Source organism: Mustela lutreola, chromosome 2 (assembly GCF_030435805.1).
Source record: "Mustela lutreola isolate mMusLut2 chromosome 2, mMusLut2.pri, whole genome shotgun sequence".
NCBI lineage: Eukaryota > Metazoa > Chordata > Mammalia > Carnivora > Mustelidae > Mustela > Mustela lutreola.
The window spans coordinates 65,057,812-65,189,354 of NC_081291.1; the positions used below are offsets into that span (position 1 = coordinate 65,057,812).

General features: G+C 40.2%; 1 protein-coding gene across 9 annotated transcripts; it reads right to left on the reverse strand.

The window, feature by feature from the left end:
• Window positions 1-52,967: 52,967 nt before the first annotated feature.
• Window positions 52,968-107,003, reverse strand: MOBP (myelin associated oligodendrocyte basic protein). 9 transcript variants are annotated; one of them, XR_009350834.1, is made up of 7 exons: window positions 91,996-92,454; window positions 81,697-81,906; window positions 81,190-81,483; window positions 68,619-68,838; window positions 68,458-68,499; window positions 56,391-56,474; window positions 52,968-56,277 (listed from the first exon to the last, which is right to left on the reverse strand). XR_009350834.1 is itself a non-coding variant. In XM_059162005.1 (5 exons), the coding sequence occupies exons 3-5, from the start codon at window positions 81,900-81,902 to the stop codon at window positions 68,799-68,801; spliced, it is 540 nt and encodes a 179-aa protein (XP_059017988.1). In that variant the 5' UTR covers window positions 81,903-81,906; window positions 99,879-99,955; window positions 106,690-106,836; the 3' UTR covers window positions 66,247-68,798. The 9 variants fall into 9 exon arrangements, 5 of the variants coding, with proteins under 5 accessions (XP_059017988.1, XP_059017989.1, XP_059017984.1 ...); XR_009350833.1 differs by lacking the exon at window positions 68,458-68,499 and having other exon boundaries at window positions 68,729-68,838; XR_009350832.1 differs by lacking the exon at window positions 68,458-68,499.
• Window positions 107,004-131,543: the final 24,540 nt, after the last annotated feature.

Genomic DNA, 131,543 nt, shown 5'->3' on the forward strand with positions numbered 1-131,543 from the left:
TGTCGTTTGCAAATATCTTCTCCCATTCTGTCAGTTGTCTTTTGATTTTGTTAACTGTTTCCTTTGCTGTGCAAAAGCTTTTGATCTTGATGAAATCCCAATAGTTCATTTTTGCCCTTGCTTCCCTTGCCTTTGGCGATGTTCCTAGGAAGATGTTGCTGCGGCTGAGGTCAAAGAGGTTGCTGCCTGTGTTATCCTTAAGGATTTTGATGGATTCCTTTCTCACATTGAGATCCTTCATCCATTTTGAGTCTATTTTTCTGTGTGCTGTAAGGAAATAGTCCAAATTCATTTTTCTGCACGTGGCTGTCCAATTTTCACAACACCATTTATTAAAGAGGCTGTCATTTTTCCATTGGACATTCTTTCCTGTGTTGTCAAAGATTAGATGACCATAGAGTTGAGGGTCTATTTCTGGACTCCCTATTCTGTTCCATTGATCTGTGTGTCTGTTTTTGTGCCAGTACCATGCTGTCTTGATGATGACAGCTTTGTAATAGAGCTTGAAGTCTGGAATTGTGATGCCACCAACTTTGGCTTTCTTTTTCAATATCCCTTTGGCTATTCGAGGTCATTTCTGGTTCCATATAAATTTTAGAATTATTTGTTCCATTTCTTTGAAAAAGATGGATGGTACTTTGATAGGAATTGCATTAAATGGGTAGATTGCTTTAGGTAGCATAGACATTTTCACAATATTTATTCTTCCAATCCAGGAGCATGGAACATTTTTCCATTTCTTTGTGTCTTCCTCAATTTCTTTCATGAGTACTTTATAGTTTTCTGAGTGTAGATTCTGTACCTCTTTGGTTAGGTTTATTCCTAGGTATCTTATGGTTTGGGGTGCAATTGTAAATGGGATTGACTCCTTAATTTCTCTTTCTTCTGTCTTGCTGTTGGTGTAGAGAAATGCAACTGATTTCTGTGCATTGATTTTATATCCTGACACTTTACTGAATTCCTGTACAAGTTCTAGCAGTTTTGGAGTGGAGTCTTTTGGGTTTTCCACGTATAGTATCACATCAGCTGCGAGGAGTGATAATTTGACTTCTTCTTTGCCAATTTGGATGCCTTTAATTTCCTTTTGTTGTCTGATTGCTGAGGCTAGGACTTCTAGTACTATGTTGAATATGGACATCCCTGCCGTGTTCCTGACCTTAGCAGAAAAGCTTTCAGTTTTTCTCCATTGAGAATGATATTTGCAGTGGGTTTTTCATAGATGGCTTTGATGATATTGAGGTATGTGCCCTCTATCCCTACACTTTGAAGAGTTTTGATCAGGAAGGGATGCTGTACTCTGTCAAATCTTTTTCAGCATCTATTGAGAGTATCATATGGTTCTTGTTCTTTCTTTTATTGATGTGTTTTATCACATTGACTGATTTGCGGATGTTGAACCAACCTTACACACCTGGAATAAATCCCACTTGGTCGTGGTGAATAATCCTTTTAATGTACTGTTGAATCCTACTGGCTAGTATTTTGTTGAGTATTTTCGCATCTGTGTTCATCAAGGATATTGGTATATAGCTCTCTTTTTTGATGGGATCCTTGTCTGGTTTTGGGATCAAGGTGATGCTGGCCTCATAAAATGAGTTTGGAAGTTTTCCTTCCATTTCTATTTTTTGGAACAGTTTCAGGAGAATAGGAATTATTTTTTCTTTAAATATTTGGTAGAATTCCCCTGGGAAGCCGTCTGGCCCTGGGCTTTTGTTTGTTTGGAGATTTTTAATGACTGTTTCAATCTCCTTACTGGTTATGGGTCTGTTCAGGCTTTCTATTTCTTCCTGGCTCAGTTGTGGTAGTTTATATGTTTCTAGGAATGCATCCATTTCTTCCAGATTGTCAAATTTATTGCCGTAGAGTTGCTCATAGTATGTTCTTATAATAGTTTGTATTTCTTTGGTGTTAGTTGTGATCTCTCCTCTTTCATTCATGATTCTATTTATTTGGGTCCTCTCTCTTTTCTTTTTGATAAGTCTGGCCAGGGGTTTATCAATTTTAGTAATTCTTTCAAAGAACCAGCTCCTAGTTTCGTTGATTTGTTCTATTGTTTTTTTGGTATCTATTTCATTGATTTCTGCTCTGATCTTTATGATTTCTCTTCTCCTGCTGGGCTTACGGTTTCTTTCTTGTTCTTTCTCCAGCTCCTTTACATGTAGGGTTAGGTTGTGTACCTGAGACCTTTCTTGTTTCTTGAGAAAGGCTTGTACTACTATATATTTTCCTCTCAGGACTGCCTTTGTTGTGTCCCACAGATTTTGAACCGTATATTTTCATTATCATTTGTTTCCATGATTTTTTTCAATTCTTCTTCAATTTCCCGGTTGACCCATTCATTCTTTAGAAGGATGCTGTTTAGTCTCCATGTATTTGGGTTCTTTCCAAACTTCCTCTTGTGGTTGAGTTCTAGTTTCAGAGCATTGTGGTCTGAAAATATGCAGGGAATGATCCCAATCTTTTGATACCGGTTGAGTCCTGATTTAGGACCGAGGATGTGATCTATTCTGGAGAATGTTCCATGTGCACTAGAGAAGAATGTGTATTCTGTTGCTTTGGGATGAAATGTTCTGAATATATCTGTGATGTCCATCTGGTCCAGTGTGTCATTTAAGGCCTTTATTTCCTTGCTGATCTTTTGCTTGGATGATCTGTCCATTTCAGTGAAGGGAGTGTTAATGTCCCCTACTATTATTGTATTATTGTTGATGTGTTTCTTTGATTTTGTTATTAATTGGTTTATATAGTTGGCTGCTCCCATGTTGGGGGCATAGATATTTAAAATTGTTAGATCTTCTTGTTGGACAGACTCTTTGAGTATGATATAGTGTCCTTCCTCATCTCTTATTATAGTCTTTGGCTTAAAATCTATTTGATCTGATATAAGGATTGCCACTCCTGCTTTCTTCTGATGTCCTTTAGCATGGTAAATTCTTTCCCACCCCCTCACTTTAAATCTAGAGGTGTCTTCGGGCTTAAAATGAGTTTCTTGGAGGCAACATGTAGATGGGTTTTGTTTTTTTATCCATTCTGATACCCTGTGTCTTTTGACTGGGGCATTTAGCCCATTAACATTCAGGGTAACTATTGAGAGATATGAATTTAGTGCCATTGTATTGCCTGTAAGGTGACTGTTACTGTATATGGTCTCTGTTCCTTTCTGATCTACCACTTGTAGGCTCTCTCTTTGCTTAGAGGAACCCTTTCAATATTTCCTGCAGAGCTGTTTTGGTTTTTCAAATTCTTTCAGTTTTTGTTTGTCCTGGAAGCTTTTAATCTCTCCTTCTATTTTCAATGATAGCCTAGCTGGATATAGTATTCTTGGCTGCATGTTTTTCTCGTTTAGTGCTCTGAATATATCATGCCAGCTCTTTCTGGCCTGCCAGGTCTCTGTGGATAAGTCTGCCGCCAATCTTATATTTTTACCATTGTATGTTACAGACTTCTTTTCCCGGGCTGCTTTCAGGATTTTCTCTTTGTCACTGAGACTTGTAAATTTTACTATTAGGTGACGGGGTGTGGGCCTATTCTATTGATTTTGAGGGGCGTTCTCTGAACCTCCTGAATTTTGATGCTCGTTCCCTTTGCCATATTGGGGAAAGTCTCCCCAATAATTCTCTCCTGTATACCTTCTGCTCCCCTCTCTCTTTCTTCTTCTTCTGGAATCCCAATTATTCTAATGTTGTTTCGTCTTATGGTGTCACTTATCTCTCGAATTCTCCCCTCGTGGTCCAGTAGCTGTTTGTCCCTCTTTTGCTCAGCTTCTTTATTCTCCGTCATTTGGTCTTCTATATCACTAATTCTTTCTTCTGCCTAATTTATCCTAGCAGTGATAGCCTCCATTTTTTATTGCACCTCATTAATAGCTTTTTTGATTTCAACTTGGTTAGATTTTAGTTATTTTATTTCTCCTGAAAGGGCTTTTATATCTCTAGAGAGGGTTTCTCTATTATCTTCCATGCTTTTTTCGAGCCCGGCTAGAACCTTGAGAATTGTCATTCTGAACTCTAGATCTGACATATTACCAATGTCTGTATTGATTAGGTCCCTAGCCTTCGGTACTGCCTCTTGTTCTTTTTTTGTGGTGAATTTTTCTGCCTTGTCATTTTGTCCAGCTAAGAGTATATGAAGGAACAAGTAAAATACTAAAAGGGTATAAGGCACATAACTAGAGGTGCCTCCACAGGGTGCGGCCCAGAATAAAGATGGCGCCAGCTTGCCATCTCTTCCGGCCAACAAGGCGCCAATTTCACAGTTTCGGTTCCTGAAACCTATGGCACTTCCTCCTCTCGCCCGATTTTATTGGCTCTTCCCCCTCTGTCCTCACTTCCCTTCTGCTGCTCTATATAAGGTGTGCCCCCGCACAATAAAGTGAGATCCTGCTTCGACAGATCCCCCGAGCCTGGTGTCGTCCATTGGTGCGTCCAGGTTCGCGACACTCGCCATCCCGCTCAGCCCCGGGAAGGGGCCTCCGGCTGGTCCGGTCACCTCCACCCCTCCGAGGGAACCCCAACAACTGGTGCCCCATGTGAGGAACCTCGCTCTTCTTGCTGACGGGCCAATCGGTCAACAGGTGAGTGTACCCCCATAAGTTATGGGGCAGTCCTCTTCTAAAAACGACCCCCCTGTTAAACCAAAGAGGTTCTACCCCTCGCTAGACCCCTTTGACGCGGCTCCTTGGCCCCCGGACCTCCAACCCCGATCACTGGCTGAGGGCCCCCCTGCGTGCCCCCCTTCCACTAACCCCTTTATTCAACCGTCAGCGCCCACTCCTCCGCCTCCTTATTGCCCCCCCTCCAGAGCATACCTCCCCTGAGCCCTCCAGTTGTTCTCTCTTCCCTGTTAATGTTAACCCAGGAGGCAACCGTCCAGCTCCAAGGTACCCATGGGAGCCTGGGGACCTTAAGGAGCTCAAAAAGGCAGTGTTGGAGGATGGGCCCAACGCCCCCTGGACAGAAACCATCCTCCGAGGTCTGGCCCATTCCCCATGTATGGCAGCTGACTGGCGGTCACTAGCTAGGGCCGTTCTTCCGGGGGCCCTATATATAAAGTGGACAGCCTTTTATAAAGAGGAATGTCAGCAGATTGCAGAAAGAAATGCCCGAGCCAATCCAGCCATCCCTATAACTATGGGAATGCTTGCTGGGACTGATGGCCAGTATGCCTCCGGAACCCAACAGGCAGCTATCCCCCCCCTTACCAGGACCAGATCTGAGCCGCTGGACTCGCGGCTTGGAGCAAACTTGAGGAGGGGCCTTCTGAGTCACCAATAGCAGGGTTACACCAAAAAACTAATGAAGATTTGCCCTCTTTCATTGATCGGGTGGAGAAATCCGTTAAGAAAAAGATGCCCCCTGGGGATCTCAGAGACCATTTCGTCAGAATGGCAGTATGGGAAGGAATGACCCGAGATTATAAGATGGCCTGTGCTGGCCTAAAAGAAAGATCTATGGACCGCTGGGTTATTGCTACAAAAGACATTGGGTCCACATCACATCAGGCGCGAGCTATGGCGGCAGCCTTAAGAGAGCATCAACAGGACAGCCTTGAGACGCTAGTGTGTGTAATGCAGCAGGCATCATTGCAGCCCCACCAGGCCAACCTTCCCCGCCTGTGCTTTGGCTGTGGGCAAGAGGGGCATTTTAAGAGAAACTGCCCCCTAGGGCGCAAACCAAGCTCCCCACAACCTGTTGATATGCCCCGAACACCATGTCCTAAATGTAGGAAGGGGTTCCATTGGGCCAAGGATTGTAGATCTAAGTTTGATATCCAAGGCAAACCTTTAAACTCCAATCGGGGCAATCCCCAACCCCGTTAAACAAGGGGAAAACACCTGTCAAGGCTCATTGGACAGTTCCTTTGGTCGCAGGCCTCCGCCCCAAAATGCGTCTTACCATCGGAGACAAGTCCTTTAAATGCCTCATTGATACAGGTGCTGAACGCACTGTCCTCAGGCAAGAGGAAGTCCCCCCTTCTTGGAAACTTGTCCCCGGCCCTCCCCTACTGGGGGTAGGAGGCCAGTCCAGCTCTTATGAGACTGCTAACCCGTTATGTTGGGTAGATCCAGATGGCAACAGAGGACAGATTCGCCCCCTAGTGGCCCCTGGCCTCACCGCTAACCTACTTGGTCAAGAAAACCTTCCTCTCAGAATGGAACATCTCCTTATAACCCTCGAGGACAAGCCATTGTGGAAAGACAAAACCGTACCCTCAAAGACCAATTACAAAAACAAAAGGGGGAATCCCTTCCCCACATGATCAACTCAAAAGGGCACTGTTCACCCTTAATATTTTAAATTTTTCAAAATACGATCATTTGACAGCGTTCCAAAGACACTGGTCCGCCATAACCCCTTATACCTCAATATCGGTCAGATGGAAAGACCCCCTGACTGGGTATTGGAGGGGACCTGACCCCCTCCTCACTACAGGTAGAGGGTTTGGATGCATATTCCCCCCGGAAGAAAAGAAGCCTATTTGGGTGCCCGCACGAGACATCAAATACCTCCCAGCCCCAGAAAACAACAATAACCCAGACCCAGAGAGCCCACAACTCTCTGGGGAACCTTTTCTCCCTACCTGGCCCACAGATCTACAGTCGAAAGATGATATTATCAATGCTCCTGACCCTACTGGCTCATGCACAAGTCACTATTGCGGGACTCGGCGACCCAGGTAAAGCCAAGGCCCTGCTCTGAGGAATACAGGGAACCGATCAAAAATCTCATGCTCAGGTAAGTTCGCTGCCCTTATACTAACATCTCTAGATGGAAATAAATGCCTTGGGGCCGTAAATTCATACGTTTGTTGGAATGCTCCCAGAACCGTCCCTACATCACAAGGAAAACCTGGGCCTTGCCCATGCTCCACATTCCATCCCTCACTCCACACTGCTTGCTACACAGACACTGCCCAACAATGCTCTTTTGATAACAAAACATACTGGTACACAAAGCGGGGGACAAACTCACCCAGTGATACGGGGGCCGGCAGCAACTCGATGCCATCCCCTTGTTAGGCACCCCAGGGCAGGATGTCTGCTTCAACTCCGTGGCGCCCATAGGAGTATCTGCTGGGGGCGGGCCCCAAGGTCAAACCCGCAATGCAATTGTATCGCGCAGGATTGAAATTATGATCAAGAGCCAAGAACCTCCTGTCTATCACCCCCTAATCTTACCTGAGAACCGGGGAGTGCTACAGCTTGACCCCGAAACTGAAAGTATTCTAAACACTGTCTTCACTCTCATAAACTCCTCCAACCCCTCTCTCGCCCAGAACTGCTGGCTATGCCTTAAGAATGGGCCTCTTCTGGCCCAGGCCATGTTAGTCAACAATATCTCATTATCCCTACTCCCCTCATCATGTCAGCTTCTACCGCCCCGACCCAACATATATATTTCCCCCCTCTCCCCTAATACCTCCTGTCTTTGGGCGCCACCCCTTGCTGATAATTCCTCTAACCTAGATCTCGGATGCATTGACGATGTTTTCTGCAGTAATAACTGCCGAAAAGGGAGGCATCTGCTTGTTTTTGCAGGAGGAATGCTGCTTCTATGCCAACAAATCGGGCATAGTTCAAGATAAAATTAGAAAACTACAAGAAGACCTGGAGAAGAGGCATTGCGAGATGTGGAACAGTCCGTTCGGGACCGGCTTCGGTGGCCTTCTCCCATACTTCCTCCCTCTTCTGGGCCCCCTCTTTATTCTGCTCCTTGTCGTTTCCTTTGGCCCCTGCCTTATCAATAAGCTAACTCGATTTATACAAAAAAGGATGGAAGCCATTCAGTTAATGAATGTTCAAGTACATTACCAGAGACTGGCCACCCATGATGAATAAATCTATCATTAATCTTTATTGGCCAATGACGGGTAAGACCCCATATCGGTTGGGGCAACCTAAGACAGGCCTTGAAGGAGATGCCCCCCCGTAGCAGCATGATATTCAGTGACAGGTAAGACCAATGAGAGGCACAGAGCAACCTAAGACAGAGGACATACTTATGCTGTATGACCCTCAATGACGGGTAAGCCTGTTGTCTTGTCACTGGCAACCTAAGACAGAAGTCATGCCTACAAAAAACAAAAGGGGGAAATATAAGGCACATAACTAGAGGTGCCTCCACAGGGTGCGGCCCAGAATAAAGATGGCGCCAGCTTGCCATCTCTTCCGGCCAACAAGGCGCCAATTTCACAGTTTCAGTTCCTGAAACCTATGGCACTTCCTCCCCTCGCCCGATCTTATTGGCTCTTCCCCCTCTGTCCTCACTTCCCTTCTGCTGCTCTATATAAGGTGTGCCCCCGCACAATAAAGTGAGATCCTGCTTCGACAGATCCCCCAAGCCTGGTGTCGTCCGTTGGTGCGTCCGGGTTCGTGACACTCGCCATCCCGCTCAGCCCCGGGAAGGGGCCTCCGGCTGGTCCGGTCGCCTCCACCCCTCCGAGGGAACCCCAACAAAAGGGTGGCAAAAACCCCAGGAAAATATGCTTTAACCAAATCAGAAGAGATCCCAAATCGTGAGGGGAGGAGAAAGGGGATAAAAAGAGGTTCAAAAAGAAAAAAAGAAAAAGAAAAATAAGAGAAAAATTAAAAAAAGAAAATGAATAAAGAAAAGTATAAAAAAGAAAAAATATATATATTAGAAAAACTAGTTAAAAAAAACGTTAAAAAAGAAAAGGGTAAAAGTTAAAAAATTTTTAGCAGAAGAAGAGAAAAAAAATGAAAAAGAAAAAATTTAAATTAACTGCAAGACTAAAAAATCACAGGGAAAAAGCCATGAGTTCCGTGCTTTGCTTTCTCCTCCTCTGGAATTCTGCTGCTCTCCTTGGTATTGAAATTGCACTCCTTGGTAGGTGAACTTGGTCTTGGCTGGATTTCTTGTTGATCTTCTGGGGGAGAGGCCTGTTGTAGTGATTCTCAAGTGTCTTTGCCCCAGACGGAATTGCACCGCCCTTACCAGGGGCTGGGATGAGTATTCCGCTCGGGTTTGCTTTCAGGAGCTTTTGTTCCCTGAGTGCTTTCCGTAGACTTCCGGAGGACAGGAATACAAATAGCGGCCTCCTGGTCTCCATTCAGGAGGAGCCAAGAGCCCAGGGCCTCACTCCTCAGTGTGCCCTCAGAGAACAGCGCCCAGTAACTCCCGTCTGCCTGACCTCCAGCCGCGCTCCGAGCTCACCGAGCCTGTGGCCGGTTCAAGGTAACACTGAGCTGTGAGCTCACTGTTGGCTCTGTCTCTGTAGCTGGCTTTCCTGTTCCAATACCTGCAAGCTCTGCAACACTCAGACACCCCCGATCCTTTTGTGACCCTGCGGAACCTGAGACCACACTGACCCCGCATGGGCTTAGCCCCAGTTTAGCCTCTGGAGTGATGTCCCTCAGTGGAACAGACTTTTAAAATTTCTGATTTTGTGCTCCGCTGCTCCGCCGCTTGCTGGGAGCCGGTCCCTCCCCCCATGGTCTATCTTCCTGTCGCTTTGGATTCACTTCTCCGCCAGTCCTACCTTTCAGAAAGTGGTTGTTTTTCTGTTTCTAGAATTGCTGTTCTTCTCTTTGATCTGCCGATGGATTTGCAGGTGTTTGCAATCTTTAGATAAGCTATCTAGCTGATCTCCTGCTAGCTGAAGTAGTCTCAGCCTGCTACTTCTCCGCCATCTTGACTCCTCCTCCACATCATTAGTCTTTGATGTAGTGTTCCTGATTCATTGTTTACATATAACACCCAGTGTTCCATGCAATACCTGCCCTCCTTAATACCCATCACTGGGCTAACCCATCTCCCCACCCCCCTACCCTCGAAAACCCTCAGTTTGTTTCCTGGAGTCCATAGTCTCTCATGGTTTGCCTCCCTCCCTCATTCTCCTCCTCCATTTTCCCCTTCTTTCTCCTAATGTCCTTCATGCTTTTACTTATGTTCCACATACAAGTGAAACCATATGATAATTGATTTTCTCTACTTGACTTATTTAACTTAGCATAATCTCCTCCAGTCCCATCCATGTTGATGAAAAAATTGGGTATTCATCCTTTCTGATGGCTGAGTAGTAAGTAGTCCATTGTATATATGGACTACATCTTCTTTATCCATTCATATGTGGAAGAGCAACTTAGCTCTTTCCACAGTTTGGCTATTGTGAATATCACTGCTATGAATATTGGGGTAGAGATGGCCCTTCTATTCACTACATCAGTATCTTTGTGGTAAATACCCAGTAGTGCAATTGCAAGGTCATAGGGAAGCTCTATTTTTAATTTCTTAAGGAATCTCCACTCTGTTTTCCAAAGTGGCTGCACCAACTTGATTTCCCACCAACAGTGTTCCCCTTTCTCCACATCCTCTCCAACACTTGTTGTTTACTGTCTTGCTAATTTTGGCCATTCTAACTGGTGTAAGGTGCTATCTCAATGTGGTTTTGATTTGAATTTCCCTGATGGCTAATGATGATGACCATTTTTTCATGCATCTATTAGCTATTTGTATGCCTTCTTTGGAGAAGTGTCTATTCATGTCTTATGCCCATTTTTTGACTTGATTATTTGTTTAGGGGTGTTGAGTTTGAGGAGTTCTTTATAGATCTTGGATATCAGCCCTTTATCTGCAGTGTTATTTGTAAAACCTGCTTTAAATATAAAGACATAAGTGGCTAAAAGTGAAAGGATAGGGAAAGATATACCAATTTTTTTGTACTAACCAAAAGAAAGCTTGGGTGGTTTTATTGATATCAGACAAACTAGATTTTAGACCAAGAAAGATTATCACAATAATACAAAACCAAAAATAGTAATTTTAAGTCTCAATTAAAATTTTATTAAAATATCACAGAAGAAAAGAAAAAATAGTTTCAGGGAATCTTAATGTTCAAACTGAAGCTTAATTTTACATGTGCTTTTACTTAGATTTTCTTACTTTGTGCATACATGCCTTAAATAATTACTGACATTTTGTCATTTAGAAATATTAACTAAAGTCACATATCTTTCAGATTTGCACAAATAGCTTATTATTTTGCAAGAAGGCAAAGTAGTAGGGAAACATTCCAGCAGTTTGTTGAAAATGATTTAGGCATGTAATATGCTCTCTTCCCATTATAGCCTGATGCCAACACAATTGGGAATCCAAGTAGGAATGAACTGAGTTACATTCTCTGGCTATTGGGAATACTGCCTATGCTTGTCTGAAGACAGATAGGAGAAAGGAAGCTATGAGTTTGTTTACTATTCTTGCAGTATTCTCTCTCTTAGAGATATTAGGACCAATGTAAGAAAATTTGCACATACCTACCAGTAGATTTTTAATCACTTTATCTTTTGGATTGAAGGTTATATTGCTTTGTAAATTTATGTAGGATAAATTGACTGGTAATCCTTGATTTTGAGGCTGGATTATTTTATTGCTAATGTATAGTAATATTCAAAAGGCTTATAAATAATGAACATACATACATTTGTGATTTAGGGATATTATAATGCCCCAACAACCAATTTCAGCTAATCTGATTTAATTGACATTATGTCAGGGGTTTTGAAGTTCTTAATAAAGGACCGAGAATAAAAGATTCCCAAGGGTAGCAACTACAGGTAGTAATGATTCTAATATGTTCACTAATCCATTTATAATGAAATAGTTATTGGCCAGATATTATAAATGATTAAAGTATCTCACGGATTGCATGGAGCATTGGGTGTGGTGCAAAAACAATGAATACTGTTACGCTGAAAAAAATAAATAAATTTTTTAAAAAAGAAAATAATGCATGTGGGCAGATTGTTACATCAGAGGACCTTAAGATAGATTCCTGGGTGTTGATAACATTAATATTAATGAGATTCATTGAGGACTGTAGGCAAATAGTTACTGCAAGTGGCACAGTACATCTCCTGGGGCAGGGGACAGGGACCTAACTGGCAGTGCAGAGCCTCAGGTTCTAGTTTTACAGTATCATCTTTACAATTCAGGCAAGACGCTAAAGCTGTGTGCATGTGTGCCTCCATTTTTTGACTTGAGAAAGTATCAAATGATTCCCTGAAGTGATCTGTAGGGTCAGCTGAAATGAGAGGATAGCTAAAAACTTATGTGGGAGAAGATTATAGAAAAACATCCCAAATGTGGGTGAAGAAAATAGGGATCATCTCATAATGAGGAGGCACAAGTGCCTCCATCTCAACTATTCTGCAGCTGGCCTTGACAACAGCACACTTGATGTCAAGTTTTACATGACGAATTGTCTTTTTGCCAAATGAGAAAATATATGAGAAATGTCAACAACTGATAGTGGTGTTTATATTAAACTACTCTCAAAAAAAAGTAACTTTTTGCCTGCTTTCTGCAATTATGAGTACACTACAAATTAACCAAACTTCATCATTTTAGAGAGGTGAGTGTTGATGATACTCACAGAATCAAAGAATCAAAATTATTATTATGGTTTTTTTTAAATCACATTTTCCTTTACTTTCAAAATGCATTTTTCTCTAGGGAGAAAAAAGAAACCACTTGTATAAAAACATTTTTTTTTTAAGTTAAATTCCACCAGTCAATGTATCATTAGTTTTTCTTAAAATTTAATTCAATTTTATTTTTTTTAGTGTTCCAAAATTCATTGTTTATGCACCACACCCAGTGCTGCATGCAATATGTGCCCTCCATAATACCCACCACCAGGCTCACCCATTTCCCCCCACCTATTCCCCTCCAAAACCCTCAGTTTGTTTCTCAGAGTCCACAGTCTCTCATGGTTTGTCTTCCCCTCTGATTTCCCCCCAATTCCTTCTCCTCTCCATCTCCCAATGTTCTCCATGTTATTCCTTATGCTCCAGAAGGAAGTGAAACCATATGATAATTGGTTTCTGCTTGACATATTTCACTCAGCATAATCTCTTCCAGTCCTGTCCATGTTGATACAAAAGTTGGGTATTCATCCTTTCTGATGGAGGCATAATACTCCACTATATCTTCTTTATCCCTTCGTCTGTTGAAAGACATCATGGTTCTTTCCAGAGTTTGGTGACTCTGGCCATTGGTGCTATGAACTTTGAGGTACAGGTGACCCTTCTTTTCACTACATCTGTATGTTTGAGATAAATAACCAGTAGTGCAATTGCAAGGTCATAGGGAAGCTCTATTTTTAATTTCTTAAGGAATCTCCACTCTGTTTTCCAAAGTGGCTGCACCAACTTGATTTCCCACCAGCAGTGTTCCCCTTTCTCCACATCCTCTCCAACACTTGTTGTTTATTGTCTTGCAAATTTCGGCCATTCTAAGGTGCTATCTCAATGTGGTTTTGATTTGAATCTCCCTGATGGCTAATGATAATGACCATTTTTTCACGTGTCTGTTAGCTATTTGTATGTCTTCTTTGAAGAAGTGTCTGTTCATGTCTTCTGCCCATTTTTTGATATGATTATCTGTTTTGAGTGAGTTGAGTTTGAGAAGTTCTTTATAGATCCTGGATATCAGCCCTTTGTCTGTAGTGTCATTTGCGAATATCTTCTCCCATTTCGTGTGTTGCTTCCTTGTTTTGTTGACTGTTTCCTTTGCTGTGCAGAAGCTTTTGATCTTGATGAAGTCCCAAAAGTTCATTTTTGCTTCTGTTTCCTTTGCCTTTGGAGACATATCTTGAAAGAAGTTGCTGTGGCCACTGTTGAAGAAGTTACTGACAAGTTCTCCTCTAGGATTTTGATAGATTCCTGCCTCACATTGAGATCTTTTATCTTGAGTTTATCTTTGAGTTTTGAGTTTATCTTTGTGTATGGTGTAAGAGAATGGTCGAGTTTCATTCTTCTACATATAGCTGTCCAATTTTCCCTGCACCATTTATTGAACAGACTGTCTTTTTTCCACTGGATATATTTTCCTGCTTTGTCGATGATTATTTGACCATAGAGTTGCGGGTCCATATCTGGGCTCTCTACTCTCTTCCACTAGTCTATGTGTCTGCTTTTGTGCCACTACCATGCTGTCTTGGTAATCACAGCTTTGTAGTAAAGCTTGAAATCAGGCAATATGATGCCCCCAGTTTTGTTTTTCTTTTTCAACATTTCCTTAGCAATTTGGGGTCTCTTCTGGTTCCATACAAATTTTAGGATTGTTTGCTCCAGCACTTCAAAAACTGCCGGTAGGATTTTGATCAGGATGGCATTGAATCGCTTCTCAGCCTTTTGGCTAAGATCAAGTGTGATCGGGATGGCATTGAAAGTATAGATGGCTCTAGGCAGTATAGACATTTTAACAATGTTTATTCTACCTATCCATTAGCATGGAATGGTCTTCCATCTTTTTGTGTCTTCTTCAATTTCTTTCATGTGTGTTCTGTGGTTCCTTGAATACACATCCTTTACCTCTTTGGTTAGGTTTATTCCCAGGTATCTTATGGTTCTTGGTGCTATAGTAAATGGAATTGATTCTCTAATTTCCCTTTCTGTATTTTCATTGTTGATGTATAAGAAAGCCACTGATTTCTGTACATTGACTTTGTATCCTGCCACGTTACTGAATTGTTGTATGAGTTCTAGTAGTTTGGGGGGGTGGAGTCTTTTGGCTTTTCCATATAAAGAATCATGTCATCTGCGAAGAGAGAGAGTTTGACTTCTTCATTGCCAATTTGAATACCTTTTATTTCTCTTTGTTGTCTGATTGCTGTTGCTAGAACTTCTAGTACTATGTTGAGCAAGAGTGGCAAGAGTGGACATCCTTTGTCATGTTCCTGATCTCAAAGGGAAGGCTGTCAGCTTTTCCCCATTGAGGATGATATTTGCTGTGGGTTTTTCATAGATAAATTTTGTTAAGTTGAGGAATATTCCCTCTATCGCTATACTTGAATTGTTTTAATCAGGAACGGATGTTGTATCTTGTCAAATGCTTTTTTCTGCATCAATTGAGAGGACCATGTGGTTCTTCTCTCTTCTCTTATTGATTTGTTCTATCACATTGATTGATTTATGAACATTGAACCACCCTTGCATCCTAGGGATAAATCCTACCTGGTCATGGTGGATAATCTTCTTAATGTACTGTTGGATCCTATTGGCTAGGACCTTGTTGAGAATCCTGGCATCCATATTCCTCAGGGATATTGGTCTGAAATTCCCCTTTTTGGTGGGTTCTTTGCCAGGTTTGAGGATCAGGGTAATGCTGGCTTCATAAAGAGAGTCTGGAAGTTTTCTTTCTGTTTCTATATTTTGAAACAGCTTCAGGCAAATAGGTATTGTTTCTTCTTTGAATGTTTGGTAGAATTCTTCATGGAATCCTTCAGGTCTTGGGCTCTTGTTTTTGGGGGGGTTTTTGATCACTGCTTCAATCTAATTACTAGATATTGCTCTATTCATGTTGTCAGTTTCTTCCTGATTCAGTTTTGGAAGTTTACAGGTTTCCAGGAATGCATCCATTTCATCTGTGTTGCTTAACTTCTTGGCATATAACTGTTGATAATAATTTCTGATGATTGTTTCTATTTCCTTGGTGTTAGTCATGATCTCTCCCTTTTCACAGATAATTTTATTAATTTGTGTCCTTTCTCTTTACTTTTAGATTAGTTTGGCCAACAGTTTATCAGTTTTATTGGTTTTTTCAAAATAAGAGCTTCTAGTTTCCTTGATGTGTTCTACTGTATCCCTAGTTTCTATCTCATTGATCTCTGCTCTAATCTTGATTATTTCCCTTCTTGTGTGTGGGGTTGGCTTAATGTAAAAGGGTATATGACCACCATGCTGGCACTACAAGAAATATTAAGGGAGGGTTCTATAAAAGAAGAAAGAACCCAAGAGTGTCACAGAACAAAAATTTACAGAGACAATCTATAGAAACAAGGATTTCACAGGCAACAAGATGGCAATAAAAATGTATCTTTCAATAATCACTCTTGACCTGAATGGCCTAAATGCTCCTATAAAATGGCACAAGGTTGCAAATTACAGGCCAGTCCATATGTTGTCTACAAAAAACCCATTTGAAACCCAAGGATACATCCAGATTGAAAATGAAGGGATGGAGAGCATCCTTCATGCCAATGGGCCTCAAAAGAAAGCCAGGTGGTGATTCTCATATCATATAAATTAGATTTTAAACTAATGACTGTAGTCAGAGATAAAGAAGGAGATAAACCATGAGAGATTCTTGATTCTTGGAAACAAACTGAAGGTTGCCAAAGGAAAGGTGGGTGGGGGAAAAGGGTTCAATGAACCATTGAACACTGCATTAAAAACTAATGGTGTTAATTCTCCAGACTGTAGTCAGAGATAAAGAAGGACACTACATCATTCTAAAAGGGTCTATCCACCAATAAGATCTAACAATTGTAAATATTTATGCCCCCAATATGGGAGCAGCCAACTACATAAGAGAACTGTTAATCAAGATAAAGGGTCATACTGATATGAATACATTAATAGTAGGAGATCTTAACATGCCACTCTCAGTAATAGACAGATCACCCAAGAAGAAAATCAATAAAGAAACAAGAGCATTGAATGGCACATTGGACCAGATGGACTTCAGATATATACAGAACATTCCACCTTAAAACACCAGAATACTCATTCTTCTTGAGAGCACATGGAACTTTCTCCAGAATAGACCCCATACCCATACAAATCAGGGTAAAACAAAACCAAAAGACTGAGATTATTCCCTGAATATTCTCAGACCACAATCCTTTGAAACTGGAACTCAACTGCAAGAAAAAGTTTGGAAGGAATTAAAACATTTGGAAGCTAAAGACCATCCTACTTAAGAATGTTTGGATTAACCAGAAAGTCAAAGAAGAACTTAAACAATTCATGGAAACCAATGAGAATGAAGATACTTTTGTCCCAAACCTATGGGATACAGCAAAAGTGGTCCTAAGGGGGAAATACATAGCCATCCAAGCCTCCCTCAAAAAAACTGAAAAGTCCAGAATACACCAGCTCTTTTTATGCCTTAAAGAACTGGAGAATCAACACCATTAGTTTTTGATATAGTGTTCAATGTTTCATTAGTTGTGTATAATACCCAGTGCTCATCACATCATGTGCCTTTATTAATGCCCATCACTGGCTACCCCTTCCTGCCACCCATCTTCCCTTTGGCAACCTTCAGTTTGTTTCCTAGAGTCAAGAATCTCTCATGGTTTGTCTCCCTCTCTGGTTACTTCTCATTCAGTTTTCTTCCCTTCTCCTGTGATCCTCTGCACTATTCCATATGAGTAGAACCATATAAAAATTTTTAAATAAAAGAAGATAAAGATGTCACAAAGGAAGGAGATTAACAATTATGGACCACTTTTTGCATGTTAGACCTTGAATCCTGACATCATCTCCCACATTTTCACTGTGGAGCAAAGCAAAACTCAAAGAGAAGTAAAACCAGTTTGTCAAAGCTTCTTCAGCTAGATATCCTACTTTTTTTGACCAGCTCCAAGCTCATTTGCTTTCTGTTATATCACAGTCCATGAAAGAACCTAAATAGAAGGCCAAAGGCCAGTTAAACTCCTTTGAAAATGATCCCATTTCCCCATGAAAAACACTGTCTCAAAATATTGGCTTTTAGTATTTTTAGTCTTCATTCCCCATGGCAGACACTGAGTCTTGAAACTTTTAAAGCTCCTTTAAAACTTGACCTCTTTCTGAAATTTAAAAAAGTTGGTTTTGCTGTCAACAGATTCCTGGAAAATGCCAACGTAACTACCAACATTTCTAAGGGTTCCCCCCTTGGAGTTTTACTTATTTTAGCTGAACTTCAATTAGTCAGAGCTCTGTGTACAAAGCTTTGCTTGCCCAAATTCCTATGTGAATTGAGAGAGAAACCTAGGACAATAACAGTGCCTTTTGTTTGTCCTTGATTAAATAAAGTTGCAAACACTTGATAGAGATTTTCCCAACCTAGAAATAATACCAAAATTTGAAAACTCACAACAGTACTGAAATGAGAATTTGATGGGTAGTCAATTGACAGACTCTAATAAAAGTTTTCACTTTTATTTATTAGGCAGATGGATGTAGCCAAACAAATACCCATAGGTAGCCAGTGTTTTATTCCAAGTATCAGCCCTGATTGTTGGTATTTATTGTTGTTTGAAAGAAAGTAAAACTTTCTGGGACACTTGGGTGGCTCAGTCAGTTAAGCATCTGCCTTCCTCTTGGGTCATGATCCTGGGGTCCTGGGATGGAATCTTGCATCAGACTCCTTGCTCAGTGGGAAGCCTGCTGTTCCCTCTCCCTCTGCCTCTCCCCTCACTTGTGCTCACTCTCTCTCTATGACAAACAAACAAACAAACAAACAAACAAAAATAAAGTCTTTAAAATAATTAAAATTTTTAAAAAAGAAAAGAAAAAAAAGAAAGTAAAACTTTTTTCTTCTCTCCCACTGTGTGTCTTCTGGAGTGATTAGACATAAGGGTATCTGTCTGTCTGCCAGCTGGGTGCTGTATCTTAGGGTGGTTAACCTATTATTCCCGTGCCTTTATTCCATGGAAGTCTTATATGCCCACATGGAGCCTAGAACTCCTAGAAGATGTCAGGACAAGGGTGGTAGAGAGTGACTCCAAGACTGGTGACTTTCTAAGAATTTTATGGTTTATGGTATAAGAACTTGGGAATAAGAGAAACAAAATTATCCCTCAACAGCCAGATTGTAAATTCATCAGATAATGAAATGGAGAAAACTTACTGTACAGAGTCAGCACAGATCTCTCTTTGGCAGGTCCTCACTCTAATCACATCAAGTGTATTGGCACCTAAAGGAGGACTCACCATCAGAAAAGGGTCTGCACCAGCCTTGTAGAAACAAGAGACTCCAGATAAGCAAGGATGATGAGAAGCTACCTATGTTCAGAGGAGAGAGGTTCACACTCAGTAGACCTAGAGCATTAGGGTTGGGTGGTAAAGACATCTCTATGATGATGATGGATGTAGACATGGTGAATCCTTGTTAACAGACTCTGGGTATTCTTAGATGGCCATTCTCAGACTATCCCCCTATGATGTCCTAATGGCATTGAATAGTTCTTTTATTTAACTTCCTTTGTTCTGCTTTTGTCCATACCATTCCACCAGAGAATTACTTGGCTCCCTGGAAAATACTGCCCATGGGGAGTTTATGGGCTCTCTTGGGATACAGAGTTTTCTCTCCATGGTAGTGATTTCTCATTGCAAATCAGAATTGGGGTTCTGATTGTGGTTTAGCTTTGAGATAACTCTGCTCCATGGAAACAGCATACTACTGATTTGGACTTTACTGTACTTCTTGAGACAGTTCTTGTAAACTATTAATCTAGCCTGTTTATTTTCAGCTTCATTCCCACTTATGAGCATTATTAATGTGAAACCTGCTTCAGAGATGAATCCATCCTCAGGATGCTGATAAAATAAGCACAAATAAAGGACTAGTGAAGGGAAACAGTGCCACCAAGTGAGGCCTTTTGTGTCCCCTTGACACAACCTGCCATCACCACAGGCCTGGGAGCATGTCCACAGCCAGAGGTACATCTCCATAGATGGGGACACAGAGAGAAAGAGCATAACAAAGAGCATGGCTCAGATTATTATTCCCATCAACTTTCATCCAGTCCAGATCATCAGAGAACCAAGCACTGGGTTGGAAAAAGCTCCTGACTCATGGAACAGTGATGCTGGGAAGACTGTGAGTGGTGAAGAATCCTTGAGATTACAACACAAGTGCGTACCTGCACACTGATAAAAATATTACAGAAGAAGAATACAGAGCATTTGCTCGGATGAGTTCGTGTTAGAAGAAAGATCAAAAACAACATCCCATAATTGGTAAAAGGGCACATGTGCTTCAGTGGAGATGCGGAGGGTGACAGGATCCAGTGCTCTGGAGAACATCCCTGGTAGAATTATTTCTGGGGAAACTAACAACCTGGAAACCAAATAGCCATAAGACCTTGGAATCTTATAGAAATGTAAACTATTAGCTACCAGCCACTGGGGAGGTTAAACTCCTCTGTCCCCAGAAGGACAGAGGGCTGAACTGAGTAGAGTTGCCAGTCCCTCATTGTTGAGGTCTTTTTTTAATTAATAAATTAATTTATTTGTTTGAGAGAGAGAGAAAAAGTGAGCAGTGGGGAGGGACAGAGGGGGAAAGAGAGAGAGAGAGAGAAGCAGACTCTCTGCTGAGTAGGAAGCCCAATGCGGGGCTTGGGCTGAGCCAAAGACAAATGGTCAAACACCAAGACACCCCCGTGCTTCTCCCATTGCTGAATTTGAGGAGCCCTTAGTAGGTAGACTCCTTGCCATGAAGCCTAGTTCTTGTCTTTGTCCATGTGGCTCTTTTGGTCAGGAACGTTCTCATTCTCTCCCCAGTCCTGGTTGCTCCAGGACCTTGTAAGAATCTCTTCTGTGAAACTTAAGACTTTGTATTTGACACCATGCTATTTAGGTCTATATCTTATCTACATTTCCAGACTGTGCTTCTAGGAGCAGAGGCCTTGCTGTGTCAGCTCCATGCCCAGGATCTGGCACAGTGCCTCAAATGCAGAGATGCTTGGTAAGTGGCGGCTGGCAGTCATCTGAATGAAGTCTTCTTATTAATACATGAGGAGTACATGTCAGCTCATGACTAGCTTGGGAAGTAGTAGGACCCCTCCAGAGCTCAGGCTGCCCACAGGGCCATTTGGGATGCACTCAGTTCTTTCTTTCCACTATCCCCCTGCCTTCAACAGCCCATTTCCTGGCATCAAGCTGATGAAAGGAATTCTTCCTGAGATTACTCCCAATTTTGAATGTTCTTTCCTGACCAAGTAGATTTCATCAACTGCACTCTGCGTTTTCCAGCAGTTCTGGTTCCCAGAAAGCAAACTAAGGACAGAGCAGAAATTGCTTCATCTCTGTGACATGGCTGGCAGCAATCTGGGACAGGCAGCCCTGATTATTGCTGATCATTGTTTACAGAGTGAGGTGAGAAGAGCCTCAAGTCCTTGGGTTCCAGATTTCCCTTCATTTGCCTTTTTGCCAGGCTCCACAAGCTGTGAGGATGAGGCATCAGACCTCCAGCCAGCAGAGGTTCAAAGGTTTTTCATTTGGCTCCCCTGCCTGGGCTTCCGTATCCTGTTGCCACAGTTACTCTCTGAGGAGCAAGTGTTCCACTGAGCATGAGCCAAATCCAGCTAAACTGGGCCAGGCTTTGGAGTCCACATGCTTCTGCCCGAGTCCTGCCTCTGCTTCTAAGGGCCTTGGTAACCCTGAGAAAATTACTCAGACTCTCTAACTCTGTGAAAAAGATAGACTCAGTTTCTATAAAGGGGTTCCCATAGGTGTCTATCTCATGGGGGAGGGTGAGGCTCAGCTGACAAAAGTGATATGCTAATGTGTTCAAAGCTGTTGAGTGCTGCACATGTTAAGAAAGTTCAAAGAGAAACAGCCCTCAAGTAATTTCATGGGTCTTTGGACCAGGAAGTGGAAGATGGGGTAGTGAGGAAGAAATACATCTAAACAGATGGGGCTCCTTGTAACATGCTTGAGTCACACACTCATCTATCTATGTACAGTCATTGTTCATTCAGTCTGCAATTATTGAGTGCTCACTACATGCCAGATGCTGTTCTAGGTGCTGGGTGCAAATCTGAAGGCAGGGAGATGTCAAGGAACGTGATTTCTGTAATTCAGGTTAGAGATGATGATGTCCTGAGTGAATGAATGCAGCAGGAATGAAGTGAAGTACATAGATTGAACTAATAGTTGGGAAGTAGACATAACAGAATAAGATTTGGGGAATGAAGGAGAGAAATGTTGGTTAGAGAAGAGATAGAGTCAAAGATGCCTCCTATTTTCTGGTTTGAGCAAAGAGGTAGACGATTGTGCCAAACGCGGAGTAGAGGGGCCATGGGAGAGGAGCTCTTTGGGTAAGGGACATGGGGAGTTCAGGTTGGGTCATAGTGAGCTTCAAGTCCCTATGGGACAGCAAATGAAAAATATTTGTTAAAGACTAGGTCTAGAAATTGGGGAGTGGTGTGGGAAGCTAGAGTCAGCAAATGGACTTTGGAAATAACAACATACAGATGGGGATGAATGGGATTACCCACTGAGTATTTATTACACATAGAGATACAGAGATGGAGGATCTCTGCCTTCAAGAATTTTACAGTCTAATGGAGGAGACAGACATTAGAGATGATCCCAATACGATAATAGCATAGTGCATAAAGGGAGTACAAAGGATTGTGGAAACCCAGAGAAGGAGGATATCAATTCTGCCTGGAAAGGTTGCAGAAAGCTTCCAATAGAGCTGACATTTGCTTTGGGCCTGAAGGGTGTGCCAGGCGACGAAGAAGGTGGAGTGATGCAAAGAGCCAGAGTAGATGAACTGAGAAAACAAAACCAAGGGAACTGTGGCATTTGTAGAGGTGCCAAGCACTGTGAAGAGGAAGTTTCAGGGTGGGGATGGGAGACATGAGGCTGAGAAGGCATATTGAAGTCCAGGTATGCAGGCAAAGGGGCATGGTGGTCATTCTGTGGCCTCGGGAGATTTTCTTCTTTTGTTTATTTCTTTCAGTTGGTTTGTTTGTTTTGTAGGGAGTGAAGACAACCAAATCTGCATTTTCAAGGGATTACCCTGGCAGCACTGTGGAGGCTGGATTAGCAAAAGTTAGAGCTTTTGTGTCAGAGCATCAGGGCATTTTCTGTTGCTTTCTTCCCTTGCTGTAGAGATCCAGGGCTGGAAGAGAACCAGAGCTTGTGGTTTATTTGAGCATTAACCCTTGCTGAGTCTTCTTGCAAGACAGTTTACCTTTTGCAGATTTCAGAGGTAAAATGAGTTTCACAATAGCCTTACTTTCTTCAGTATATTCTGGATGGTGCAATAAGAAATATGTGAGACAGGCTAAAAAGTATTCCATGAGCTTTATGCAGGGCTATTTTTCATGTATGGTAGGGCAGAGTCTTTGGTAGACCAAGTCAAGAGGTAGAAAGTGTATTAGCATAAGAACTCATTTAAGTTTGGCTATGGAATGCTGTAAGGGCCTACTTAGCCAGAGTGAGCCATTTTGTTGTTTATGAAGTAAACTTAGATTAACCTGCCCCTTCCCCCCAAGAGAAAAGTGCATAGAAACAGAACTAGTGAAATATGATTGACCAGCCCCTGATAACGGAGCCCACATACAAGGACGTATCTGGCCAGATGGAAACGTCCAATCAGTGAAAGTGCACGTATTACCTCCCTACCCACCAAGGATGAGCCAGGCCAGGTGGAAACGTCCAGTCAAGGGAAAGCGCACGTATTACCCGCCAAGGAGTGTGAGCCCCGCCTTTTGGGCTCCAGACAAATTCTAGCCAAGGTCGTAGGCTGAATTAGATAACTATCAAGGGGTAGAATGTAATTCCATTGGCCACCTGTATATGGCCAGGCTTAACCACATGGCCTTTACTCTATAAAAGTTAGTCTGTGAGACTGGGAGGGGCCGCTTCTTTGCAAGAGATGGCCCTGGCCGGTCAGTTTGATTCTCGATGCTTGGCACTAAATAAAGCTTTGCTTGACCTTCGCTTTGTATTGGTCTCGTCCTTTTATCCATGGACCCTTTCAAATGCCATCAAAATAGCAAGACAAGAGTTTGTTTCTCTTGTACAGGCAACTATCTGAAGACTCTGAAATGTCTAAGTCAATTCTCTTCTGAGATACTGTGGATCTGCCAGCGCCCTTTTAAGAAAGAGTAAAAACCCATGATTAAGATGGTCTTCAGAACCTTGAATGAGTATCATCCAACAGAATGAGAAGTGAATGGGGGGAGTAGGATTGCTGAAGTTGGAAAAGACCCAACCCACCATTGGTGCAGAAATGGATTCCTGAGAACCCATTCTAGATGGGCTTCGGGGGACTTGTTGACCATGAGTCAACAAGAATATAGTTTTCCGCCATCTTCTGAACCAGAGCTGTCCAAGTATGATGCAAACCCCATATGCAATTTTAACCTTTCTAGTGCCCACATCTTTAAAAGTAATAAGAAATGGGTAAAGTCAATGTTAATAACATTTGATTTAACACAATATAGGAAAACATTATCATTTAACAGGTAATCCATATTTTAATTTTTTTATTTTTAAAATATTTTTAAATTAATAGGATATTTTACAATGTTTTGTACATAGTCTTTGATGAAGTTCTAGAACATAGGTGAGTTTTGGTGGTGTGAGGTCTGGAGCCAATGACCAAGAAAGAATTCTCGAGACATTTTTGGTGCAAAATAGTGGTTTATTAAGCACGGGGACAGGACCTGTGGGCAGGAAGAACTGCTGCCCCCAGGTTGCGAGGAGTGGTCCATTATATACTTGTAAATTGGGGAGGGGATTAGGGATGGCGCAAGTCTCTAAGGAATTTTGGAAGCAAAGTTTCTAGGACCTTGAGGGGCTAGCTATTGTCTGGGGAAAAGATTATTCATTACCAGTAATAAAACCTTCTTCTGAGACCCTTTAGATGTATATCAGTGGGCCATATGCTTGAGAATGATGGTCGACACTGTCTTGGAGGTTTAGAGATAAAGATTCCAAAGGAATTGTTAAAGTGGACTTACAGGGTCATAGAGAAGTTCTATTTTTAATTTCTTGAGGAATCTCCACACTGTTCTCCAAAGAGGCTGCACCAACTTGCATTCCCACCAACAGTGGAAGAGGGTTCCCCTTTCTCCACATCCCCTCCAACACATGCTGTTTCGTGTCTTGCTAATTTTGGCCATTCTAACTTGTGTAAGGTGATATCTCAATGTAGTTTTAATTTGAATCTCCCTGAGGGCTAGTGATGATTAACATTTTTTCATGTGTCTGATAGCCATTTGTATGTCTTCATTGAAGAAGTGTCTGTTCATATCTTCTGCCCATTTTTTGATATGATTGTCTGTTTTGTGTGTGTTGAGTTTGAGGAGTTCTTCATAGATCCTGGATATCAACCTTTTGTCTGTACTGTCATTTGCAAATATCTTCTCCCATTCCGTGGGATGCCTCTTTGTTTTGTTGACTGTTTCCTTTGCTGTGCAGAAGCTTTTGATTTTGATGAAGTCCCAAAAGTTCATCTTCGCTTTTGTTTCCTTTGCCTTTGGAGACATATCTTGAAAGAAGTTGCTGTGGCTGATATCGAAGAGATTACTGCCTATGTTCTCCTCTAGGATTCTGATGGATTCCCGTCTTACATTGAGGTCTTTTATCCATTTTGAGTTTATCTTCCCTATGACCCTACCATTGCACTCCTAGGTATTTACCCCAAAGATACAGATGTAGGGAAAAGAAGGGCCATCTGTACCCCAATGTTTATAGCAGCAATGGCCACGGTCGCCAAAGTGTGGAAAGAACCAAGATGCCCTTCAACGGATGAATGGATAAGGAAGATGTGGTCCATATACACTATGGAGTATTATGCCTCCATCAGAAAGGATGAATACCCAACTTTTGTAGCAACATGGACGGGACTGGAAGAGATTATGCTGAGCGAAATAAGTCAAGCAGAGAGAGTCAATTATCATATGGTTTCACTTATTTGTGGAGCATAACAAACAGGATGGAGGACATGGGGAGATAGAGAGGAGAAGGGAGTTGAGGTAAATTGGAAGGGGAGGTGAACCATGAGAGACTATGGACTCTGAAAAGCAATCTGAGGGTTTTGAAGGGGCGGGGGGTGGGAGGTCGGGGTACCAGGTGGTGGGTATTATAGAGGGCACGGATTGCATGGAGCACTGGGTGTGGTGCAAAAATAATGAATACTGTTATGCTGAAAATAAAAAATAAATTTAAAAAAAAGTAGGCTTACAGGATCCTGGTTGAGGGTAGGGGGTCGGTCAGGCTAGGATTGTCCTTTGCCCTTAGCAAAGCCTTAAGGTGGGGATAGTTGAGTCCCTAGAGGAGGGTCACTCTGCCTGTTTCAAGGGCTTGTCAGTAGGTAAGGAAATTTAATAATTTTTCTTCTGCCTCTGTTTCCCACATCAGTCTTCAAAATCCATTGTGTATTTTGCACTTAATTGTTATCTTAATTTGGACTAGCCACATTTCAAATGCTCTATAGCTACCTGTGACTCATTGCTATCATATTGGACAGTATAGTTTTAGACTGTATGTGGTTTTAATCATCTTATGATAAGGTAACTAGTTCTACTCTTGGTGGATAAATTGGTCCACACTTCTTAGTATTGCAGACATAACTGAAGGTTACAGGTATTTTCTTCCAAGCAGTACTGTTTTAGAGAATTTTTTATTAACATGACTCAAAAATGCTGCATTTCATTTCCTAATTAAAACATACTTCATATAGAGTTTTGGAATATAAGTTGGAAATTACCCACCACTCTTCCACCACAAAGAGACCACTCCATGAATGTTTTGAGAAATGGGTGTACAGCTGACAGGACTATTAGAAGCTATTCAATAACCCATTATGAAATCTTGGTTAATTTAGTGACTGTCTAATACCTAATTTCACTGTAATCTTTCCCCATTTAGTTCCTAGGATGAAAATCTTACCCAGTTTTCCACCTGTTAACTGATCCTCCTTTTCCCTTGGTCTGAGGAAGAAAATATAAATATTTCACCTCAGAGATGAGTGTGTGGCAGATGTGAGTTTCCATTTTAATCTTGCATTTATTGGGAGATACTCTTTGCTCATTGATCAAGTTTGTTTTGACCCAATGCTTTGGCCACTAAAGACTTGCAATAGAATGGACAGCCACAGCAGGAGTGAAGAAGTGGGTTCCTAAAGGAAAAAGAGAAAGTAAAAGGGAAAACTAGCTATGACATTTCCAATGCCACTTCTTATGGACAGAGACAGGATTGAGTCTAGGAGAACATTTTAGGAGGGAGAGATCTTAGAGCTTATGGTAAAGAGGACCAGCCACTTGCTTAAAAGTCACTTTTGTGGGAATTAGAAGGAAAAAATGTCCCCTGTGAGCATATGCAAGTTCATAAATAGTGCAGCCCAGTGAGAATCATGGGCTGGATTTTAGCCCTCATTCATTGCTCATCAAGCCAGCTATCATTTTGCAGTGTACAACCTGAAGAACTAGGCGCTGCATCGCCGACAGTACACCATTCACACACACACTCCCTGGGCTTGGAGGGGAGATCAGAGTCGGCTGTTGAATGCTTGTGGAATGGGACTGAACCCCTGGATGCCAGAACCTGCTGACCCAGTTAGCACTGAGCAGGGCCCTGCTGGGGCCATAGAGGTCAATAATGGACTCTTATATATGCTTCCCTTCTGCTCCTGTTTAATTTCTCTGCCTTACTGGGGACTGGAAGTCCTGGGGAGCCAGGGGACAAACAGGGTAATGGAAGGTAAAGAGCTCTGGCCTGGAGGGTCAAAGAGGATCAACTAAAGGCAAGTCACCCTTCTTACACTGGATCTTCCCTTCCAAATCTGAGAACTCACCATTCTCCACATCTAATTCCTTAACTGCGAAAGGGCCTGTCACCCAAGATGTCAGAAAAATAGGTGGTTGAGGGCACTTTACAAATGGAAGGGTAAGAAAAGCAGCCTGTGCATGCATGCTGCCTTGGTCCATCCTTAGGGAAGTGACAAACAACTACACACATCTCCAGGTCTGGGCCAGCAAAACTTATCTCCTGACGTGGGAGCAACACTTGCTTAGAATGCCACCTCTTGGGGCACCTAGATGGCTCAGTTGCTAAGCATCTGCCTTTGGCTCAGGTCATGATCCCGGGGTCTTGGGATGGAGCCCTGCATGGTCTTGGGATGAGCCCTCCTGGGTCAGTGGAAGGCCTGCTTCTCTCTCTCCCACTCCCTTTGCTGTATTCTCTGTCCAACTCTCTCTCTCTCTGTCAAATAAATAAATAAATAAATAAATAAATAAATAAATACCTTACCCCCCCACCACCAAAAAAAAGAAAGAAAGAAAAGAAAAGAATGCCACCTCTCCCTGCTCCCTGGAAGATTTTCCTGATGGATTGGTCATTTATTCAGGGTAGGATGACCTCCCTGACCCTCAGCTGTTCTGCACAGCAGTATTCTGTTACCTTCCTGACTATTCTCTCATTACAGACTAGTGCCCAAGCCCTAGCTAGGAGATGCTCAATAACACCATCAAATGAATGAAGACAACATCAGATAGATGATTGGAAGAAATAGAATTAAAAATCCCTTTTCTATCAGTCAACTTGGGCTAGGCTTTGCTACAGTAACAATCTCAACTCATGAAGGTTTATTTCTAGTGCATTAAAAATGAGGATCTGATGTCTCTTCTGGGAGCCACCTTCCAAGTGGAGACCCAAAGACCCAGGCTTCTGGTAATAACCATGTGGAACATATGACTTCCCTGTTGCTGCAGCAGCTGAAGAAAGCACAGGAAAGTCACACTCAGCAATCCTCCTGCTCATAGCCAGAACAAGTTGCATAACTCCATCTGTGTAACTCCTGTAACACATTGTAATTAGCCGTACTGTAACTAGTCATTGCTAGTTGTATGACTTCAATTAACCAAAGGAGGACCAGGGAATATGGGGAAGCCACAAATATGAATGAGTAATAAACATTTAAGCCACAACTTTCAATTGTGATAACCTAAAAGCTCTCTTTTTCATATAATAAAATGCTCTTAGGATGGTTAACAGAAGAACCCGAAATACTAAAAATAAACTAGGATCTCTGCTCGGTGACAGAGTTCACATCTCTTCAAATCCTCTGGATAATGCCAAAGGTTTTACAAATGATGGTATCAATTCATGTTCTCTTCAGTAGGAAGTGAAAGTTCGTGCTGCACATTGACTCCAACACTTGATATTGTCAGAGTTTTATCATCTGTGCCATATCTGCTGGCTGGGTAATGGATAGCCATATGTTTAATGGTACTTAATCAGAGTTTAATGTATCGCTTAGTCGGTTTAAGTTTGAGAGATCTTTCATATGCTTATTGGCTGTTTGCACTGCCTCTCTGAAGTGTCTTTTTAGGACTTTTGCCCATTTTTTAAACCAGATTTTATATTTGCAGAAGAACTTTATACATCTTTGATACTAGCCCCTTCTTTTATCTCTGTGTCCCAAACATTCACTCTCTTTAGAGTAACAATGAAAGTCTCTTTTTTAAAAATTTTTAAAATTAATTATTTGAGAAAGAGTGAGAGCATGAGCAGGGGGGAGGGTCAGAGGGAGAGAGAGAAGCAGACTCCCTACTGAGAGGGGAGGCTTACATGGGGCTTGATTCCAGGACTCCGGGATCAAGAATTGAGCTAAAGGCAAACATTTAACTGACTGATCCACCCAGGTGCACCTGAAAGTCTTTAATGTATTCAGAGTTATTAATCATTACATTGTTGGGTAGCATGTTTTGTATCTCATAATGAACAGTCTTTCCAGGGCCACCAACCTAATTCAGTTGGTAGAGCATTTTTATCTCAGTGTTGTGAATTCAAGCCTCACATTGGGCATAGAGCCTACTTTAAAAAAGTAAAATTAAAAAATAAAAATCTTTCCTTATCCAGGGTCATGAAAATATTCTCCTGTATCATCTTCTAAAATCTTCATAGTTTTCACTTTAATCTACCTGGGACTGACGTTTATGTATAGTGTCAAGTTGCGTCAGATTCTTTTTTATTATATGGATACCCATATCCTATTTACTGAGCCACTGTTTATTGAAAAGCCCTTCTTCCAGTGATCTTCAATGCCTTTGTCCTTATAAATGAGACATTCATATAAGAACAGGTCTGCCTCCAGAGTCTCTTCTTTGTTCCACCGGAATATTTTTCTCTCCTTGTTTCAATTCCAAACTGTCTTTACTGCTAATGTTTTATATCAGTCTTGATATCTAGTAGGGCAAGTCCTATGCCTCATTTTTCTTATTCAGAACTATCTTGGCTATTCTTAGCCTTTTTCAATTCCATACAAACTTTACAATCAATTTGTCAAGTGCTATAAAAAAAATCTTCAAAATATACAAATTCATTTGGAATGTCTATATCTAAATATATAGACAAAGAGATTTTACATCCAATAAATTGCAAAACTTGTTTATTAATTCTAATTTGTCTATAGATTCTTCAGAATTTCCTGTGTTCATATCTATAAAAATGACCACTTTCTTTCTTTCTTTTTCTTTCTCATGAAAACCTCCAACACAGTGTTGATACACAGTGATGATGGTAGCTATCTTTGTCTTATTCAGGACCTCAAAGCTGAAGCGTTTAACTTTTCAATGCGGCAAAGGGCATTTTCTGTGACTGTTCGTACATACTCTTTCTCAGATTTAGGAAGTTCTTTCTAGTATAGATTTCCTAATTTTTAAATCACAAATCAATGTTGAATTTTATCAGAAGCTTATTCTGTATTAACTGAAATAACCATATGACTGTTCTTTAATCTGTTAATATGATGGGTCACATATTATACTAATTAATGTTCTTATGTTGAAACATCATTATTCTCCAGTATTAGCCTTCCCTAATCAGTAGGTACTATCCCTTTTATACATGATGGGATTTAGTTTGCTAATAATTTAAATCCACGTTCCTGTGTAATACTTGGGCTGAAATTTCCTTTCCCAAGCTGCTCTGAGATGTCAAGCAATCTCCTTGAAGTGAGTTGGGAAGTAGTTCTTCTCTTTGTATTATCTCAAAGAGATCTTACAAATTAGAGTTAGTTATCCTTTACTGTTTGGTAGAAGTTAATAAAGAAGTTCTTTGGACATCTATTTATCTTTGTGGTTATAGGACTACATAGGTAATTCCTACCATATTTCTGAATACTAAATATATCTGATATTTCTTGATATATCTATTTTAGAGCATTATGCCTTAACATCCTTTTAAGGTATTTGAAGCTTTAACTCTTTTTATCCCCCAATCTCACTCCTCATGTATCATTCTAAGAGTTATATTACAATTTTTGTTCACATTTTTATAAATAAGTTTTTTCAAATACATTATTATTGCCAATGTGAAACATACCTAGGTGTACACTTAGTGGAAAAATTAAAGGCTATAAATAGCCTCAGGTTTTCCCCCAAATAAGTTCAGGTCAAACCATGTTATACAGCCAAATGAGCTTCCAAGATTTTTTTTCTCTGCTTTTCAACCTTGGTAGATTTTGCAATTGCCGATGTTTTCAAGTGTTGGACCTCTAGGGAGGATTTCAGGTAAATCTGGCCCAAGATACTGAACTGGAAGGAATGAGGCAGGAATGCAAGTACTTCCTACAACTCAAGCACAGAACTCTTTCCCCTGGTCTCCAGGGGTTATGAGGGCAGAAAAGAGGTGACACCTAAATCCCTGGGATGGTCACCAATGCTAAGGAGGTGTGAACCAGGATGAGAGATTGCAAGATGGGGGAGGGCTTTTAGACATGGAGGTGGCAGGATGAAAACCCCAGAGGTAAGAATAACTTTGTTTTTGTAGTTCAGCGTGGTCAGGGTGTTAATTGTGGAGTGAGGGTAAGGGAGATAAGGCAAAAGAGGCAGATAGACGCCAGGCCATGGAGGACCCCTGGGTGTGTAACAGTCTACACTTTCATTTTAAACAAAGGAGTAATAAGCTCCGAACCAGAACCTGGCTCCCAGAGTGCTGGCAGTAGGGAAAGAATTTGGGAGGTCCCTTATAATAAATCTTCAAACACTATGGTTTCTGTTATCTTTGAGACACTGCTTCCTTGGACAAGAAACAACAGAAGATAATAACTATGTGGAGGGAACACACTGCCGTCCTTCCAGTATGTGCCAGGGGAGACATCTACTGGAGTGCATCCTGCAGAGTTTGAACCATCTGGCAGAGTAGCTGAGCTGGATCTCACTGGTTACATGTTCACCTGAACCCCTTCGCCATGGATCCATGCATGAATATCAAATTCTGAATATCAAAACTTAGGTGGAGTGAATGCGTGCCTTTCTTTGTTACAAAGACTTGGATGAATGTCTTCTCTTGGGGTAGAGAATAGAATTTCCTTCTGAAGGTAAAGATTCAGCCCATGAATTTCTTGTCGGTTACTGGCAGGGCAGGTGGAAGCTGACTTCACTATGGTAGAAGTTAATGTTCATCACTGATTGAGTTGGAACAAGAGTTCATGCTGTGCTCTGGGTTTGTAGATTTCAGCTGAGCATCAAGAAAGGAATTTTTTTCTATTCTTCACCCTCTGAATTTTCCTCTTTGAGATTTGACTTTTTCTTTTGCAGAAATTAATATCTTATTTGCAACATTAAAGGTCTTGACTGCCATTTCCTGCTCTTGCAAGTTTTCAGTACAAACTACTCAGCTTGGGGGCAATAGAACCAAATCTTAAGGACACAAATAAAATAGTTTCTTAAAATTTTTATGAGCAATTCTGTATCTTATTCCATTCTAGTTAACATGGGAATTTAGCTAAGTAACACTTGAGTCATGTTTATTGAACAATGAAATTATAAACAGTCATTGCCCCTGGAAATACAAAGCTTCCAAGCACTCTGCTCTAATATTTCAGTAGGAAAGTGGAAGTTTAATTCTGCTACTGGTTCATGGAGGAAAAATCTGAGGTGATTACTTTGTTTGAGAAGGCTTTGACCAAAAAAAATGAACAATCAAACTTAAAACTAACAGGTGAACTTCAAAGAGTAGCCAAGGCTAGCTGTGCTTGGGTCAGAAAAACCACTTGTGGATATTTTGTTTCAAGTTGATTGATTTCCTTATGTTCAGTGGGGGGCCAGACAGATAGCAAATTTCCTTAGTGTCATCTTGTAGAACAGCATATTGGTGAGAACATAGCTATTGAGGTATTACACTTCATATAGGTAACCTGAGCCCGAGTAACCCACTATGCAGCTGTACTCAACTCATGTTGCTCTCCCCAGAGATCTCATTGCTATTCATAGAGTAAATGATATGGTAGCACAGTGGGAATCTGGAGAAGGCCCCAAAGAAAGTTCATCCTGTGTAAAGAATTGTGTCCCTTCATGTAGGTTTTGAGGTTTTTTTGTTTTGTCTTGTTTTGTTTTTGTTTTTAATTTATAGAGAGAATTTTTACTAAGCCTTTATGGACTGCAGTCTTATTTCCCATCCATTTCTCAGCAGGCTTTGAGGAAATGGTAGACAGACTTATCTATGAGGAAGCAGGGTTCAACCCAATCCAATTTCAACATGTTTATAGTTCACACAGAATGTACACAGCTCTGGGCTTGATCTGTGGGAAATTAAGAAATGAACCTCATATGATTTTTGCCCTCTTTCCTGGAGCTTCATCTAAATAGTGAGAGACACTATTTCATATACTTGACCAAGGGATTTGTACCCATCTGACTAAAAGCTCTGGAAACCTATGGGCAATTATTTAAGACACAAAGGGATAGCATCTGTCTTGGCATGCCCCCCTTATGCTAACTCACCCCAATTTTACAAGTGGTGGGGAAAAACTAAAGATAAAAAATATTTATAGGATCATGCTTCGCTTTGAAATTTCTCACTCCAGAGCACCCAGCTGGCTCAGTTGGAAAAGCAGGCAACTCTTGATCTCTGGGTTGTGATCAGCCAGACCAACACTGGCTGTAGAGATTATTTAAATAAAAATACAACTTTGGAGAAAAAAATTTCTCACTCCAGCCCCTGCCCCCACCTGCCAAAGAGGACAAGGTCAAAGAAAGCGATAATTGGAAAGGAAGGATTAAAGCCCATTAATGCTGCCTTTAAAATATACAATTTTATGGTGGTGGAACGCCCCCTCCCAGATGCAAATGTTGTAACTGAATAGAATCAGAATACAAATTATAGATAATTTTTAGCTGCATTATACTGAGCAGGATACTAAAACTCACTAACCTTGGTTTTTTAATCTATAAAATGGGGAAGATAAAAATTAATCTCACAAGATTAAGTGAGAATTGAATCCCTCAATTAAATGAATTAAATGAGACTTTGTATCTATAGCTTACTCAGTCCCCGAGTCTTTCAGATACAAATGTCTAGAGTAAAGTTAAGGGATGAAGACTGACTGCCCACTCCAAATTCTTTCCACTGATAACCCTGTTTGTTGTCTTGCCTCTCTGGGCATCTCATTTTGCCCCAAACAAGGAATAGCCATTTCCCCATCATTCCTCAGAGTATCATTAGCCCAAACAAGGTCTATATAATGGGTCTCTACTACCTTACTGAAGATTCTGAAATTATGGTGGATAAAGGAGTCAGAGAGAAGACATTTTTCTACACTGGTCTCCCTCTGACCCTAAGAGACAGTCTTGTTGACTTCTGGTCAACCTTGTTGCCCTCTCCTCCCTGCTTTGTTCTTGATATGGATAAGCCCTTCCCCCAGTTTCCTAGAATGCCAACACCAACCTAATATGTATTACAACCTAATATGTATTACAGACTGAGAAAAATGAAAGATGACTGGAGCAGAGCAGGGGACAGGAAATATAAAAAACAGAGTATCTGACATTTTACTGTATCTCACTCATCCACACCACAGAATATCCATGTGACGTCTTTCCCTGGGAGACTACTTAACAGTGACATTCTTGTCAAGATTCTCTCCAACTCAGTGGTTCTTCTAGCTCTCAGGAGTCCCCAGTCCTACTTGTGAGAGGGCAATTCTTAAATTTGGTGCTTTATTCATCAGAGTAATGATTTTCCTTCTGTTCTACTTTCTTAAGTTCTCACATTTCACAACCTTAAAAACCCATGTTTTCCTAAATATAAGAGTTCCTTTGTTTACGCTCATTTTATTTATTTTTCCTTTACAGTCATTTTACTAGGAATTCTTGGGGAAATGGAGATAAATATGTGTGTTCAGTCTGCCCTATTTAATTAAAAATTTAAAATTTCACTTTTCTATATCCCATGCATATTACCAAAAATATGAAATAACATTTGATTACTTCTTGGAAGTCCTAAAGACTTTGGAGAGACTAGTGTATTTGATGTTTATTATGAGGGTGATATAGAAGAATATACTTTATCCCTATGCATTAACATCTCCAAATCACATTACAAAATAAAATCATTTTCACCTGCCCAGAGGGCTCTGGTTCTTGTCAGCTTAGCCACAGAATCAGGGATTTCTCCTTGTGGTGTGACATGGGGTGATCTTCACTTTTGAGCCTCTGAGCCCTGATTTCGGCTTCCTATGAACCAGCAGCAGTGAGGGGCATCTCATGCTCCCCTCTTCTCTAGGGTGAACTCTCATGAGGTCCTGCCCACTAGTGAGAAGAAGATTGACCTGGAGCCTAAAGACTGAGATTCAAATTCCAACCTTGGCAGTGACCAAATGTGGGAACTTGAATAAGTCACATGGCCTCTCTGTGCCTTGGTTTCCTTGCCTGCAAATGGATCTTGCAAGAATTTTGTGGGAAGTAAATGGATGAAATATGTGCCTGGCATCTCAAAGTGTTCAATGAATAGTGATCTGGATATTCTCTATGCAGGTTTATTAAGATTCACAACTGCCTTGCTCCCTGTTATGGAAATGAATCCACTTGGTTATATTCCTTAATAATATGGTATGCTTTTAAACTGATGGTCTTTCTATTTTCTATTGATGATAAAGCCCCCAAATTTGCATCACCATCTAGTAGGTTACCTGAGTAGCTTTGAGCAGACTTCTCAAACTTTAATGCTTCTTGCTAATCATCCAGGGATCTTGTTAAAATGGAGAGCATGACTCAGTACACGTGGAGTGGGGCAGAACATGTTGCTTACAGACATGTGGGTTATGGATGTTGGCTGCTATTGACATCTCCCAATCACAGAGCTTCAGGTTGGATGCAAACTCTGCATCTCTTACCTGTATCCTACTAGTCAGAAGGGCTGCAGGTGAGAAAGAAGAAAGCAGATGGAGAGTTTGGGAGGCAGAGATAGAGGATAGGGAAGATGGGATAGAGTGGTGATAAGGGCCCCAGTGTAGGTGTCAGGTAGATTTGGGGTTGAAGTCTAGCCCTGCCATTTGCTGGTTTGACAACCTTTGGCAAATTCATGTAAGCTCTTAGAGGCTGACTTTTCCCAACTTTAAAATGGGTATAATAATGCCCACCTCACAGTATTGTAAAATTTGAACAACATCATATTCACACACCTCTGTCACTGTTTAAAGAGTTACAACATCACATAGTCCCCTGCAAGTCCTGAGGGTAGAGCTGGATGTTCCTTACTATTCTTCTCTGGCCACATTCAATCCATCCAAAACATATTGATATTCTCCTCTTGTCCTTTGGTCTCCTCCTACTTCTTTTACTATGCAACTGCTCGCTCCACAGGGATCCTGTTCCATCTTGCCACAGTCCCTTGGGGGACTAGTAAAACCTAATCTCAATTTCTTTCTAGGAGGGGTGGAGTAGAAATTCTATGAGACAGATAAACACACTCTTGATAAGATTGATGACCTCTCTTAGCAAAAGTTCAATATAAAAGTTCTCAACACAAGAAAGAAAGAGAAAGAATAGAGGCATTGAAAGAGAGTAAACTCCCTTCTCCTAAAATGTAAATGGCACTGAAAGTCCCAGTAAACTGTGGCCCCCTATAGTCGTCCTTTTCCTTTTAGTCCCAAATCATTAACACACTTAAGAATGGAGTATGCAAAGTTCTTAAGAGCTCCAAGCTATATTTGCCAGCAAAACACCATCAGCTGTTGTCTATGGAATCATGTGCTTGAGCCAAAAATACCAGAATGCCCAGTTGGCACAGCACAGTCCATTCCCAGGGATCTGTAAATGGATTAACCACTTGGTAGAACTTTTCTGCTGACACCAGCATTTCCTTTTTTCCTTCTATCTAGCCAGGTTCTAGGACAGTGCAGAAGTAGGAAGGAACAATGTTAAGACCACAGAGGAGACACTCCTGGAAGCCATGCCAAGTGTACCCTCCATTGGCAACAAGGAGACTTGGTATTAAATGAAGTACCTAATTAACACCCTCTTCTTGACATGATGTATTTTGGGGATGATAGTTCAGAAGCAAAGCTACAAAAACTGTTTTCATTCAAATGTAGAAGTGTAGTGTTAAAATGATGCTGTTTTGCTAGACTAAAACATCAATGTTGGTTTAATAATAGAAAAATTTATTTGTAAATTTATTTGGTCTTTCTTACTTGTTGGCCTATTCTATTTTTCTTTTGGAGCATGCTCAGTCATTGCTATTTTTTCATTTAACAATGATCCATTATTATAACAAAATAATCAATAAAATTGTGCAGTCTAAAATAATGAGAATGTATTGAAAATCTTCTTAGCTTCTGCTACCAAGCTGTTTTGAGTTGATGGCACAAAAACAAGATCTGTACAAGGTTTTTACTTTCTACAAGTATATTTCTATCTGTTATGATCTGAGTTCAGCTTGTCTATCATATAGTTTGAATGAGGACTCAATGCTTCTAACTCTTTTTACTTTCCGACCCACCTCCAACTTTCTTAAAATTCTTTGTTGTATGTGGCTTATTCAACATGGTATATTGTCATGTGACTTTTAACTTGCCTGATGCATTGGTCCTGTAATATTGTTCTGTTCTCTTCTCATTAGCCCAAGAAGTGAAAGACATAAAAGAAATACAAAGTAGTAAGTAATCACCCTTCTGCAATATTTTTTTTAATGTCAAATCAGAATCTCAGTTTGCCAAATGACTTATGACTCTAAAGCCTTCTTGTATAACAATGCTTTCAACTGCATACTATCTCTGCTGAAGAGAAAATTTGTCTTTATAACATGAGTACAATGCTAATTATAAGTCAACTGTCATCATTTTGATGACAACACCAACACCAACACCAACCTAAAGTTTCCAGAGAGGCTTAGCAACACATGAAAAGTTCAGTGCTGTCACTTCAATACAGGGATCACTTGATACCAACATAACTCTCAACACATCTCAAGGAACTGCAGGGCAGAAGCTGGTTTGAGTGTGAGTGTATCATCACATGACTGAGAATGTGGGTAAAATAATCCTTTCAAGACCAGCAGCTTTTGAGAACATAACATTTTCAAGAAGGTTGTATTTTTGAAAAAAGAAAATTTAAAAATTCTCCTACAATTAATCCATCCAGATACCAATGTGTGGTAAACACTAATCTCTGTCATTGTCTTGATTATTCAGGAGAGAAATAGTCCAGGAGAGAAGGGAAGCTGAGGACCGAAGGCACACAGCTGCTTCATGATGCAGCTGGAACTCAGACCCAGAACCTTTCCCACCCTACCCAGCCCTGTCCCTGCACCATTTTGGCTCTTAGACATCAAGAAGCAAGTTTGGTCTCACTAAGCTCAGATATACAAAATGGTATTGTTAGAAGATCTTTATTTGGTTTTAGCGTAGTTTTTTTGAAATCTATATTCTGTGTCTCCATTAAAACATGGAAATCTGGAATTCCAAGTTAACATTACCAATTCATGGAGAATAATTTTTGTTTCTAAGCTGCAATCAGAGCTCCCTCTAATGGCTATTTATTTGGACAGCAAATTCTTGGGAAAATGAAATAACCCCTGTTCTTTTATAACCAAGAATTTTTTTTAAGTTTTTGTTGTTTAGTGAGTCATTATTTGCCTTTAAAATAGATCATTTGTATCCACTTCAGTCTGCAGGTTTTAAAAATCTACAATTTTCCTACCTCTGAAAATCACATCAGTATATGTGAAAACAAAATTTACTTGATGTTATGGTTAATTCTATGTGTCAACTGGACTGAGCTACTGAATATCCAGATATTTGATCAAACATTATTTTGAGTGCCTCTAAGTGTTTTGGGAGTGAGATTAATTTGAATAGTAGCCTGAATAAAGTATATTGTCCTCTGTAATGTACATGGGCCTTAATCAATCAGCTGAAGGCCTAGATAGAACAAATAGGCTGATCCTCTCTCCAGCAAGAGAGAACTCCTGTCTGGATGCATGAGCTAGAACATCAGTTTTGCCTGTCTTCAGAGTTGAACTGAGACACTGGCTTTTCTTGGATCTTGAGCTAGCTTTTGGATTGAAACTTATACTGTCAGTTCTCTTAGTTTCCAGGTCTTCAGTCTCGCTTGCAGCCACAAGTCTTGGAACTTTGCAACCTCTGTAATTGTGTGAATATATATATGTATGTATATACATACATATATATATATATAAATACACACACAATTATATATTCACACAAACTGTGTGAAAATATATATATATATAAATACACATACAGAATTATACATAATCGGTTCTATTTCTCTAGGAAACTCTAAAACACTTGATTTCAAGGCATTTCTTTTTTTTAAACATAAAAAAATGTTTGGATCCTTCTCTTACACAGTCAGTAACAGTGTAGAGTAGCTCTTCTTGAAGCATCTGTCTTCCTACCATCATAGGCAGTTTTGCCTAATTGGTTGTCAAGTCATGCTGACAATGAAGAACACAAAAAAACTGAGATCTGTGATCACCACATTTTAAAAGTATCATTAAAATAACATAAAATATAAAAATATATTCAATAAAAGTAATACCAACTCTACTAATACTGTATTTTACATTTTACATTTACTATCACATGTGATTGGATCCTCACAGCAATTCTGAGAGACAGAGCAAATATCCTCCACTCAACTTACAGATTTATAACCTGATCCTCACAGAGAGTAACTGTCTCTAATATTGTGCCTTTTCCATTATAACCACATCACGCTGAGTCATTCTCTGCCACAAAACAATAAGACAGCATCTCCAGTTATATCTCTAACCACGTAGGCTATAGATGCTTTTCAACCCAAAATGTGCTATCCAATGGCTATTTTCTGGCTGACTTGGCTCAATAGACCAGAGTACAATGTAAATAATCCCACACTTAAGGTTGAAATTTCTGTTCAGAACACGTGACTTTCCCCCACTGAGTGGGGGTATATTCCATATACCTCATCACTGTATAAATAAATGATTAGGATCCCATATAAGTTATTTGGTTCCAAAGTGATTTGGAGTCTAGATAAAACCATTCAATTATATCTCCCCAACTAAAGTGAAACTTCCTAGAAATCAGGAAACATACCTTAGTCATCTCTGTCCCCCAAAGCCCTTATGCAGAACAGGCCTTCTATAAACATGGATTATATAAATACATGAATGTTTCAATAATAATAATATTGCTATCTGATTATTTGTTGTGCATCTACTAGATGTCAGGACCTGTGCTAAAGCGTTTACATTCATTACTTGTAAACTTTTCAACCATCCTCTTGAAAAGATAATATTTTTTATTATACAGATGAGGAAATTGAGGCTCAGAGAAGCCATGTGCTCAGTGTCTTGCAGATGAAGGTCATGGTGCAGAAACCAGTCCCTCAACTGCTGGTTCCAAAGCCCACACAGTCTCCATACCACTCTGAGAACTGCTTACCATTGATGAGAAAAAAGACAACTTCCAAGCCCATAGAAAGTATCTTAGTAGCATCAAGTTGGTATATAATTTTCAGGAATGACCAAATAATCAATCCATGGGTCAGTACGAGGGCCATCCTGTCTGATCTCAATACTCCTTCCACTTTATATGGTGCATTTTTTTAAGGGTTTATTTATTTATTTGAGAGAGACAGAGAGAGAGAGAGAATAAGCGGACGGAGGGGCAGAGAGAGAAGCAGACTCCCCACTGAGCAGGGAGCCAGACATGGGGCTTGATCCTAGTACCCTGGAATCATGACCTGAGCTGAAGGCAGACGCTTAACTGGCTAAGCCACCCAGATGCCCTGCCACCTGGTGCATTTGAATAAAGGGAATGTTAAGAGCCTCACATAGATTTGGAAGAATGAGAAGGTTAAGTATCCTCTCTGGAATATAAAAACATCACTCATAGAGACACCTGGCTGGTTCAGTTGGTGGAGCATTCGACTTTTGGTCTCCAGGTTGTAAATTCAAGCCTCATGTTCAGTGTAGAGATTACTTGAAAGAAAAGAAAAACAAAAACAAAAACAAAAACTAACAACAACAACAAAAAACTTAAAACAAAACAAAACAAAACAAAAAAAACCACTCATGTTCTAAGGGCTGGGAGCAGGATAGGGATCTGTTCCCTTTTGCTGTTGGGTGTTCCAGGCTGGCTTACCTTGTCTGAGTGCTCTTAAGAGATGATCCCTATGGCTTTGGGTAGTTTTTCTCAGAACTACTTTATAATATAAAAGGGAAGTTTTTGTAAGACCCAATTTTTTATTTCTATCACTTTATTTACAATCTGTAAGAAGTCAACTTTATTTAGAGACTCATATACATCCTTAATGTTTATTTTCTAAGAGCTTCTTTTGTTTCTAATCTTTTCTTTCTAAGTCACATTTTAGCTATAAAGATTATAGTCACCAACGAGGGTTGGTAAATTTTCACTGGATTCCAGATGACATCAATACCTTGAAAAAGAACTTGGCAGAAAGAGGACCTTCCTTTCTCAGAGGAGGGAATTTGCAAAGTAGCATTTTAAGGTTATATTAGATGTATCAAGATAAATTGTTAGTAATACATATAGAAAGTTGACCACTGAGCAAATACATATCACTGGTATTTTTTGAAATAATATTTGCTTCTTTCTAATCAAGTCTTATAAAAGGAGTAAACTCTAAGATGGCATATGCCAACATGTGCTCCATGGAGTATTAAGAGATGTTTGTGTTGAAAGGATTCTGCGGTCAAATCATTTAAGGAGATACTGTAGGAACCTGTTTGCTTAAAAAGGTAGAATCCTCCCCAGAGTTTCCTAACATACTAATGGGAACTATTACTCTCCATAAATGGAATACAATACATAGTGTATTAGTCAGGGTCCTCCAAGGAAGCAGAACCAATGAGGTACATATATATGAAAGGAAACTAGTTTACGAATATTTGGTTCACATGATTGTAAAGGTTTAGAAGTCTCAGGATCTGCTGTCTGAAAGGCAGAAACGCAGGAAAGCTAGTGGTATCATTCAGTTCAAGTCCAAAGGCCTGAGGACTAAGAGAGCTGATCATGTAAATCTCAGTCTGAGAGACTGAGATGAGATGAGGTGTCCTGGCTCAACAGTGAAGTAGAAAAAAAAGAAGGACAGAGTCATTCTTTACCCACTTTTAGTTCTTTCCAGACCTTTAGCAAAACCAAAATGGAGGGCCTTGGGACAGGCAATCTGCTTTACTGAGTCGCTGATTCAAATGCTAATCTCATCCAGAAACACCCTCACAGAAATGGCCAGAAATAATGTTTCATCTGGGCCCTGCATGACCATCAGGTTAATACATAAAATTAACACATAAATTTACCACATAATTTTTTGCCCAAAATTGTTCAATCACAGAACCAATCTATTTATAATTGAGTGAGGTGAAGGCCTGGCATTCGTAAAATATCTTTGGGAAAGGTGTTTTGTTTCCTTGATAGTTAATGAATTCCTTCTCTCATCATTGTCTTGGTACTCTGGCAAAGCACTGAAACAAATTTGATAAATGTCGACTGAACCCATTCTCTTCCTAATCCAGCAAGTTGCCAACTGGCAATGAATGTCAGTTGTAAGTGGCAGTATCAATTATCTTGGTATTTTTCTTGAGTTTGATAAAAAACTTGCAACACATTTTTGGCCCGAGTCCTGATCAGTATTTAGGCTTTCTGTGGACCACTCAGGAAAACACTTCTGCTTTCTCTTTTCTGCTTCATCAATTTCTGCCTTTATATTCATTGTTCCTTTCTTCTGTATTTCTTTGGATTATTTGTTGTTTCCGTTTAACATTTGAGTAGCAAGCTTATTTCATTTACTTTCATTCTTCTTTTCCTTGAAATAAGAATTTAATGCTGTTAACTCGTATCTCAGCAGAGCTTTAACTATATCCTTACGATTTGTATTGTTTTCTCAAAATATTGAAATTGGGGTTTATATTTCCCCCCTTTTTTTTAGAGAGAGAGAAAAGCAGGGCACAGAGGAATAGGGTAAAAGAATCTCAAGCAGGATCCACAGTCAGTGCAGCATCCAAAGTAGGGCTCAATCTCATGACTGTGAAATTGTTAGGAGTTAATTGGACAGTAGGTAGCCAGGACCAGGGTCCACTACAATAAAACATGGAGTCAGGACAGCTAAGACAAAACAACACTAACATCCTATTTTGCAGCTTAGACAAGACCATCAGCCCTTGAACATTAACCTAATAGGTAGGCAGATGCTTGATCAAAGCCCTGATTGGCATGCTTTCACACACCTTGGTTGCTTAAGAAGTTCCACAAAAGAGCTCATAAAGCCCCTAGACATAGAAACTCCAACAACAAACCTCTTGGGTCCCCTCCCTCTTTGTGAACTTTATACCATCACCCAATAAACTTGGCTTTGTTGCCCATCACTCTTTGTCTGGTCTACCTCTTCATTCTTCAAAGTGTTGTGACCAAGAACTGAGGGCACAAAAGGAAAAGAAATCTGAAACAAGATCATGACCTGAGCCCAAATCAAGAGTCAGATACTTAACTGACTGAGCCACTGAGGCACCCTTATATTTCCTCTCTGACCAAAAAATTGAGAGAGGCAGAATGGTGGTGGTATTTTTTTTTAATTTTTACTTTTTCTTTATTTTTTTAGTAGGTTCATTTCCCAACGTGGGGCTCAAACTCACAGCCCTGAGATCAAGAGTCACATGCTTTACCAACTGAACCAGTCAGGTGCCCCCCCTCACATTTTTGTTTATTTTTTTAAATTAGTAGGCTGTGGTGGTATTTCTAAATTAGAGGGGGAAAAATTCTTTCTGGGTTTTATCATTATTAATTTCTTTCTTTTTTCTTATTCTTTTTTTTTTTCTTTTACATTGAGGAACTTAAGGATTTTTTCCAACTTTAACAAGGTATACCTGACAAATAAAATTCCATATGTTTAAAGCATACAATATGATGATGGATACACATACACATTGTGAAATGATTTGCACAATCTACTAATTAACATCTATAACCACACACAATTAATTACCTCCTCTTTTTTTTGGTTGTTGAGAATGTTTAAGATCTACTATCTTAGCAGATATCAAGTCCATAAAGTAGTATTATTAATTATAGTTACTATGCTATACATTAGATCCCAAGAATTTATTCATCTTATAACTGGAAGTTTGTATTAATATCTCCCTATTTTCCCCACCCTCCAGCCCCTGGCAACCACCATCCCACTCTCTATTCCTATGAGCTTGACTTTTTTTTTCCCCACATGTAGGTGATCCCACAAAGTGTCTTTACCTTTCTCTGTCTGGCATATTTCTCTTAGCATAATACACTCCAGGTTATCCATATTGTCGCAAATGACAGGATTTTCTTCTTTTTGTGACTGAATAATATTCCTCTGTGTGTGTGTGTATGTGTGTGTGTGTGTGTGTGTGAGACACTTGTATATATTCATCCATAGACAGACACTTATGTGTTTCCATACCTTGCCTACTATGAATAATGTTGCAGTTAACATAGCAGTATAGATCTCTCTGAGATAGTGCTTTTGTTTCCTTTGGATATATATTCAGAAGTGGGATTCCTAGATCACAGGGTAGCTCTATTTTCAACTTTCTGAGGAACCTCTACACTGTATTTCACGATGGTTGCACACCAGTTTACGTTCTCACCAACAGTGTAGGAGGGTTCCCTTTCCTCTGCATCCTCACCAACATTTATTATCTCTTGTCTTTTTGGGAATAGACACCTAATAGGTGGGATGTGGTATCTCATTGTGGTTTTCATTTACATTTCCCTGTTGATTAGTGATGATGAACATCTTCTTATGTGTCTGTTGACCATTTGTATGTCTTTGAAAAATGGCCAGTTTTCTTGATCTTCCATAGTCACCTATCTTTGCAAGAATAATGAATCCATACATGTCAATTACACCTATCTCACTAATTGTGTTATTAAGATTTCTATATTCTTACTTGTTTCTTTGCCTTCTTTCTCTGTTATGAACTGGGAGAAGGAAGTTAAATTTATCTACTATACTTTAATCTTTTTATTTGCTTTCTTGTCCTAAATTTCAGTTTAATAAATGCTAACATTGCATTATTTTGTGAATAGATATTTGTTACTTTTGTTATTAAGTACACACTACCATTATATAAAAAGCACTAGTCTCACTATTTGGCATTAACTAATATTCTTGTTTGATATTAATTTGATATGACCCTCCTTGTCTTTTTTTTTTTTTTATTTCCCGCATAACTCTGTCTTTTTTAAATTGAGGTCGGGTTCATGTTTCAGGTATACCTTTGCCATTCCTTTTTTTTTTTTTAACTTTTCTGAATCACTCCATTTCAGATGTTTTTCTTATATAAATTGCTTTGTGGTTTAATCTGATTTTTTTAAAGATTTTATTTATTTATTTGACAGACAGAGATCACAAGTAGGCAGAGAGGCAGGCAGAGAGAGAGAGGAGGAAGCAGGCTCCCTGCCGAGCAGAGAGCCTGATGCGGGACTTGATCCCAGGACCCTGAGATCATGACCTGAGCCAAAGGCAGCGGCTTAACCCACTGAGCCACCCAGGCGCCCTTAATCTGATTTTTTTAAATAAGTAATTTGAATCTATTTACATTTAATAATATAACAAATGTATTTAGCCTTTGGTCTGTCACATTATTAAATGTTATGTGTTCTCCATTTTCTCAAGGTTTGCAGTGTGCATTTATTTTTTTGTGTGCTTATTTCTTCTTCAGAATGTTTGTGGAAAAGATGGGGTTATAGTGGCCTGAATTTGTCCCTTCCTCCTTGGGTATGCCTGAGGCAGTTTTTATCCTGGTTGAAACTCTTACAAATATTCATTGATGGAATTTACTCATTAAAAGAAAAATGAGGGTGTGTCAGGGAAGGTTGAGGAGGAACTGCTGGTTGACCTATGAGCTGAGCTTGGGCACTCTGCACTCCTTACTCCCACCCCTGTCCTTTGAATGTGGGTTCCACTTGCCTCTCCTGCTCCCAGAGGCTGCTCCAAGGACATGACCTTGAGATGGTGCTATGGTGAGAATACCTGCAGGGTATGTGTGACTGAACTCAACTAAGGCCTCTGTATAAACTTTTAAGGTTTCTCAAGCAGGTACCAAGATCCATTCATCTTGCTGCTTACAAAGACAAGCTTCTTATGTGAGTTCCCTTCCTTATTAAACCTGCCACCTACCAACCTGGAGTGTCTGGCTAGCCTCTTTCTTCCATCTCTCCCTGCCCTGCATGTTTGGGGGCTGATTTCAGATTACATCTGGGAAGATCCCAAGGAGCTTGCAAACCAACAAGGTATTACAAGGTTGCTTTATACAGAGATTGCTTTTTATTTTCTTCTTTTTTCTTTTGACAGCTCACTTTATGTAACTTCCTTTGGGTTTTTTATTTCTGCTTGGTAATCTTCCTTCATAGGAGCAATTGATTTTTTTAAGAGGTTTGTTTGTTTGTTTTTTAACTCAAGACAAAATATTTTGTTAAAATGTTCATCTATTGCTTTGCAAGTTTCTTTGTTATCCTTTATCTGGTCAGTTTTGCTGATTTTTAAACTTTTATCTTTCCATGATTCTTGGTCAACTTCTTTTTATTATTCTCAGCACTGGTTAGTTGTATTTCCCTGTCTGTTTGCAGCAAGTAGGTATTTTTGTTGTTTAAGTTTTAGAGGGTTTTGGAGGGGATTTGATTTGTGGGGGTCTTTTGGGGTTGGTTTCTGAGATTTGCCTTTGCTTGTTTTCTATCATACATTTTCTTTGTTGATGTTGTTTAGAATCAAAGATCATGTGTTTTCTAATAATAAAGAATTGAACTATCTGTTTAAGGTTCTACCATGCATTTCCTCTCCTACCCTGACATAGTCGCTATTCAATCCTCACCCCAACTTCCCAAATCCTTCAGTTCCTGACATGTGCAAGAAATGTTTTTGTATCACTTCATTGTGTATCCTTACCTACAGGAAGTACATTTTTGAAATCCACTACCCTACAGCCACCTTTCTATTCACTTCCGTTAAGCAGACTATGCTTATTTCTGGTGCCTTTGCAGCCCTTGAAACTTAGATCTTAGCTGTTTCTCTCTCTCTCTCTCTTTTTTTTTTTTTTTTGCTTAAATGATATTTAATACATTGTCCCCTCATCTGTTGCTTTCTTATAATGTATAAGAGAAGATTGCTGTCTCACACAAATAAGTTCATATTGGAATTTCAGGTATATTTTCTTTAAAGAGATTTCTTTTTATTTTTTTTTTTTCCCCATCAGTTCCTGAGCAGAAACCCAATTATGTGGCTCTCACAGAAAAGTTTGCTTTCTCTCAAAACAAAAGAAAACAAAAAAGCAAAACAAACAAAAGAGTTGGCTTTTTCTATGGGGAAAAAGCAAAGGTGACCCACGTCTCCCAGTCTTCCCATTTCCTTCAACTGAAAACTAGCAGGCATTGCTGTGAATCTAAGCCAGGATTTTGCTTTCTTCATTCTGATGTCTTGGAGATTATCAATAATATCAAACAAAGCTTTCATTCCTTTTTCAATATTACATATTTGTCCAATATATGAATTCCCAGTAATTAATCAGACAAGTTTTTATTAATGAAATTCAAGTCAAGATATCTGTATTCAAGTCTGAAGGTAGAATGACATACATTAATTAGAGATGAATAACATTTCAAGGTAAATGAGAAAAACACTGCCTTTTAGTATATGAAATATTTATAAATAGAAGGGCTTTTATTTGCTCTGTTTTCATGAAATATCTATAACTAGAACTCCAGGTAAGCCTGGATGTCTGCATTCCTCAGTCATCTACATCTATCATGTGCCTAGTCACATGAAAGTTTTCAGGTTACCCAGATTATAATTAAAGAAATACCGGTTTTGAAGTGAACAATGTCCAGGGTGCAACCCAACACCTGTAAAATTTTGGGAAATGTTACCCAAATGTAGCTTTTTCTTCAAAACCCAAACAATCTGGCACCCTCTCATTTTCCCTTCCACGTATGACAGGCATCCATTTTATACTTTGCTGCACATTCTTTGTGCTGTTGCTCATTTACTTAATTTCTCTTCTTCCACCTTCCATAGACTTAAAGAGTAGACACACTCCATAAAATAGAAGACTATGAATATATAAAAGTTGAGCCCAGGAAAATTCAGAAAAGCAAACTGAAGAAGAAAATTAAAATATGAATGTATAGACTATTACTTATTCGAAGTGGAAAATGGCAAGAATAATTTATTGTTTGCCAGAATCAGGTTTTTTCCTTGGGCATGCATCTAGCTTACCATCTCCAGCCTCCTCTGCAGCTGGAGTCCTTTGTTTGAATTTCACCTAATAGGAAGTATACACACATGATATGTGCTACTTCTGAGCTGTGGCCCATGAAAACCTTCCGTGTGTATTCTTCCATATTCTATCCTCCTTCTTCTTGACTGGAAGGGACTTGACAATCATGACATCAAAAGCCCTGTACTGAGGATGGCAGAGCCTCTGTTATGCTAGGGCCTTAAATAACTCTGTGGGGGAGAGGTGTCCAGCCAATCCTCGTAATTGCCCGACTGTCATCTGAGCCAAGGCAGAAATTTTGATTGTCTTTGAGCTACTAATCATGTTGTGTTTGTTACTTAGTATAGCACCAATAACACATGTGATTGATACCAAGTACAATAAACCCACATTTTCTATTTGGATTTCAGGTCTTTTAACAGCTAGAAAAAAGTCTAGACAGATATTTACCCAACAAATAGCAGTTCAGGGCATGAGTTACTCTTGATTATCAGCTTTGGAGTACGTCTGAACTGTCACAGAGGAATAAATGACTTTCCAAACCAAACCAAGAGCGCTTTGGCAATGTTGCCATGAGCCTCAAGAAGCTTCTGGGACAGGAGGCATCCAGTGAAACATTACCAGTTCTAATCTCCTGTAATCTCCAGTTACAGGACTGTAACTGGAGATTGAGGAGCCCACATTATCTGTGAGACATTAAGTTGCAACCAGGATAAGAGCTGTGGTCAGTTTCTGGAGTCAGGCACTGGCAAAGTCAAGAATCCCAGGGGATGGTGGGTCAATATGGAAATTGAGAAAGCCAGGATCCAGGCTGCTGAGTTCAAATCCCAGCTTTACTCCTTACTAATTATGGAGTCTTGAGCAACTTCTTAATGTCTCTGGGCTGATTTCTTTCTTCTTCTATAAAACTTGTATAATATATATGTGTCTCAAAGGGTTGTTGTGCAAATTAAATACATCTAAATTTCAGTGTCTGGCACATAGTAAGCAATCAATAAATAGTAACTTTTCTTTTTTTTAAGATGAATGAGAAAGATGATGGAGCATACCTGGGGGAATTAGGCTGTGGCACAAACCAGGAGCAAAGCCAGAAAGGGTGAGAACCAGGGTTGTTTTTTTTTTTTTTTTAAGATTTTATTTATTTATTTGACAGAGAGAGATCACAGTAGACAGAGAGGCAGGCAGAGAGAGAGGAGGAAGCAGGCTCCCCGCTGAGCAGAGAGCCCAATGCGGGACTCGATCCCAGGACCCTGAGATCATGACCTGAGCCGAAGGCAGCGGCTTAACCCACTGAGCCACCCAGGCACCCTAGGGTTTTGCTCTATAAAAATTCCCATATGAAGCTGAAACATCTGACTTTTGGTCTTGCCCCACCTAATATAAAGTGTGGAGTAACATATAGGAGCAAGCCACCACTTACATGGGGCAACAACAGCAGGAATCACCCATCCCTGAGGGAAGGAACCTTAAGGTCTGGCAGCCTCACAGTGGGACACCAGGCAGTGTCGGTTCATTGAGATATACCAGGAAAAGAGGGCTGAAGAATGGAGCTTGCATTGGTGTCAGAGTTTCAAATCTTCTAAATATCATCTGTGTGACTTTGGGATGAGTCTTTGAAACTAATTTTTTCTCATCTAAAATATGATAGTATTTAAAGAGCTGCTTATGATTAACAAGATAATGCATTATCTTATAAAATATCTAATAAGTAATAGCTCAATAAATCTTTAACACTTGTCAGTGGAAGGGAGGCCATGGTGTCTATATGGTCTCCAATGATGGATAAGTGGCTGGGCCAGGTATGGGAACCATTCAGTTTATTCTAAAAACCACATTTGGGAGCATTACTAGTTGTTAGTAAGCACTTAACAACATCTAGCTTGTGCTGAGTTGGCTTTGATCTATAAATACATTTAAGACTGTGAATAAGTGTATGCTCTGTCCAGTAGGCCAGCCTCAGAAATTTCTATTTCCTCAGCAGTACCCCTCTGTTCCCAGGGCTGCTCTTGGTCGTGGTCTGGGACACTTTGTTCCTTCCCCCATGGCCACCATCAGAGTCTCCATGGTTCCCTGTGTTATGGCTCCCAGTTCACAGAGAGATGTTATGGATAGTGGCTCTGTTTGCCTTCTCTTTAGTATGGAGCTTTCAACAACTCCACTCTGCTGCCTTATGGGCTCAGATGATACCTATGCATGGAAACATTTCTGATTCTAAAATTTTGCTCACTCTTATAAGAAACTGTAGCATCTGGGACACCTGTGTGGCTTAGTGGGTTAAAGCCCCTGCCTTTGGCTCAGGTCATGATCTCGGGGTTCTAGGATTGAGTCCCACATCAGGCTCTCAGCTCAGCAGGGAGCCTGTTCCCCCCCCCCCCGCCTACTTGTGATTTCTCTCTCTCTGAATAAATAAATAAATAAGTAAAATCTTCAAAAAAAAAGAAAGAAAGAAAAGAAACTGTAGGATCCATTCTGTATAATACTAATGTTAGCAAAGAATTAATTCAAGAAATTTTTTCTGGAATATAGGAGAACAGAGACAGATTAACCCACAATGAGAGAGATGATCAATCTGGTCTAGTTGTTTCTTGAGATGGGGGCGTGGAGGCCCATGGGTATTAAAATTTAGTCAGAGGAGCAAAGTTAGAAACAGAAGGCCCAGATTCTCAGTGTCAAGTGGAAGCCACTGCTCAGGACCTGGAGGGAAAGATGTATTGGTCTATATAAAAGTAGTGATGGCAAGAACCAGGAAGAAGTAGGGCATCATCAGAAACCACAAAATAAAAATCCATTCAGTATGAATAAAGGAAGTAAATAAGAGAAGAAGGAGAGTGAGGGTAGGAATGAGTGAATTTGTAAGAAGAATATTATTGGAACTATGGACTCACCAGCCTATGACTACAGAAAAGAGACATCTATATTTCTGTTCCTAAGATAGCTCCAGTCCTTACCTTGTGAAGGAAATACCCCTAAGTTTTTCTCAGTGTTCACAGCAGGGCTGAAAAATTCAGTCTTCCTCAGCAATTGCTATTAAAGCCAGTCAGTCTTCTTTTCATGCTGGTGTTCACCATCTGCAAAGGTCCCTGTTTTTCCTGCTTACCAAAGGCCTAGAGATAGAGCCTTCTGAATTTTTTTTTTTTTTAACACATCCAGGCAGGAGATGTTCAGTGGTGCCCAAAACACAAATTCTGTGATTTAAAGAGCCAGTAAAGAAGGGATGTTCATATGTTGAAAGCTTCCCTTTACATCCTCTCTCCAGGGGTCCCACCTGAGATGGCAGGAACAAGGACAATTTGGTTACAGCAGTTGGCTCTCCCCATTACTACAAATCATGTTTGACTTATAATTCTCACAGTGACTCCCGGACAGAGAAGACTAAGCAGGGCAAACCTGCCAATCCCGAGTAGCTAATGCTGACCATGGGCAGTGCTCACAGACTTGAAATCCCTCATTCTTTGGTTTACACATTATACAAGGCCAAAACCCTCTATTCCTTGTTCTTCCCAGATCCCATTGAGTTTCCAACCAAGTACTTCCAAAATGCCTCCATCAGACTGCCCCACAGCACTGCTGACTTCTTGCCCAAAGCACACTTCCACCACCACCTCCTTTGAGGAAAGTGGTTTGACCTCCTACCTGCATATGTTGGGCATGGTGCTATCCTTTGTTGATGATAAATCTGTTGTTAGTTGGTCTTATTCCAATTTTGTGTAACTATAGTATATGTCTAAGATACGAATTTTACAAAGAAGAGGATGCTATCATGGCAAGAACTGGTGCTAAAATGACCTTTTCACTTGGTTTATCCTACCTTTAATTCTTACAGACATCAACTGGCATTACATTGACTCATTTTCCACTTGATTTTGGTGCTTTAGGTTGTTTTTAACACAAACACTTTTTTCCTCATATATTTATGAACAAACTTACTTCTTACCATTCTATTTTCTTTTCCTTCACTCATTTTTTTTGCTTCTTTAATTTTTATCTAATAATTTATCTAATTTTTAAACCTTTATTTATTTAAGTAATCTCTCCACCCAATATGGAGCTCAAACTCACAATTCTGAGATCAAGAGTCACATGACTCTGCTGAGCCACCCAGGCACCCCTGATTCTTTCATTATAAAATCTCCTTAGAAAGAAAAACCTCATTCAAAATTTATATTTTTATGGCATATTTTCCCTTTATTTCATCATTTTCCTTTTACTTTTTAAATACCTTTGGTACTTTTTCACCAACATGTTTTTTTTGTTTGTTTGTTTGACATTACACACCAAATATTTTTTGTTCATCAGTGTCCATTTAACATTTTTCTGACGTCAGTAGGACTTTTTTCCCCCTTGGAATGAGGCCAGGGGGTCTACTACAGGTAAAAAAGCTTGTTCTGATTGGCCATCTGAGGCATATAACCCCACGATAATAAAAATAATAAAGAGATAGGATGCAGAGCCCCTTCCTGTGTGAAGTGAATCATTATTGGATAAATGGTTATAGCAACATGGCATAATTTGCAATAGTGCACATGTGCTGGTTAGTTGATAAAACTCAGTGCAGCTTTCAGGAGATGCCTCTATCCATGGTGCAGACATTTCTGGGCATACTTAGGCAAGATTGTGATTTACTGCTGGAAAGATAGGAGAAAAAAAACTCTTAAAGATCATCCTGGAATAATCAGAAACCCTGGTTCTCCCCAGTCCACTGGCATCCTTGACTACCCACATATATCACATTTCATAGAGATTTTTACAATAGTCATAGTGTATGGTGATATCCTTCTGACTATGTCCCGCTGCAGGTCCACAGCATCTGATATTTTCAAACTGTTGGTTATAAAACTTAAGTGTAGGCCTCACATGATTTGTATTAATCAATACACAGCTTTTTAAGTAAAAAATTTCAGAGACCAGGTATGTTTTTCAGGCAAATCTATTTTATCTTTTTTTTTTTTTACATCATTATGGACTTACGCCTCTTTGATACCTTAGGGCAACTTTGCTTTCTTTCAACATCCCTAAGAGCCACAAGCTAATCCTGATTTTTTTTTCCTCTGCCCAGAATTATGAAATCAACTATCCCCCAAGGGTATCTGTCTTTTTTACTAGAAAATAGTTTTAGAAGCCATAAGCACTAGTTCTACAAATAAGCTTGTTCCACATTCTGACTGGAATTTGGCAAGATGATAGCAAAAATATCCAACAGCATGAATCATTGTAGGGACAGAACAGATAAAGTCTCCTTTAAAAAATGTTCAGAATTTGTATTGATATTTTCAATTCACCTCTATTTTAGTAAGTTCTTCTTTCCTTACTCTGATAGAAGAGTTTATTCATCCATTTCAATTTTTCAACAACTCATTTTCCTTATTTTCATTAATGTTAATTTTAAAAAAGCTCTGTATTTATCATACCAAACCATGGGTCTAAATATCAGCATTGCCTCCTCCAAATTCAGAAGGCTCTGAATTTCTTCTGTTTTGAACTTCAGTTCAGCCATCCTGAAACTGACTCCAAAGTGTGGCGCTCCCATTGATTCTTTGGTTAGCACTGTCTTCACACTAATATCTGGAAGGGAAGCAGCCCAAGCCTTTGTGTAGAACACCAAAGAAACTAAGAGTTCAGAGCACTCAGTGTGATACCCTGATGCCTTGTTTGCATAATAAAAGACAAAAAATGCAGGTGATACACAAATACCCCTTCTTAAAATTAAAAAAAAAAAAAATCCACTGTCAATTATCTCTGTTTGAGCTCCCAGTTTGATTTGATTTGATTTTTCCTTCTTATTTATTCTTTAACTAGTGCCTTTGTATATCTATGTGACAGGATTTTTAGTTAAAAAAACTGCATTTCCTGCCCTTGGGTACTAGTGGGTACACCAACTTACAAGAGTCGGCTGCATTCATCACCCCTGATTCTGCACTCAGTGACATCATGCTCACAGCCTGCAATCAACCATAGCAGAAGTGTTTACACCATGGAAATTGGCAAACACTATAAATCAGGGCTTTCCACCCAAAAATCCTGTTGTCAGGCATTTACAGGACAACTCTGGGTTCAGCTTTAGGACAACTTAGTTTTTCCAAAACCAGTCAAAATATCAGAACATAAAATCAATTAACATACAGAATTATCAGAGTTAATATGCCAAACATTATGGTCAAGAATCCCCACTTAAGAAGTTTACATAGAATAGCATTTGGAGCTTTATGTATTTTTTTTGCAGTATTCATGGCATAATGCTTCCCAGAACCAACACTTAGAAGACAAAAAAAAAAAAAAAAAAAAAAAGCCACAATTGGATTATAGCACATTTTAGTTATAATATCCACTTAGTTATCCACTAGTTTCAAGTAATTTCCAGATATTTTTTATCCATCCCCAAGGGTTTTATTTCCACAACAGACAAACACAGACAATTCATTAATTTCTAGTTATTAACATTTCTGTGGTATTATCCAGTTTTTTAACATAAGTTAATATACACCATGCTCTTTCCTTCTCGATTTTGCATTCTGTAATATCTGTATCTTCTGAGTGATATAGAGGATAGAACCAAGGAAGTTACTAAGTATGAGGTCTGGCTCTGCCAAAATCTAAAATGGGCTGAAGGAATATTAAGTTTCCTTATTAGGTTTGAGTGGGGCTGGCCGACAAATTTGATCTTTCTAGTGGACTGTCATGGCACCCCTGGTGTCATTCCCAGGAATGTAATGGCCTCACATATCTCATTGTTAAAAAGTGTTCATAGTAGAGGTTCTCATTTTGTTGTTCATTTAGCACCCGAGTTTAGGCAGGAGAAACGTTTCTACCTGAGGGCTTTGTGTAGTTCAATTCCCCTGCCTTTTTATTGCCACTTGCCCAGAGAAGTGGCCTCCCCAGCTGAGGAAGCCAAATGCTCTGATTTGTTCTTCCAGTTGCCTTGGGAGTACTTGGCCTGATTCTGCTTTGCAGAGGAATAGTCTTCTGAGCTGGATCTTACCTGAGTCTAGCATTTTTCCTCCCTACTCTCTGGTTTCCCTCTCCCCCAAACCCCACACCTTAAGCAGACTTCCTCTGGCATTGCCCCATATTCCCACTTGCCTTTTAAACTTGGCTGGGTCTGGCTGTGCTCACTCAAGGACACAGAGCCACAGCCTTGTTGGAGTGTCAGGCATCTGCCTGTGCTTGGCCACCCAACCCCCAGCACAAGACTGCTTCAGATGCCCTCACTCTCCTGAGTTTCCTCTACTAATACTACCCATTTTACATCCCTCCACATTCTGCAACATTCCATTATCTTCTACTGTGCTTTCCTACCTATTGCTACAGGAAGGTTGGGAGGGATGGTGTATTCAACTCTACCCCTTTGTCCACATGTCAGAAATCTGCCTGAAGCCACAGCACAACCCAGGTCCAAAATGAGCAAGTGTTCTGTTCTCTAAGACTTGTAACCTTGGAAAGACCCCAGGCTGATCATGAGTCTCCCACTTATCCCGCCAAACTCCTTTGTGTCTGGCTAATATTGTTGACTATTTCTATACAGGTTTTAATCTCTTATTTCTTCAAGCCAGGAATTATTTCATATCTTCCTTTTGACTTCTGGGGGATAGATATTTTTTAGATAGGCTTTCATTTTTTGTTGTCATTTTTTAAAATCTATTCCATTATAGAGAGCATTTGAGATATCATGGTTTCTGCTTATCGCACAATTATAGTATTATGGGTCATTAAAATGTATGCATGGGGCATCAGATTGCATTTACCATCAATTGTTTGCTTTTTATATTCTTCATTTGTCTTACAAATTTGTGTACCTGGTATAGGTATATATGATTCATTTGTTTTAACTGCTGTTAAGAGTTTTATTTATAAGTATACCATTGTTGATTTACTCATTCTATTAGTGAACATTTTTATTAATTCCTTTCTCTTTCTCTCTCTTCTTTTCCAATAGCAAACAATTCTTTACTGAATAGATGTATGTGTGCCTCCTTTTCTCATGAATGCAAGTTTTCTCCAGGATCAGTACCTAGAATTATAATTGCTTGATCATAAGTTATATAATATCTTGTTTTGCTAGCATCCCCATTTTGTACCCCAGAAGTATTACAATAGTTTATAAATTTTCATCAGTGGCTTATCAGAATTTTTCCCAAAACTTGATAAACTTTTATTTTTGCCATTATGGTGGCTATACAACCATATTTTTTTTGTGTGCATCCCTGAAGAAAGATATATATCTTCAGATTGAAGGAACTTGAGTCCTAAGCAAAATAAATAAAAATAAGTCTATACTTAGTGACAGCATAATGAAAATTCAGAAAATGAAAGACAAAAAGAAAAATCTTAATCCAAGGAAAAATAACAATTTACTTACAATGGAAGAACAAGTAGACTGACAACATATTTCTCATTGGCAGTGACAGAGGTCAGAAGACAACAGAGGGGTATCTTCACAAGGCTGTTAAGGGAAGAAAGACCTGTCATATTAGAACTCTATATTATTCTCCCAGAGGTTGTATCTGCACATCCTCAACTTGCCTCCTTCATCTTGCTTCAGAAAGATACTTCCCTTTGACCAAATGATAGAGTAGGTGTCTGAAGCTGGGCAAATCTTAGAGCCTCATGCCCTCTGGTCACATGACTGGTTCAAAGAGTAGGTATATAAACAAAGAAAGAAAGAGCTCTCTTTCCATGCATTGTCTTCCTTTTGGTCTGTTCCATCTAAGAGTACTTATAGGAAGATTTTCAGGAAGAAAGAGAGAGGAAGAGGGAGAGAGAGAGAAAACTTTAAAGTTTCTAATCAGAGTTCATTTTTTAAGTGACTGGAGGTATAGGAGTAGCAGAGGGCAGGTAGGGTGTATAGATGGGAAAAATGTAGCCCAACCACTCTGAGAGATGGGAGACAGAGGCAACAAAAAATGGCACCAGATAAAAATGCTGACCATCAGTGGATGAACTTTAATAGGCTCCACCTACCAACAACTTAACCAAGGAAACAGAGCATCTTAATGTGTACATAGTCCCTTCACAAGCACAGAAACTGCAGATCTGATATCCTTGTATTGTACACCTATGCTCTTTTTATTCAAATGTAAGACAACATAGTCCATTTACATCACAGAATTTCAGACCTGGGAATTTTCTTAAAGGTACCCTTTCTTTGCATAGATGGGTGAATCAAAGGCCAGAGATTAAAGTATTTGGAGCAACATAGCTGAGTAGTGACAGACACAGAGACAGAACTTGGATCTCCTAACCCCAAGTCACTTCTTTTCCCAGTCACACCATCTCTGCACCCATAGGGACTGAATTTTTGAAGTGGCCTTCCTAATGTTCCTGGGATAATTCTCTGTAGTAGACATGTTCTAAATGCTGTCTATCCACTATGTCCTTTTTTTCTCTTCCCATGTCTCTCCATTTTCCTCTGCTAGAAAGTTATTGGGTTTAATGTTAAAGCTGTTGTCCTAAAACCCTGCCATTAAGCTGAAGACCCCACCGCTATTTATGAGGGGGGTTAGCCCATGTCATCATAATAACCAAATGGAGTGGGAAAAGGTATCTTGCAGAAGATAGTATACTGATGTGGGAAAATCAAAGGTGACCCAGCAATTTGGTGTGGACTCTACTCCAAGTCCTCCTTAAATTCATGCTCAACATGTTAATGCATCTCAAAAAGAAAAAAATCCTACTCCAAATGAAGTGAAGCCTTCAAAAGACACTATAGCAGAAGACCACCTCATAATCCAATTGGTAATACTTAGATTTTGTCATCAAGTCTACTTTATTCTCTTTCCAAAGTCTTTCTCTTCATATGTCTTATTCCTTTGGAGTTTCTTTCCTCCTCTGCCATGAACTTCCCCTTCCTTTGTCCAGAGTCCTTTGCCTCCACCCTAGGACTGTAAACACCACTTGGCAAGGCACAGTGTTTTAGTTAGCCAAAGATCTCATGTTTCTCAAGGTTGCCCCACCTCAGGGAGCTAAGTTTGTTCGGTGAGGGGTACGGATAGTGCATGCAAGGTTGTCTGCCCAGAGTATGGGACCAACACATTCTTTTCGCAGTCCAGTGTTGCTCTAGGTATTGTCCTATATCAATAAACAAATCAACTAGACTCTATTTGATCACAATACTCAGGTTCCTGAAGTTCTGTATGACTAAGAACAGGTAAGCTGACCTCTATCAACTAGAACTCTTTATAATATTCCTCCAGAAAATTTATTTCTATGTAAGTGTGTTAAATTTTTTAGACTCAAAGATTTCATCTTCTTTGGTCTGCACAACAGCCCTGAAAAGGGAAGTTTGGCTTAAATGACTTGCCTAAAGTAATGAAAAACAAAGCCATGCCCCAGCTCAAGTATTGTTATGCACATAAATGGTCTTTCCAGCATTCCTGCACATTTTCCTGAAACTTTCTTTGAACCACTACTTTGAACACCAACAGTTGGAAAACTTACTAATTTACTATATTTACTCCAACATGAATGTATTGAAATTGTACAGAATAGCCAAGATATAGACAACAGGATAAGAAATATCAAAAATTTAGAAATCAATATTTTTAGAAATCAGATAAGTTTTTTTATAAAACAGGTTATACTAAAAGGTTAACATATTCAAATGAAATCTTACTTTATAAGTATTAATTCGGATAAAACTTAAATATGAATACCAATAGTAATATTGCTTGGGGCAGAGGAAAAGTGATTTGGCCCAGACCCATACTCACACCCTTCCACCACAAGACTATCAACCAATAGAGCAAGCACCTGTATACAACCTGTATACAACCAATAGAGCAGTGCATCTATGAGCCCTGGTCTCTGTCCAGTATGGGTTGAAGAAATGGTACCATACACTTTGGGGCTCTCAGTTATCCTCTGGAATAGTTATCTGAGCTTTGTCTCTAAAGCCCTGATGGCTGGAAATTTCACTTCTGAGACTCTAATTAGTACTCAGTAAGTCTCAAAACAATTTTTTTTCTTCAATATATTTTCATTATTTATTCAATCAGCAAATATCAACCCAGTTGACCAGGGATACTTGTGATGGCCACACTTATCTCTCGATCACCTGCAGACACTTTTGTTTTGATCTCTTAGATACAAGTAAAAAAGTACTTAGTGCTCCTGGGTTCCAAGTAAGGAGGGTTCCTAAAAAAAACATGGATGAAGATCAAAGTTCAGGTGGTCCCCTAAAAATTTAAAGTGGGAACTCAGATTTTAAGACAAAATGAGTTCTGTATCTAGAAAGAAATCACATACCATGCTGGCACAAAAACAGACACATAGATCAATGGAACAGAATAGAGAGCCCAGAAATAGACCCTCAACTCTATGGTCAACTCATCTTCGACAAAGCAGGAAAGAATGTCCAATGGAAAAAAGACAGCCTTTTCAATAAATGGTGCTGGGAAAATTGGACAGCCACATGCAGAAAAATGAAATTGGACCATTTCCTTACACCACACACGAAAATAGACTCAAAATGGATGAAGGACCTCAATGTATGAAAGGAATCCATCAAAATCCTTGAGGAGAACACGGGCAGCAACCTCTTCGACCTCTGCCACAGCAACATCTTCCTAGGAACAACGCAAAAGGCAAGGGAAGCAAGGGAAAAAATGAACTACTGGGATTTCATCAAGATCAAAAGCTTTTGCACAGCAAAGGAAACAGTTAACAAAATCAGAAGACAACTGACAGAATGGGAGAAGATATTTGCAAACGACATATCAGATAAAGGACTAGTGTCCAGAATCTATAAAGAACTTAGCAAACTCAACACCCAAAGAACAAATAATCCAATCAAGAAATGGGCAGAGGACATGAACAGACATTTCTGCAAAGAAGACATCCAGATGGCCAACAGACACATGAAAAAGTGCTCCATATCACTCGGCATCAGGGAAATACAAATCAAAACCACAATGAGATATCACCTCACACCAGTCAGAATGGCTAAAATCAACAAGTCAGGAAATGACAGATGCTGGCGAGGATGCGGAGAAAGGGGAACCCTCCTACACTGTTGGTGGGAATGCAAGCTGGTGCAGCCACTCTGGAAAACAGCATGGAGGTTCCTCAAAATGTTGAAAATAGAACTGCCCTATGACCCAGCAATTGCACTATTGGGTATTTACCCTAAAGATACAAATGTAGTGATCCAAAGGGGCACGTGCACCCGAATGTTTATAGCAGCAATGTCCACAATAGCCAAACTATGGAAAGAACCTAGATGTCCATCAACAGATGAATGGATCAAGAAGATGTGGTATATATACACAATGGAATACTATGCAGCCATCAAAAGAAATGAAATCTTGCCATTTGCAACAACATGGATGGAACTAGAGCGTATCATGCTTAGCGAAATAAGTCAAGCAGAGAAAGACAACTATCATATGATCTCCCTGATATGAGGAAGTGGTGATGCAACATGGAGGCTTAAGTGGGTAGAAGAAGAATAAATGAAACAAGATGGGATTGGGAGGGAGACAAACCATAAGTGACTCTTAATCTCACAAAACAAACTGAGGGTTGCCGGGGGGAGGGGGTTTGGGAGAAGGGGGTGGGATTATGGACATTGGGGAGGGTATGTGATTTGGTGAGTGCTGTGAAGTGTGTAAACCTGGTGATTCACAGACCTGTACCCCTGGGGATAAAAATATATGTTTATAAAAAATAAAAAATTAAAAAAAAAAAAAAGAAAAAGAAATCACATACACACAAGCCTAATTTTCCCCTGTGTAAATAATGTTCTCAGATAGGGTACCTTGATGGCTCAGTCAGTTAAGCATCTACCTTTGGCTCAGGTCATGATCCCAAGATTCTGGAATCGAGTCCCACATCAGGTTCCCTGCTCAGTGGGGAGTCTGCTTCTCCTTGTCCCTCTGCCTCTCCCCCAGCTTATGCTCTCTCTCTCCCACTGTCTTAAATAGATGATAGAATAGATAGATAGATAGATAGATAAAAAATACTGTCCTGGAGTAAACAAGTTTGTGGCATAATGCATCCTTCCATGAGAAAGTCACTATATAACATGATTCCAAATCAGTTATATCCCAGAGAGAGTTAAAAATATTCAGAACACAGAGCTGTCTTGAGAAGCAGCTATATGAAGATTTATTGGGTGATATATGTGGACTAATGTTTTTTCATTTTCACAGCAACTTGAATTTTGCAAGTCAGAAGAGAGAGGAAATTGGAATGGCATGTCAACCAAATCTCCTTCTGTATGGTAAAAGACATCACTATGTTTACTCCCCTACCTTCCATCTGCATATGATTTTGAGCAAAAGGAAAACAGGGAGTGGAAGGGAAAGAAACCACCTCCCCCAGGACACACAAAGCAGCAGAAGGAAAGAAGCCACAAAAAGCAAAGAATAGGGGCGCCTGGGTGGCTCAGTAGGTTAAAGCCTCTGCCTTCGGCTCAGGTCATGATCTCAGGGTCCTGGGATCGAGCCCCACATCAGGCTCTCTGCTCAGTGGGGAGCCTGCTTCCTCCTGCCTCTTTGCCTACTTGTGATCTCTGTCTGTCAAATAAAAAAAATGAAATCTTAAAAAAAAAAAAAAAAGGAAAGAATATCTCTCCCTCTCCTCTGCTACCCACATACACATTTGATGCCAAATGCTTCCAGATCTTCCTTTGGACTCCAGAGATTCTCTTACTAGGACTCCAAGAGTTCACTGAAGTGAAACTCACACTAGAAGAAAGGGGTGAGTATCACATGAGAACCTAAGTTCAAGTATTTGACTGAGAACTTTTGGAAGTATGAGACAATGCAAATATCAGCAAATTAAAATTGTAGGTGAAAGCAAGTTAAGGAAGTAGAAATAGCCCTGACATAACCATCCTAATGGAGATTAGCACATTTGCAAGGCACATTGAGTGGTAGCGTGGCAGCAAGCCATGTGGGAAGACAAGGAAAACTAGACCTGGAGGGAACTGGAGCCAAAACAAACCCGGCTTTGGGTCATCACCCCATCTGGATCATTCTTGGTGACCTGACAAGTGGGGATCCGATAACTCAAAGTGTTGATGGTTTGGGCAGAATCTCAGCTAACATCTGGGAACAAGATCTGGGGAGGACAGAATGAAACCCAGAACAATAAAAATGTATGAGAGTTGTTGGGAGGTCTGCTGGAAATCTAAAAACCAAGTTCTTTTGTGAATTTAAGTTGTAGAAAAACAGATGAGTGAGGAAAGAGATGCAAGTTGGAAGAAAGACAGGAGCTGGAGGAGAGGAAGCTGTAGCCATTGGAAATGGTGGAGCGGAGACAAGGCTGTGGTCTCCTCCTGCCACTGGCTGTTCCTACCTTCCCAGCCCTACCTCCTGAGATCAGCAAGCAAATCAGGGGAGATATCAAGTCTCAGAAAATAGCTGTGGCTTAGGAAAATAATGGAGTTGAAGTTCTGAATAAATGTGCTTTGCAGATGACACTACTTGTTCTTCATCTTTGCATCAGAGGAGAAAAATCATAGAGAAGGAAATAAACAGGATCATTTTAAAAATAAGAGTGAGTTGGCAGATTACCATAGTAAAAAGATAAAGAGTCAGGGAAATCAGATGGTACCAAAATCCACATTAAAAATAGGTGAAGAAAACAGACACCATTTATATTCCAAGCCAAATAATGAGTTATCAACAAGGCAGCAGCTGGAAGACAAAAGTTGGAAAATTATTCTTTTTTGTTTGTTTGTTTGCTGCTTATAGGCAAAGCTCTCGTTTAAAATTAAAGGCAAAATCTTGCAGCTGGCAGTCGAGATCCATAATGATCTCCATCAGCAGAAAACTAAGATTCTGTTAAAGGGTGTGACTCAGAAAGTTTATAAGCCACAGGGAAAGAACAGAGGCTTTTGGGGGCAGAAGGGGATGTTCACAGATGATTCAAGAAATGAAGAGGGAGGGCGCCTGGGTGGCTCAGTGGGTTAAGCCGCTGCCTTCGGCTCAGGTCATGATCTCAGAGTCCTGGGATCGAGTCCCGCATCGGGCTCTCTGCTCGGCAAAGAGCCTGCTTCCCTCTCTCTCTCTCTCTCTGGCTGCCTCTCCATCTACTTGTGATTTCTCTCTGTCAAATTAATAAATAAAATCTTTAAAAAAAAAAAAGAAAAAGAAATGGAGAGGGAACATAGATTGTGTATAAATCTATTAGATCACTATGTGAGGGTAAAGAAAGCCTAAGATACCAGATTTTTTTCTTTTTGGTGCATTAAAATTTATTCCTGGATGGAAAAGAGTTGTTGCCTTCCCTGAGACAGAAATTGCAAGTAGCAAACCCAGAATCTGGTGTACTTCAGAGATTTCAGACATAAAACCAAATCCAGGAAGATCACTAAACAACTTCTATCAACAAGAGGTCCTGGCTCCCATGGGACACTCCCTGTGAGTACTGGGGTATTCTACTCCCCACTGTGCAATTCACTTGGAAGAAGCATGCCTGGAAGTGGATTAGCTGTGAATGGACTGCCACCCATGTAGGTTAACCTGGGGGGTGTCAGGAAAAACTTTATCCTTTATCTTTGGGCACACAAAATTTAATTGATGAAAAGTAGCCATAATGTCTACTGAGTGCTGCACCCACTGAAAGACAGACTACCCAACCCTCCGTGATGGTATTAGGCACTAAGAGATATCTCTATTTCAGCATTAATCAAACAGATTTGCTTAGAGTTCAAAGTGGGCTGTGCATGAACCATCACCTGGGCCAAGGGATCATTTTTAGTTTCTGATAATATATATACCTCTAATATTGTTCAAGTGTGGCTTCATTAACAAAGACTGGGCCCAAAATCTCTTACTTTCTGCAGTGAGGGCTGGTTTTGACTAATGCTGATGCAAATAACTTCTTATCTTTATCAGGAATATGTGTCACTAATCTAACAGATGAAGACTTCCAACAGTCATCATCATCATCTTCTCAAACATGGACCCAGACAGTCCCAACTTTTCCTCTGGGTGAGCTTCCAACTCCTAACTAAAGGAAATCTTGGAAACCTAGACCCTCTTGCTGTAAAAGTATCTTCTTTCTAGGCATCATTACTTGAGATTATCTACCTCTCTCTCTACAAAGTATTTATAGCCTTTGGGCTCTAGAGAGGAGTGCACTATTCTCTCCAGATACCACTGTTGGGCTCCAAGGGCTTCCAGCCTCAGTTATAAATGGACTCTTGGCACAGTGCATGTGCCTCAAAATCCAAGTAATATTTGCAGTTCTCTGGTACTTAAATTTAACACTATTTTAGAACTGAGTTTTATTGTTCTGAGATCTTTTTAACCAAATGACTCAAATCTGATAGATATTTGATTTATATGAAGACTACCACTTACACTCTAACCTCTCATTTTTTCCACTCCCTGCAAACCTATTTTATGTGTTATTGATGTAGTTTAGTTAATGTAGCTTATACTACAGAAATGGATTTTTAGTACCATGTTGAATATAATATTCCAACGTAAATTTGCTTTAAAAAAAAGTATAGGTATAATTATCAGGACTGTTCGCTGATCTATGAACTTTTGCTCATCCATTCTTTGGATAAACCTAGTCAGTTGATTCTAAGTCAAAACACTCAACTTGGCAGTGGGTGAGTTGTTGCCTAAGAGGAAATAATTTGTCACTGAAACACCAGTCAACTGAACCCAAAGCTATGATGCAATGCCAAATAGTACACTCTTTGATTCAATGAATCATTTAGAAAATCACTAGCATAAGTATTGTACCAGTATTTGCTCTCAGTTGTGACAGCAGAGATTGTCAGACCATTTGACTTCAGTGGAACCCCTCATCTATATAAAATTAGAAGTCAGCATAGACCCTAGAAGCTGCCTTAGTTGATGTGGAGCTGCAGCTTAGAGCCCTGTTGGCTCCATCTCCCTCTTATCTTATGATATTGTACCCCAAGGGCCCCAGGTCGCCACCAATCTCAGTTGGGAAACTTCTAGGTTGCAACATGATAACAAAAAGGCCAAGATCATGGTTTCAGTGGTCATGGCAGCCATGGCCAACCTCTCCCACTTACAAACCCAAAGTACCATGTAGTATAGGATGGATGTATACTTGATATTTAACAGAAAGAAATTATTTTTATCACTATACTTAACCAACCCCCCTACAAGTGTGTATTTATGTTACCAACAAGAGTGAGTATGCAAAATCTCTCCAACTTAAAACCATATACTCTATTGTTGTGTTAATAGAATCATCTTTGTCTATTAAGAATACTTCATTTTGTTTAGCAGAGATAATAAGTACCCATTAATGGTGTTATTAGTGGGATTGAGACATGTGCTATGGAGTCAGTCCAGAAAACCTCCCAGGACCCTTTAGGCCTGAGTTTCCACATCTGTCTGGTGTTGGAAGAGAGTCCAGATGGACATTCAACAAACTACTCTCTCAGAGCACAGTCCCATCTTGCTGTGATTTGTCAGAATTTTTATGGCTTCCCATAGTGAAAACTTCCTTGTGATTCTTTATTCCTTGAGAAGTTTAGATTCTGCATTTCTTTCTCTAATTCTTTCATCTTCCATCTGAGACCATATGGGACTTAAGTTTAGATCTGGGATTTATATCTAGATATGAAATTGTAGGCAACCACTTAGTGGCAAAATATTGCCTTGAATTGTTAGTTAATTAATTAAATTCCTCTGTAGAAAGTTTTTTTTTTGTTTTAAAGAAGATTTCAAAGATCTGAAATGAAGTGATCTCTTCATAATCCTGTTCACTGTCCTTATATCTCTGACCCTCAACACCACCTACTACCCCATCATGAATAGCTCACTTCACCACTGACATCAAGAGGAAATCAAAGCCATAGGCAGAAACAGCCTCAAGCTCCTGCCTCTAACACTGCAAACCGACCAAAATCTATATCCTCCCTTCCTCCTTCTCCCTTTTCCACTGAAAAGGAACCCGTACTCTGTGCCCGATCTCCTCACTTGTGCCCCACTTCCTCCACTCTTGACTCCCTCAATATCTCTTCCTCCTTTGTATACCCACTCCGCTGCTTCCTTACCAGCAGCTTTCATCATACTCAAGCATCTCCTGAGTTCATGGGATGCTCCAGCTACTGGACTATCCTCTGCTTCCCTTCATGGTCAAATTCCTGTTCCTCACCTCCTATTTACCCCAAGAGTGCCCTAAAATGTCACCAATAGTTCCTTATTGTTACATATAATTTAGCAATAAATTTTGAGATACTTCTCGAAAGTATCTAAACTTTTGAAAAACATCTATTCAGTCAGTAAGTATTTATTGAGTTCTTCCTAGTGCTGGGAACTGAAGATGTAACAGGAAACAGGTGTTGGTGATCATCGAGTTTACATTAAGAGCAGAAGGAGAGCTAAGCAATAAACAAGTAAATAAGTGAACAAGATAATTCCCAAGAGTGATAAGTGCTGTGAAGACAAATACAACTAAAAAATCTAAAGTGGTGGGATAGAGAGTAACTATGGAAACCTCAGTCAGTTTCCAAGGGAAACATCTCTGAGATGATATTTGAGCTAAAGTCACCAGTGCAAAGATCTTGGACCAGAGCATCACAGGCAGAGTGAATAGCAAGAACAGAGCCCCGAATGAGCATAAGCACTGAATAGCTATGACAACATATTGTTTATACATACAAAAGTAGACAACAGAAAGAAGACAGGAAACTGTCATCTTGCTGGGTAGGGAAAGGGCTTCTGAGCTGCAAATGGGGTAGATAAAACCTGGAAGGGCAATAAGTCTTGTACCCTTAGGGCTGGAGCATAGTTCCAGCTCCCCTCCACTATTCTCCTAAGTAGAAAAGTGTTGGAGGGTTGAGGATGAGTGGGATTTGGATCAACTGTCTGTATTTCTCACCCTTTGGTCCCAACTTTAAAGCCAAAAAACAAATCAGCCAAGCTTGGGCTTACAACAAGCTGAGATAGCTTCTGGAGTGGACCCCACTGGAGCCTCAAGAGAGATGAGCCCACCCCAACTGCTCTCCTTCCATCCCCCAACTCTGAGATGAGTAAGGAAAGTGGTCCAAGACAGGTTCCTGCAAGGCTGCTGCTGGGCAAACAGTAGAACCCTAAGTCAGGGTCAGGCCCCCGAAAGGGAGACTATTAGTGTGTGATCTTCTCATGTGGTCAGTTTCAGTGGTCAGAGTCCTCTTGGGGGAAACGGAATTGCATGAGACTTGGAGGGGCTCTCCAGGATTTGTGCCTGAGAGAGAAAATGAGAGCCCAAAAGTATTTCCCCAAAGCTAAGCTCCCCAACAATACACAAATACACACACCAGTCAACAGGAGGGCAAGATAATCTGAAAGTCCTCCAATTAACCTAGGGGCAACCCCCACCCAAAGTGTGTGTGTGTAGGGATATAGTCTAACAAGGGCAGAGTCAGGGGTTATTTCCTATGCCCCTGACTGAGAGTCCATACTTAAGGTTAAAGTTCTTCCCAAGAGTCTCTGGCTATAAATATTGGGAGAAAATTAGAGATGAAGTCAACTCCCAGCCTTACTCCATTATAATTGGGTTCAGACCTGCACACATCATGGGTTAACCTCCTACAAAGGAGGGAAATCTTGGACTACTTATCTACCCTAACTTCCCAATTCTTCACCCCTATCCCCCACTTAATTCTCCTTTCCCCAGGGTCAAGCTCCTGTCCTATTTTACCTGATCCCACTAGAGTATGTGGAGGCACTAACCAGGGACAATAAAGAGGGACCAGTACTCAGATCTCCCCAGGAATTTGGGGCACTAGGGCCTGGAAATAGCAACTATTTGAGTACCCCTTCTGGTCCTACGAAGGGCCCTGGGGCCATCTGTCTGTGTCCTGAGGTGGGAGCACAGGAGAACAGAATCTCTGCTTCACAGATGGCTCCTCTCAGCATCGTTGTCTCCAGGAGCCTTTAGAAAAGGGGCAGGGAGTAAGGCATTGAGTAATCCCAGACAACTTGCCCAAGTTGAAGCAATTAATTCTAGAGTTAGATCTGTCCATATGGGTTAGAAAGGCTCAAAAAGTGTCTTGGAATATTTGCTCTCACCCAGGCAGAGACCAGAAGACATTCACAAATCCCTGTGTGAGGTTGGTGACAGGGGCCTGGGGAGTGGGAGGGAGTTGCTTCTTCATGACTTTACTCTCATCTCTGACAGAGCACACTGGCTGAATTTAACATGTAGATTTAGACAACTCCTACCCTCCTTGGGAATTTCCTTGCATGTCTGGTTCATCTGCTAACCTAATATCTTACTCAAAAGAACTTGGATCTTCCCCAGAACCAACTGTACCTCTGACTGTGTGCTAGTACAGGGGAACTGGTTGAAGAGGTCAAATGAAAACCAAATGGCACAGGGAAAGAGAGGAACCAGGCAGAGGATTAGTTACAAAGAAGATCAAGAATCAAATGTCAAACTAGGCAACAGGATGCCAAAGATAGAGGGGAAAAGATATTGGAGGACAATAAAAGGGCTGGTACCTGGCTATTCTGGTCCAAAGACTCTGGAGGTCTGTGCATGTTCTGTGAAAGACAGGACTGCAGCTGAGACTAAAAGAGCCATATACTGAGATCTGGAGCCCAAGGGGACACTGCTGGGACCCACCAACTGGAGTATGACACATAGAGATACCCCCTCTCACCTCCAGGCAGGCTGCCCGGAAACCCCTGCCCCGAGGGGGCTGTGGACATTGGTAGTTGCCACATCAACAGGTGTCTGCCCCTGCGCCATATTTGAAGCTAGGTGACTTGCCCAAGAGCACGTGAGTCAAGAAGCAGTGAGTCCAGGTCCCGAGGTGGTCCATTCACTTGAAACTCCTCCCTCACTTTTTCCGTGGGGTTGGCTTGCTCTTCCTTTTCAATCTGGTTTACAAAGAGAAACAAAAATCCATAGCGTTTCTAAGTGATGAACATTTTCTCTGTGCTCAGTTAACATAATTGTGAATTTATAGATACATTTAGGGTTATTATTTCTCTGGGAAATCTAGCCTTAGAATTTCTTTTCTTAATTTCACAAATCTGGTAGTATCTGGCCAAAATAATATGTTAACTTTTTCCTGGCCTAAGCCTAGAAAAATTATTCTTTTGAAGTTCTATATTTTGTACATTAATTATTGGTTTTTTGATTAATCATTGAAGATAATTTTAAGACACAGAAAACACAAAGGAAATAAAAAATACCACCCCACTCCTTAAAAAAAAACTAGTTTTACTGACAATAGGCATAAAGACATGATGTACACTTATATACATTAAGGTATTTAAACTCACATTATAAAACTGTGGCCATATTAACATGTTGCTATTTTGATGGGGAACAGATTGTGTTCAGGAGATAAACAACACCCAGTAAAAACATTATATATATGTGTCTCCAAACAGTTGTTTGCAAGCTTGTTCTCCAACTGAGGGATTACATTTTATTAACCACAATTTATTTAGACAGCAGAACTCTATGTGACTACCTTGGAAATGAGGCCATGTCAAATAGTTTCAGAACATCATCAAAGTTCTTAATTTAAAAATCAAACAAGAAAAAACCCCACCAAGATACACACATTAGGAATCCCAACTTTTGTATCAACATAGATGGGACCGGAGGAGATTATGCTGAGTGAAATAAGTCAGGCAGAGAAAGTCAATTATAATATGGTTTCACTTACTTGTGGAGCATAAAGAATAACACAGAAGACATTAGAAGAAAGAAAGGAAAAGCGAATTGGGGTAAGTCAGAGGGAAAGACGAAGGGTGAGAGACTGTGGACTCTGAGAAACATTGAGGGTTTGGGAGGGGAGGGGAGTGGGGGAATGGGTGAAACTGATGATAGTTATTAAGGAGGACACATATTGCATGGAGCCCTGGGTGTGGTGCATAAACAATGAATCTTGGAACACTGAAAAAATAAAATAGAATTTAATTTAATAAAAAAAGAAATGTGCCATACTTTTAACACTGAAAACTAAACTTATGAGAAACACAGTTTTTCCTATAACTGAGGGGGTTTTTAAAATTAGAAATAAGATTCACAGTCAGGTGTTAACAATACCATTTTCCAAAACCCAAAATTATATATCAAGCTAACAGGGCTGGATACCAAGAAAAATAAAAGAATAAATACTTTATTTTAACCTGTAGAATAAATTATAGCCGGAGAAGGTTGGAACACATCCCTGGAAATTTGAGAAGAAAATCTCTTTACATTTTCTGGATTGCTTCCACGAACTCGAGGCATGACAGCCTGTTCATAAAAGAATGTTCCATAAATCATGCTAGATATGAAACCCTGGGTGCTGGCACTGACATGGAAGACCACAAATCCCAGGCATCACCCTGTGCAAGTAGCCCTGCAATCAGCCACTGTGGCATCCTAGATGGTGTGAGCTCCTTATTATCTAATTAGCCCTCCACTGGCAATGGCAGCTACATGGGTTCCACTAAGGGTAGCCAAATTGTGCAGCAATAGCCCATGAAATCCAGTTCAACAAGGGGAAGCAACTGAATTGGGGAGGATCTGCTAGTGGCCAGGATTAAATGACACAATGTGTCTATTAAATAACAGTTCTAATAACATCCACTTACCTAACAGTATAAGATGATGAAAAATGCACTTTACACTAACAACTGATGAGGAAGGTAAAAATCCTCATTTTACAAATGGGAAAAATATAGCTTTCAAAGAATAACTTTGACAGACAGCAGAGCCTGGATTCAAACCTGATGTCAGAGTCTTTGTCCTTCCCACTGTGCCAGAATGACAGCTAGGTTGTATTTTCAGGTCTTATTCACTCAGTAACATCAGCCAACTCCTGAATCAGGTCCTGGGGATATAAGTGTTAAGAGTCCCAGGTCCTGATTCATGCAGATTCTGGCAAGAGAGATGCACACTACTGTGTCTGAAATATAGTAATGGAAGTAAAAGACAAGCTCAGGGGAGAGGTGGCCCTCTGATAGCAAGAACTGTGAAGACCCTTAAGTCAAAAGGCTATGCCAAGACTCCTTAGAAATTACAATATGATGAGTCTGCAGACACAGGAGAGAAGTTCTATGTCTACATGAAATACTCTGTACATCATCCTCAAAGACCAAGTCAAAACAGGAACATAACAGGTCATTATTACACAAAAGTCAAATCTTACATAAAATGTCCTAGTCATCTTATTGTAGCACAGCTTTGAGGGATGAAAATTATAAAGACTCTCCATATAACAGAGCATCTAATTTGGGCTCTAGCCTCCTTTAATGTTCCAGAAAGCCAATTTTGCAAGGACTTAATCTTGTTAAAATATTTCTCTTTAAAGAAAATGTTCAAGTGAAATAGTAGTTTAAACCATACAAAAATTAAGCATACATATTGAAAAGGGGGGAAAAAAAGCACCAAAAAAATTCACAGGCATGATTGTCAATGTAGAAAATCCCAGAGTCTGCCCCAGAAAAAAAAAAACTAGACTCAGTTTAGCAAGATCACAAGCTACATGATCAATATACAAAAATCAATTATGTTTTATATATTGTTAAATAAATTTTATATATTGACAATTATATTTTATATATTTTATATACATTGATATGCATTATATATCAGTTATATTTTATATATAGTATATATTTTATGTATATAATGCATGAAGTGCTTCATTATAAAGCAAACAAAATATGTACAATATCCGTATGCTGAAAATGCAAAACAAAAAAGGTCTAAATGAATGGGCAGATATACCATGTCCATGGATTCAATATTGTTACAGTTTTCACCAAGTTGATTTATAAACTCAACACAACCCCATTCAATTCTACCAGAATATATTGTATAAATTCACACAATGACCCTAAATTTTGTATGGGAAAGTAGAGGAACTAGAATAATCACAACAAATTTCAAAAATAAAGAAGAGTGTTGGAGAATTCACACTAAACTGATTTCAATACTTACTGTAAGGCTATAGTAATAAAGTTGGTAAAAGAAGGATATGTAAATTAACTAACAGAATAGAAAGTCCAGAAATAAACTCATACATTTAGTCAACCAATTTTTGACAAAATTGCAAAGGTAATTCAGTGGAGAATCTTCTCAATAAATGGTGTTGGAACAACTGAATGTCCATATGCAAAAAAAAAAAAAAAAAATTGAACCTCAATCCATACTTCACACTATTTACAAAATATTAACTCAAAATGGACAATAATATAAATGTAAACTTAAAGTTTTAGATTTCTAGAAGAAAACATAGGAAAAAAATCTTTGGGACCTTGGGTTAGGCAAAGAATTCTTACATATAATACAAAAAACATTATCTATAAAAGGAAAAAAAATTGAAAAATTGGGGTTCATCAAAATTTAAAATTTTGGTTCTTCTAAAGACATTGTTAAAAAAATGAGAAAACAAGTCAAGCTAGCCATAGATTGGGAGAAAATATTTGCAAAACATATATTTGATAAATATATTAAATTTCATATATTTGATTATATATTTAATATATATCCAGATATATTTTTAAACTCCAAAAGCACAACAATAAGAAAAATAACAACCAACTTTTTGAAATGGACAAAAGATCTTTTGTTTAAAGATTTTATTTATTTATTTGACAGAGAGAGACACAGCAAGAGAGGGAACACCAGCAGGGGAGTGTGAGAAGGAGAAGCAGGTTTCCCAATGAGCAGAAAGATGTGGGGCTTGATCCCAGGACCCTGGGACCATGACCTGAGCTGAAGGCAGACACTTAATGACTGAGCCACCCAGGTACCCCTAAAATGGGCAAAAAGATTGAGCACACACTTAACTAGTAAATACCACCCATCTTTGGTGGATGATATATAAGTTCATTTAAAGATCCTCAATGTCACTAGTCATTAAGAAAATACAAAATTAAAATTACAATGAGATAGCACTATACATTTATTGGAATGGGTAAAATTTTAAAAACTGACAAAATGCAGAACATTCCACATTGCTAGTGGGAATACAAAATAATATAACCACTGTCTAAAACAATTTAGCAGTTTCTTACACATTTAAACATATATCTACCACATGGCCCAGCAATACCAGTTCTACTTATTTACTCAAGAGAAAAGAAAACTTACACTCACATTAATGTTTACAGCAGGTTTATTCATAATCACCAAAAACTGAAAACAATCTAAATACCCTTCAACTGGTTAATGGAAAACTACGATAGGTACATGCATATAATGGAATATTACTCAGCAATTTTTATTATGAAAAAACTGCTGATTCATGCAACAACATGGTTCAATCTCAAATGCATTATGCTAAGTTAAAGAAGACAGACTCAAGAGGGTACATACTGTACAATTCCATTTATATGACATTTTAGACTTATAAGACAGAACTATAGGGACAGAAAAGATTATTGGTTGTCACGTGTTTGTTGATTGACTGCAAAGAGGAAATACGAGGGAAATTTGGTGGGGGAATGAGGTGATGTCTCAACTGTGATGGCGGTTACATGATTGTGTGTCTAGAACTGTTTACCAAAAAAGTCAAATGCTGCTGCATGCAAATTATATCTCAATAAACCTGATATATGTAGGTTATGTTTGGGATGGGTGGGTGTATTACATACATATATATGACACTTGTGGGGTCCATGCCTTTCTCCTTTATCTGAATGCACATAACTGAACTATGACTGCCCAAAAGTTAATAGTGCTAAGTGATATAATGAGCATAATTCTGCTTATACCCAACTACTACTGTCCTGATGTGTGTTATTTTCCAATGAGACACAGCTGCCTGGAAATAGACATGGTGAAGACAGATGGCTGGATTCACCCAAAGTTAGAGTTTTCCCAAAGACATGAGACAGATATTTAGAGGGTAGTGGACTTCAGGGTGCTTTTGAAAGAGATTAAAATGTCGAGCCATGGCTTCTAATTTAGAGAGGGAGAAAAGTGAAGAAAGGAGTTTGAATAGACTTTTTTTTCAGAGAAGACATACAGATGGCCAACAGGTACATGAAAAGATCTTTAACATCACTAATCAACAGAAAAATGCAAATCAAAAACACATGAGATACCATCAACATCTGTAAGAATGGCTGTTACCAAAAAGAGTGGAAATAACAAGTGTTGGTAAAGATGTGGAGAACAGGCAACCCTTGTGCACTGTTGGTGGGAATATAAATTGGTGCAACCACTATGGAAAACATCATGGAGTTTTCTCAAAAAAAATATAAAATAAAACAGCTATATGATCCAGCAATTTCATTTCTGAGTATTTACCCCCAAAAAATGAAAACACTAACTCAAAGAGATATAGGCACCTCCATGTTCATTGCAGAATTATTTAAAATAGCCAAGATATGGAAATAAACTATGTGTCCATCAATGGATGAATAGATGAATGGATGAATGGATAAAGAAACTGTGGCTTATATATACAGTGGAATATTATTCAGTCATAAATAAGAATGAGATCCTGCCATTTGCAATAACATGGATATGCCTTAAGGGCATTACACTAAGGGAAATAAAGAGAATGGATTGATGGTTGCCGAAAGCGGAAGGTGGGGAGTAGGGGGCAGGAGAAATGAGTGCTGGGGTTTTTTTAGTTTAAATAAATTGGCTAATCTCTAATACAATACAGTACTATACAATATAATAAATATAAAAATCAAAGTTCCAGAGGGAAAAAGGGAGTCTAATGAATGGAGAATGAAAAACAAAGGTCAGACCACTAGTGACACCCAGTGAAGTTTAAGAACAGCTGTGGAAACATTAGACAAAGCAAGCTGTAAGAAAAGCAGACTTGATGTGGAGTTGAATGATTCCACTGTCAATTGTGGAGATGATAATTTGTTTCCCTCCCTGGAGAATAAATTCCATAAGAACAAAAGATTCAGATGCAGCTCCAAGGATCAGAGCTCAGCTAGCTCTCAGTAGTTTTCCCAGCCTGGTCTCTGGTATTCAAAACCTACCCTAACTTTCTCAACTCTCCCCAGCTCTTTCATCGTTGGTTAGAACTTGCCTTCATCGTAATGACTATTAATGTGTCTCTCCTTTGCTAAACTGAATGGTTTTTCCTGCTCCCATCAAAGGCCAGTCTCCACACATACTGTGAAGGAGCTTTACTCTATCAATGATCTCCATTCCCCCTCTTATATTTTCAATCTCACTCTCATGTCGATACACCTTCTCATCAACTTTTAGCATACTCTAAGTTATAGTTCAAAAAAAATTCTAGAAGTAAAATTAGCCGTCATTTGTTGGGGATGTTTGAAAGTTAAGATGGTGGTTAGGTTTTCAACATGGGTGAAACGAGATGAAATGAGAGAATGAGCACGTCTTCATGGGAATGCAGTCAGGTGGGAACAGCTGGGTTTGGCAACATCCAGAGTGATCTGCCAGACAAAAAGGCCAAATGTGAGTTTAATGTTAGGGCTGGAGTAAGGTTTGAAAGTCATCAGTGTGCTAGTCATGAAAGAAGGGAAAAGAAGGAAAAGAAGGGAAAGAAGGAAAATCTCCCAAGCAGCAGGCTCAGGATGGAACCCCAGCAGATTCCAAGGTTTATCAATTGCAGGAAAGGAAGGATTCACAATAAGGACAGAAGGAAAGTCCACAAAGAGAATTACGAAACAGGAGGGTCATGGAAGGCAAGAGTACAAAAAATTAATGACTGAGTGAGTAGTCAACAAATTTAACAGACAGTACCATTGATATAAAGACGGGGTTCAGCATTCATCAAGTAAAGCAGCACAAAGAGCATAGGGAAGCCGTTAGAGCAGATGTTATTGGGGCTTTGTCTACAATTCCTTGCCCTTACCACTGTATGCACATTGGCTGAATTTCCAGATACCTTTCTCTGTCTGTGGGCTATTTCCTGCTGCTGTAGCCCACTTTGCCATCTGCTTGGTAGACCAAAGGGCCAAGGAATTAATACCTCCACTCTTGAAGTAGCATTGGTTGACCAATGACTGACAGGACCTGGTGTAAAAATAACCCAGTTCCTTCACCTACTGCTTAGATAGGAAAACTGAGTGCACATCTTACACTGGCTTCTAGGGCTCTTTAGCAGGATTAAGCCCCAGGAACCCACAGTGAGAACTGGTTTGATAACATAGAATCAGCTTCTTCCTTTCCTGTCACACTTCCCTGTGTGACATTACCTTCAGCATTACCAGCATTACCAGCATTACCTTCCTTGCCCCAGTGAACTGCCTGCCCTTGCATTGTTGCTGCTGTAGGAACCTGCATAGGAGAAACTCCATTGAGGTGCTATGGGAAGAAGCAGAGCAAAGTGAGCTGAAGAGTTAATGCAATGTAGAGAAGTTAAGGTGATGAATTTACACTAATTATGCTGAAAATAAAAAATAAATAAAAATAAAAGAAAGAAACCAGAAACCAAATGGGATTACCCAAAGTAGTATTAAGGAGGGCACGTATTGCATGGAGCACTGGGTGTGGTGCAAAAACAATGAATACTGTTACACTGAAAATGAAAGAAAGAAAGAAAGAAAGAAAGAAAGAAAGAAAGAAAGAAAGAAAGAAATTACCTGAGAAGAGGAGAGATGGGACAGGGCCAGAGGCAAACTCAGTCATTAAGAGACAATTCAACATGTTCAGAAGCTAAAGTGCTTTCTCTTTAGACAATAGAAAAAGGCTGAAGTTGTCAGGGAGGTTCAGCAAGACCCTGGAAGAAACATGAGTGGGGGGAGGAAGATTACACAGATCACACATAAGCAGAGGAAACGAGGGGTTGACTGCTCAGGAAAAAAATTCTTTCTCCCCTAACAAGAAGGATTGAAAGACAGATGCATATCATAATAAACATGTTGGGTCTGGTGGAAGAAAACTAGTCTGGAGAGAGGCAGGTGCTCATCCACCAACACTTATAAGCTATAGGCTTTTCCTAGCTGTGCTCAGCAACTCTCCACATCTATGAATGGACTCAGCGTCTGGAAGTTGGAGTAGAGCACATGGACCATCAGCTTGATCTAGATGAGGGATTTGTGGGATGAGTGTGGCTGGATGATGGACAACAATGGCATTAAGGCTGTTAGAGAAAGTAGTTAATCATGTGGTCTAAATTAAGGACATGGGACCAGGCAGGAATTGTCAGAATAGAAGAACAGACACAACTCATTGAACCAGAGAACTCTCTGGTTTACCCAGGCCTCTGTGAGTACTTGCTCTACGTAGGCACTATTGTCTGGGGACTGCCACGATGTGTAGAAGCCTGCTTCTGGTCAGGAAGGAATTAATGACTTAGGTAGGGCAAGACTTAAGGGTTCAGTTATCCAAACTCATAAAAGCAATAATGCGATCTGAGAAGCAGGCAGAAACACCAGAGCCTGATCTAAGAGCAAAGTGCTCAGGCCCTTTTCTGAACTCTGCTATTACCTGGGAAATGGTAGATGAATTTCTGATTCTGTTTGGCTGATGAGACCAAAAATAGATTGCCAGGGTGTAAACATAAAGATACAATTAAGCATAATATATGTCTGGGTGACGTTTTTCCACAAGCATGTAAGACATTTTTTCTAAGACATGAGTACAAAGTGAGTGTTTTTGCTTGTGTAAATACAGGGAAGGCTCAGAAAAGGGACTGGAAGGACAAGTTTAGCCAGTCTTGTACAAAGAGAAAATGATTTATGGTTTTCCAGAAGAACAAAGTGCAGAGTGTACCTTTTGGTATCAGGAAGGACAAAGAGAGGACATAGAAATTGTCTGGAGTAAGTTCGGGTCTGCATACCTGAAAAGGAGACAGGTACTCCCATCTAACAGTTGAAGCTTAGCCCCAATACCCAGTTCTGTCAGTGCACACTCAGACCATCAGACCATCAGAGTAATTGCTCTGGGTCAGTGATCTTCAGAAGTAAATTCTAGCTTGTCGAGTATGTCAGTGTTTACAATTGCATTATAAACATGCATGTTGTTTGTCAGTCCTAATAATTCCAAGCAAGCTCACAGCTATATACGTATGTGTGTGTGTACTTATATATAAGGATTTGTGGGATGAGTGTGGCTGGATATATATATATATCTTCTTCTACAGTGACAAAGGGAAAGTAGACTGTTTAATACTGTTTAATACTCCATTGCCAATGTAACCAGCATGTTGTCATTCAGTGAGTGGGCTTGTCCTAACCTTTAGAAGCAATGCAGTGCCATGTCTCGTTCAGGACAATGCATGGTCAATAAAACACCAAACCCTGCTTGCTTCAATATGAGACTCAAAGCTAAAGCACTCTTTCTCTGAAAAATCAAATTCTCTGGAGAGCCTGAAACCACTTAGAACCTTAACTCTCTACCAATCAGCTACTTTCCTGGGCTTTGATTTTATCATCTGCTGAAGTGAGACATGAGAGTAAAAAAGCAGCTGGAGGAGGGGAGGGACCAGATAGGGACCAGGCAAAATGGAAGCAGCCAAGCTTCGCATAGTTCTGGAGGGAAGAGCAGCATCACCGAGGGAGGGGCCGCTCACAAATACCATGAGCAGCTGGACCAGGGGCATACATCATTTCCTTTGATTGCCCAGAGCTTGGTGCAGTGCTGTGCACATGATCTTGATGAATAGGCCTGAAAATACATGTAGAAATAGATTGGTTCTCCAAGCTTCTGGTGTGCAGGGCTCAATGGGTACAAGACATTTTGTTGAAAGAATGAGTCAAAGGCACACTGCTCAAAGTTGTGCGACTGGTCCCAAATCAATCACAAAACCACAGATCACCTGCACCTAAAGCAGAGCACCGAGGAGCCAAGAGAGGCTTGGCCCAGGAAACATGTGTTAACCCTAAACAAGGATGACCTGTGAAATCCTAAAATCTTGAGGAATTGAAAGTAGAATAAATTAAGAGGAAGATCCAAGGTTTCCTCCCATCAGATACAAGAATGCTACCATGTTCAATCAGGTTGCAAGGAATTACACCAATCAGATCCTAAGATTTGAATATTCTCTGTTTTTTGAGATCTATCCAAGGGAGCTACTAAGGATACAATAGGCCTCTGTCAGTATTTATTTAACCTTTAAAGGTCAGAACTCAGGAATGGGAATGGCACTATCTCAGAAAGTCTGTTTAGAAGCTCTTTATTGACCTTTTCTCCAAGTGCAATTTAGTAGCTCTACTTAAGAGTGATTTTATTTTTTTTCCTATTAACCTTCCCACCCCTTTGATTTGGGAACAGCCAACCAGTAGCAACAGAGGGAATAAACAGTGTGGTGAAGCAATGGCTCTAATGCATTTCCTCAGAACATTTAGAAATCTGAGAAGGAAAAATGAGTGTCTCAAGAAGGGCTCAGATGGTGCACCCTCAGTGTTGTGGACCATTACAAACAGGTGTTTTCAGGTCCCCTGTACCAGTGAACAAAAAGGACTGAGGAGGCAAGGGCAGCCTGAAACCTAATAAGAACAGTTAACTTGGGGAATCAAGTTACACCAACATTAGGATGTCTCTGGAGTTCAGGTGGATAAAACCAGCAGGATGGGTGCAGACAGATAAGTTGGCTTTCATGGTCTTCCATCTGTGTCCTGCTTGAACTCCCAGCCGCCCAAGCAGCCATCACACAACTCACTGCAAATGGTGGCTTGAAGCCACCCCCGCAGATGACCTGCCATGTATCCAGTTAGTTTCCTCTGCTTCTCACACTTCGTAACCAGTCCCACATATCTTAACTTACCTGGCCATCACCCTTGGAGTCAGGCTCCCTGGGACATCTTGATTAATGACTAGGTAACCTGGTATACAACTTAATATTCCAGAATTAAAGATGGCAGCCTCTTACCTCCTTCACAAATTAACCTCACCTGATCTTGCATATTTTTAATTCTTTCACTTTTGGTGTCATACACATGGCCCCTTTCACATGTCTTTATTGCACATTACAGATAATGTGGATCATTTATTATGGATGGAAGCATCAGTGCTTCTCAAAGGGTGGTCTGTGTACCACCTGTGTCACTATGCTGGGATGGAGGTGCTGCTTTTTGGAAATAAATATCTCCAGACCTCATCGGTGACCCAAGGAATTAGATTCTCTGGGGGTATTTCTAACATGATCCTGAGTTGATTCTTCTGCATCCTTAACTGGCAAACAGTGCATGACATGCACACACAGTAACATGCTATGCAGAATAAGTATGAAAATCTCAAATACAATGAGCACCCGCTTATTAACCCAAAAAACAGTTTCATTTCCAAATATTAAAAGGACTAAAAGATTGGCCTGCCATGTGCTTTGGCAGGGAATGTATGGAAAATCTCTGTACCCTCCACTCAATTTTGCTGTGAACCTAAAACTGATCTAAAATTGAAATATATTTTAAAAAAAGAAGAAGAGGAGGGAGGAGAAAGAGGTAGAGGAAGAGGAGGAGGAGGAGGTGGTGGAGGAGGAGGAGGAAGAGGAGAAGGAAAAGGAGAAGAAGAAGGAGGAGAAGGAGGGGAGAAGAGGAGGAGGAAGAATCTGACCTGTCTCAGATGGGACAGATAAACATGTCTCTGGCTCACTGTTTCCCTCTGCAATTCCTCAAAAAAAGCCTCCTTTTTTTCTCTGCTTATCCTAGCCTAACCTCCTCTGTGAGGCTCCAGATGAGCAGCCTGCTCCAGGCTCCTACAGCCCAGTATACTTACTGACTATGACAATATTAAGGCAATATTGCCCTACACTTTGACCAACTATTCTCTTGTTTCACCCTGGTGAGTCACAACCTAGCTTGTTCACTGCTGTATTCCCATCCCCCTGCATGAGATATGGAACTCTGGTATGCAATCAAGTTTGTTGAATGACTCAATAAATGAATGAATGATCTTGCCACTGAGATTAACATCAGATGAAGTGTGTCAGGAGGATGGATAAATGAACTGGCTAAACCTCTCTGTTTTTATACATGCATTTTTACACATGCACATCCCTAAAGTCACCCTTCCTCCTCTCTAGGGCACAGCAATGGATAGCCTCAGTCTCACAATCTGTTACTGGGGTGGATACTCTGAGTTGATAAATTAATTAATTGCAGTCCTCCTAGACAAAATAAGCAATGGATACTGCCATCTGAAGTAGTGTACCGGCAGCTCTATGAAGAAAACAAGCCACACTAGGTATTTCCAATAAGGGGATTTAATGCAGGGAATTGACACAGGTTTGGTAAGGTCAAGAGAGGGCCACTGAGGTAACCCAGATGTTAGTAAACACAGGAGCAACTACTAACCTTAGGGCTGGGGGAACAAAAGGGAAGAGATGGTGTTACCAGAACCTAGAAGCTTTGATGGGGGACCCCCCACGGCTGGTGCCTGGCCCTCTCTGGGGGCTGCTGCGCGGCGGCTGCTTGGACTTCTGAGGGAGGCGCTGCTTGGCTGGTGGTGGTCGGACCTCTGGGCGGGGGCGTGGTTGACGCTCAGACCTCGGAGGAGACCGTGGCTTGGCTGGTGCTCTGACCACCGCGGGGGGTGCAGCTGGCTGGAGCTTGGGCCTCTGAGGGGATGTTGCACGGCGTCCGGTGCTGAGGGGGCCAAAAGAAGCTGGAGGCTGGCGCCATGGCTCTCTTCTGCTGCTTAAGGGACACTGACAGGAGCTGGAAACAGGGAGGCAGGACCTGCTCCCCCTCCCGCCTTTCAATAGCCCTTCAGTACCTTCCAGGGGCAGAACCTAACAGGGAGCGGACTGCAGGGCATTAGGGGATTAACAGCTCAGAAATCACCGAACTGAACAGGATGGGGGGAGGGGCGTGTTGCAGAGAGACCGGACGGTGCAGACCACTTACCTGGTCTTCTGGCAGGCACAGCAGATCCAGTCCTCTTCTTTCTTCTGATAGAAGCAGCCACTCTTACAGATGCTATATTTCCGATCCACGATCTCACGCTTGGAGTTGAGGAAGGTGAATGGTGGGCAGCAATGTATGCTGAAGTGCTCTGTAAACTTCTGGTTCTTGGAGAGTCTGGGACCCTCCTTAGTCGTTTTCTGACTCATCTCACTAGAAATCGTTGTAGCAAGTAGTGATGGGGAGACATAAAACAGCACATCAGGCAGGGAGCTTCCTACTCAAGAAGCCTACTTCCCACTATTTCCATAGTCCAAAATTAACATTCAGCCTTGCCTTATATCCTGAATCTGGAAGATCAATGTCTTGCCAACTCTGTGGAAAGGAACTAAATTAAGGGTTTATTTTTATTTGCATACTTGTTAATCATGTTTTCTGAAAATGAATAATTTTTCATTTATGTTTTAATGAGCCATTTAGGGTAGGAAAAATATTATAAAACCAAACATATCTATAGCAAAATATTAGTCTAGGTTTAGGAAAGGCCTTTTCTCTAAAATAATAATAATAGTAATACTAGTTTGGTACTAAAACCATAATCACCATTCAGACAAAATTACATCATAGCCATGAAAAAGAATGATCAATATGTTTGCATCTCACAAACATCATGTTGAACAAAAAAAGCTGGACACAAAGGAATGCAAGGTGTTTGACTCAATCTACATGAGGTTCAAAAACAGACAAAGCTAGTCTATAGTGTTAGAAATCAGAGCACAGCTATGTTTGGAGAAGCTAGGAAGGGGCATCAAAGAAGCCAGAAAATGTTCTGGATCTGGGTCTGAGAGGGATTGCTTTGGTGCACATGCATGTCAAATTTCACTTTGGGGCACCTGGGTGGCTCAGTCGGTTCAGCATCTGACTCTTGGTTTTGGCTCAGGTCATGATCTCAAGTAGTGAGATCAAATCCCACCTCTGATTCTGTGCTGGGTGTGGAGCCTGCTTAAGATTCTCTTTCCCACCTCTCTCTCTCTGCCCCTTCCCCCTCCAAAAATTAAAAAAAAAAATTCAGTGAGTACACATTTAAATTTTGTGCATCTTTCTGTTTATTTCAGCTTATTTCAGTTAAAAAGAAAGAGGAGAAAGAGGAGGAATGGATGGAGGAGGAATCAAAGAGAAATTTGAGACTTGAAAAAACTCCCAAGCAGGAATAAATCTGGAAGATCAATGTCTTGCCAACATGCTTTTTAGGAATGTGGCAAATGCAGAAATAGTCCCACCTAATACTACAAACACTGTAGAACATGGGGGACTTAAACGACTATTAACTGACAGGAGTCAACAAATATACACATGTAACATGCATATATTAGACCCTGAGAAAGTCCTTGTTCTCAACAAATCCAAGGTCAAGTTGGACACACAGTTGTGCTGTATGTAATTACTGTGTGATGGCGATCAAGAGAAGTATGTACAAAAGTCAAGGGAAGCACCGAGAAGGGATGGATTCTTTGAAGATAGAAAAGATGATCTGGGCTTTAGGGATGAATACATTAAAAACAACTAAGTTACACTGAAAGGATATTCTAATTGTTATGTTTTTTGATGGGGCTGTCTTCTGCAAACAGAAATGAGGGCTGAGGAGCAAGTTGAATGCAGTTAAGACAATAAAATAACTTTTTTTTTGCATCTCAGTTTGTATAGTCCAAACCATGCATTACACCTATTAGGTGTGTTGCAAATGTTCTTTCCAGGAGTTTTACCTGCTTGTATCATGCAAAAAAATTTTTTATGTAGTTAAGTTTCTTAGTTCTTTATCTACTCCTTCAGCTTTCATATACAGTTTGGTGTATCCCATTGTAAAAGAAAAGTCACTCTCCATCCCACTTTTATATCTTTTCCCCTCTCTATAACTCCTCCTCTCTATAGGCAGAGTACTTGAAAAATTATTGATACTATTTTTGTCCATTTCTACATCTCCTCCTCTGTGTACTCCAAAATGACTCTTGTTCCTTCCACCCAAAGAAAAATCAATCTCCATAGCCTCCCAATGACCTCCATGCTGTCAAACTAGTTGTCTTCTTCTTTGATTCCTCTCTTCATCTAAAGTCTTCCTCTCCTGTCATACTACATTCTCCTAGAGTCCCATCTCCATCTCTAGCCCCTCTTTATCATTTGGACAAAGGGTCCCCTGCTTTATCCAAATATTTTAATGTTACAGTTCTTCGAGGTACAGTAAACACTAAGTGATTAATGGGGTTACCTTCAACCATTCACTTCAACACTTATACTTAGGTCAAGCCAGCACAGTGCTCAGCTGCTGCCACACAGAGCTGAATCATGCTTAGTCCAGTCCTCAAGAAAGTTATCCACAAGCTGGGGAGATAGGCAAGGATAAACAAAAGGTGTTGATGGCCACAAAACCTACTTATTGGCCCAAATTATATACTAGACCTTGAGGGAGTAAAGGGCAAGAATCAGATAAACATCCTGCTGACACTGAGCTCACAGTGTAGATTGAGGGTACAAAGAAAGCATCCTGTGCAACATGATAATATGTGGGTAAACTGTGTAGAGGGTCCATAGGAGAGTGGTAATATGCTGGGCTGGGGAATTAGGTAAAGCATCATAGGGACAAACATTACATCTCACCCTAAGGTTTGGACAAAGATAAGAGTTTGTGGAGGGATGGGAATGGTTGATACCTAAGAAAGACACAGAGAGGCCAACTACAGTCCCCCCCCCCCCCCCCGCCAAGAGCCCACACTGTCTGCAGTACAGTGTGGGAGATGAGAGAGTGGCTGGATGCAGGTGATGAGGCAGGACAGGATTTACCTGTCACCATGAAGGATCTAGTCCTAGTGATTGCGAACATTGTCAAGCCATCAGACCATCAGTAGTCTAAATAGATGAGAGGGAAGGAGAGTATCTCATTATCTGGGATACTGTGAATTGAGGGCTCTCAGGACATTCATTGGGAAGTGAGCATCCAAACCACAGCTGCTATGGTCTTCATCTTGACAGTCCCTCACCTTACGGAAGAGGCACAACCTTGGGAATGGATGTGGTGAATATGAACTGAGTGAGTAGTCAGGCGAGGGAAGGCTCCCAGGATGGGTAGTGGGCCTACCTTCAAACTGCCAGGAGAGGGTCAAGGGAAGAAGGAGCAGCAGAGGCAGCCAGAGAGGTGGGAGGAGCAGCAGCCTCTTAGAAGAGGAATTTCTAAATTCGCAGAGAAGGGTATGGTTAGCAGTACCCAAAGAAACCCTTCATACAAACAGGCATTTTTAGACCAATGAGAAACTAAGGTTGATTCTTGGGGTCTGATTCATCGTAAGACCCAATCAAACCCTTAAAGATATGCCAGATTCTTACCCAAGTCCTGCACAATGTGGCAAAGTTCAGCTCAAGTTTCTGGAGATGGGACTCTAGGAGAATGTAGTATGACAGGAGAGGAAGACTTTAGATGAAGAGAGGAATCAAAGAAGAAGACAACTAGTTTGACAGCATGGAGGTCATTGGGAGGCTATGGAGATTGATTTTTCTTTGGATGGAAGGAACAAGAGTCATTTTGGAGTACACAGAGGAGGAGATGTAGAAATGGAAACACTCCAGGACAAACCACATGAAGACGATGTTACTCAACTTTTCACAGCCAACCCGGACATCCGCCAGTTCCTCCAGCTTTCTGGAATCCTCTTTTCCCAAATGGTTCAGGCATTCATCACAAATAGCAGAAGATCTAGCACGTGTCCCAAATTTTTAAGAATGACTAGCATGGGGTCAGAGGGAGATTTAAAGTCTCCCGTGACTCTGAATTCCTGCTTTGACTGAATTCTCAATTCCCACTCACCTGATGTGATGCCATGTCCAACCCCATGCCTGTCCAGACCTTCATCCAGCCATCTCTTCCCCCAGCACATCAGGACAAAGTTCTCAAATTCTCCTTCCAGGACTTTTCTCACCTTCTGCCTTCCCCTACTATGTCCAGCAGGGGGCAGCCTCACTTTCTGCTATCCTCTGCGTAGTTCCTTAAAGGAAAAGCAGTTCTCTTCCGTGGACACTGACATTCTTCTGGGGCAATCAGCTGAAAATTCATACCCTCTTTTCCTTAGTGAAGTGTTTATAGTCTGTGGAAAGGTTCTGGCTACTGTTTTTCCTGGTAGCGGAAATACAGCGTTTAGCTGGGGTAACCTGATTAATAGGGAATATGCACTGCCTCTCCAACTCTTTGCTCCAGCCATGCCCCAGTTTAGGAATGTTGAGCCCCACACACTAAGCAACAGCAGCTCACAGGTGAATCATCCTTTTCCAACACTCCAGACTTACTAGAAAATTAGTTATAACTACAGACAAATAACTAACAGCAAAGGCGAGAACTCACATTTACTGAGCACCCATTGTATGGTGGTTGCTTTAGGCTCTTTACCTCGTTTCAGAACATGGCCATTATCACCAACAAACGGAAGAGGAGGGAAGCTAAGGGACAGGACCAACTTCAGAAAGCAGAAAGAGGCAGGCAAGGAGTATGAATCCATGTCTGTGCGACTCCAACATCCTGTGTCCTTTGACCAGGCCCAACACTATCTGTTGAGCCCCCTGTGCTCAGCCCTTCTGTCCCCAAAAAAGCCTGGACTTTGGGCAACTGGAGATTGTCCAGGGAAATGGGATAAGGCTGCATAGAAGCAAGGGTCTCTGTCCTAGGGTAAGAAAACCTGTAGGTTGGAGAAACAGCTCACTGAAGAAGGAAGGGTAAAGAATGGGTTTGGGAATGTCACACAGCACAGCGGCCTGGACCTCCCTGTCAGAGCAGAGGTGCATGATGGGACACGAGAATGTAAACGCCAAGCATCCTATGAACTCCACGAGCTTTCTCCATCCCTCCTCAACCAGCCCTCAGTGGGCTTTAAAACCTATATTTACTTTTGAGAATCAGAAAACTTGGATGGATAAAAATAAAAGTTCCTAAATTTGTATCCCATAGTTAACCACTTACAAAATATTTAACATTTTTTCTTTGATAATATTTACATATAAATATATAGTTAATAAAACGCAGGACCTTGCCTTACATATGGTTCAGATTTACATATTTGGAAAATTATTTAATTTACTTAAGTTTTATAGATATATACATTATTTATAGCATACTTACAGCTTTTAAAAGCTGTGATAAATTTATAGTTATAGCCCCCTTTATAGTCCATATCATATATTTGCATCTTGTCTCATTTTTCTTCAGTCATCTTGGCAGCAGTTATCCTACTTTATTACTCTTTTCAAAAACAAACTCTTGGTTTTCTTGTTTGTCTTTGCTCTTATTTTTTCTAGTTTTTTAGCTTCTGTAGGTATTATTTCTTTTCTTCAAGTTTTTTAGGTTTATGTCCATGTTTTTTTCTCTATTTTTTTAAAGTTTATTTATTTCTAAAGTGATCTCTACACCCACTAGAGGGCTCAAACCCACGACCCTGAAATCAAGAGTCACACCCTCTTCTGACTGGTCCAGCCAGGTTCCCCTCTCTATTATTGAGTCAAGCATTTCTCACATATATTTTTATGGCTATAACTTTTCCATTAAGTGCAACTTCAGCTGGATACCACAGATATTCATGTAAGTCATTTTTACTCCATTTTAAATATGGCTGAGTTCTTTGATTCATCCATTATTTATAAAAAACTGTCACAAAATTTCCAAGTGTAAATTAACTTCTAATTTTAATGCATTCTAGTTAGAGAAAGTGGCATGTATGATAATGACTCTTTATGTGTGAGGTTTGCTTTATGGCCTAGTTCATAGTCAATATTTTTAAATGTTCCTTATGTGATTGAAAAGATTGTGACTTTCAGAACAATTTGGTATTATCTAGTGAAGTTAAAAATGGACACAAACTACCATCTAGCAATCTATTCTTGGGCACAGCAGCCATCTTGGATCATTCAGCACCTCAGAGGAAGCCCCATGGAAGAGCACAAAGACTAGAGGAGCCTGAGTCCACTGACTTGTGGAGTTGCTGTTCTAAGTTTAACTCTTGAACACTGAACATCCTTTTAATTTTTTTTAAGATAGTGTGATATTTAATAAACAAGTCTAATCCAAGCACCTGTTCACAATACATTATAAATTAAATGTATTTTAATTTAGGGGGCTTCCTAATACCTAAACATTTGAATCTTCTTATATATCTACCTACAGGATACAGCTTGCATTGTGGTCAAAACTCCAACTTCTGGTCACAGGATAGCTGGGTTACAACTTGACTGTCCCTTAACCAAGAGCCAGTCTGGCTAACCTCTAAAAAATCTACATCTTCATTTAAATTGGACATCTTTTGGGACGCCTGGGTGGCTCAGTTGGTTGGACAACTGCCTTCGGCTCAGATCATGATCCTGGAGTCCCGGGATCAAGTCCCGCATTGGGCTCCCAGCTCCACGGGGAGTCTGCTTCTCTCTCTGCCCTTCTCCTCACTCATGCTCTCTCTCACTGTCTCTCTCTCAAATAAATAAATAAAATCTTTTTTAAAAATTGGACATATTTTACATGAGAGAAAAGTCAAACTTCCACCTCATTTTAACCACTATTATTTCAGTGACAAGCAAGCAAATACAATTTGAATAAATATGCTCAATTTATTCATCTAACTGGGTGGTTTACAAACAATAGAAATTTACTTCTCACAGTTCTGGAGGTTTGGGAGTCCAAGATCAATATGCCAGATTTAGTGTCTGGTGAGAAGATGACCTATTTTTGAGATGACATTTTTCTTGCTATGTCCTCACATAGTGGAATGAGCAAGGGAGCTCTCTGGGGTCTCTTTTAATGAGGACACTAACTCCATTCATTAGGGCTTCTCCCTCATAACCTCATCATTTTCCAAATGTCCACCTCCTAACACAATCACATTGGAGATTAGATTTCAACGTATGAATTTTAGGGACACTAACATAACAGAGAGGAAGAACAAACAAATAATAATACCTCAGGGAGCCTTTGAAAATATTAAATAGAGTGGATAAAGAACCTAGAGCTCAGCCTTATGTAAATCACTTACTTAATAAATTCTATCCCCCTTTTATCAAGAATTCAAATGACCTAATTCTACAGACTTCTCCAGACACATTCTCTAGAATCTCAGTATGTATCTCTGATGACATTTAATTCAAGCATTAATTATATCCTTATTTACATTAATGGTTAAAGACAAATCATTATAAACACTACATGATGTTTTCAAAAAAGATATCACCTAATTGAAAAGCAAATATAATATGAACTATCTGGCAGGATGAAGAATTTTAATTAGAAACTGTAAAATATAGTTTCCACACTTCCCAGATGTTTCCATATATCCTAAAACTTAGAGGAGGGAAAGTAAGGCAGATATTTGAAGAAGGAGATAAAGGGAGAGAAGGAGAGGAACCAAAGGGATAGGAACAAGAACCCCCCCACACACATTATTTATTGCATAACTGCTATGTCCCAGATCCTTATATCCATTATTTTTTGTTCCCAAGATAATCATTTTAGGTAGTTCCCTACTCACCCCATTTTAGAGATGAGGAAACTGAAGGCTGAAGAAGTAAATGCTCCAAGATCATAATAATAATAAAATAACAAACTCGTCACAGTCAGTATGACTAGTTGATTGCCCAATATCCACTCTTCCCTTCAACAGCAAATTTGGATTTTGTTTGGTACCATGATAGGCCCAGTTAAATCTCTACAGAATCCCATGTGATCATGTTCTGGCCAATGAAATGTAGGCAAAAGTCCATAAGGATATGACCTTTCTTTAGTAATAAGGCTTTATTCAAGAAGAGACTCTTCTCTGGTGTGTGCATCCAGCCCAAACCAGCTGGACCCAGCTCCCAGGAGGTAGGATTATTTCAAGCTTTTGGAGTCTGATCCATAGGACTCCCCTGCTTCCTTCTCACCCAACAATTAAACAGAAAACACCTCCATCATCTTTGCCCAAAGGCAGGTCACTTCTTAGAGCCTTTCCAGAGCATCCCTTAACCCAAAGAGAAATTATCACTCCTTCTTTCATGCTTTGAACTTGGTGTGCTATACATAATTCTAGGGAAGAATCTGGAAGCTTTACTTTACCCTTACTGTTTCACTGCTTCCTTAAGTTTTCTGTCCTTGTTGAATGCCTGTTTCAGAACAATGTTCTGACACCTGACATGTGATTAAAATGAGAGAATGAACAAAGATGTCTCCCACAAGTGCTGTCTCTAGATGTCCTCATAGGGACCTCTGTTCTGGCTTAGACAACAGTATCTTTTCAATGAGAAGGGCAACACAGAAAGGGACCTCCCCAAATGACCTTGAAAGTTATAAAAACAAGGTTCTTTAGAAAAAAAAATTTTAAAGACTCTGTGAACCCACTATATCTTTTCTTAATTCATGCAAATTAATTAGCAAGCTTTAGTCAACACACACATTTAATTTAATCACACATTCTAGAGATGACATTAGCAGCTCTATATAATCACCAGCTGCTTTTACATATAGCTTCACTATTCCCTAAGGAGACTGCAGGTGGATATTAGAACCCTAAATATAAAATGGATTTTCTTCCTTTCATCCATCCTTCCTTCCTTCCTTTCCACCATGTTTTCTTAAAAGAGAATTGGAATATGGGTTAGTTAATAAAAGTGGCATGTGACCCTTGTCTCAGACAGTCCTCTGGCAAGAAAAGACAATGCACATAATGAGCTGACATGTTGCAGCCATGTATTCTTTATGGCATCACAGGAAGTCAAACATAGAAATGGGTACAAGCTCTGTGAAGTGAAGAGTGGATGCAGGTCAGTACGGGGGAAACAGAACAGTCCTTCAGTTCTTGTCAGTCAGAGCCATGAGCAAGGGTCTGCACTTGTCTCCTTTAAGAAACTCAACATGGGAGAGACAGGAGACCAGACTTCACCCTGATTATCAGAGTCTGATGCCTATGCGAGAACAATATTCTGGCTTCAGAAAACAAAACTGTAAAGGAAAATTATGATCAGTCCCAAGGACTTAATATGCTATATGAATTAAGGAATGGGATGCTTAATATATACTTGGGAAATTTTTTTAATTAAAAACCAAAGTAAGATGGGGCATCTAGGTGGTGCAGTTGGTAAAGTGTCTAACTCTTGGTTTCAGCTCAGGTCCTGATCTCATGAGTTGTGAGATCAAGCCCTTGGTTGGCTCCATGAACAGCACAGAGTCTGCTTGAGTTTCTCTCTTCCTCTCCCTCTGTTTCTCCCCTCCACCTTGCCCTGTGCTCACTCTCAATCTGTCTCTCTCCCAAATAAATAAATCAATCTTAAAAAAATACCAAAGCAAGAAATTTTATTTTATTTTTTAGTAAGAAATTTTTAATTTATTCACAAGCATCTCCATTGTACCCCCCAAAAAAGGACTTTTACATTTTGCTATAATTATATAACTGGTACAGTATTACAAATACATAGCATGCTGAATATTGGCTGGGAAAGGAGAGACAAAACTAATTTCTGAATTTATTCTGCCTTGATCACTTCTGGCAAAAATTATCTCTTCCGAATAAGTGGTCAGTTAAAGTTCAGCTCCTTGGGATGCCTGGCTCGGTTGGTTAAGCTTAACTGGCTCAGTGGGTTAAGTGTCTGCCTTCGATTCAGGTCTCCATCCCAGGGTCCTGAAATCTAGTCCTGCATCAGGTTCCCTGCTCAGCTGGGATCCTGCTTCCCCCTCTGCCGGCTACTCCCCCTGCTTGTCCTCTCTCTGTCTTTCTCTATTTCTGAAAAAAAAATAAATAAAATCATAAAAAAAAAAAGAAAAAGAAAATTCAGAACCTTGACAGAACTATTCCCTGCCTCCCTCTGATCCTTCTAAAGGTGGATAAGGGTATGGAGAACTGGTAGTCTTCATGGCTTCATGTGGGTGGGATGGCTGGTCTGGGTAGTATCCTCCTCTGCTGGCCGTGGAGTGCCATAGTGTGAATGACAAGTTACTGCTGACCCCAGCAAAGCCACTGGTTATCAGAGTCCCTGTTCAGTAGTTGCCTGTTCTGGTCCAGCTGTCCTCTCATCTCCTGCATGTCTAACTTGAGGCAACATCTGGATCCCATGCACGCCCTGCATTACAGGTGGGTTGTCAAGAGCTCTATCTTGGGGTCATTGGCCTAGACCACTCCCCAACCAAAGCTGTGCACTCACTCATGGATCACACTGGATGTGGCTGAGGGCAGGGGGCTTGCAGCCTATCCTCACTGTTCCTGTTCAAGTGTGTCAGCAGGACCCCCCCCCACACACACACACATGCACACAATATCAAACCTATGAGGATGATTCCACTGCACCATAACATATCTCCTGCCATGATTCTGAAACTTCATCTGGAGAAAAGAGAGAATATGAATGTTTCCTCCTTAGCTTGCCCTCTCTCCCCCTACCTTGAATAAGCTTCACAAAGTGCAGAATTCCTCCATAAATTCACAAAGTGGAGAAGGCTTAAGCAAATAATGACATGCTCTTCTTAGGCCTTTTCTTTCATTTACCCAACTTCTCCCCGTACATGGCTATCAATTCTTATCAAAGCCCCTACTGCCACCCTCTTTGCCTTCAAGTGATTAGGAAAGCAGTAAGGAAGAGATAGGAATAACCAGGAATTGCAATTTTCATAGACTGGTTTCAAGAACAAGATGAAATGTCCAATATTTAAAATGCTAAATTAGGTGTACCTGTCTGCCTCAGTCAGTGGAGGGTGCAACTCCTGATCTCAAGGTTGTGAGTTTGAGCCTCATGTAGAGATTACTCAAAAATAAAATCTTAAAAATTAATTAACTAATTAATTAAAAATACTAAATTATTTCAAATCATGGAGAATTACTTCAAAGGCTTAGAATACTTACAAATCTTGAATGAATTTCTGTCAAAACTTGCCTCTATTTTACAATTTAACATTTACCCTTTGAAAAACGAACCCCTTAACAATAAAATCTTTTAAACTGTAATTCTATGAGAAGAGACAGAAGTAAAATACATTTTCAGTAATCATATAAGAATATGGAAGGGAAATAGTAAGTAGGTCTTTACTCACTGGGAGGGACATTTTCTGGGTAAATGGTAGGAAAATCCCCAAATTAATTTCTGCATACTCCCCAGAAAGAGGGAATCCTCTTTCAAGAAATTGTTGGAACAGAGAAAGTACAGCATTCATTATTCTAAAGATTTCTTAAAATCAGCCTAGCTTATGAAAGGAGAGAAGAAGGGCAAGAGATTCTTAGCATTTTTGTACAAATACAATGGAACCAGTAAGGCTTTTATTTTTGTTTAATTATTAATATTCTTATAAATGATAATCACAGAACTATTAGGGAGCCATTTGAAGACTGACTGAATATTAGACAACCCTCTTATAAGGTGAAAGAAGATGTATTAACATAGAAAATACGTTTGAAATATCAAGTGAAAGCCACTGGAAGCTAGATTACTTATTGCATGGCATCAACCCGAGGAAGCCAGCCATGCCAACTAAGGCTAGCTCACAGCCCATGTGATAGTGTCTCAAGCACCCCCAGACATCTCCAGTGGTAGCAGCTCCAACACGAGCTGGGACAGGAGCCAGGGGCCTTCAGCAAGGTGGCTGCATGTTCAGACCCTGTCTTGAAGAGATGAGATACTGGTCTGGAGACCTCAAGCAATCTTGGGCAAATTTTCAAGCTGGTGACCTCTCTCTGAAGTATCAGGAGGAGTTTGTAAATAACTTGTGACCACAGGTGACAGAGGGGTCCAGGTGACATCAGGCTGCACATGTAAAAATGATATACAGAACAAGATTGAAGTAAGTGAAGCTAAATACGACACTAACACTCAGCCATTCTCGAACATCTGTTGAGTGTTGAAGTGCTGGGGATGAATAAGACAGAAGCTTGGGTACTCACAGAGCTCAGGGGACAAGGGAGGGAGACTCATCAGACCATCTCAGGAACAGAATAGCCAATGTATGACTGCAATGTAATGAGGGCTCTGGAGGAAGGGAGTGGGGTACTAGGAGAGACTACAGTGGCAAGACCACTATAGACTGGAGGCTAAGGAAGGGCTCCTGATGAAGAGACATCTGTCTGAGATCTGAAGGATGAACGGAGTCCACCATGAATGGGGAGGACAGAGTTCCAGACAAAGGTACCAAAACTTGATGTACTGGAGAAAACAGAGAAAGGATATAGCTGGAGCATTGTGAGGCTGCAGGGTAAGGCTTGGGAAGACCATGCAGGGCTATGAAGGTGAGCTAAAGAATAGGAAGAATGGGAGGCATTGAGAGATCTTGACTGGAGGAGGTAAGTCTTCCCACTTTTGCTCCATGAAGATCAGTCAGGCTTCTTGCAATGTAGACTGGAGACAGGCAGGAGGGGAAGCAAGGAGACCAATGACAGAGGACAGACTCCAGTCGGGATAGGGGAGCAGAGGTGGGTCTTGGAAATCTAATAGAACTTGAGGATGGGTCAGATGTGGGGTTCGATGTTATGGCTTGAGCAAATGACCAATGGAGACATTTACTGAGGTAGAGAAAGCTGCAGGAGAGGGGAGAAACATTCGTTTATTCAACCTATTAACTGAGAACATACTGTGTGCGAAACATGTTAAACCTGAGATGCTTATGAGGATCTAGTGTCGATGATGACACATGGCAGAATGGAAGCATGGCAGATGCCTCCAAATTGCTAAGGGTTAGAACAAAGATTGTTTCCTACAAGTTAACAGTTTGATTGTGTCCCATCTGTTGTTATTATTATAAATGATGTTTTCGTGAATAAAGTTGTGCACCCATCATTTCACACACATGCAATATCTGAGGGATGTATCTCTAAAAGTGAGATCACTAGGTCAAAGAATCTGTGCACTTGTAATTCTGAAGATTTTAATAGATGTTTTCCAATTTACTCTCCATGGGATTTGTACAAATTATTATTCTACAAACAATGCATGATAAAGCCCATTTTCCCATCACCTCAACAGTAAGATTAGGTTATTAAACCTTCAGATTTTTACCAATCTGATAGGTAAAATGTCTCATAATGCAAAGTAGACAGGGTAAATCTCAAATGTTTTAGATTTGGGAAGTCTATAATTATGACTTGCCATATTAACAAAATAAGGGAGAGAATAAAAACGGTAATAAATACTAAGAAAGCATTCACTAAAATTCAATACTGAATCATGATAAATACTCAATATAGAAGGAAGAGAAGGGGATGTTCCTAATATTATCAAAAGCTAGCTACCAAAATATCTATAATAACAACTTACTGGGGGTGGAATTTGAGAAATATTTTCATCTAAATCAGACTCCCCAGAAAGAATGCTCTCACTTAAAAAAAAAAAAAAAAAAAAAAGAATGCTCTCACTTACTATTCAACACTGTACTTTAGTGAAATCTTAACAAGAACAACAAGCAAAACAAAACACTAAAACTCTACAAACTAATTAGAATTAAAAACAAGATTTCTGGACACAAGATCAATATTCCAAAATCAAAATCATTTCTATAGATTAAGAAGATTGAACTAGAAATGTAAAATAAAAGAATTTCATTCAAGCTGGCTACCTTCAGGCAAAAGAACACCTTCAGGCAAAAATATATCTAATAAAAGAAATGCAAGACCTTCATGAAGAAATTTGCAATTTTTTTTTGAAGGCTGCAAAAGAAACTGTCAATGTAAGTATACTGAATATCTCCCAATAAATCTGTAAACTTATTGCTAGTCCAATAATTATCAAATATTCATGTCACTGACAAGATGATTACATCATTCTTATCAAACTTTAAGAGACCAAGATGAGTCAAGACAATTTTGAATAAACATCGAGTCTTGTTCTACCAGATGGAGACACTCATCATAAGCTATACTAATTAAAACAATAGAGTATTGGGGCACTTGGGTGGCTCAGTCAGTTAAGCATGGGACTCCTGATTTCGGCTCAGGTTATGATCTCAAGGTCCTGGGATTGACCACCTCTGGCTCTGCCCTCAGTGGGGCGTCTGCTTGAGGATTCTCTTTCCTTCTCTCCATCTCCCTGTTCTCATGCTCCCTCTCTCTCTCTCTCTCACTTTGATCCTCACTCTCACTCTCAAATAAATACATAAATAAATCTTAAACAACAACAACAATAAAGTATTGCCTTGGAAATAGACCAACAGATCAATGAGACCAAACAGCTTAGAAACAGACCCACATAGGTATAGTAGTATGGTTCATAACATAGGGGACTTTTTTTTTTTAACTGGTAAATGGACTCAAAAGGGAGACAGCTAATAACCCTAATAAGAATTTTATGTGTTATATATATAATATATAAAACTCTCTCATATATATATGAGAGAAATATCTTTTTTTTTTTTTTGAGAATTATCTTTATAAGCCAGTAATTCTATACAAATACCCTTAACTCTGGAAGACTCAAGGGCTGGACTGACCCCCAGAAAAGAGAGTTAAAGAAGGTCTTTGCGAAAGGTGAGCAAGAGGCAGCGGACCAGTGGGCCTGGGAGACACGCAGGGGGTGAGAATTCAGAGAACAGACACTGGGCTGGAGCTCTGCCCAGGGAACCGCCTGGGCTGTCAGAGCCCCTGCTGCTGGCACGTGAGGAATGCTTTGTGGAAGAGTTGTTTCTGGAATAAAACCCGGAGGTTCAGCGGTCTCACTCACCTACCATTGCTTTCCAAAGGCCGCTCAGCCCCAGCTCCTCCTCTACAAAAAGAAATATCACTGTGGCGCAAATTTATTCCACATTTCATAGAGATATTTTTTTGGAATCAGGGTGCTTTTCGACAGACAGCAGGACCTTGCCAAACTCCAGCACTGAGTTGGGAAGCAGCTGAGGCTTTAAAATATCAGCATAAAAGGGCCTCGGTTTGTCTAGGGGTTGATAGCCCATCTGGAGAGAGAACAAAGCCCTGCTTGCTTTGCTCTGTGCCAGGCGACAAGGGCACAGCACAGTGGTCCATTCTTGCATAGACTTATGCAGAGCCCTTTCTGACAACAAACTACCTACTCCTGCTATTATAGGAAAAGGAGCAAGTGTGACCTAGGATTGGTATCCTTAGGACATAGCTAATATATTCAGCAAATGTTTTGGAAGCAAAAACCTTGCTTATTATAGTGGTGGCAGATAACCATGTAAGAAGCGTAGTAATTTTCTGAATGTAATTTTGATAACATGACATTCTTTTTTTCTAAAAATTATGCGATACACTGCTGTGGTGTATGGGTAGGGAAGCTTCCACTAGAATTTTATGTGGATGACTATTTCCACAATTTTCTATAAACAGGGGGCAGGAGAGTCCAAGAGAAAGAACTAAAGGCATGAGTTTGTTTCCTCATGCATCCGTTTTCTACTTAAAAACTTCAGAGTCTTCCTGCAATTACAAAGTGAAGTCCTGTGCTTCTTAATTAATATGTCACACAAGACTCCTTGTGATTTGGTCCCTACCCACCTTTTTCCTGTACAGGGAACCAAGTTTCCAGATTTACATTGTCTTATAGAAAAACCTAAATGTTAATTTGGCCTGTGGTCCCAACGGTGGGGGGGGCGATGGAGGGGGGACCTAAATTAACTGATGGACGGATTTATTGCTCCACTGACAGCTGGGTAAAGTGAGAGCTGCTAAACTGGGTTCTCCAAAGGGCATCAGTCTCAGGAAGACAAAGAAAAGAACCAGCCAGAGAGAAGCTGAAATAAGAACCAGATTGTTGAATTTTTGGGTCCAAGGCTACAATCTGACTCACCCAATAGCAGCTATACTGGTAGACTTCCTCAGATAGATAAAATGTCACTTATCTTTGTTCCATTTTGTAATTTTTATGCTCCCATCTTTATATTTATTATATTATATTGAAAGCGCTCATCTAATCAAACAAGCAGGAATGGGGGTCAAGAACAAGTCCAAGGTGTATAGTTCATGGAACTAGGTGAGTTGTAGAAGCATCTTCTAGAAGAGAAGCTTTAAGGAAAGAGGATGAATCGTGAGTTCAGTTTTAGGTGCACTTCACTGGAGGTGTTTGAGGGGCATCTAGATGGAGATAGCAAGTGAACAATTCAAAAGAGAAATCTGGGTAGAAGACAGAATTTAAGATGTTGGGAGTATAGATAGCAATTGAACCCAGGGGCATGGATGGGATTGCCTGGTGGCAGAACGTGGAATGAGGAGAGGGTAGGACAGAGCCCCAGGGCCCTCCCACATTTGCAGGGCAGGTGGAGGGGAAGTGTTTGGCAAAGAGTAAAGAGAAGAGTCAGAGTAGGGTAGGGAAACTGGAATGTGTGGTATCATAAAAGCCAAAGGGAACAGTTTCAAAAGAGAGAGTGGTCAACTTGGTGGAATGATTCTAAGAGGTGGTGTGATATGAGGACTGTAAATAATATATAGAGGGGCACCTGGCCAGCTCAGCTAGTAGAACGTGCAACTCTTGATCTTGGGGTCATGAGTTCAAGTCTCATATTGGGGTAGAGATTACTTAATAAATAAAAGTTAAAAAAAAGAAAAATAATACATTGAATTAAGTGATATGGAGATAACTGATGACTTTGACAATAATGTTTCCATAAAATGGCTGAGACAGAAGGTAAATTAGAGGGCTTGTGAAGAGAATAGTGGCTGAGGATGGAGAAAGACACTGTAGACAACTCAGGCCAGAGATCTGAGAGCTAAGGGCAGGAGAGCAGTAGTAGCTAGAGGAGTATGTGTTTTCCAGACTTTTGTTGTTGTTGTTGTTGGGGATGGGGGAGAATTGGTTGGCTTCTTGATTTGACTTCTTTGTTATCATGAGACTGATCAGAAGCATAAGTGCTGAAAGGAAGAGATTGAAATAAAATAAGAGAGAATATAATTAGTATGCCTAAGAAAACCCTGAGGAGATGTAGTACAGAGCACATGTAGAAGTGTTAGCCTTTGTTGGAAGAGGGAAAACAGTTGACTGCATGAAGTTTTCATCTAATGGATTCCATTTTTCTAGTGAAATGGGAAGCAAATGTACCTGAGAATGACAAAGCTGAAAATTTGAAAAGAATAAAAGAGATTTTGTAAACATTTGAAGACCAGGCTGCCAGATAGTAATGACCTGGGTCAGGTCACTGACCATTAATGTGTAGTGGTTTTCCCAGTTGCTCTCAACAGCCAGGGTGCATACAGGGAGAAGACATATGGTTCATCTAGGGTTGGGAGATAATTTTCAGGAAAATAATTGAAAAGATGGATTCCAGAATCTATAAGTAATAGAAAGAAAATAGGCAGAAAGGAACAATTGATGAACAGATTCATAAATTGATGGAGAAATGGAAGGGAAAGTCAACTCAAGTACCTAGTAGAAGAATAGTTGTGGTGGAGTACTTAACAAAACAAGTTGAAGGAAAGGAGGGTTGTGAATTAATGCTAGATGTTTGCACCATTGGATTCAGAAATGGAGTAGTTTCAAGAACTGCCAAGTTCCATAGTATGCAATGGATGGATGAAGAAGAGTGGGTAATTCACTGGAGGGATAAATAGTTCATTCATATGGACATAAAGTCACGTACACTGATGGATGGAGGTGGGAGGGCAGCGGGTAGGGGGCTGACCACAGAAGCATCAGTGGAGAAGATATGACTAGAAGTCAGGTGAAGACCGGCACAAAGAATGAAGCACAAGTTTCAAAGTACAGAAGACTAGCCAGAGAGGGAAGGAGTAGTGACCTGACAGTAGCAATGGGGAGGACACTGGTCCACTAAACTCTGGAGCCACTTGGAGTGTAAATATTCCCCATTTGACAAGCTGACAGATGAAGCTTGTTCTCAGAAGACTGTCTAGGTTCAGCTGAAACAAAGAAATAGAAGGAATCTCCTGAGTAGGATTTGAAGATACAGGGAAAGGAAGTCTCTCTTTCATGGAATGGCTCTTCCCCCATGCGTTCATAGTGCATGAGTTTGCCAAAAGTGGATAAATGGTGGCTGAGGTCATTATCCTTCTCATGCAGAGACATTTTTTTTCCCATATTTCTACCTCCCCAAACCTAGGATACTGTGAAACACCTGGAATAAGTTTTTCTAAAGTGTTTAACTCTTAATGAAAATTTGATTGCTCAGTCTTTTGCTGATTCTGCATTCTACTTTGATATTTCAAATACTAGTAATCATTATACAGTAATTTAGATGCAGATCCAAAAGAGTACAGGAAATTCATTTGTACCTGTATTTTCATCCGTACACATTTGGTGATTAGATCTTTGTTATGAGCTTGTCTTGGTATCATTTGCTCCTTTTTTCCTAAAAGTGAAGCAGTAGAATGTGTTCTGGTTAATTTAGCATTTTGGTTAAGTTGTAGTTAATCCAAAAGTATTATACACAGAGATTATATTATACACAGAGATTCACTTTCACCATCCTAGGAAGGATATGATGATTAATTAAGATATTACCTGTCATTTGGGGACTAGAAAGAGAATATAATAACAAAATTGTATGCAAACTTAATTTATCATTATAGAGAATGCTGTATGTCCAGGTAATTCACTGTCATTAAATAAACAGTCTTCAATCACTTCTCCTAGTAAATCTGATGTCTACAAATCTGATTTTTGCTTATAACACTAATGAATGGAAGTCCTAAAATAAATGAAATTTTGGTGTCTGGCTTTAAAAACGCAAATCATAGCAATTAAGTAAAGCATCTCAAGAAAGGAGTTGAAATGTCCTCCTCCCATGGAGATCTGGAAGAGAGATGTGTTTTTTACATTAAAAACTCGAGGAAGGAATCCAATTTGATAAGGCATTAAATTGAGAACTTCACAATATCAATCCTGTTTTCCTGGGCAATATGGAGATTTGTGGCCATCTATAACCATTTGCCCCTTCTTTCTTACTATATATCAGATCTTGGGAGTGTTGTTTGAACAAAGAGGTCTTCTAGATACAAAATAACCTGCAAAAGAAACCTATCATTCAGAGTGGTTGTTCTTTTAAGGTTCCTGTACCCAATCCCAATGTTGTGGAAGAGGGGCATCACGCACACAGCACCAAGCAATTCTGGGACATCAGCAGGGTGTCAGGGAATTCAACTCAGTTCTGATGCTATCTGCCTGAAAATAGCATCAGATTCCACAGGTTAAGAATTCCGTCCCCCAAGACTGCCTCCCCACCACCCCCCACTTCAGACTCCAGGCCAGTGGCAAACCCCAGGCTATTACTCATGCTTCTGACCAATGCGCTATGGCTTAGAGGTTTTAACAACCTCCACCCCACTCCACCTCCTGCCCTTACGCTCCCTTAATTTACTAGAGTGCCTCACAGAACTGGGGGAAACATTTATTACTATCAACAGCCAGGTGACGAGACACAGTGGATGAGGTTTGGGGAAAGGAGGAGGAGCTTCCATGTCCTCTCCAGGCACATGTTGTCCCCGCATCTCCAAGCATTCACCAGCCCAGAAGTTCTCCAAACCTTTGGGGTTTTATAGAGGTTTCATTACACAATCATGATTGACTAAGTCACTGGCCATTGGTAAATTCAACCTTCAACTGCTCTCCCCTCCCCAGAGGCCAGGGAGCAGGACTGAGATTTCCATCTCTCTAACACATGATTGGTTCTCCTGGCACCCTGCCCCCATCCTCATATATCTAAGGCATTTCCAACCTCATTTTATTATCACAACACAAGATACCTTAATGCCCTTGAAGAAACCTTCAAAGGTTTTAGGAACTAGAAACCGTAGACAAAGACCGAACACACAACAGAAATATGTTTTGGTCATGTGAATGACCAAATATATGTATTTCTTATAAATCACAATATTACAGTTGTCTTAGTTGATAATTTATCTTAGGTGATAACTAATCTTAGTAATAATGATGCAATTGACAACTCTGTATTGCTAACTGTAAAAATTATCATAATATTTCTCTGTCAAATCAGATGAGCATGTTCCTTTTGAATTTAAATTAATTTTTAAAAATAAACTGCAAAAATAATCTATTGGGATTACAGTGAAATAAAAGCTTTTGCACAGCAAAGGAAACACCATCAACAAAATGAAATCAATTGGGAGAAGATATTTGCAAATAAGTAAACATTTATTAATTAAAAACAGGGCGCCTGGGTGGCTTAGTCAATTAAGTATCTGACTCTTGATTTCAACTCAGGTCATGATCTTGAGGTCCTGGGATCAAGCCTTGCATTGGGCTCTGTGCTCAGCATGGAGTCTGCTTATCCCTCTTTCTCTGCTCCTCCCCCCACCAAGTATCTCTCTATCTCTAAAATAAATAAGTTAATTTTTTTTTTAAATTGTAACTTTATAATGGAGATTCTTGCAAATACCTTCTTAACCAAGTGCTCAACATTTTAATCATAAACCCTCTGGGGTAGGCAACGTGGCCCTCCCAAGCAATTTCCAAATCCTAGTTGATGACACCTATGAATTACATAATCTTACATGGCAAGAAACTTTGCAGATATTCCTTAAAATAAGGAGATTATCCTGAATTACTTAGGTGAGCCCAATCTAATCAAATGAGTCCTTAAAAGCCAAGAATTTTCTCTGGCTGAAATCAGAGAAATATGACAAAGGAAGAGGTCAGAGATAGTTGAAGCATGAGAAGAGTTCAACCCACCACTGCTGACCTGAAAATGAGGGGCCCAGGGACCTGAGCCATGTGGAAGTGAATTCTGCCAACACCTAGAATGAGCTTGGGTATAGATTCTGCCCCAGAGCCTCTAGCTAAGAGCCTAGCTAGCCAACACTTTTATTTCAGCCTTGTGAGACCCTAAGCAGAGTACCAATCCTACAGGATAATTAATTTACAAAACTGTTAGCTAATAAACAGGCATGGTTTTTTAACACACTCTGTAATAATTTGTTACACAACAATATAAAATGAATATTCTCACTGCTGTGCATCACTGAAAACCCATCTATCTTTGTAATTAATTTTTGAACTGGCATAGGAAATAGATACACATTCCATGAACCTGTCTTCATCAGATGTCCTGGGTCTTAAAAGCTATTGCTTCAAGCGTCTGAATGCTGCCCTACTTTCCCCACGCACATTCACTCCAAATGTGGCTGCTGTGTATGAATTATATTTTCTTTTCTGTATTCTTGATAACCTGGCACCTATTGATCCTGGAGACATTGTGCCTCCCCAGGGTAGCTAATTCCTAGGGAGTAAAGGACTCCCCTAAGAGTGTGACTTTCACATGCAAACCAACCAATCCAGAGCCTACACTTGCCAATTACCCTTTTGATCAACGTCCCACAGATCAAGCCAACAGTCCTCTGTCCCAATCACCCCAAGGCCAGGAACCAGAAAACTCAGGACAGCCTTCACATACCAAAACCCACTGAAATTATTCAAACTAGCTCATCCTAAATTCACCTAGTCTGTTTACCTCACTTCACCCAGTCCTTCCTGAAAAAACAAAAACAAAAAAACGCAATAAAGTTCTTGTCCATGCTTTTCCCTCATTCTCTCTGGCTCCTGATCAGCAATGGTACTTCCTGCATGGTCAAGCATGCATCCTCCTTTTCGGAACCGTGAGTAACAATGGCAATCATCTTCTGATCTGCTGCCTTCATCATGCATGAATGAAAACAAAATCCTGAGTACCTTTTTTAAAAACAGATTGGTCTTTTGTGAGATTAAGAGTTTCTTATGGTTTGTCTCCCTCCCAATCCCATCTTGCTTCATTTTTCTCCTCCCTACCCTCCACAACCTCCCACCCTGCCTCTCAAATTCCTCATATCAGAGAGATCATATGATAATTGTCTTTCTCTGATTGACTTATTTCACTTAGCATGATACCTTCTAGTTCCATCCACATTGTTGCTGGGGGGTGGGAGAATAGGTATAGAGTGGCTGGGTTATGGACATTGGGGAGGGTATGTGCTACGGTGAGTGCTGTGAAATGTGTAAGCCTGATAATTCACAGACCTGTACCCCAGGGGCAAATATTATATGTTAATAAAAAAATTTTTTAATTAAATTAAAAATTTAAAACAAACAAAAAAACCCAGATTCGTCTTTTAACCACACAGAGCACAGCTACCACCACCAGGTTTTACCGAATGCACTAGGGGTAACAGAGCAACAGAAACCAGAGAGGACTGGGAAACCAACAAAAGAGGTCGCTTTTGGAGCCTATACAATGGAACCTAATCCTATGGTCCCAGCCAGCCCAGCAGATTTCTAGGTTGTAGAAAGCTCAATTCCTATCCACAAGACACTTCTGGCTTTGCAAACCTTCCATGTCCTGGCCCCTAATTCTTTACTGAATGGCAAAAAGAGGCCCTCATTTCCCAATCCAGGATGGCTCATCATGAGAACATACAATCCTTTAAGAAAAAGTCTCTTTCTCAAACTCCAAGGTGATCTCTGTGGACCAGATAAGGCAATCAAAATAACTAATGTTTATTTTCCCCAAAGCTGAGTTTCTCAACATTAAATTGTAGCATGTGCAGAACTCCAAATTTCTAATCTAATTTCATATTAAGAAAATAAAGTATTTATCTACCTCATCCAGGGAGCAGTCCTATTAAAGCCATAATACATTTACTTGACTACAAAGATTATATAACATGTTAATGAACTGCCCTACATTTATATTTATGATGACTTTGGCATTTCCTCGTGGGGGGTGGAGGGAATGGATGCTTTATATTTGGAAATCCTAAGAATCTATTTTAATACCTTTCCCCAAACAAAGGAAGTCTGCTAGGAAGTTGGTCTCTATCTTCAGAACAATAAAACAGCCAGCCACCTACAAACAGAAGTTTTCTAACTTACAAACAAAATGGAAGTTCTTTCTTTTCTCAGCACCCTGCCAGCATGCTAATGGTTGCCAGGGAGCCTGGAGTGGCCATCCAGGACCACTCTTGTGAACAGTATCTGTTTTCAGCAGATGGTTCATGAAATGAACACTCATAAAGCAGTAGATATGAACCTAGCACATGCAAAGAATCTATGTTAAATACTTTACTATATGGCTATCAAGTTCATGTACATATTGTTGCAATTATCCTTTTTAATACAGGGCAACAGTTACACACTTTTGGTGAATACTTGGGAATTACCTGTAAAAGCTCTGATTTAAATTTTTTTTGTATTTTCTTGTAAGAGTTTAGGTACTCATTTAAAATTCTAGTGACCATTAAAGAAACCAGACTTCAAATTAACAGTCTGTACAATCAGGGGTGCCTGGGTGGCTCAATCAGTTAAGCATCTGCCTTCAGCTCAGGTCATGATCCAGGGTGCTGGGATTGAGCCCTGCATCGGGCTCCCTGCTCAGTAGGGAGGCTGCTTCTCCCTCTCCCCACTGCATGCTGTCTCTCTCTCTCTCTCTCTCTCTCTCAAATAAATAAATAAAATTCTTTAAAAAAAGAAAAAGTAAGTAGTCAGATTCAAGTATGAATTTGGAGATGTATGATCTGAAATGCAAGCATATTCCTTCCAAAACTGCATAATCTGGACTTAATCATGAGAAGACATTAGACCAAACCCAAAACAAGGGACATTTATTTTTTATTTTTAAAATTTTATTTATTTGTTTGTTTACTTATTTTATTAACGTATAATGTAGTATTTGCCCCCAGGAGTACAGGTTTGCGAATCATTAGGCTTACACATTTCACAGAACTCACTATAGCACCCTCCCCAATGTCCATCACCCAGCCACCCTATCCCTACCCCTCCACCCCCCTGCAATCCTGTTTGTTTTGTGAGATTAAGAGTCTCTTGTGATTTGTCTCCCTCCTAATCCTATCTTGTTTCCTTTTTTTAACAAGGGACATTTAACAAAATAACAGGCCTATACTCTTCTAACTTGTTAAGATCATGAAAGAGAATGCCCATCTCAGGTAAAGACTAAAGACACATGGTAATCAAAGTGATGCATGATCTGGGAATGACACCTGGAGCAGTGGATAAAACCTAGATTTTTGTGGATTAGATAATAGTATTTTCTTAATGTTTGTTTTCTGATTTTGATCATATCTGAAAATTAATCTCAAATGGCTCAGAAAAATAATATGTATGTGTACATACAAAGAAAGAGAATGATAAAGTAAATGTGGCAAAATGTCAACATTTCAGTGATCTGGGTACATCTGGAATTTTTGTATAGTTTCCAATTTTTCTGCAAACCTGGAACATTATTTTTTTTCCTGTAGGCTCCACACCCAATGTGGGGTTTGAACTCACAACCCTGAGAACAGGTGTTGCATGCTCTACTGACTGAGCCAGCCAGGTGCCCCTGAAACAATTTTTAAAATCCACTAAGGCATTGTCCTTTTAATCCAAATAAACATAAAATAGCATCGCTATACAGCTAACAGCAATCTGCTTTTTTCTTCCTGTTTCATTCACAAAGCAGTAAAAATAATTTTCCCTATTTTTTTCCTAATATTTTTGGCAAGTTCCTTGCTTTATTCCCTTGACACATAATGTTTTCTTTCCTTGTTCCAGCCACCATAACACTGGAAAACTCTGTTCTCTAAGAAATTCTGCACAAGACAAAGCATTAACATCTTTCCATCTAAGGTTGCTAATCTACAGGGAGCAAAACTCTTACAAGATTTGGGCTTTCTTGTTCCATTAGTATACCCCACAGATAAACCCAGCTGCATGAGGGAAGTTGTTCCTAGATAAGAAGAAAAAACTCATTTTCAAATCATGACAAATAATAAAAGAAGAAATAAAAAAAGAAGAAGCCAATAGCTCCATTAATCTAGCTCTAGAAACATGAGGCTTTAAATCTGAAAGGATCTGAGTGTGGGTTTGGAGCCTCTCCCCAGGCTCAGACAATTTCCAAACATTAGGTGGAACACTCCAGAAGGAGACCTCTGCTCCCATTAGAATAATTCTATCAATTTTAAGTTCTCCCAATCTTGACTGCTATTACGGCAAGTTCCCCCTGGAATATAATGAAATGGCCCCCACAAAAATATGCAGTTGCCACTTGTAGATGAAGGACAACCTGAAGTTAGATGAAAACCTATGGGATTTCCTTACCTTCAAGTAACAGTTGTGTGAAACAGGCTCCACATCTGTGCCAGGTCCCTGGGGGAGTTGAGGCTACCTCAATGCATGCAGAATATATAGGGAGAGATTATATATCCGGGTTTTTCATTACAAAAGGTATTTTTGATGGGTTTTCAGCCAAGATCCACTTAAAAACAAAAGCTACACAAAGACTACAAAAAGGCCACACAAACTTTAAACAAAAGGCTAAAGAAAGACCAAACAAAAGCCAAAGAAAGTTTAAACAAAGAGTGAAACAAAGACAAAACAAAGGCCAAACAAAGACAAAAACAAAGACTAAAACAAAGGGCAAAGGAAAATCTAAACAAAAGCTAAGCTAGGCTACAGCCATACCACACACACACACACACACACTGATGCTATATCTTTACACACATCCACATATTTCAGTCCCCTACCTTCTACATCCCACATAATCCACTCCATGTGAAATCCTTCACGAAGGCACACTCCACACCAACTCCTCACACCAAACCATATGACAGATCCAACAAACCATCATACCGGCTCACCCTACCAACAAACCACACACCCTTCATCCAGTGCCCACATATGTGGACATGGAGATGCACATGGAAGGGAAACAATAAGAAGACATGGGGGGAAGACAGTCATCTATAAGTCACAGAGAGAGATTTGGTACAGATCTCCTCTCACAGGCCTCAGAAGAAACCACTCCTGCTGACACCTTGATCTCAGATCCTAGCCTTGAGAACTGTGAGAAAATACATTTCTGTTACTTAGACCACCATTTGTGGTATTTTGTTACTGCTGCCCTAGCAAACTAATATACCATAGTCCCTGTACTATTTAAAATAGTTTTTGTATTTATCAAAATAATACTAGCATGAAGTTATTTATAATGTTATTAAAAGATTTGTGTGTCAACTATACACCATTTTAAAAGGCTTGTGTTGAAAAACAATAGCCCTTTTTCTACCTCACCCTATTCCATAATCCCACTCACCAAAGGGAACCACACTTAACTTTTTTTAAGCTGTTTTTTCTATATTTATTTCCACATTGCTAAATAATTACATAAACAGCCATTTATATACTTGTTTACTGAAGGCCTTTGGCTTCTTGATGAGGATTTGGTTTTCTTACTCTCTCCTCTTTGCTCTCTTATCTCCTTCATCCACTGAATGTAGTTATCTCAGTATCTATATTCCTATAAATATGTAAATATTTCCTACAGAAACTTCTGATCAACTGTGATTTTTTTCTTTCTCTTTACAACTTTGTTTTTCCTGGAGTTAATAGTTGTCCTGTGTTTGCTTTCATTTGTTTATTTTAATTTTCTTAGTTTTTTATTTATGTGTCACTCATTTTTTCCCCAAATATTCCAACAGATTCCAATAATTTTCTCAAGCATTCTAATATATCGAATAATCATTTCCATCTATTGTCTTCTGTAATTCTCTGTTCTTATGTTCTGTTTTTAGACTGGTTGCTCTCAAAGTCAGTGCAGGTGGGGGCTTCCTTTCATTGGTTTGCTGTAAAGGATCACCTGTGCCTTGGATCCCATGTCATTCTCATTTTTGGTTTTCTCCCTCATTTTTCTGAAGCGCATCTTTTAGTTAATCTTCCTTAGAAAGGAGACACACACACACACACACACACACACGCACACACAATATATCTCTAACTCTATCTCTATCTCTATCTCTGTCATCTCTATCTATATTTGTATATCTTTTTGAGTGCTTGAATGCCTGAAAACTGCTTTATTCTATTCTCACTACTTGGTTGCTTGTTTGTCTGGGTATAGAATTCTGGGTTGAAAATAAGAGCCAAAACTCTGGCTGTATTGATTTTCTGTATTGTTTTTTTTCCCTCTAGTGCTGTTGTTGAGAAGTTCTAGACCTTTCAGATTTCCATTCTTTTCTGATTTTTTGAAAATCTCTGGAAATGTCCAAGATCTTATTTTACCCCAGTTGTGCTAAAACTCCCCCATTCTTTCAATATCAGTCTTTTTTCATCTGCATTTGGTGAATCATTATCCTTTGGAAAATTATAACACTCTATCCTGTACTTTTTCTGTTTTTTTTTTTATTAATATATTCCCTCTCATTTTCTTGCTTCTGTCTGAAAATTTTTATTAGTTGGCTATTGAAAAGTAAAGACAGAAAACTAAATTGTTCTAAATTGTTCCTCATTCTTCTCTCTAGGAAACTGCCTATTCTTTGATTTTTAGCTCTGCCTTTTATGACATTTTCTTATTTTATTCACCAAATACCTCCTATTGAATTTTATATTTTCTTTTGGAATCAGATTCTTAAATCCTAAGACCTCATTCTTATTTGCTGACTTTCCTTTTTTCAAAGCACATAGTCTTTTCTCTGAACTCTAAGAAAATAGTAATTACACTGTGTGGAGGTTCCTTGCTTACTTGTTTTGCTTGTTTGCTTCTTTGTTAGCTTTGTTCCTTGAATCGAGTTAGTCAGCTTACCTCAGTTTCCTTAATCCTTCTTTTGTTTTCATCTCTCTCCTTCTTGTTGAAAGCCTTTTCCTTTGTCTAGTGATCTTTCACTGTCCATTTCTGTCTGTTAGGCATTCAAGAGGTGACTGGATGCTCTGAGTACAAGCACAGGGCTTGCTGAGAGGATGGACAGCCATACTGTCCAGAGCTCAATGTCTAAATGGCTGGAAGATTTTCCCCTAGGGTCATTCAGTTTCTTCAGGGAAGAGTAATCTGCTTTCCAGACTGGAAGGAGTAGTAAAGGTATGGGAGTTTGAACATCTTGCTACTGATCCTGTGATCAAGAGAGACAAGAGACCACATGACTGTGTGGATGTATCCCCTTTTCAAGCTCTGCCCATCTCTCCTGTGCTCTCCACAGATTGTGAGTCTGGAAATTTCTCCATAATAAACTTCCAGGGACCAGACCAAGCTGGTGCAGTGAAGCTTGAAACCCATTAGGAATGTTGGCTTCACCAGGCCTTTGTCCTGCTTCCTACCATGCCTAGTGGCACATATTTTGGCCTGATTTTTTTGAACATCAGCCCTGAAAACACTTAAATTGGAATTTCCCCAACTCTGCCAAATCACTTACCATCCTCTGCTCACTCTCTATATCCCAAAACTGTGTTATGATCTCTCACTTTTTAGTGTCTCCTTTTCCTGGGGGGCTAAAGCCTTGAAAAAAATTCTCTACTGCCCCTCTGGAATAAAATATTTAGTTCTTTACTTTTTTTAAATATACTTTTTACTGCTATAATTTTAATAATTTTTTGGAAGGGAGAATAGATAAAATAAGCATGTGTAATTAATCTGCTGCTTTTTAAAATGCATTTTTAAAAGATTTTATTTTTTGAAAGATTTTATTTATTTATTTGACAGTAATCACATGTAGGCAGAGAGACAGGCAGAGAGAGAGGGGGAAGCAGGCTCCCCGTTTAGCAGGGAGCCCAATGAAGGGCTCCATCCCAGAACCCTGAGACCATAACCTGAGCTGAAGGCAGAGGCTTAACCCACTGAGCCACTCAGTGTCCCTAAAGATTTTATTTTTAAGCAATGTCTACACCCAACATGGAACTCAAACCCACAACCCCAAGTTTAAGACTCCCATGCTTCACCAGCTGAGCCAGCCTGGCACCCCCAACATATTACTTTTTTGTAAAGATGTATTCATTTTAAAGAGAGAAGGAGAGAGAGTACACAGGCAAACAAGGGGAGGGGCAGAGCGAGAAGGAGAGAGAGAATCTTTTTTTTTTTTTCAAATTTCTGATATTTTTATTTTTAATTTTTTTATTTCTTTTCAGTGTAACAGTATTCATTGTTTTTTGCAACACATCCAGTGCTCCATGCAATCTGTGCCCTCTGGGAGAGAGAGAATCTTAAATGCACTCTCTGCTAAGCACAGAGCCACTCATGGATCTCGCTCTCAATACTTTAGATCAAAACCTGAACCAAAATCAAGAGTCAGACACTCAACCGACAGAGCCACCCAGATGCTCCAACCTGCCACTTTTAAACAAAAAATGAAGTAATTGGTTTTTTAAAAAATAATCTACATACCATAAAATTCACAATTTTGTGGTATAAAATTCAGAGATTTTTAGTATATTCACAAGGTTGTGGAGGCATCACCACTACCTAATTCTATAACATTTTCATCACTATAAAAATAAACTGAGACTCACTAGCAGTCAGACACAATACCATTTTATATCAGCACATAGAGAGTCAAGCATGCAATGGGTTAGAGAGTATGGCAAACGTTTTGTTAGGGGTATTACTGAAAATTAGTATAAAGTGAGTAAATTATCTATGGAAGAAAGTTACCTTAGGAAAGCCATTGGTGAGATAAGGACATCCCCACATTTCACCTAAAAACTGAAAGGTACATAAAGTCATATCCACAATTAGACAATAGTTGCTTCTGAAGAAATTATGTATCAAAATATGTGTTGTGAAAGTTGTTTTTTTATTAAAACGATAAAAGACAAGTCAGAGATTTTCAGGTTCATGACAACAATGCTATGTTTCCTGTAAAAATATGGGGGGCAAAGTTTTATAAATAGCTATACGACCATTTAATTACTGTCAGATGGAATTTACTAATGAATTGGGTGATCAAACCTCAGAGAAACAAACCTAAATGGTTCCCCATTTGCCTTTCAATCTTCACTTTCAGAGCAAATCTGTCTCCTCCAAGACTCTGACCTTCATCTTACACATTTTTACCTACACAGTGCCCAGCTTTCAGTGGTAAACAGAGGATTGTGATACCAACGGAGCTGCCAGACGCTCAGACAAAGCCTCTATGTTCCCAAGCTGCACACCAAGGTCTCCCTCTCCCTCTGCACTATGCTAGGCCCAGTCACAATTGTGTTCTGGCCAGTGGGGACCTGTGTAATAATGTACATTGTGTTCTTCCCTAATTAAGGATCTGGTTTTGTCCAACTTGCTGTGTTAAAACTCACTCTGTGGAAGACATGTCTCTGGTGCTCAGCTTCCTCGCCCCCGGCATGGATTTACCCCTTGTAATATTACCACTGGAGAAGGAAAAGGTGGACATGGGGTCGCAAATGCAAGGATTCTAGCAAAAACAGAGACTCAGAATACGAATGTGTCAATGTGATGTGTTAAAGAAAACCAGAGCCCAATAGTAACATTAAAAACAGATTTTATTCAGGAACTATTGTGATAGGGGGAAAGAAACCTCAGTATAAAACTGAGCTCAGTTCCAAATATAACATGTACAGTGGGGATTTGTAGCCAAGGAGCAGGCTGGAAGAGATAGTGGTAAAATTACCGAGAGGTAATTTTCTGGTTAATACTCCTGATTAAAGCAATTTGACCAGATTCTTGTTGAAGACAAGCCAAGGAGATCAGGCATCACCTGGGGGTTTTAGGGGTGAGGGATTTGGTCAGATACAGAGTGAGGGATTCTTCCTAAACTAACTTTGTAACATTCTTGTTAAAATTGGTCAGGGAAGAGGGGCACCTGGGTGGCTCAGTAATTAAGTATTTGCCTTCAGCTCAGGTCATGATCTCAGTGTTCTGGGATTGAGCCCCACATGGGGCTCCCTGCCCAGCAGGAAGCCTGTTTCTCTCTCTCCCTCTGCCTGCTTCTCCCCCTGCTTGTGCTTGCTCTTTCTCTCTCTCTCTCTTTTTCTGTGTGTGTGCACACGTGCGCATGTTTGTGTGTGTGTGTGTGTGTGTGTGTGTGTGAAATAAAGAAAGAAATTAAATTCTTTTTTTTAAATTGGTCAGTGCAGAGATGTCTGGCTGGCTTAGTCAGAGGAGGAAGTAACTCTTACTCTAGGGGTCCTGAGTTTGAACCCCGCATTGAGTGTAAAGATTACTAAAAATAAATAAACTAAAAACTTTTTTTAATTAAAAAAAAAAATCGGTTGATGCAAAGACAGACCCAGAAGTCCCAAGGTTGGGAGGAGGGTCCAGAGGAGCCTGACTGAAATTGGCTAAGGAGGGTGTCTCACGGGTCAGTGTGCTGCAGTGAGGGATCCCTGGGTTCAGTTACTGATATCAGTTTTCCAGAAACAAGAAATCACACAGTGAAGTGGGACCCAACGTAATGGAAACAATCTTAATTAAAACACAACAACAAAGAACCAACTTTATTTTAATTCTAGGCTCACCAAGCAGCCAAACAGCCATTTGGTTATCTAGTGGTTTGTTCAGTAAATGCCTCAAGAAAATCACAGATCCCATGCAATGTATAAAAAAAAAAAAAAAAAAAAAAAATGCCCATCGCACCAAATGGCATGCAGTAATATGGTAATATTACCTCTGTAATGGAAGCTGGCTACTCTGGGTTATTGTCCCACAACAAACTAAAAATCTAGTTTTTGATACTGTAAATCTAAAGTGCACAGTACGTGTAGATAGCACACAGGTGACCGAGAACAGACTATCTTTAACAACCTTTACTGTAGCTTTTATCTGAAGTTCCCAGTGGCCCTCTTCTTCTCCTCTCGACTCCAAGTTTGGCTTCTGGGCAAGAGCGGCCTCGTTAGAGAAAGGTCTGCATCTGCCATGTTCCATGGTAGCATGGAGCCAGCCACCTCACTCTCTCACAAGGCTCCGGGAAGGAAATTGTCCCCCTGGGCATTCTCAGCACCACCAGTCACCTGCTGTCTCTCTCTGTCTCTCTCTCTCTCTCAGCCTCTCTCTCTTCAGCAACTCTGCCTCAGTCACTGCCTTAGGCACATTTCTCAGAGAGGTTGAAGAGTACAACACAACTGTTGCAAGATTTCCTTCCCATAAAAAAGATCCCCACCCATTAAAATTGTTCCAAGTTCAGGGTAACCCTTGATTTTGGGGTTGTGAGTTTGAGCCCCAGGTTGGGTATAGAGATTGCTTAAAAATAAAATCTTTAAAAATAATAATAAATTAAAAAAGTTTTGAGGTCAATGCCCGGTGAGGCCAGTGATGAGTGAACTTTCATTCAAAGCAAACATGGCCAGGTCAGCTTTGATTTCCGGGAGGGAGTTACATAGACAGTCACTTATAAAGGGCTTTATGAGGAGAAATATTCAGTTTTTCCCACAGATATCCCACAATAATTATCTCATGAGCCTAAAACCTCCCCATTACCTGAAGAGAGAGAAGAGCTGGAAGCATCACAAAACATACCTTGAAATAATTTACCCATAAAGAGAATTTCACGTGATATTTGAAGTAAAGAGAAGGGCGATGTCTTTCCACGTTATAAAAAGAAATCCCAGAATGAAATTCTGCCCTTGGTCAAGCGAATATACCAAATATTTGTCATAAGCAGCTGCTACTTACAGGGAGAATCCTCCATCCCTTCCCAGTGAAATAACAACGTATATGTAAGTCCCTGCTTTTGTCTGCTGAGGCCTGTCCTTCTCCTTCTGTGGCATGTCCTCTCTCACACAGTGCTGCCCAGACCTTCATGGCGACAGTGACAAATGCAGTGACTATCCAGCTTCAGGGTTGTCTTACAAGTTTTGGAAATCTTGTTTGGAAAGGAAAAAAAAAAAAAAAAGGTTTGATATGCACATAGGCGCATTCATGGCTTCATCATGTTAACCTCACCTCTGTGTTCTCAGTCCAGCCAAGCTGACCAGGTGCTGTGGGTCACTCCGGATCTCAGGTAGCATTCTGTATGTGAAAGTCATGGTTTCCAGCTGTGCATGAAGCCCTGGTGAGCCACCACAAGCCCCTAGGGGTGCTATGGAGGGTGTAAAATCTCAAGAAGCATGCACCAAAATACCAGTCTTTTGTCCTATGCTCCGTGGGCCAGTAGCTTCAGATAGTTTGCTGTTTTAGCAGCAGATTGTACTACATTCCTTTAGTTGATGTCATTATCTTTAGAAAGGTTACTCTTTAAACATTAGCTTGTTAAAAAGCAAGCATCACAGGAAAACCATGAGCATGGTGGGGTCAAAATCGGATTCCAAAATCTGAGAAGTTGTGCAGTGCCCAACAGGTATACATGTCCCATTACTAAGTAATCATGGCCATCTAACAATAAAAAATACTATTCCTTTCAGTTTATGTATGTTTTTCAAATCACCACTAAGTTGTTAGAACATAAATCTTTAAGTTATTTGGGCCTGGCTACTTTGTAAGAGGAGCCCCTAGGTATTTCTTTTGGCCTATTGGTGCTACGAAAAAAATCACAGAAACACTAAGGTTCCTTGAATCGGGAATCATTGGTATAAAACTTATAAAAATGACAGAATTGTCTCACAAGAACATTAAATCTTCACTTTCAGTAGGAAATAATTTATTGTCTGTGAAACTCTTGAAGCCAACTCTCCAGATCCTTATGTTTCCTCAGAGAACAGTATGAAAAATGTGACAACATGAATTTTCTAAACCCTTGATCCAGATACCCTCTGCCCCGGGGTTGACAACAGTAGGAATTCGAGAGAGATCCTCTGAATATCCTGGGCTCTCTGGGGAGGGCAGTGCATCAGGAACCACTGATTGGCTCCCTCATACCTCTTCCAGCTTTCCTCCCCAGTCACCGTACCCCTCTCATATTGGAGCCATCACGTGCTTAGCTTCTAAAGAAAACTGGCACAGCCCAGCCTTCCCACCAGTGGTGGCCAATGACGTGGAGACAGAGGCTTTGAGGGCCTTTGGGAGAGTCTTTAAGGGGGCTCACTTGGCCAGGAGGCAACCTTTCTCCCTGCCTCTTCCCTCACCCCCTGCCTATAACAGGGAATGGTGGCCATCTTTACAACCGGGAGAATAAGAACTAAGGCAGGCAGAGCACAAAGAAGAGGACCCTAGGACATCGACAGTCTCTGAGCTGCAAGGCTCTGGAAGTCACTTTATAAGAGTGAAAAATAGGCCCCTTTGTTAATGAAGTTGCTGTTACTTTAAGTCTCTGTAACCAGCAGTCACACCATTTTTTTAAGTGATTCAAGGAGCACCTGGATGGCTCAGTGGGTTAAGCATCTGTCCTTGACTCAGGTCACGATCCAGAGGTTGGAAGATCTGGGATGGAGCCCCATACTGGGCTCCTTGCTCAGTGGGGAACCTACTTCTCCTTCTCTCTCTGCCACCCCCCTGCTTGTGCACTCGCTTTCTCTTTCTGTGTCAAATAAAGCAATAAAATATTTTGGGTTTTTTTTTTTTTTTTTAAGGTGATTCAAGCTTGCCTCCGTGAGGAATGGAGAAGAGGCAACACAGATGCAACTGATTCTTCCTTGTAATACAATACCCAGGTCATAAAACTTGAATACACCAACTATTAAATCCAATGTATCTCATCCAAACTCTGTGATCTATTTCAGTGGACAGAGTAAACAATGAACATGTTAGCAATCACAACTATGTTAAATATGCTTCTGAAGTGATTTTCATATATAACACATCAACATATATTACATACATATTCATATAGATTGGTGAGGAGAACCAAGGGAAAAGAAATGTAGAAAATATTAAATTTCTTTACAATCTGCAGCCCATTGACAAATACTCGAGACAGGCAGAGGGTGACATTCCTCAAGGAACTCACAACGGTCTTAATGTTAATGCTATGCTAGAGGCAGAAAGCAATCTTAGCTGGACAATAACCAGGCCTCCGGGATCCTGTAAGTCTTCTTTGACATGTGAAAATCCTTTTGGAAATTTCTTTTATCTCCACTCCTCCCCAGTTTAAAAGTATATAATCAAGCTCCTCACAATCCCCAGGGCTGGTTTTTCTGCTCAGAGGTCCTGTTTCCAAGCTTTAATAAAAACACCTTTTGCACTGAAAACATCTCAGGAATTGTTGACCGTTCTCTCCAGGCCCACATCACATCCGGTGCTGTCACTGGTCCTCCCACACCCCCCACCAAAAACAATAGAAATATGCTGAGAGAGCAGCAAGGTCCACTCCAAAAATAAGTCGGTGTTTTGAGAAGCCTACATCCTGAGATTGCCCTTCAACATGGACACCCACAGAACGTGCAATTTACAGATCACTCCATGAAAATGACTTTTTGTTTAGATCGAATGACTATCCTTTTAAAGGTTTATTTATTTGTTTATTTTAGAGAGAGAGAGCATGAGCAGGAGGGGTGAGAGGGAGAGAGAATCTCAAGAAGACTCTGCACTGAGCTTGGAGCCCAACTGGGGCTTAATCCCTTGATCCTGAGATCAGGACCTGAGCTGAAACCAAGAATCTGAAGAGCCAACCACCTGGGCCACTCAGGTGCCCCCAAATGACTGTCCTTTTAAATTTGCTGATTTCTCATTCAAAGTTTAATGCTCAGATTTTAGAGATGTTGGAGCCTTCACAAAACTACATTGTAAATCAAATTAAGTGTCTCTATTCACTTTTGTAAATGAATTGTTTAAAATTTTGGTTGTGGGGCACCTAGGTGGCTCAGTCATTAAGCATCTGCCTTTGGCTCAGGTCATGATCCCAGGGTCCTGGGATCGAGCCCTGCACTGGGCTCCCTGCTCTACGGGAGGCCTACTTCTCCCTCTCCAGCTGCCCCTGCTTGTGTTCCCTCTCTTGCTGTCTCTCTCTCTGTCAAATAAATAAATAAAATCTTTTAAAAAAATAAAATTTTGGTTGTGTTTTGTTCAAAATCAATCTTTAATCAAAATATTCAATGAACGGAGCACCAAGCGACTTGAGTTTTTGAAGCTTTAGCAAATCACAATTATCATTAAACCTGAGGAACTTGTTAATCAGTTCCCACCCTGCCCTAACACCTCTCTGTTGAGATTCCCTGTCTCCAGAGTCCCCAGTGGATGCAGCCACACTTGGCCACACCACTTTCCTGCTCTGTGACAGGCCAGCCCAGTCTCCCATCCCCTACTCTCCTAAGTGCACAAGCTTTCTGGAAATGTCTCCCCAGTATTAGAATTCTTGTCCCTGGGTCTGCTTCAGGGGGATCCCAACCTAAGGACAGACCACAGAACAGTCTTCCTGTGAGCCTTGCCCTTTTTCCCTTCGTATGATGTGGAGCTTCATCAAACCTGGGGAACTTGTCTGCCTTGTATGGGAAGGATTTCCCCACCTAGATCAACAGAGCCCAAGGTCATCCTGAACCTATGTGATGTGTGTGTACATAATTTTTTAAGATTTTATTTTTATTTTAAGTAATCTCTACACCCAAGGTGGGGCTCAAACTCACAACCCAGGGATCAAGGGTTGCATGCTCTACCAACTGAACCAGTCAAGACTCCCATCCTGAACCTTAAGCATGATTTAGCCAGGTGTTTGCTTCCATTTGCTGCTAAAGCAGATGTTACCACAGTCCTTGTTCCTGAAACCAGTTGCTGCTCTAACTTGTCCATTAACAGGTGCTAAGACTGGGGACATCCCCATATGAGGCATTACTCATCATTTAGTTTTACTTTGTTGTTAGCTTCAAGAAATACTCTTAAAAAAAAAAAAATGAACAGGGGTGCTTGAGTGGCTCAGTCAGTTAAGCATCTGACTCTTGATTTCAGTTCAGGTCATGATCTCAAGGTCATGAGATAGAGCCCTGCATTGGACTCTGCACTGGGCTTGGAGCCTTCATTAGATTCTGTCTCTGCCCCACCCCCACACTTCTCCCTCTCTAAAAAATAAAAAAAATAAAAATAAAGGTTTAAGATAATCTGAACAGATTATGCATATAGTATAACATTCTCTTTTATTGCTGAAGGAAAACTACTTCATGCTTGAACATTTGGAGATTACAGATAGACAAATATCCAACCATAGTGATAAAGCAATTAAGTAAAGCCGTGAAGTCCACACTTGGGAGGATATAGACTTGGTCTCATGGAACCAGTGATTGGAAGAAAGAAATACTGCAAGGCAGAGCACTCAGGCATGCAAATAAGGAACTTGGGGCATCTCTCAACATTAGCAGCGTCTTTGTTAGTCACACAAAGTGTGATTTTACATTCCAGTGACAAATGTCCTCAGTCTCTGTAGAGATTTGAGCATGGTGGTTTGCAATTATAGTTATTTTATAACATGGGATTCTGAACTCATGAATAATTAACATTTTGAATATTGCTTAATAGCAGTGATTGGTTTAAAAACAAAAACAAGGCCAAACCCAAGATCCAGAAAATACTTTGGTTGAACACAGAATCTTTATTTCAGGAAACATACAGGGAAAGCTGTATTGTATGTTATTTTCACTTAAATATTGGATATTAATCTGATCTTATTTTTTTCTCAGTAGATTTTAGTGAATTACATGGCTCAGCTTGATAACTTGATAGTTTTTATTATGAAGAATAATAACTCTACAAAAGTAGAGGGGAGTTCTGTGGTTTTTGTTTTTTGGGTTTTTTTTTTTTTAACCTATTTCCAATAAGAACATTTTCTTTTCTTGTTTCATTTACTCCATTTTTATCTCCCCCCGCCCATACACATTATTTTGGTGGAGGGAGTGGTGGAGGATCAGAAGTTTAAAAATCAAATCCCAGGCATCAAATTACTCTTAGCACAAATCAGCACTATATGGATTCACTGCATGGAGCTCTAACAAAGCAAGACTTCTTAAGAGTGACCATAATGTTATTCTCATACCTAACAATTTAGCAATAATTCCAGAGTTAATGTGATAATTTACCAGGGATTGTTGGTGGTACTTAACAAGTAATTCAAATTGGCACTACAGGAAAGCTCTCAGCTGGTAGTTTATTTGCTATTGCGAAAATACAAATGGCCACAGGATTTTGCTTCTGTTTCAAATTCACCTGCTAATCTTTTCTGCATTTTCACTGAATTTTAGAAAAAAAAAGTTGGAGCTGCTCCTCTATCTAGAAATGTTTAAGGACAGAGTACATAAAAACAAAGTGTCTCCTACACCAATATTTTTTGAAGTTTATTTACTTTTTAAATAACCTCTGCACCCATCATGGGGCTTGAATTCATAACCCAGAGATCAAGATTCACATGCTCTTCTGAGACAGTCTGGTGCCCCTCTTATCCCAGTCTTAAGTAAAATGTGTGTGCTTTGTTTTGTTAATTCTGAATGGTGTTAGGATTGTGCACGACTTGGAGAATGTGTTTATGCTTTATTTATTGAGGTCAAGAGTAAGAGGACCCCAAGGGTAGTTGAGGCTTCAGGAATAAAACGATGACTTGATTTTCAAGCAGTGTCCATTTTATTCATGTGTATTATGGAGTAAAATAACAAGAGATTTTAAACAAAAACAAGAGCTTTTTTAAAAAAAAAAAAAAGATTTTATTTATTTGAGAGAGAGAGAGAGCATGAGTGGGGGTGGGGAGAAAGGTTGCTGTGGGGGGAGGTGCGGGTGGAGAGACAGAAGCAGACTCCCTGCTGAACAGGAAGCCTGAGGACTCTATCCCAGGAGCCCTGGATCATAACCTGAGTGGAAAGGAGGTCATGAGTGGAAAGTCTAACAAACTGAGCCACCCCAGGGTTATCCCAAGACAATAACTTTAAAAAAAATACCCTTCTTCCTTATTTGAATTCATTTTCCCAGACACCTTTAGATTGGAGTTGAGACTTGTCTCTTCCTCTTCCTCTAAAGGGGAGGGGTTTCTTTGCTGGAGAAAATTGTAAAAAACACTGACTTAAAGGATAAAGAAAACATGACCCATTGTATTGAGGATATTTTTCTTAGCCAATGCATTTCAAGTGTTTTCAAGTGAAAAAACAGGCTTTAATTATACAATTTATATTCCATCATGCAAAGCTCAGGGCAAAATCCTAACTGGTGCATTTGGTCATACCAGAACTAAAGTCGTCATTATGTTGACCAAAATAAATAATTATAAAATCCAACAGTCCAGAGATTAGTAGACTGTCTAAAATACATTTACCTTTAGCTGCATTTAATACGTATAAGTGGTAATTTAATGATTTTTTGGGGGGGGTGCAATGAGTCCCAGCTTTCAAATATTTCAGAAATGACCATTTCTGTTTGTTGTTCACAATAGCTGATTGGTAAGAATTAGCAGTTATCCACAGCTAGATCAATGGACAGAATATCCAACATATTGGTCAGAGAGCATGGAAAGGGTACAAGTAAATTCTGAGACATTTAGGAAAATTGTTTTTTCCGTTGCTTCTTTTCTAGCTTCTATTCTTGCTAAGATCTGTACCCCCACTTCACTATATACATAGAAGGTACACATGCCTGAACCCCTCACATACACCATACATAATGCATGTAATCTATGTCTTCCTTGTAAGGGACAAGAAATTAATGATTCTCTAGAAAAAACAACATCTAAAGAAGGACTAGGTGAGTATGACCAGATAAAGCTTTTATTTATTTATTTATTTATTTATTTATTTATTTATTCCAGACCACCAGAGCTAGACATCTGGACACCAAGGCCCCTTGGCTCCAAGGAATAACACCGCGCCCTTGTCTTTGTTCCAATCAGTTCCTCGATGCCTGAGAGGGCACATATATCAGACCACCATCCTCAGTAAAATCTCCAGACTCTGAACAAAGTCAAGACTCTGTATCTCATCTCTCTCTCTCTCTCAATATATGCGTGTGTATATATATATAATACAATATATAATATATATAATTTGTATATATATGTATAATTGAGAGATACAAGATATATATCTATTTATATATATACATATATGTATATACATACACATACATTCATATATACATATGTATATGTGTATGTATATACATGTATATATGTATATATACATACATGTATATACGTTAGCCAGCAGAAGGTGGAAGCAAAATTTACTGAAGGTGTATTTTACTGAAGATATATATATATCTATATATATATAGATATTTTACATATACATACACATACATATATCTGTATGTATACATATACACAAATATATCTATATATACGATCGCTATATATCTATATATATGTTATATATATGATATATCTATATAGATAGGTACCTATCTATATATATCTGTATGTATATTTATACATATACATATCTATATAGAGATATATATCTATATAAATATATACGATAGATATATTGTACATATAACATACATATAGATATATAGCGATCGTATATTATAGATATATTTCTATATAGATAGGTACCTATATATCTATCTATATAATATACGATCGCTATATATCTATATGTATGTTATATGTACAATATATCTATATAGATATATATTCTATATAGATACATATATGTATATATACATACAGATATATACATAGATAATAGATATATATCTTCATATATATCCGTATATAGATATATATCTATATATTATATTTATATTAGGATATATATCTAATATTATATTTGTATATTATATATTATATTTTATATTATATTATATTATATATTTTATATTATATTATATATAATTATATAAAATTATATAATAATAAATGAATATATTATGTAATATATATTTATATAATATATAGATATAAGTATCTTCAGTAAAATATACCTTCAATAAACTTTGCTTCTGCCTTCTGCTGGCTCACGTTTGATTTCCATCCTACATGAAGCCATGAAGTCAAGGACCCTCTTGATTGATCCTGCTGGACACCCACCTTGGGTCCTCAGACTGCACTGCCAGTATTGGTATGTTACAGTTTTCAAAGCTGAGCATTCAACCACTCCTTCCATTTTTTTTTTCCTGCAAGATAGAGTGCAAGTTATAATGCCTTTCTTTATAAACATCTTATGGTATTTAAGATTTTCTTTTGACTTTTTTTTTTTAAGAATTTTATTTATTTGACAGAGAGAGATCACAAGTAGGCAGAGAGGCAGGCAGAGAGAGAGGAGGAAGCAGGCTCCCCGATGAGCAGAGAGCCCAATGTGGGGCTCGATCCCAGGACCCTGGGATCATGACCCGAGCTGAAGGCAGAGGCTTGAACCCACTGAGCCACCCAGGTGCCCCTCTTTGATTTTTTTGAAGAGAGTTTATTTATTTGAGAGAGAGCGAACACGAGCAAGGTGATGGGGCAGAAGGAGAGAAACAGACTCACAGCTGAGTCTGCTTTTGTTCCCCACATCAAAAGCAATAAATAAATAAATAAATAAATAAATAAATAAATAAATAAATTTCCTTACTACTTACAGCCCGACAAGTCCTTGAAACAGAGTGACCTTCCTCTAGGAACTCAGCTGCCTCGGTGTGGACACTTTCCAAAGGCCAAGAGGCAATCTTAGCCTGACCCCCTTCCCCAAAATCCTGTGTCTACTTTAACATATAAAAATTCCAGGGTACCTGAGTGGCTCAGTCGGTTAAGTGGCTGCCTTTGGTTCAGGTCATGAATCCTGGGTTCTGTGATTGAGTCCCACATTGGGCTCCCTGCTCAGTGGAGAGCCTGCTTCTTCCTCTCCCTCTGCCTGCTGCTCTGTCTACTTGCACTATCTCTGTGTCAAATAAATAAAAGCTTTTTAAACAATTAACATATAAAAATTCCTTTGGCAACTTCCTTTTTCTCTACCCCCCAAGATACACATTAGCAATCATCCTCCAAGCATATGGCCCACTGATAGACATCTAAAGGGTCTCATGACTGAGATTTTACTAAACAGTAATAAATGACCTTTTCCTAACAATAGCTAGACTCCTCAGAATCTTGGAAACTTTGTTTCCAAAACACCTGGGAGGCCTGTGCTGTCCCTAATACCCTCCAACCTTGAAAGTATATATTCACTCACTCCCCACAACCCCAGTACAGCTCTTTCTGTCCACAGGTCCTGTCCCTACGAGTTTTTTTATATTATTTTTCTTCAGTGTTCCAAGATTCATTGTTTATGCACCACATCCAGTTTCCCATGCAATACGTGCCTTCCTTAATACCCACCACCAGGCCACCAGGCTCAACCAACTCCCTACCTCCCTCCCCTCAAACAAACCCCCAGTTTGTTTCTCAGAGTCCACAGTCTCTCATGATTTGCTCCCCCTCTGATTTCCCCAACTCATTTGTCCACTCTTTCTCCCAAGGTCCTCCGTGTTATTCCTTATACTCCACAAATAAGTGAATATGATAATTGACTCTCTCTGCTTGACTTATTTCACTCAGTATAATCTCCCCCAGTCCCATCATGCTGATACAAAACTTGGCTATTCATCCTTTCTTTCTTTCTTTTTTTTTTTTTTTTAAAGATTTTGTCAGAGAGAGAGAAAGCACACGAGCAGGCAGAGAGGCAGGCAGAGGAGGAGAGAGAGACAGAGAGAGAGGCAGGCTCCCCACCGAGCAAGGAGCCCGACATGGGACTCGATCCCAGGACCCTGGGATCATGACCTGAGCCGAAGGCAGCAGCCTAACCCACTGAGCCACCCAGGCATCCCGGGTATTCATCCTTTCTGATGGAGGCATAATACTCCATAGTATATATGGACCATATCTTCTTTATCCATTCATCTGGTGAAGGGCATCTTGGCTCTTTGCACAGTTTGGCAACTATCCCCCCATGATTTAATAAAACCACCCTATTGCACCAAAGATGTCTCAAGAATTCTTTCTTGGCCATCAGCTCTGAAGCCCATCATTTTCCTACCTCAGCTTTCTGTGACTATTGGAGAAAACTGGTTACAAAGCACAACTAAGCTATGGAAAACTATGATTTTTAGGATGGATTCATGCTTCCTTAGGCAGACATTCAAGTTACTTGCAGGGTCTGATAATATACTAACTTGAAAATAAAGAGTTCCGGGTATTATATCTAGAGAGAAAGCTAGGAGCTAACTGGGACTGGAAGTTTTCCCACAGATAGGATTCTGTAGAATAAATAATTGGGCACAGATAATTGAGAGATTGCAGATCACATAAAGATTTTTCAGGGGCATCTTTGAACCAAATATCTATTACAGTTTTTTTCTTTTTGAGTTATTGGCATATGGTATTTCATTGTTACTGAAACATATTTTGTGTAGGGTTTGGGGGGTAGTTTTTAATTTCTTTTATTTTTTAAGTAATCTCTATACCCAAAATGGGGCTCAAACCCCCAGATCAAAAGTTGCATGCTTCACTGACCAAACCAGCTAGGGACCCAAAACATGAAACATACTTTGAACTAAAAAATCAAAAATATATTCTCCTTCCTTTCCTCCAAGGGAAATTGTGAAAGCCACCATATATAACACAAACCAAAAAGCTGCAGAGGGAGAGGGAATAGCACTTTGAAGTCCTAGAAGGGAGAGATGAGCTCAGTGTGACTGGAGGGTAAGATGTTCATAAGACACTAGAGAAATAGGCCAGGAGACGTGAGCAGAGAAAAACAATGACATTTTCTCTTGGTTACATGGAGAGTTTAGTCCCTAAGCTGAGCAAAGGTAGTTTGTTTTTTGAAATTAGTGATTTCTGGCCATCAGTGCCCCAGCAACCAGAACAGATGTTGGGTGCCATGATCTGTTGGGGATCAGAGTGGGGGTTTGCACAGAGTTTCTGCGTCCTCTCTGGGACAGTCACACTCCCAGAACAATGATGTGTTCATCAACCCATAAGTACTTTACTTATTTTTTTTTAGGTCATCTCTGTACCCAACGTAGGGCTTGAATTTGCAAACCCAAGATCAAGAGTCGCATGCTCTATGGACTGAGGCAGGAGGTGCCCCAACCCAAAAGCCCTTTAAAGGCTGCTTTCTTTTTCTTTTTTTTTTAAATCAAGGTTTCACTGTTCAGGCATGATTGATTTAATCACCATCACTGGTGATTGAACAAAATCTCTGGTCTCTCTGGCCTCCCTGGAGGTCACAGGGTTGGGGTTTGGGGTTGGCCTGAAAGCTCTGGTCCTCTAATCATCTGGTTGGTTTTGGGGTGAACAGCTGCCACCCTGAAGCTATTTAGGGGCTCCCACCTTGCGTCATCTTAATAGCACACAAGGCCCTCTTCTTCTTGCTTAAGAAATTGCAAGGGCTTTAGGAGCTCTGTGCCAGGAACTAGGGGCAAAAACCAAATGCATTTTTTATTATACTGCAGAAGAAGAGTAGGAAAATTCTGGTTACCTCATTTACCCAGGTAAATATAGATAGACACCTCTTCTGGTGCGGTGCACTTCTAGACATATCTAATGGAGAGAAGAGAAATAAAACCAAGGTACAGACTCCAGAGTGGAGGACCCACATCTCACTCAGAGTGGGCTCCAAGGGTCAAAGCAATCCTGCCCAGGGCCCCCTGGGGACGGATTCCTACACAGACACTTGAGAAGTTTCTCTAGCTTGTGTTGACGCCTATGGTGAAATTCTGTATTTAACTATCTTTGACAAGACCTACATTTGAAAATGCATTTGGTGGGGGTGCCTGGGTGGCTCAGTCAGTTAAGCTGTTCAGCCTCTACCTTTGGCTCAGGTAATGATCCTGGGGTCCTGGGACTGAGTCTGGCATTGGGCTCCCTGCTCAGCAGGGATCCTGCTCTCCCTCTCCTTCTCCTTTTTTCCCTCCCACCACTGCTTGTTCTTTCTCTCTCTCTGTCAAATAAATATTTTTAAAAAAATTTTAAATGCATTTGGCATCCCGAATTTGTTAATTCATGTTATAAATAACTGAAATGCAATTTCATCGAACCCTGCTCAATCATATTAGGAGTGCTTTTCTGGTTTCTATTTTATTATATTGCTCACAATCTATTCCATTTCTTTATAAAGATGCTAGATGGGCTCTTTCATTAAAAGAAGGATTAAGAGTTTACTTCTTAAGGTTTGGACATCACTTTCTTACATATATTGATAGAAAAGTGGAAAAAATCTATTGGTGTTTCTATCATAATCAGGGAATTTGGCTGAGTTTTTAAGTTTTCTTTATGATGTACAAAGTGACAATCCTCCTTGGTGAAATCTGAAAGCCTTTTCCTTCTATCTTAAAATTATTTTATAAGATGTAGTCTTTCAGCTCTCTGATACTGGGATATAGAAGATAGGACTTATCAAGGAACGGTGGGAAATATTTGGAACAATCCTGTGACTTCTGTAAGGCTATAGAGGGAAAGACCATGAGAAAGAAGAACAAAGGATCATGGACAGCCCAGTTTCTACCCCGAGACCTTACTCCTTTTGTTCTGTATCACTAGCCTTCCTGCCAATATTGTATTGAGTGCTCCTTCCAATCACAGATTTCCTTTTACTGGGTGACAAAGGATCCTGCAGGAATTCTGCTCATCGAAGTCCCCCAAAACCACCTTCCCTTGTTCTAATCAGTGCCTTTGGGATATCCCAACACACCATGAAAAATGCCTTTCTGTAACCAAAACCTATAGGCAAAAAATCTATCCTACCAGATGTCATGATAAGCTATAAAGCTTTAGTAATTAGAAGAATGTAGCAGTGGCTCAGGGACAGACTCCTAGAGCTTGGGGAAGAATAGAGAGACTAGAATCAGACCTTGCACAGATGGGCCCCGGATTTTTGAGAGGCAGCAGTTCTGAGCAGGGAAGAAAGGATGAGAGATGATATTTTCAAGAGAAAATGTCAAGGGTTGTGGCTCTATTCATGGGATTTTATATATGATTATGAAACCATTTGACATCGTTTGGTGAAGCTAGAGTTTAAAACCACAGTGGAGAAATTTGGCACACCAGGATCTATCAGAAATGTTCAAAGCACCCTTATGAATAATGGCCAGAACATGAACAACTCAAATGGCCAGTTGCTATGGTCTGCATGTTTGTGTATCTCCAGAATTCAGATGTTGAAATCCTCACCCTTAAACATGATGGTATTAGGAGGTGGGGCCTATGGGAGGTGATTAGGCCATGAGGATGGAGCACTGAGGAATGGAATTAGTGCCCGTATGAAATAGATGTCACAGAACTCCCTAGCCCTTCCACCCTGACTCATAAGAGGAACCTTGCCTGGCCAGGCTGCCATCCTGATCTCTTAACCTCCAGTCTCCAGAGCTGAAAACAATACATTTCTGTTGTTCATAAACCACCAGGCTATGATGTTTCATTGTACCAGGACATGTCATGCAGGAGGATGGCAACTGTTGATGAGAAGCACAAAAATAACATAGAGGAAATAAAACAGATCCCAATAAGCATAGAAAATATGCTAGGATTCCATGTACCAGAACCTCAAAAACAAATGGACCCAATTCGAAAATGGGCAAAGGACTAAAGAAACAGTTCTCTGAAAGAAGGTATACAAATGGTCAATAGGCATACAGTTATCAGGGAAATGCACATCGACACCACAATTAAAAGGCAGATAATAGCACACAATAGAACTCTGAATTCTAGAGGGACCCAAACATACATTTGTGAGGATGTAAAAGGATTGGAACCCTCATACACTGCTGGTGGGGATATATGATGGTGCAGCCACTTTGGAAAACAGTCAGTAGTTCCTTAAGGTGTGATCCAGCAATTCCACTCCTAGCAGTATATGCAAGAGAAATGAAAACCTATGGCCACACAAACACTTGTACACAAATGTTCATAATAGCATTATTTATGATGGCCCCAAAATAGAAACAGTCCAAATGTCCATCACTTATCAACAGATTTTTTAAAATGTGATATATCCATAAACTGGTGTGTTATTCAACAAAAAAAAGAAAGTATGAATATATGCTACAGTATGGACAAACCTTGGAAACCTTATGTTGTGAGGACAAAACCAGTCATAAAGTGCCATATGTTGTAGGATTTCATTTATATGAAATGTCTAGGATAGAAATATCTGTGGAGACTGGAAGCACATTAGCAGTTGCCTATGGTTGGAAAAAGAGATGGAGGGGGGGGAATAAGTTATAGCTGCTGATAGGCATGGGTTTCTTTTCAGGACAAGGAAAATGTTCTAGAATTGATTATGAAGATAGTTGCACAAATCCTTGGGCATATTAAAAATCACGGATATTGTGCACTCTAAATGGCTAATTTTATAGCATGTGAATTAGATCTTAATAAAGTTGATTTGAAAAAAAAACAAACAGGGAAACTGAACAATGTATGAATCAAAGGGGCATATTTTGGGGTAAAATGATAAATATAACCAAGGTATTACAAGAGTAGGAACTCTGTGACCTCAGGAGAAAGGAAATATCAAAGGACAGTTCACATGGTATTCTTTTAGGAAAGCACCTGTTGTGGTGTCTAGGTGGATCAGGTGGTTGAGTGTCCAACTCCTCATCTTGGCTCAGGTCTTGATCTCACCATTGTGAGTTCGAGCCCTGTAATGAGCTCTGCACTGAGTATGGAGCCTACTTAAAAAACAAAACAACCCCCCCCCCAAAAAACAAAACAAAACAAAACAAACAAAAAAGAAAATGTCTCCCTATATGTAGTGGGATGAGAGCAAATAAGATAGCTAAAAAAATAACTCTACCCCTCCCGGGAAGATAGAACCACCTGTCTCCCCTCCTGCTTCCTTCAGCTGTGAACCACAGAGTAGGCTGGCCATGCAATGTGGAGTGCGGGGCGGCCTCACCTCATCCCAGGGCACTGGCACACTGCCCACACACCTACACCTGCACACACTGCTCCCTTCCTTTTGCACAAACCAAGGGCCTGGCCAGAGCTGGAGCTGAGAACCCCGTTGTTTTCAGAATCCCAACCACCCCTGCTCAGTGTCATGGGGCCAACTCCTCAGCCTCCAGTCTCTACACCCAGGTTTTCCTCTCCACATTTAAAAACACCCTTCTTGAGAATGACAGTATCCTTTGGGACTCCTGAGTAGGCACCTGCCTCTCCCCTCAGACCCTTGGCCTGCCTCTCATGGCAGCACCCTAGGCTCTCTGCATGATTCCAGGTTCTCAAAACAATGTATTTTGTGGAGATGGTTAGGACATTTCACATTTCCCAGAATTCCTTTATTTCACATGCTGCCTGGTACTGTACTCTTCTGCAACAAACATTCTGATATTGGGGGCAAAACAACCAGGGCCAGAAAGGGGTATCCTTGCACCCTTGGATGGTTGGGAATAAGCTAGGATGTCCCAGAGGAGATGGGCTTGTGGGGAGGAGGGTAGGAATTAAAGGAGTTAGGGGAGAGGGTTCAGGAGGGAGCACATGGCAGATATGGGAGGGATGGTAGGGGAGGGAATCACAAGTTCCTTGCTTGCTGTGCTTACCCCAAGAGCGACCCTTGGGACACAGTTGGGTTGGAAAGGCTTTGATTTGCCCTCTCCCTACCAACACTCAGGGCTCCAGCTCTCCTCTTAGCCTAGGGGTGCTTTTGCCTAAGGTCAGAGCCCTTTCCCCATGGCCTTGAGCACTAAAACAAATGTCAGGAAGTCAGTGCCATCTATCTCTTCCAGACTCCACCATTCCTCTCTTGGACTTGGGGCTCTGGCTCTATAAGAACTCCTGTTCCCTAACCCATGGGACTAAACACCTTTCCTCTGCCTTCCACACCCACCAAACCTCTCAGAGCAGCACTGTACAATGGACCCAGCAAAGGAGGAGAACAGGAAATCTCAGCTGTCCTGGGCACAGTGCAGTGGGTAGTAGGAAGGGGCTCTCTTTCCTGGAAAAGCCTTTCTGAGCCCCCAAGTGAGCATTCTGGCGCCTGTCAGCCCATGTGCTCTCTCCAGAAGCCCTCTGGGCAGTACTGTGAGCTTGGTCTTGGGGAAGGCAATGCATCTCTTTCACCTCCACTCCCATTAGAGGTCTCCACCTGGGATCCTGCCAAGCCCACATTTGGGATACTTGGTCCCCTCAGCTAAATTGAAGCCCTCTCCCCCTTTCTTCTGCTAAACACACTGGCTTCACCAGGGCAGCCGCACCAACACATACACACACACACATGCACACTTACTACACATGCACACATGCACGCACATACACTCCCTCCAAGGCCTGTAGATGAGCAGATAGCCACCAGAGGACAGTAGTTCCCTCTTCTTTCTCTTCTTGGGCTAGAGTACAAAATTCTCAGCCTTTTGCAGTGGTGAGTGGGGGCTCCAGCGTAGACAGAGGGATGGTCCTCAAGGAGACCCAAATCCCACTGCAAGGACTGGACTGCAGAGGATGGTATTGGTGCCAACTTCTGGACTCAATTTAAATTCCAGGAAGTAAAAATGGGCTTTAAGGAAGCCGACCCTTAGTTGCTAAAAATATCATTGTCAGAATGACATCTTTGTCAGACATCATTGTCAGAGTGATTTGAATCATTCTGAAAACTTCAATAAATTTTAAAAGCACAATATTAGGGGCGCCTGGGTGGCTTAGTCATTAAGCATCTGCCTTCAGCTCAGGTCATCATCCCAGGGTCCTGGGATGGAGCCCTACATCAGGCTTCCTGAGCAGGAAGCCTGCTTCTTCCTCTCCCACTCCCCCCTTCTTGCATTCCTTCTCTCACTGTCTCTCACTCTCTGTCAAATAAATAAATAAAATCTTTTAAAAATAAAAATAAAATAAAAGGCAATATTTATGCAAGCCAAGTAAATCTAAAGAGAGCTGAAAGGCCCCAAACCTGCCTGTCTCCCTGTGAGCCCAGCCTTGGCCCGCTTGAGAGCCTGACCATCTGGGCCTGGGGGCTGCACAGGTGGCCTGGAGAGGTGGCTACCCAGGGAGGGTATTTGGAGGAAGTAGGGTCTTCATACAGAACCAAGGACAAAAGAGGAAATGTCGGCCACAGGGCCCAAAGGGTGAGACACTCCTCGAGTCTTACCTCAGCTTCTGACCCCTATATGAGGTCCATCTAACACCCCATCCACCCTCCCAGGAGGCAGCAGCCTGAAACAGAGCCTGGCCCCTAGCAGCAGTTTCCAGGTGACTCATGGGACCCTCCCTGCTTAAGGTCCTCAGAAACAGCAGGGCTATGGGAAGGCCTGAAAGGCAGCAGAGAGGATCCAAGTACAGGTGGGACCATAAGTCAGTGAGGTGTGGTGGTGATGTATGTCCCTATGTCCCACTCATGTCCCCAGAGTGAGGCCAAGGCAGAGAGAAAGGAAGTAGAGAAGATAGTTTTTAAATTTTTTTTTTAATCAAGGTTTCACTATTCAGGCATGATTGATTTAATCACCCATC

Excerpts from the sequence above, each read along its gene's own strand:
- MOBP (XM_059162001.1), bottom strand. The coding sequence starts at position 92,054 with ATGAAGTTTCAGAATCATGGCAGGAGATATGTTATGGTGCAGTGGAAT. Across the intron at positions 81,907-91,995 it reads CAGTGGAATCATCCTCATAG|TGAGATGAGTCAGAAAACGA; the intron begins GTTTGATATTGT and ends AACGATTTCTAG. Across the intron at positions 81,484-81,696 it reads TGTGCCTGCCAGAAGACCAG|CAGAAGAGAGCCATGGCGCC; the intron begins GTAAGTGGTCTG and ends TCCCTTAAGCAG.